Here is a 144,179-nt window from a genome sequence, read left to right as displayed (position 1 = left end):
AAAAACAAACAAAAATCTTTAGGAGGGGGCTGTTTGGACCGTATTCTACTCTGTTATAGGTAATTTCTCCTGGCTCCATTTTCAGAGATCATTTCTGGCAGAGTTCAAGAGACTGTCTGGTGTGTTGAGGATCAAATCAGGGTTTGTTGTATGCAGGGCAAGCGCCCAGCCCACTGTATTCTGTCTCTGGTCCCTAAATGTACTTTTAATGTTCTATCCTCTTCGTTTTTGTGGTTGTTGAAATAATTGGGGATACACACAAAGCTGTTGTGGTGCTCATACCCTTGGTTGATGTTTTCACATTCTCAGTTGGGTGCTCACACTTGGTTGCGGTGCTGAAGATAACACACTTTGATGTGGTGCCAGGGATCCCAAAGGTCAGGACCACATTTGACACATGTGGACAAGGACACATGTATCATGGGTTCATCACACTTGCAGGGCAGGTGCTTGCCACTGAGTGCCCCACCCAGCCCCAGAACTTCCTGATTGCAGAGCAGGACTGTGAGAACCAAGCACCTGGCCTGCCCCTCCTACCCTGGACCCTGCCAGCAGCCTGAGAGTGTAGACTTGAACAGTACTGTCACTTCTGAGCAGGGGAGCTCAATTACTTCACTCACAAGTGTGTCTTGGATTCATGTCCTTCATAAAAGGGAAGGGAATGAAATAGAAGAAAGGGGAAGAAAAGGGAAGGAAGGAAGAGGAGGGAGGAAGAAAAGAAATATGGGAGAAAGGGAGGAAGAAAGGAAGGGAGAAAGGGAGGAAGGAAATAAGAGAGGAAGGAAAGAAGGAAGGAAGAAAAAAGAGAGGGAGGAAGGAAGGCAGGGAGGGAGGGAGAAAGGAAAAAGAATGGAAAGGAGGGAGGGAGAAAGGAAAAAGGAAGGAAGGGAGAGAGGGAGGAAAAGGAAGGAATGGAGGGAGGAAAAAGGAAGGAAGGGTGGAAGGAAAGAAGAAAGGAAGGAAATAAGGAAAGGAGGGAGGGAGGAAGGAGGGAGGAAGGAAGGAAGGAAAGATGGGCAAAAGGGAAGAAAGGAAGGGAACAAAGGGAGGGAGGAAGGAAGGGAGGAAAGAAAGGAGGGAGGAAGGAAGGAAGGAAGGAAGGAAGGAAGGAAGGAAGGAAGGAAGGAAGGAAGGAAGGAAGGAAGGAAGGAAGGAAGGGAGGGAGGGAAGGAAAAAGGAATAAAGGGAGAAAGGGTGGGAGGGAAGAAGGAAAGAAAAGAGGAAGGAAGGAAGATAGAAGGAAGGGAGGGAGGGAGAAAGAAAGAAAGGGAGAGAGGAAGGAAGGAAAAGAGGTAGGGAGGAAGGGAGAAAGGAAGGGAAAAGGAAGGAAGGAAGGAAGGAAGGAAGGAAGGAAGGAAGGAAGGAAGGAAGGAAGGAAGGAAGGAAGGAAGGAAGGAAGGAAATTGGCTTTCATACCTGGCATATAAAGTAAGCTGCGATTCAGACTTGCCTTGCTGGGCAGGGTTCCATTTTAAGGCCTGTCCCATACCAGGGTATGAACTGGAGGGCAAGGGTAAGAGTTCTGATTCTGGGCCCGGAGAGATAGCACAGCGGCATTTGCCTTGCAAGCAGACGATCCAGGACCAAAGGTGGTTGGTTCGAATTCTGGTGTCCCATATGATCCCCTGTGCCTGCCAGGAGCTATTTCTGAGCAGACAGCCAGGAGTAACCCCTGAGCACTGCTGGGTGTGGCCCAAAAACCAAAAAAAAAAAAAAAAAAAAAGAGTTTTGGTTCTTTTGTTTGATTTGATTTTTTTGTTGGGGGGGCCACACCCACCAATGCTCAAAGCTAGACTCACTTCTAACTCTGCACTCAGGAGTTACTCCTGAGGGTGCTTGGAGACCAGTTGGGGTGCCGAGAATTGAACATGGACCAGCCACATACAAAGCAAACACCCTGTTTTTTGTTTATTTATTTATTTTTTTTTGGGGCCACACCCATTTGATGCTCAGGGGTTACTCCTGGCTAAGCACTCAGAAATTGCCCCTGGCTTGATGGGACGCCGGGGGATCGAACTGCGGTCCTTCCTTGGCTAGCGCTTGCAAGGCAGACACCTTACCTCTAGCGCCACCTCGCCGGCCCCTATTTTTTGTTTTTGTTTTGGAGCCATACCTGGAGTTACCTGGGTTTACTCCTAGCTCTGTGCTTAGGGACCATTCCTGATGGACTTGGAAAGCCATATGGGGTGCCAGGATTGAACCCAGGTTGGCAGTGTGCAAGGCCAGTACCCTACCCAAAGTATTATCTCTCTGGACAAGGGTTCTGGTCCCAATTGCAAACAAAAGCAGCCCGAAGTGGACACCGAGAGCCTCCCTATGGATGGACAGTCACAAAGTCTCCTGTATCTAGAATTTCCTCCTTTGTCCTTTGAGATAATCCTATGAACGAGATATTAGTGTTCTTCCATTTTACAAATGAGATATTGAGGCCCAGAGTCCATGCCTGAGGGTCCTTTAAGTGAGCTAGTAGCAAACTCAATTTCCACCTTGGATTCAGCTGAATCCAACCAGGGGAACAGGCCAAAGAGCTGGAACCTGTGCTTGGCATGCACAGGTCTCTGGGTTCAATCCCTGGCACCAACAGCCTCCAAGTACCACTAGGTGAAGCCCTGATGGCCTCCAGCATGGCCAGGGAGGCCCTGGCCCCAAACAAAAGATTCTGTCATCTGAATCCATTTGACACCCCCCCCCCTCGAGCCTCAGTTTATTTATCTATCTAATGGGATGATATTTCTCAGCCCTCATGGGTGGACCAAAGCATGCAAATGTAAGAGACTAAAGAAGGATGAAGTGTGAGTCCCCCAGGGAAGGCTTTTTTGTTTGGGGTCACATTGAGGAGTGGCTAAGACTCGAAGACCCCAATTCACCCCTCTGATGAGACTGGATGAGAGTCAGTGCAGCCAAGTGCCCTCTTCATGGGCCACTGCCAGCACCTCCGCCCCTTCTCCTCACCCCCATTTGCCAGTGGAAGACAATGGGGGACAGGTCCAGTCTTTGTGAGTAGGTCAGGCTTGATAATCTTGGGCAGGTCCAGGGAGGGACTGGTGTGTGTGGTGGTGGGGGTGGGCGTATGAGGACAGAAGGGGGAGACAACAGGGCCTGGAGGCTGGTGAAGGATGAGGCAGGGGCCTGAGGAGGAAACGCTCCAAAGAGGCTTTGGGGAGCGTTTCCTCCGAATGTAGATTTGAGCTTCTATTAAACTTGCCAAAAATTTGTGTTAGCTAATGGATTCTTAATTCTGTCTAAAATGAGAGAGGGAAAATTATGCCATTCATCTTGTATTGGTTTGAAATTACATCTGACACCTAATCGATCATACTGTGGAACATTAACTCTTTGGAAGGGACCCAACTTTTCGCGCTCCTCCTCGCTGGAGCCAGCCCCCCCCCCCCGCCCCCGGTTCCTTCTTTTGTATTTCATTAACTAAGCAAAGCTCTGGCAGTCTCTGGGGGTGAGGGGTGGGAGGTCGGACCAGGTTCCTCTGAATGCAGAGAGACAGCCAGGCCCCCCAGTTAGAGGCTAAAGCCCCCCATCCTACTCTTATTCCCCACCTTCAAGTGACCTCCTTTCGCTGCCTTCCGGGTGCATTTTGAGGCCCGACATTGCAAGATGGAAGGTTCTGGGGGCGGGGTGACCTCAGAGCCACCTTGGGGGTACCCGGGAAAGGTGGGGAGCCAAGCAGAACTAAGCCAGCACCTGGGGCTGAGGCGGGGCCAGGGCAGGGGGCTCACCTGTGATGTGCCTGGCAGATGGGCAAGGAGGAGGAGGAGGGCAGATAACAGAAGATTTGCCTCTGGGGATCCTGATGAGCTCTGACTGAGAACCCCAACCCAGACCTACTTTTCCAGGAGGAGGACTGGCAGCCGGGAGAACCCACGGGCGCCCGCAGACCCGGGCTGGGATCCTGGCCCTGCTCCTGACAAGCTGTGTAACCTTGGATGAGTTACATAACGGCCCTCCCTGAGTCTCAGTTTCCTGCTCTGCCAGCGCCGAGTAATGCTGGCCCCGGGCTGGGTGAGATGGAGGAATCATCTGGGCACAACTGGGAGGGAGCCCCATTAAAGTGACCCACTGAAGCCACCAGCACAGCCACTCCTACCTCTGACCCTGGTCTCAGTCAGGCTGTGGCAGCCCAAGGCTTCTCCAGAGAAGACAAAAAGGACAGGGAGGTCAGGGGGGCACCTGAGGGCTCCTGAATTTCCTTTCCCAGAGCTGCTTGGTCCACTCTCTGGTAGAATCCAGCCAGGAGAGTTTGCTTTGCAGCTTCCACCCTGCAACATGGGGTCTCTCTGAATATGGGGTCTCTTGAAGAGGGAGCTAGAGAAGCTAGGAGGAAGGGCCAAATGCTTCCTTTCAGGCCTCTCTGGCCTGGATTTCCAAACACTCCTGTCTCTATTTGGGTACCCACATCCTACCAGAAAAGTGGAGATGCTAGACTGGGGACTTTGTCCCTCAAATGCAAAAGGTGAGAAAGAGGAGGTCATTGCCTCCATCCTGTATCCCAGAAGCCAGCATATCCTGGCATGTCTGGCCTCAGGTAGAGGAATGACAGGAGTATGTGGCATGCAGCTGGCTTCTGGGCTGGGGGCTGGAGGGGGAGCTGAGGTGCCTCTGATAAAAATCTTCAATACTAAGGCCAAAGCGGTAGCACAAGTGGTAAGGCGTCTGCCTTATCCACACTAGGTCGGACTGCAGTTCAATCCCCCGGCATCCCATATGGTCGCCAGAGGCGATTTTTGGGCGCATAGCCAGGAGTAAGCCCTGATGTGGCCCGGATGTGGCCACCGAATGTGGCCCCAAAACAAACAAACAAAATTCTCCAGGGGCTGGAGAGATAGCACAGCGGTAGGGTGTTTGCCTTAGATGCAGAAGGATGGTGGTTCGAATCCAGGCATTCCATATGCTTCCCCGAGACTGCCAGGAGCAATTTCTGAGTGTAGAGTCAGGAGTAACCCCTGGGTGCTGCCAGGTGTGACCCAAAAACAAAACAAACAACAACAACAACAAATCTCCAATACTGAAGCTTCTCAGAGTAGACTTTTCTTCACAATAAGCAGCCACAGACAGCTGAATATTTCTTGGTTTGTTTTTGGTTTGGGGGCCACGCCCAGCAGTGCTCAGGGATCACCCCTGATGGTGCCCTGGGGGACCATTTGTGAAGCCCTGGGCAAAGCAAGCACCTTTCCCCACAGTATTGTTGCCCCAGTCCCCAAACACCAGAATGAATGATTGTACAGGTGAGGGCTCAGGCTAGCAGAGGTGACCAGTTACACAAGGAATCGTTAACTCCCCCCAGGTTATCTGTCCCCAGTGTGGAAGTGGATGACCCAGAATGCCCCGATTCTATCCTGGGCCTTGTGCAGGAGCTTGAAGGACACAGGGGTATAAAGGGCGATAAAGAGCAATGGGGGAAAAGTCTCCTGCGTATCCTCCTTCTGACATGAAGGGATGAGCCCAGGAAGTCTGAGTCAGGCAGAGGGGTGTGATGAGGGCCAGGGCCACGGGGTGGGGTGTCCCACCTACCTCATCAATCTGCAGGGACATTTTCTGGGCCTCTTGTCCAATCCCAGCAGAGCCCACACGCTGGCTGGAGTTTGGGGATGGAGAGAAAAGAAAAACGGCTGCCAGGCTGTCCCTGAAGAGAGAAAAGCAGAGGGGGCAGGGGCGAGGAGACATTTCTTAACTCTCTTTCCCGCCCCAACATACATCCAAACAGCACACAGAGGCAGGAATTTTATTTCCAAATGTCCCTTCTCTGGGGAGCTTGCTGTTTCCCAGGAGATGTCTGGTGGAGGTGCCCCTTCCTGCCAGCTTCTTTGGCAGCCACTAGGCGGCTGTGGCTCCCACTTTTGCCTGGAGATGAGCGAGGGACCCGACGTGGTGTGTTCAGAGGAAGGGGAGCAAAGCCTGCAGGGGCTGAGGCTGGAGCACGCTGGCCAAGGGTGCATAGGCAGCCTGGTAGGACTAAATACATGTGTTGACCTGCCTCTGGTCACTAGATGAAAAGAAGATCTTGCCTTGATGTATCCCCCTCCCAGCACCCTAACTGGAAATTTGGGAACTGGGGGCGTTTGAGCCACACTAGGACTGTACAGGAGCTCTTCCTGTGCCCAGAAGTGACTTCTAGTGATGCTCAGGGGGCCATATGTGGTATTGGGGGTTGAACTAGGGTTGGTCACATGCAAGTCTTACCCTGTGTACTATGGAAACACTTTTATTGGTTTGCTCTTGATGTGAAAATAATGTATGATGGGGGCTGGAGCGGTAGCACAGCGGCAGGGTGTTTGCTTTGCATGTGGTTGACCTGGGATGGACCTAGGTTCGATTCCTGGCATCCCATATGGCACCCCGTGCCTGCCAGGAGCAATTTCTGAGCAAAGAGCCAGGAGTAACCTCTGAGCATGCCAGGTGTGGTCCAAAAACAAACACAAATTATGATGTCTCAATTATTTTTGTTTTGGGGCTACTTTCTGGTTTGGTCTTCTGTGGGTAACTCACAGTAGTGCAAGGGTGATGCCAAGGGTCAAACCAGGGCCTTGCTAGGTGAAAAGCAAGCTCTCAGTCTATTGAGCTTTCTCTCTGGCCATTGACTGTTATAATTTCAACAGAACGAACAAACGCTCAAATGTTAAGGTCTTTGTTTCACAGGATTGCAATGAGCCTTTTGCTGAAATGTTCAGGGCCAGCCTAGTGCATTCAGAAAGGAAGAGGTAAGCATCCCGATTCTCTAGAATGTTCTAGAACCTGGAGCCTTCCACCCACTCCAGTCGTTCCCCTGATATGGAAGCGACTAGTACATAGATCAGCAGCTTCTGAGCAGAGTTCTTCCCACTCACGCTGCAGTTGTTCCTACTCTTCCCTCTACAGGGCCCCCTAGCGCCCCATTGTGGTCATCCAAGGAACACACGGCTCATTAAGGAATGAACCCAGAGGAGGAAACAGATCCAAGAGATGGGATGGATGGTGGCTGGAGTGACCCAGAACATATCACAACCACTACTACCTGTCTGGAAAAAAAAAAAAAAACTGACTCAAATTCTCCATCTGCAACTCTGCACAGGGGTGAGAGGGGTAAGAGGCTGAATTAGGCTGAAAGGGTCAGGCTTTATGTCAGAAATTTCTCGGATCCCAAGAGATAAGGTTTTATGCTAGAGTGACTGATTCCCTTCTACGTGTGAAGGTCTGGGCTCAACCCTCAGAAAAAAATCCGCAAAAACAAAAACCCTGGGAAGAAAACGCATTTCTGCGCCTGACCTTACCACAAGGGCTGTGGAGGTAGGGAGCCCCTCCTTCACCACACACTCATCTCTCATTCTTGCCAGAGACCAGAGAACTTGGAATTTGGCCATCAGCATATCCCACTATGCCAATGACAATGGTCTTAGGCCCATTTTACGGTTGAATAAAGTAGGGTCAAGAAAGGAAGGTAAAAAAAAAAAAAAGTGACTTAAAAAAGCAAATGGCAAGGGCAGAGAAATAGCATAAAGGTAGGGCATATGCTTTGCATGTGGAAGGACGATGGTTCGAATCCAAGCATCCCATATGGTCCCCTGAGCCTGCCAGGAGCGATTTCTGAGCGTGGAGAAGGAGTAATCCCTGAGTGCTGCCAGGTGTGACCCAAAACCCAACCCCCCCCCCAAAAAAAAGCAAATGGCAAAACTAAGCAGACCCTCTGAATCTCAGATTTCATCACCATGTTTTCTGCACTGAGGAATTTTCTTTCTTTAGTCTGGGAGACACATTTTTGCTGCACTTGGTTCAGGGGTGTTGACAACACTGTGGCCACACCACCACCAACTTCCCACTTTCCACACCTGGCCTCCCTCAGAGCTGCAGGTGCTTCTTTATCTATGAGTAGTATTTGGGGAGACCCCCAGCCCCTTATCGGGCCTTCCCCTCGCTCCCAACAAAAAGGCAGGCACGTGTCACACGGGCCTGGGCCCACCTGGCTTAGTGACGATGGATCCTGCACCTCAAACCTTTACGGATGCCTCTGGGGAAGGCGCAAAACCTTGACCCGAGGTAGGTCCCTGCACTGGCAAGTCCCTGGTCCTAGACGGGCACCTTGGGGCGCAGGAGGAAGCCAGACAGACGCCCCTCTCCTCTCCTCCCCTCCTGGGGCCGAGGCCGGCCAGTCCCCGCTCCCAGCCGGGCCAGGCTGGCCACAGCGGGGCACCGGGGCCTGGGGGGGGCCCGGGGAAGGGCCCGCAGATGCCGCCTCCGCCCCCTTCCTTGGCCGGGGCCCCCACGGTGTCGGGGAGCAGGAGGAATCAATCAGGATAATGAAGCCGCAGCCCTGCCACGCACCGCGGGGGCACCGAGGAGCCGGGGGCCGGTGCCAAGTCCGCCAGACGTTCGGAGGAGCCCAGCCCAGCCCGGCCCGGCCCGGCGGCGGCTGCAGCGGCGAGCGAAGGCCCTGGGGAGCCCGGAGAGGCGCGCGGAGGCCGGACGCGGCTCCGCTCGGGCCCTGGCAACGGCGCGTGGGCAACCGGAACGCCCGGGAGGACGCGCAAAGCGGCGGCGCCTCCCACCACGCGCTGACACCGCCACTCCCGCCACCCCCTCCCTCCCTCTTCCTCCTCCTCGCTCCTCTTTCCTCCTCTCCTCCCTGCTTCCTCCACCCTCTTCCTCCTCCCCTCCCTTCCTTCTAGTCCTCTTCCTCCTCTCCTCCCTCTTCCTCCACCCTCTTCCTCCTACTCTCTTCCTCCTTCTTCCTCCACCCTCTTCCTCCTCCTCTTCCTCCTCTCCTCCCTCTTCCTCCACCCTCTTTCTCCTCTTCTTCCTCCTCCTCTCTTCCTTCTCGTCCTCTTCCTCCTCTCCTCCCTCTTCCTCCTACTCCTCTCTTCCTTCTCTTCCTCTTCCTCCCTCTTCCTCCACCCTCTTCCTCCTACACCTCTCTTCCTCCTTCTTCCTCCACCCTCTTCCTCCTCTTCCTCTACTCCTCTCCCTTCTCTTCCTCTTCCTCCACCCTCTTCCTCCTCTTCCTCCTACTCCTCTCTTCCTTCTCTTCCTCTTCCTCCTCTCCTCCCTCTCCCTCCACCCTTTTCCTCCTCCTCCTCTCTTCCTCCTCCTCCCTCTTTCTCCTCCTACTCTTCCTCCTCTTTTTCCTCCCCCCCACTTCCTCCTCTCCCTCCTACTCCTCTCTTCCTCCTCCTTTTCCTCCTCTTCCTCTCCTCCTCCCTCTTCCTCCTCCTCCTCTCCTTCCTCCTCCACCCTCTTTTCCTTCTCTTCCTCCACCTCCACCCTCTTCCTTCTCCTCTTCCTCCACCTCCCTCCTCTCCTCTTCCTCCTCCTTCTCTTCTTCTCTCTTCCTCACTCCCTCTGTCCCCCCCTTCCTCCACATCTTCCTCCTCCTCCTTATCCTTTTCCTCCTCCTCCTCTCCCTCCCCACCACCCCAAGGGTCGAGCCGAGAAGGGTGCGGTGGTGGGGCCTGGCCCCGTGACCTCCCTTCGGGCCAGACGGGTCGGGGGCTCGCACGGTCCCTCCCCTCCTTGAAGGAACCTGCTTGGAGCCAACGCGCCCAGGTCCGGACCAGGGCCAGACCCCGGGGAGGGGAGGGGAGGGAGGGGAGCGGGCTGTGATTTATAAATGCGCCACGGTCCTGCCAAGAGGAGTTCACAGTCTAGCGCGCAAGGCTCACAGACTGGGCTGACGGAGGTGAGCAAAGCCCCGAGTTCCCCAGGAGGAAGGGGTGGCGGCAGAATAGACCCGCAGCATCTGCTGAGCTCCCTGCCCTGGGCTGGATGCGACTTTTCTGCACCGTGTTCTCCCCACACCAGCACCCTAAACCCCATCAGCGCCTGGAATCCTACTTCAGAGATTGAATCAGAAGGGCTCGGGGAGAGGTGAAGGAGCTGGCCAGAACGTTGTTTTGTTTGCAGGACCAACTGGGCCCACCTACTGTTAATTCTGGCCAGGCTCTCCTTTGCAAGCGCGTTGGCATGGTTGGTCAGACCCCGATGAAGTGAAAACCGTGTCCAATGTGCAGAGACAGGGCGGGCCCTGTCTGGGCCCTTCTTCGGCTCCAGTCTCCGTTGGCCTCTTGAGCAGACTTGACTTGAGAGTGTGTTGCAGAGAGGCTGGAAGAGGTGAGCTCCAGAGGTCCCTGAGATTTGCTGTCTCCTGCCTGATGCCCAGGCGTTGTGCCATCCTTCCGGGGCAGCAGTTGTTGGCAGGGGGGCTGCAAACTGAGGGAGATTCCAGGCTTTTGAAACAAGGGGTCAGGAGAGGTGGAGGAAGATTAAATGGGGGGTGGTAAAAGGGCTTTGGCAAAAGAAAACTGTCAGGGCAGTCATATTATGGCATATGACTGTGGGTAGGGGGCTCATTTTGCGTGCAGCCGACCCGTGTTTGATCCTCAGCATCCCACATGGTCCCCCGACCCCTACCAAGAGTAATTTCTGAGTGTGGAGCCAGAAATGACCCCTAAGCATCATCAGGTGTGACCCCCAAACAAACAAAACCAAAAAGCAAACCAAAAAACCAGAGCCAATATTATTACGAAGGCTGGGTCTCATCTCTGTTCCACCTTCCTCACTTTCTGTACATCTTATTCAGGAAGGGAAATTTGTGCCTTTATCTAGGGCCTTGGGATAGGCTGAGAGATTGTTGGAAAGGAAAATAAAATTAAAAAAAAAATTGGGCCAGTGAGATGGCACAGCGGGGTTTGCCTTGCAAGCAGCCGATCCAGGACCTAAGGTGGTTGGTTCTAATCCCAGTGTCCCATATGGTCCCCCGTGCCTGCCAGGAGCATATTTCTGAGCAGACAGCCAGGAGTAAACCCCTGAGCACTGCCGGGTGTGGCCCAAAAACCAAAAACCAAACTCATGCAAATTGATATCATGCAAGTTCATTCTGCTTTTAGGTCCTGGCTCTTTCATTTGTCAGCATCTAGTAGAAAAGCACCAATTGCTACCTTTAAGGTGTTACTGTCAGACTTAAATACTGTGAGTAAAATGTATTGTTGTGGTATCTGGCCCATTATCAACAAGATGATAATGGGTATTTTTGCCCTTTTTTTTGGAGGGTTTAAGTCTGATGGCTCCCCAAATTTTTTGCCCTTTTTTTTGGAGGGTTTAAGTCTGATGGCTCCCAAAGAGACCTCCATATCCTTGGTTACCATTAGCTACGAATATCTTTACTTTGGGGAAAGAAGCCCTTGTAAAGGTGACTGAGGACCTGACCTGACTTGAGGACTGACTGTGACTCAGGTAGAGCATATGCCTTGGCATGTGTGAGTCCCTGTGTTCAATCTTTGGTCCTGAAAAAAAAAAAAAGAACATACGGAGATAATTCCAGATCATACTTGCGGGGTCTCAATGCTACCACAGGTTTCCTCAGAAGAGCAGAAGAGGGAAGTCGTTACACACATTTAAGATAGTGATATATGGGCCGGAGCGGTAACACAGCAGTAGGGCTATTTGTCTTGCATGCAGACGAGCTGGGACAGATCCGAGTTTATTCCCCAGCATCCCATAGTATCCCCCGAGCCTGACAGGAGTGATTTCTGAGTGCATATTCCAGGAGTAACCCCTGAGGCACTACCAGGGTGTGGTGGGCCCCCTAAAAGAGATAGTGATAATAGGAGCTGGAGGCAATAGCACGATGGGTAGGGCATTTGCCTTTGCATGTGACTGACCCAGTTTTCGATCCTAGTATCACCATATGGTCCCTTTGAGTTCTCCAGAAGTGATTTTTGCCTTTTCTTTCTTTCCTTTTTTTTTTTGTTTGTTTTTGTTTTTGGGTCACACCTGCAGCGCTCAGGGATTATTCCTGGGCTCTATGTTCACGAAATCGCTCCTGGCAGGCTTGGGGGACCATATGGGATGCCGGGATTTTGAACCACTGTCCTTCTGCATGCAAGGCAATTGTCCTAACCTTCCATGCTATCTCTCCTGGCCCCAGAAAGTGATTTCTGAGGTTCAGAGCCAGGAATATCCTTGAGAACCCACTGAGTTTGATCCAAAAACAAACACTAAAAATAAAATAAAATAAAATAAATTGACCTTCCCTTTAAAAGATGATGGTGAATGTAAAGACAAACATTGGGAGATGTGGGGCTGCAGAGAGCTTTTTGGGAAACAAGCATGCTATAACCCAGAAGTGCTCAGGGGCTTACTACTGTCTGTGTGCTCAAGGATCACTCCTGGTGGGTTTTGGGAAACCACATGGAATGTGGGGAACAGAAGTCAGGGTTAATCACATACAAGGCAAGTGTACTGTTCCTCTAGCCCCAAGAGAGCATGGAGCTTAAGGTAGTTACCTTACATAGATACAGTCCTCAGAGCAGCACCAGGAGTGATCGCTGAGTCCAGAACCAGGTGTAATGTCCCTAAGCTCAGTAAGGTTGTGGCCTCAAAAATAAAAAAACTAATAAAAGGGACCGGAGAGATAGTACAGCGGTAGGATTATGCAAACATGGGATATGTTGAAGGAAAGAGGCTCAGCGAAGCTGTCCTTGATGGACCTGGGTTCGAATTCCCAGCATCCCATATGGTCCCCCAAGCCTGCCAGAGTGATTTCTGAGCACAAAGCCCAGAGTAACCCCTGAGTAATGCCAGGTGTGGCCCCCAAAGCAAAAAACCAAAACAAACAAAAAACTAATAAAACTTGGAAATGAAGCCAAGAAGCAAAGGAATGCTTGTAATCATTAGGAACCCCAAGAAAAGAATATCAAGATCCACTTTTTTTTATTCTGGTTTTGGGTCACCACCTGGTGGCACTCAGGGTTACTTCTGCTCTGTGGCTCAGAAGATTGCTCTTGGCAGGCATGGGGTCCATTTGGGATGCCAGGATTCAAACCACTGTCCCATCCTGGTTTCAGCTGTGTGCAAAGCAAATGCTGTCTCTCTAGCCCTGACACCTTGGTTTTTGAACAAGGAAAATACTGATCTTGAATTACTGGACTCCAGAAAGACATGAGGAAATACATTTTTATGATTTTTTTTTTTTGGTGGAGGCTGTTGGTTGGTTTCAGCCTACACCTGATTGTGTTCTGGGCTACTCCCCACATTGCCTGGAGATAGAACCTAGCTGGCACTCTGGCCCTGTGTGCCTGTTCCCCCAGCCCCATTTCTGTGCTTTTGCACTACCCAGGTTATATTCATTACAGCAGCTATTTGAAAAACCAAATAGACTTACACTGGAGGGGCCTGAGAGATAATTCAGTGAGAGGGCCTTTGCCTTACATGCAGCTAACCGAGGGGTTGATCCCCGATATCTCAGATGGTTCCCTGAGCCCCACCAGGAATGATCTCTGGGCACAGAACCAGGTATAAACCTTGAGTATCACCTGGATGTGGCCACAAAAACAGCACAATTATTAATATGCTTACATTGGAGTGTTTTTTTTTGTTGTTTTGTTTTTGTTGTTCTTTGGGTCACACCCGGCAGTGCTCCTGGCTCTACGTTCAGAAATCGCTCCTGGCAGGCCCGAGGGACCATATGGGATGCCTGGATTTGAACCATCGTCCTTCTGTATGCAAGGCAAATGCCTTACCCTCCATGCTATCTCTCCAGCCCCAGAGATTCTGTCTTTAATAAAATCCATTGCCTGCCTACAAGGAGTGTGTCATCCAGAGAGAAAAGAATGAGTGCATAGGTATGGGGAAACAAGGCTGCTGGGAGTTGACAAAGAAGTCAGCTGATAAGGTAGCAGGGCCGCAGCAGAAGGGCCTTCCAGGCAGAGGAAAGCACCAGGGGAGACTAGTGCTTTCCAGAACTACCCATGCAGGCTCAGGATATGGGGGGTGGCACAAAAGAACTACTGAGAGGACAGCAGACATCAGAGCATCAAGACTGTTCACTTCCCCCTAGAAGGGCATCTCCCCTTCACTGCGCTGGTCCACAGCTGATGATCAGTGCTGAAAGAAGCCATGGACCGCCCAGTCCTATCCTGTCATGCCCCGCAGAAGGAAACTGAGGGCCATAGAGAGTAAGTCTATCCAAGGAATCTCCTAAAACCAGCTGGCTGCCTCTGGCCTCCATGGGGACACCAAAATAGGTGTCCCAGGTCTGAGGGGCTCAGAGGAGTTGTGTAGTGGTCTCTCTGCAGCTCACTTCCAAAAAGCACAGGCCCTCTGGTCTCCAGACAAAGAGGGGTGATTTACATATGATTTGCATGTTGTTAATTAGACAAGGACAGCTTCGCTGGGCCCCTTTCCTTCACATCCCCCATCTCACTCTTCAAGTTAGTCTCCCTCAGACAGTTCTTTTCTTTTCTTTTTTGAGGGGGCAAGTTGCACACCCAGCAATACTCAGGGATTACTCCTGGCTCTACACTTAGGAATTACTCTTGGCAATACTCAGGGGACCATATAGGATACTAGGGATGGAACCCAATCAGTCAAGTACAAGGCAAGTGCCCAGTCCTCAGACATTTCTTGACCTCAGCCTCTTCCCCAACTCTCTCCCCCAGGCCTGGCCCCTGAAGGCCCCTTTTAGCTCCAGCTCTGCCTCCTGTATTATGTTAGGTGCTACCCACCAGTCTGTCTCTCAGGGCAGAGAGCTGGATCAAGTTTCACTGGTAAGGGAAGTGATGGGATTTCCAGTGAGAAGTTTTATCTGGGAGTATGGAGCAGTGAGCTGTCTCCTTGTAGCCCAGGGGCTGTCGGAATGGGACTAGGGGTGTGAGGGCGGAGGGTGTCCTTGGGGATCTGGCAGGCAAGTGCCAGCTGCATGCCCCAGGCCTGCCCTGAGCCTCTTGGCTGGCAGCCACAGCAGCTCATAGAGGACCTGGCTCCTTCTCTGAGGTGGGATAAGGGAAGGTCATGGGGCATTCTTGATCTGAAAGATGAACATGGGGTTGACTGAGGTCATCACTGGTTGCTGTGGCCCCTTTGATGGAGATAATGTATCCTGATATCTAGGATGTCTCAATCCAGCCTGGGCCACTCAGACACAGAAACCCTCTGGTGTCTCTGAAACCCAACCTTGCCCTGCATGGCCTCCCCAGTGAAATGTCTGCACCTGCTATCAAAAGTCACCGGAGAAGGCACCATATTGGTGGCTGGGCCAAGACAAGGGCGCATGTCCCCACCCCACTCTGACAGGGTGGCTGCCATTCTATGAGGTTTTGTCAAAATCAGGGCAGACTCCAGGGGGCTACCTTAGGATGTTTAAGAAAACCTGAGTCATGAAGCTCACCACAAACAGGGATACGTTTTGTTAGAGAAATAACTACATTTCGAACTATCCTAATAATGAGAATGTATGAAGGAAATAGAAAGCCTGCCTAGAGTACAGGTGGGGGTTGGGTGGGGATCAGGGAGACTTGGGACATTGGTGATGGGAATGTTGCACTGGTGATGGGTGGTGTTCTTTACATGACTGAAACCCAAACAACACAATCATGTATGTAATCAAGGTGTTTAAATAAAAAATATATTTAAAAAAAAAAAAAGAAAACCTGAGGTACCACTCAGAGTAGCAGCTGGCAGAAAGCAACAGGTTGCTTTGGTTGGTGACCTGCACTGCACCCAGAGCAAGATGAGGCCCCAAGGGAAGCACAGGGGAGCCCCATGGATCTGCGTGTTATAAGATTGCTGCTTCATGGAATTCTGCCTTTCCCCTGATCTGCACTTGGAGAGTCTCTCCTAAAGGGAAATGAAAAATGGATTGAAACATGTTTCACCCCAGCTAGTCTCTGTGTACCCCAACTGTACCCTGCAGACAGCAAGTGATTCCCTTTTTGGCCTCTCCCCTTGGATTTTTGGGCCACATCTGGCCATTCTCAGGGTTTACTCCTGGCTTTGTGCTCAGAGATAACTCCTGTTGGGGCTTGGGGAACTATATTTGGTGCCAGGGATTAAGCCAGGGTTGGCTGAATGCAAGGCAAGAGCCCTACCCACTGTCCTGTCTCTCTGGTGCACCTTTCTTGGCCCTGAGTGGGGCAGGAAAACCCAGCTCCTTTTTGGCCTCAATGACTCCATCTCACACCCTTTCCTCTTCCTCACATGTGTTCCAGGCTCCTTCCTGTCTGGCGGCCATAACAAGGGGAGAGGTGGGAGAAATGGGGGGATTTGAAGGGAGTGCAAGTAGGAAGGAAGGGTGGATCAGATACTGTTAGATTTTGCCTGGGTCCCCCCGGAGCACTGCTGCTCATTTAAAATTCCGATTTAAAGCCGAGCGGCTCTTTAAATTTCCACATTAGCATGCCGCCCTGATGCCAGGCCAAGATGTTGGGATGGATTTGGCAGGGACGCCTCCAGCAGCGGCAAGCAGCAGGGTTTGCCAGCAATAAAACAACGCATGAATAAAAGAAGGCCGGCTTGGCAGCAGCAGCCCAGGTAGCTGGGCCAGCCCAGGAGGGCCCCTCCTCTCCGGGACTCATAAAGGCCTGTGGCAGGACCCCCTTTGCGACTGCAGGTCTGAGACTGGCCTGGCCCTCACCCTCAATCTGCAGTGGAATCTGGGGTGAGGGCCCAGGCAGCACTGAGCTTTCTCCCCTGTGCTTTTTCCCCTTCTCCCCCCAGGGTTATTTTCTTGGAAGGGACAGATGTTGCCTTTGATGAGGACACAAGGACTTGGCCCACAGCCTGAGTTGTCCTACTTTATTAGGGGCCTGGAGAACAGGTTGGGCCAGAGAGAGCAAGGCAGCCTACAGTGCCATCCAAATCCATGACCTGGACGGGCATGTTGGGGTGGGGCTACTATGCCTGGTTTAATTTCTTTGCTTTTTTTATTTTGGTTTGTTATTGGGTTTTGGACCACACCCGCAGCGTTCAGGATTTAATCCTGGCTCTGTACACTAGGATCACGAGGAGCAGGCTCAGGGGATCATATGAGATGCTGGGAATCAAACCCAGGTCAGACACATGCAAGGTAAATTACCCTACCCACTATATTATTGCACTGATTTCTAATTTTCACTTTTTGCAGACTAAAAAATATTGTTGGAGGTCATATGGCCATATTAGAGAGATTGGAGAAGCTAGAGATAGAAGGGAAGGGAGAATGTTTTGCACGCAGCTGACCTGGATTAATCTCTTCCACTACATATATCCCTCTAAACACCAGCAGAAGAGATCCCTAAGTAGAAAGCCAGGAGTAAGTCCTGACCTCTATGAGATGCAGGCCTCAAAGTAAAATAAAACCAAAAAACTCCGTCAGAGAAAGCCTGAGGCTGAAGACCATGGCCCTGAAGGTGTTTTGTCCACCTGTTTCTTAGGCTCTAGAGAGCACAGTGCCCAGGCCCTGTCCACATGTCCACCAGTTCAGGGAGAAGTGGCCAAAAAGGCTGACCCATTCCTCCCTCCCACATGATCAAACAGGAAAGAGCAGGGGGGCAGAAACCTATCTATGTGGGTTCAGGAAAGGCAGAAGAGGATTTTATCCTCCTCTATTCTCCTCTCAAGTATTTCAGATCCTAATATCAGGAGAAGTGGTGGGCACTCTGAATTCTTTTGGGGAGAGGTGGGGGAAGGAAATGGGGGACACAACTGGCAGTGCTCAGGGCTTACTCCTGGCCCTGTGATCAGGAATCACTCTTGATGGTAGTGCTTGGGGGACCCTATGTGGTGCTGGAAATTCAAACTAGGTCATGGCAGTCACAGCTGCATGTAAAACAAGGGTCTTCTCTTCCATAAAACTCTCAGCCCAAATTCTTCAGCTGTAAAGAGAAGTTGGAGAGATAGGCCAGGGGGCCCCACACCCTGGGATTTTAGCTGGTATTGTCCTGATGACTTTTTCTTGAGAGAATGAGGTGGCCTGGCCTCCCTAGCACCCAGTTCCCAGATCCAGATACTGAGGGTGGGTGAGGAGTGGCTCTGAAGCTCTCTTGGACCTAAGAAATGCCTTTTGTGGTGGATTCTTCTAGTCATCCAAGATTTATCAAGTGCTCCTGCTGCTTTGCACAGCAGCCAGGTGTGGTCCTGCCCTGTCCTGTCCTGGTGGGGCTCCCCTCTAGTGGGGGACACAGGATCATCACACGAGGCAGTGGGACTCTAGGTGGGGGGTGCCCAACCCGTTGTCATGGTGAGATCTGGCTGGATGTCGGGGTGAGGCTGTGCTTGCAGAGGACCCGGGAAAGAGCAGCAGCAGCCTGGGCGGCACGAGGAGAATTGGCAGTGGCATTAATGAGACCAGGGAGGACACGGTCAACTGCCCTGAGCGAGTGCGAGCACAAGCAAGGGTGGGGTGCCAGACTTCTAGGGGTGACTCCTCACCTGCACGATCTGTGAATACAGGTCCCGGAAGGCGCTGGCAGCCTGCCTGGCTCACAGTTGGTGCATGGTAATGTTAGCTTCCCTCTCCTCCCTCCCCTCCAGGGACCCCCGATTTCTGGAACAAAGGAACTGCCTAAGCTTAGCCTCTCCAGTCAACTCCACTTCCCCACCCATGTGCTCACACCCCAGCCACCCAATCCTCTGAAGCACCACTCTGGCTTCTCAACATTCATCCCCATCTCTGTTGCCCTACAGTGCTAACTGACATCTTCCCTGGCACTGATCTTCGGGGAAGAAGGCAGGAACTAAGTCACATAGGAAGAGAGGCACTGCCATGGGCTGGGTCTGTGAAGGGATTGGGGGGGGGGGTGCGGCTGGAATCCTCATCAGCTCCCAAAGCTGTCCAGGGTGAATCTGAGTGTCTTAGGTAGGGAGAGGGAGACGTGGGGAGATAAGGGAGAGGACTGCCCACCCAAGGCGGCATAGAGCCCAGAGCCTTTTCCATCGCAGACACCCCATCTGTCTCCCACAGAAGGCTCGGGTTGGAGGAGGTGCTGAGAAGGGGGATGGAGGGGAAATGGTACAGTCTGTGCCGAGCATGACACGGCCACGGCGGTGAGGGTGCAGCCCCCAGGAACAGGGTGAGGAGAGTTAGAGTGGGGAGCCACTGGGATGTGGGGTGGGTCTGAAGTCTGAAGTGGGTCACACAGCTGAAGTGGGGTACTGATTTGCTGCAGCCCTCTGTCCCACGGACGCTTGGGCCGAGTCCCACCCCTCTGGCCAGCAAGCTGACAGACTGGCTGTATTTTGGGCTGCCTCCCGTCCCAGCAAGCAGACCTGAAGATAACGTTTTCTGTCAAATTTGACGGTTTTCAGACTGTTTTCTTTCACAGAGTACTTGAACGAATTGTTCTAAAGAACAGGACAGTATAAACATGGTTATTCTTGATCCACAGATGAGGCCACAAGGGGTTTAAGAGGGAAAATGAATGACTGGATCCCAAGGGAGTTGAAGAAGGGGACCCCTCCTGTGCCCCTGATCACAGCCTCAGAATTGCCTCTCCTTATCAATGGTCTTTTAGTACCCCCATGGCCAGGGCATGAAAAAGAATCCTCCCCTGGGACTGACAGAGGAACTGAGGGGAACCCAGGCCTTGCTGGTTGGACATAACTTGGCACAGCTCCCGCCTCCTGCTTCCTGGAAACCAACGTCCAAGCACTAGAAAACCAGACTCCGGGCCTCCCACACAGGTCTTTAGTGAGACACGGTCAGGGAGGAGAAAGTCCTGCCCAGGCACCACTCCCAGGAGAAGCCATCAGAGAATTGGGGATCCCTGTAGACACCTACTTGCACAGGTCTGTTCTCAATCCTTCAGCTTCCCCTTCTCTTATCTTTCTTTCCTCTTTGAAAGTTTTTAATGTTGGTTTGTTTGTTTTTTTGGTTTGTGAGTTATACCCAGTGGTGCCCAGGGCTAACTCCTGGCTCTGTAGTCAGGAATCACTCCTTATGGCATTCAGGGGAGTTTATGGAACCATATGGGTGCTAGTGATCAAGCCTAGGTCAGGTGCATACACAGCGGCAACACCCCACCTTCTTGTATTGTCTCTCCAGCCCCCTCTGGTAGTTCCTCCTCACGTTCAACTTTATTCCTTCCAGCTTCAACTTCATCCCTGTAAAAGCCACTGAACGCAGGTGCTCCGGGAAGCCAAAGCAGGGTTTCTGTCATGACACCCTAACAGAGAAGGGCCCTGAATAGAGAGACAGAGAGCGCTAGGTCCCTGCAAGTTATTGGGAAGACAGCACTAGTGGTTGCTAAGCAACAGGTCTCCACAGAGGACCAGGCACGTGAGAGAAAAAGCCTCTTTTGACTGAGTAATGGGGTGAGAGGGTAGGGAAGGCTGGGGTCAGAGGACTACAGACTGCCAGCTATGGTTGGGTGGGTCTCTCAGAGTAGCCCTCTCCAAGCATTGGCAAACTCTGCCTTTGCAGTCCTCAGGATTGGTGGAAGGAGGAAGGCCACAGGCTCCTCTTGGCAAGCCAGGGGGAGGGAACCTGGTTTCCATGGCAACTGAGAAACAATCCTGGCCTGGTTTTGCTTTTGGCTTCTCTGGAACCAACCCTTCAGAGTAACCTCATTGTAAACCCTTTTCTCTGACCCCCTAACTCTGACTTGAAGGGCACAGTGCAGAGGAAGGTTGGGGTGAGTGGGACACAAAACTAGCTCCCTGGCTCTAACATGGTCTGTTAAGACTCTAAAAGGGAGGGGTGACTTTTTAGGGGAAAAGACTTCAGGTGTCCTCTGGCCTTCTACAGGGGCCATGGGATGCAAAGTCTGGGCCATAGAGGCTTTCTAGAGGGCAGGTAACCAGGCTGAGAGGTCAGGAGAGATTAAGAGGGCTGAGTCTCTGGTGCCCCTTGGCCACCCAGACCCAGAGTCCACTGGCGTCAGACCCGAGAATGGAGATATAGAACATTAACGTATGTCAAGTATAAGTGAGTGGCACCGAGGGGCATAATCTGTTTTTCTAATATGACCACAAGCAGAGTGTTAGAAGAATTAGGCCGACAGCTGCTGGTCCCCCCCTTCCTACCCACTCCCCCCTCGCTCTCCCTCTCCCTTCCTCCTCGGCGTTTGCACACACCAATGGCAGCCGAGTCCTGCTTGCGATTTCTCTTAATCTTCCTCAGCCATCCTGCGCTCTTTCCGCAGGCGGTGCTGCGAAGCCGGCACAGCCCCGCGTCACACCTTACTGCTCTCTGAGATTGCTCCACAGAGAGCTCAAGGAGATGGCAATTCTGCGCTGACGCCGGCTGGCAGCAGTTGGGAGAGGGGAAGGAGGAGAGAGAGGAGGAGGAGGGGAGTGGGGGAAAAAAGTTGGCACCAATACCAAGTTTTTCCCTAGAGAGACATGGGGTGGGGGCGAGAGGAGAGAGAAAACGACAGAGAAAAGAAAACAAGGAAAAAAGGCAGAGAGAGAGAGAGAGAGAGAGAGAGAGAGAGAGAGAGAGAGCGCGAATATTCAAGTCTCCTCAGACATCATCCGTAGCCCATCTCATTCATGACCTAAGGAGCATGCCACCCAGTTGGGGTCCCCACTCACTCCCCCCACCTCCTAGCTTCTCCTCTTACACACACATACATACACATGCACACATATGCACACATACATGCACACACATCTAACCTGGAAGTCAAGAGCAGCCCAGGCATGTTGTGTGTATTGTACAAATGTGTGTATATGCCTGTATGTTGTATCTGTTTTGGATCGCAGTAGAATGCAGTATGTAAATGAGATGGTTATTACCGCAATGTTCATCAAGCTGAGCCGAGAAGACATTAATAGCCTGATGAATATGCATGTGAATTTGTTAATTAAGTTAATTATTCTGCTGAAAATGCATTCGTCTTCCAAGGACATTTTCCCAATGATTTTTACATGCTCCAGCCATTAGTCATGCTATATTTTATCAGGGAAATGAGTTTGCTTAAGTTGTAAAAAAGAGAGACAGACAGGGAGAGAGAACAGAAATTGAGAAAGGAAAAAGGGAAAAAATGAAAGAGAAAAGAGGAAAATGTACTGACAATGAGAGTGTGAAGGCAGCTAAGGCCAGGCTCAAGTTTGAGGCCCAGCTGGGCTTTTGAAGCCTTCCTTTCCATTTTTATGGGTACCTCATTCTACAATTTTTGCCCTTTTTTCTGATGACAAACTTTTTTTTTCCAGTGCCAAATTTCCAACACATTAATTAATTGTTGTAGCCAATTAACTGTAGTTGTGCAAATGAGTTTAGCACTAATTACCATGCAGTGCCTGTAATCACATAAAAAACTTGCTGAGAGAGAGAAAGGGGGAATGAGAGCGAATGGGAGGGAGGAAGAGAAAAGAGGGAGGAATGGGAAGAGATGGTGGTGGTGAGAAGGGGGACCAGGAGGAAAGGTGCCACCAGGGAAAGAAACTAAGAGGGGTCCTGAAGCTCCCAGATAGGTGCCATCTTGGCTCAGAGGGACACAGCTGTCTCCCAGTTACACTTCGGACCTCTGACAGTCTGTCTGGTCATCTAAGTGGGTATAAGCATTGTTTCAAATGCAGTATTGACATTATTCATCTTAAAGACCTTAATATTTATGACCCACTGGAGTAACTGGGAAGTGAAGTGGGTACCAATGCAAGAACAGGTGTCATTTCTGATGGGCCTTTGGAAGGAGGTGATCTCAACCTGGTTCTGGAACTATAAGTGGATGGGGGAAGACATTATGAGCTCTCAGCCACAGGAATAGGCCAAGAGAGCAGAGCTTAATACCAATCATCAGAGCTGGTTCCAGCAGGAGGTGGGAGGAGGCAGTCTTTGGCCAAGACACTGTTCCCAGGAGAGGAGCCAAACCTTCTCCTGCAAGTTGGCATCTCTACCACCCATCTTGTCTGGGCCAACTCTAGGTTTCCACCTGTCAATTTCAGCTAGTGCCCAAAGGCAGAGGACAACAAGTGATTTCTCCAGATCTTTCTGATTTAGCCATCTAGGACTTCAGCTGGAGGAAAAGAGCAATGGCAAGTTAGAGCTCCACAATGAAATGACATTTTTTGCTTTTCTTCCTCTTGGCCCTATACCATGTCCCAGATACTGACCCTAATCCAGATGTGTGTGTGTAAACAAGCTATTTCTCATACACACAGACATGCAGACTGTATGTGTGTGTGTACATCTTCAAGAATAGAGATCCTTCCCCAGACATACAGTTAATTAATTTTTGACAAAGGGGGAAAAACACAAAATGGAGCAGAAAGCCTCTTCAACAAGTGGTGTTGGGACAACTGATCAAGCACATGCAAAAATAAATAAATAAATAAATAAATAAATAAATAAAGCGAACTTGGATCTCCATCTAAAACATACACAAAGGTTAAATCCAAATGGATTAGACCTTGATATCAGGGGCCGGAGAGATAGCATGTAGGCAGGGTGTTTGCCTTGCATGCAGGAGGACAGTGGTTTGAATCCCAGCATCCCGTATGGTTCCCCAAGCTTGCCAGGAGCGATTTCTGAGCGTAGAGCCAGGAGTAACACTGAGCGCTGCAAGGTATGACACCCCCCCCAAAAAAAAAATGAACTTGGGGCCGGAGAGATAGCTTGGAGAGATAGCTTGGAGGGTAGCGCGTTTGCCTTGCATGCAGAAGGACGGTGGTTCAAATACCGGCATCCCATATGGTCCCCTGAGCCTGCCAGGAGTGATTTCTGAGTGTATAGCCAGGAGTAACCCTAGAGCTGCCAGGTGTGGCCCAAAAACAAACAAACAAAAAAAAAAGACCTTGATATCAGAACCAAAACCACAGGTATATAGAAGAACATGTAGGTAAAACACTCCATGACATTAAGACTAAAGGCATTTTCAAGAAGGAAATACCACTGTCCAAACACATGGAAGCAAAGATAAAGAAATGGGACTTTATTAAATTAAGAAGCTTCTACACATCCAAGGAAATAGTGACTAGAATACAAAGGTCACCCACAGAATGGGAGAAACTATTCACCCAATACTCATCAGATAAGGGGCTAATATCTAAGATATACAAGATGCTGACAGAACTTAACAAGAAAAAAAAGTCTAACCCCATCAAAAAGTGGGGAGAAGAAATGAAAAGACACTTCCTCAAAGAAGAAATACAAATGTCCAAAAGACACAAGAAAAAATGACTCACATCCTAATCATCAGGGAAATGCAAATCAAAACAATGAGGTACTATCTCATGCCACAGAAACTGGCACATATCACAAACACACACACATACACACACACAAAACAAACCCCCCCCCAAAAAAAAAAAACAAGAACAATCAGTGCTGGCAGGGATGTGAGGAGAAAGAAACTCTCATTCACTGTTGGTGGGAATGCCATCTGTCCAGTCTTTATGGAAAACAATATGGAGATTTCTCAAAAAACTGGAAATTGAGCTCCCATATGATCCAACATATACCACTCTTAGGTATATACCCTAGAACATACACAACACATACAAACAATACAAAATTGCCTTCTGCACACCTATATTCATTGCAGCACTATTTACAATAGCCAGAAACTGGAAACAACACAGATGTCCGGCAACAGATGAGTGGCTAAAGAAGCTGTGATACATATACACAATGAAATACTATGATGAAAAATGAAGTCATAAAATTTTCCTATACACGATGGACATGGAAACTATTATGCTGAGTAAAATAAAGTCAGAGGGAGAGAGACACAACTGTCTTACTCATCTGTGAGATTTAAGAAAATAAAAGACAGTAGGTAATAATACACAGAAACAATAGAAATGAAGGGCTGGAAGGACTGGCCCATGATATGAAGCTTACCACAATGAGAGGTGAGTGCAGTTAAGAGAAATTAATACACTAACAACTATCATGGTATATTATGTTATCATATATATATATATATATATGGTATCATGGTATATGGTAGTGAGAAAAAATAGAATGTCTGTGTCAAATACAAGTAGAGGGTGGGGAGGAGGGATATGGGGGCATTGGTGGTGGGAATGTTGCACTGGTGAAAGGAGGTGTTCTTTTTTATAACTGAGACTCAACTACAAACATGTTTGTAATCATGATGCTTCAATAAAGATATTATTATAGGGCCCGGAGAGATAGCACAGCGGCGTTTGCCTTGCAAGCAGCCGATCCAGGACCTAAAGTGGTTGTTTAGAATCCTGGTGTCCCATATGGTCCCCAGTGCCTGCCAGGAGCTATTTCTGAGCAGACAGCCAGGAGTAACCCCTGAGCAACACCGGGTGTGGCCCAAAAACCAAAAGAAAGAGAGAGAGAGAGAGAGAGAGAGAGAGAGAGAGAGAGAGAGAGAGAGAGAGAAAGGAAAGAAGGAAGGAAGGAAGGAAGAAGGAAGAAAGAAGAAAGGAAGGAAGGAAGAAAAGAGAGAAAGAAAGAAAGAAAGAAAGAAAGAAAGAAAGAAGAAAGAAAGAAAGAAGAAAGAAAGAAAGAAGAAAGAAAGAAAGAAAGAAAGAAAGAGAAAAGGAAGGAAGGAAAGAGAGAGAGAAAGAAAGAAAGAAAGAAGAAAGAAAGAAAAAAGAAAGAAGAAAGAAAGAAAGAAAGAAAGAAAGAAAGAAAGAAAGAAAGAAAGAAAGAAAGAAAGAAGAAGGAAGGAAGAAAGAAAGAAGGAGGGAAAGAGAGACAGAAAGAAAGAAAGAAAGAAAGAAAGAAAGAAAGAAGAAAGAAAAGAAAGAAAGAAAGAAAGAAAGAAAAGAAAAAGAAAGAAAGAAAGAAGAAGGAAGGAGGAAGGAAGGAAAGAGAGAGAAAGAAAGAAAGAAAGAAAGAAAAAGAAAGAAAGAAAGAAGAAAGAAAGAAAGGAGGAAGGAAGAAGAAAGAAAGAAAGAGAGAGAGAAGAAAAAGAAAGAAAGAAAAAAGAAGAAAGAAAGAAAGAAGAAGAAAGAAGAAAGAAAGAAGAAAGAAAGAGAAAGAAGAAGAAAGAAGAAAGAAGAAGAAAGAAGAAAGAAGAAAGAAAGAGAAAGAAGAGGAAAGAGAGAAGAAGAGAAAGAAAGAAAGAAAGAAAGAAGAAAGAAAGAAAGAAGAAGAGAAAGAAAGAAAGAAGGAGGGAAAGAGAACAGAAAGAAGAAAGAAAGAAGAAAGAAAGAAAGAAAGAAAAAGAAAAGAAAAGAAAGAAAGAAAAGAAAGAAAGAAAGAAAAGAAAGAAAGAAGGAAGGAAGGAAAAAGAGAGAGAAAGAAGAAAGAAAGGAAAGAAAGAGAAGAAGAAAAGAAAGAGAAAGAAGAAAGAAAGAAAGAAAAAAGAAAGAAAAAAGAAAGAAAGAAAGAAAGAAAGAAAGAAAGAAAGAAAGAAAGAAAGAAAGAAAAGGAGAAGGAAGAAGGAAGGGAGGAAGGAGGAAGGAAGGAAGGAAGGAAAGGAAGGAAGAAAGAAAGAAAGAAAGAAAGAAAGAAAGAATAAGAAAGAAAGAAAGAAGAAAAGAGAAAGAGAGAGAAAAAGAAAGAAAGAAAGAAAGAAAGAAGAAAGAAGAAAAGAAAGAAAGAAAGAAAGAAAGAAGAAAAGAAAAGAAAGAAAGAAAGAAAGAAAAGAAAGAAAGAAAGAAAAGATAGGAAAGAAGAAAAGAAAGAAAGAAAGAAAGAAGGAAGGAAGGAAGGAAGGAAGGAGGAGGGGCGGGTAGGTGGCGCTGGAGGTAAGGTGTCTGCCTTGCAAGCGCTAGCCAAGGAAGGGACCGCGGTTCGATCCCCCGGCGTCCCATATGGTCCCCCCAAGCCAGGGGCGATTTCTGAGCACATAGCAAGGAGTAACCCCTGAGCATCAAACGGGTGTGGCCCAAAAACCAAAAAAAAAAAAAAAAAGAAAGGAAGGAAGAAGAAAGGAAGAAAGAAAGACGAAAGAGTGAAAGAAAGAAAAAGAAAGAATGAAAGAAAAAGAAGAAAGAAAGAAAGAAAGAAGAAAGAAAGAAAAGAAAGAAAGAAAAGACAAAGAAAGAAAGAAAGAAAGAGAGAGAAGCAAAGAAAGAAAGAAAGAGGGCCGGAGAGATAGCATGGGGTAGAGGTAAGGCGTTTGCCTCTCATGCAGAAGGTCATCGGTTTGAATCCCGGCGTCCCATATGGTCCCCGTGCTTGCCAGGAGCAACTTCTGAGCATGGAGCCAGGAGTAACCCCTGAGCACTGCCGGGTGGACCCAAAAAAAAAAAAAAAAGAAAAAAGAAAGAAAGAAAAAGAAAAGAAAGAAAGAAAGAAGAAAGAAAGAAAGAAAGAAAGAAGAAGAAAGAAGAAAGAAAGAAAAGAAAGAAAAGAAAAAGAAAGAAAGAAAGGAAAGAAAGAAGAAAGAAAGAAAGAAAGAAAGAAAGAAAGAAAGAAAGAAAGAATGAATGAATGAAAGAAAGAAAGAAAGAAAGAACGAAAGAAAGAAAGAAAGAGAAGGAAAGAAAGACAAAATGACTGAAAAGAAAGAGAAAGAAAGATAGAAAAGGAAGAAAGAAAAGAACGAAGGAAAGAAAGAAAGAAAGATTATTGTAGGGCCCGGAGAGATAGCACAGCAGCGTTTGCCTTGCAAGCAGCCAATCCAATCCAGGACCAAAGGTGGTTGGTTCGAATCCCGGTGTCCCATATGGTCCTCCGTGCCTGCCAGGAGCTATTTCTAAGCAGACAGCCAGGAGTAACCCTGAGCACCGCCAGGTGTGGCCCAAAAACCAAACACAACAACAACAACAAAAAAGATATTATTATAAAGAAAAAAATCCAAAGGTGGGGAAAGAATAGAGTTCTTTATTCTATTATTTCTTCTTCCTAAAAATATTAATTTGGGGTGGGGAGTTGGGGGTCACACTCAGCAATGATTTGGGGCATGACTTGACAGTGCTCAGGGGACCCTGTGGTGTCTTGTTCATGATGTTGGCTGCATGCAAACACCTGCGTGTTACCACCTATATATACTCTATCTCTCTGACCTCTTCCTTCACTTTCTTCTTCCAGGGGAAAAAAAGTCAGAATAGAGAGCACACTTGCAATCACAGGCCTTGATATCCTCAGGCCTTATTAGAAACATCCCATTTCACATTTTCTGGACCTTGGTCACTCCTCTGACAAACATTTAAAAGTTGCATCCTTGTTCCCAGATTGGGCACATTGCTCAAGGATCTGACGGCTCTGTTTTCTTCCCATGGCAAAGGGGAAATGATCTCCCTGATTTCCAAAGCACATGCCATACAGCCTGGGTTTTGTGAGACACTGCTGCTCTTCCTACCTATGAGCTTAAGTTAGTAAGACAGAAACTATCAGGCTGCTCTAGTGCTTTTCTTGCCCCAAGTATTTACCTACTAGCTGCCTTCACCCGCATTCCAGCCATCTTAATCAAGGTTTAGAAAGTTTTAATATTTAAAAAGCTTTTAGGGCCGGAGAGATAGCACAATGGTTAGGGTGCTTGCCTTGCAGGCAGCTAATCCAGGACAGTGGTTCAAATCCTGACATCCCATATGGTCCTCCATGCCTGCCAGGAGTGATTTCTGAGTGCAACCAGGAGTAACCTCTGACTGACACCAGGTGTGACCCCACACCCAAACAAAAAAAGCCTTTTCATCAGGTCAGAGATAGTATAGAGCTGGAGTGATAGTATAGTGGGCAGGATACTCGCCTTGACATGACCAACCTGGGTTCCCAAACCCATTAGGAGTCCTTTTTTTTTTTTTGAGGGGGGTACACCTAGTGATGCTCAGGTTATGCGCTCAGAAATCGTTCCTGGCTTGGGGGACCATATGGGACGCCAGGGATCGAACCCAGGTTTGTCGTGAGTCAGCCACGTGCAAGGCAAATGCCCTACTGCTGTGCTATTGCTCCAGCCCATAAGAGTATTTTTGCTTTGTTTTGTTTTTGGTCACAAAAACCCCTGGTGGCTCCCAGGTGTTACTCCTGGCTCTGTGCTCAGAAGTCGCTCTTGGCTGGCTCAAGAGACCATATGGGATGCTGCGATCCGTCCTGTGTTGGCTGTGTGCAAGGTAATTGCCTTAGCACTGTGCTATGGCTTCTGTCCCCAATAGGAGTAAATTTTGAGTGCAGAGTCAGTAGTAACTTCTAGGTACTGCTGGATGTCACCCAATAAGAATCAAAGAAAAAACACTGGAACACAAAACAGAGATAGTATAGTGGATAGGCACTTGCCTGTCATGTGGCTGACATAGCACCCTATGTGGTCCCCTGAATCCCTCTAGGAGTGACTCCTGAGCATGGAGCCAGGAGCAAGCCCTATGTACCACCAAGTATGGCTCAAAAACAAATAAAAACAACAGGAGCCAAAGTGATAGCACAATGGGTAGACAACATATAGCCCCATGAGCTGATTCCTGAATGCAGAGCCAGAAATAAACCCTGACCACTGCTAGATGTGGCCCAATAAATAATAATAATAATAATAATAATAATAATAATAAGAAGAAGAAGAAGAAGAAGAAGAAGAAGAAGAAGAAGAAGGGAAGGAAAGAAGAGAAGGAAGGAAGGAAGGAAGGAAGAAAGAAAGAAAGAAAGAAAGAAAGAAAGAAAGAAAGAAAGAAAGAAAGAAAGAAAGAAAGAGAGAGAGAGAGAGAGAGAGAGAGAGAGAGAGAAGGAAGGAAGGAAGGAAGGAAGGAAGGAAGGAAGGAAGGAAGGAAGGAAGGAAGGAAGGAAGAAGAAAGAAAGAAAGAAGAAAGAAAGAAAGAAAGAAAGAAAGAAGAAAGAAAGAAAGAAAGAAAGAAAGAAAGAAAGAAGAAGAAGAAAAAGGGGCCAGAGCAATAGCATAGTGGTAGGGCATTTTGCCTTGCAAGTGGCCAACCTTAGAAGGAGCCAGGTTTGATCCCTGGCATCTCATATGCTCCCCCAAGCCTGCCAGGAGTGGTTTCTGATCGCAGAGCCAGGAGTAATCCCTTATTGTCACCAGGTGTGGCCCAAAAACCAAAATAAATAAGTAAATAAATAAAATAGAGCTTTATTGCCAGAGATGGGAAGGTAGTATTTAAGGTATTTACCTTGTTCCCAGTTCAATTCTCAATCCTTAGCACTGCATTTGTAGCACTAAATTGCCAGGAGTGTTGATAGCCAGAAGACTGAGCACTTCTGGGTGTAGTGCAAAAAAACAAACAAAAACAAAACAAAAACCGTCTTTGCCATTAGATAGAATATGATCATGGGAAAGTAATTTGCTGTGCAGCTCAATTCTCCACATTTATAAAATGGTAAAAATAACAGTATCATTCTTGATTGGTTAAGAAACTCAGCATTTGAGAGGCCAGAGTGATAGTACAGTTGATAGGGCATTTGCCTTGCTCACAGCTGACTTGGGTTCGATCCCCGGCATCCCATGTGGTCCACCAAGCCTTCCAGGAGTAATTTCTCAGTGCAGAGCCAGGAGTAACCCCTGAGTGCTGGGTGTGTGCCCCCCCCAAATTAAGCAATTGTTGAGAGGCCAGAATAATAGTATACTGGGTAAGGGCACTTGCCTTGCATGGGACTGACCCAGGTTTGATCCCCAGCATCCCATATAGTCACCCAAGCAGTGCCGGGAGTCATTCCTGAGTACAGTCAGTAGTAACCCTTGACTGTTGCATGGGGGGGGGAATGTTGCATGGGGGGAGGAAGGGAGGGAAGAAGGAAGGGAGGAAGAGAGAGAGAGAGAGAGAGAGAGAGAGAGAGAGAGAGAGAGAGAGAGAGAGAGAGTTGTGAATATAAAACACCTAACACATCAAGTGAAATGAGCTATTTTGTGGAATCACCCACTGATAACAACTTGGATGGTTCTCTAAGGAACGATGCTATTTCAGTTGCAATTTTGTCTGCAGAAGTCACCTACTGTCTGGTTCCATTTTTGAAATGACAAACTTCGGAGTGGAGGATAAGGTTACAGAACACTGAGGTGGGTGGGATGGAGCTAAATGGAATAGAAAAGAATGACACAACGGATCTGAGTGTTGAGATTGCTCCGCACCTTAAGTGGAGTGACAGATACACAGATGCTTGCAGCTATCCCACTGCAGAGATCTAAGTGTAAATAAGAACAAATAATACTGGCTGGAGTGATAGTACAATGGGCAGGCACTTGCCCTGCTAGCAGCTGACCTGAGTTCAACCCCCAGTGTGGTCCCCTGAGCCCAGTCAGGAGTGATCCCTGAGGGCAGAGCCTTAAGTAATTCTTCAGTGAAATCCCCAAACAAAAACAAAAGAACAAGTAAAAATTAAGGAAATCTGAGTAAGACTAGAAAATTGTAGCAACGCCAATATTCTGGTCATGCTATTATGCTCTAGTTTTGTAAATTATCATCATTTGGTAAAAAGTATATGAGATCTTGCTGGGGGCCGGAGAGATAACATAGCGGTAAGGCGTTTCCCTTAGACGCAGAAGGATGGTGGTTCGAATCCCAGCATCCCATATGGTCCCCCGAGCCTGCCAGGAGCGATTTCTGAGCCTAGAGCCAGGAGTAACCCCTGAGCACTGCTTGGATGTGACCCACACACACACACACACACAAAGAATAAAAAAGAAAAAAAAATCTTGCTATATTATTTTTTCTAGTTGTATGTGACTCCAGATACCCCAACAGAAAAAGATAATAATACACTGTGTAGGTGCCTGCCTTGCTGCAGCTGGGTTCAATCTCCAGCATCCCATATGGTTCCCAAAGCACCTCCAGGGATAATTTTTTTTGGGGGGTTTTGGGCCACACCCCGCGATGCTCAGGGGTTACTCCTGGCTGTCTGCTCAAATATAGCTCCTGGCAGGCTCGGGGGACCATATGGGACACCTGAGATTCGAACCAACCACCTTTGGTCCTGTTTACAAGGCAAATTCGGCTGTGCTATCTCTCCGGGCCCCAGGGATAATTCTTTTTGGGGTTACTCCTGGCTATGTGCTCAGAAATCGCTCCTAGCTTGGGGTACCTAATGGGACACCAGGGGATCAAACCTCGGAGTCCTAGGTTAGTGTGTGCAAGGCAAATGCCTTACCGCTTGCACCACCATTTCAGCCCCTACAAAAGTAATTCTTTTTTCCTTTTGGTTTTTCGGGCCACACCTGTTTGATGCTCAGGGTTTACTCCTGGCTAAGTGCTCAGAAATTGCCCCTGGCTTGGGGGGACCATATGGGACACCTGGGGATCGAACCTGGTCGCGATCTTCCCTTGGCTAGCGCTTGCAAGGCAGACACCTTACCTCTAGCGCCACCTTGCCGGCCCCCAAAAGTAATTCCTTTTTTTGTTGTTTTGTTTTGTTTTTGTTTTTGTTTTTGGGCCACACCCGGCAGTGCTCAGGGGTTACTCCTGGCTGTCTGCTCAGAAATAGCTCCTGGCAGGCACGGGAGACCATATGGGACGTCGGGATTCAAACCAACCACCTTTGGTCCTGGATCAGCTGCTTGCAAGGCAAACACCGCTATGCTATCTCTTTGGGCCCCCAAAAGTAATTCTTTTTTTTTTTTTTTGGTGGTTTTTGGGTCACACCCGGCAGTGCTCAAGGGTTATTCCTGACTCCAGGCTCAGAAATTGCTCCTGGCAGGCACGGGGGACCATATGGGATGCCGGGATTTGAACCGATGACCTCCTGCATGAAAGGCAAATGCCTTACCTCCATGCTATCTCTCCGGCCCCCAAAAAGTAATTCTTAAGTGTAGAGCCAGGAGTAACCACTGAGCATTGCTGGTTATGATCCCAAACCAATACAAAACAAGAAAAAAATAAGAAAAAGAAAGTGGGGCTGGAGAGATAGCATGGAGGTAAGGTATTTGCCTTGCATGCAGAAGGTTGGTGGTTCAAATCCTGACATCCCATATGGTCCCCAGAGCCTGCCAGGAGCTATTTCAGAGCATAGAGCCAGGAGTAACCCCTGAGCAATGCCGGGTGTGACCCAAAAGCCAAAATAAATAAATAAATAAATAAATAAATAAATAAATAAATAAATAAGAAAAAGAAAGTGATAAGTGGTGAAAAGATATTTATAATGCCTATGCTGGGCAAAGAAGAGGGGACTGCTCTAGTGTTTCCAATGCAGACTTCCAAAAGGAATATTAAAAATATCGCTCTCAGGAGATCAGAGAGGTAACTCAATAGTTTGGAGCACATGCCTTGGATGCATGAGGCTCAAGTTCAATTTATGGCATCACATATGGTCTCCCAAACACTATCAGAAAGCCTTTGAGCATTGTAAGGTACCCAAAAACCAAGAGGTGCCAGATAGTACACACCTGTGGCTGGCTTGCATGTGGCCAACCTGGCTCAGTCCCTGGTATCATATATGGTCCCCTCAGCACTACTCAGGGGTTATTCCTGACAGAATTGGGTGTGGTCCCCAGATGCTGAGGGACACATCTGGCAGAACTTGAGGACCATGTGTGGTGCTGGGATTCCAACCATTGTGGCAGCCCAAATACATACAAAGTAAGTACCTTAACCTCTGCACTTGTTCCAGCTCAGGATAATCATTTTGATATTATTCATAACAAAAAAATTGAACGATTATATAGAAGACAAGCTTTATAAATTAGGACATATCTAGATGATGAATACTTAAAAAAGATTTTAAACATCCTTTAAAAAATACAAAGATTGGGGCCCGGGAGATAGCACAGCAGCGTTTGCCTTGCAAGCAGCCGATCCAGGACCAAAGGTGGTTGGTTCAAATCCCGGTGTCCCATATGGTCCCCCGTGCCTGACAGGAGCTATTTCTTTTTTTTTTTTTTTTTTTTTTTTTTTTTTTTTTTTTTTTGGTTTTTGGGCCACACCCGTTTGACGCTCAGAGGTTACTCCTGGCTATGTGCTCAGAAATCGCCCCTGGCTTGGGGGGACCATATGGGACGCCGGGGGATCGAACTGCGGTCCTTCCTTGGCTAGCGCTTGCAAGGCAGACACCTTACCTCCAGCGCCACCTACCCGGCCCCGACAGGAGCTATTTCTGAGCAGACAGCCAGGAGTAACCCCTGAGCACCGCTGGGTGTGGCCCAAAAACCAAAAAAAAAAACAAAAAAACAAAGATTGGGAGATAGTACAGTGGCTCCTGAATGCCTAGCATATACCCAACCCAGGTTCAAGTCCTAGACACCACGTCATTGACTGAGCATCACAGGTGCAGCTCTGGAGACTCCTGAACACTGCTAGGGGCCCAAACAGCATTGAATTCTCAGGCTCCACACTGAACCACTGGCCCAGTTGGTCAGGAATTTCCTTTATTTCCTGAACATTGTTTGGGGGATCCCATGGAAAAAAATTAATAAACTTCCTTCAATGCAATAGTTACATATTTAGTAAGTGGTGATTCTCTTTACTAGAATATTCTGGTATCAATGTAGGGCTAATGTAGGTAATGAACTTGACCAACTGTACTGGGATTCACAAGTGCTAGGTCTGGAACTTAACCACTATGTCTTCCAGCTCTGACTGAAATGAAGCACTTCCAGGCAGAATAAATTGGTCCTGGTTGCGGAGGCAAACTGACCTCTGTGGAATCTGATGCAAAGTACTGAGCTACTTCCTTCGAGTGCCACCATTGTGCCACATCATAGAAAAACCTGTGAGTAGTTCCTGTTGCAACACACACACACACACACACTCACTCTAGACTTTTTTTTTTTTTAACCACACCTGGTGATAGTCAGGGGTTATTCCTGCCTCTGCACTCAGGAATTGCTTCAGCAGAGCTTAGGGGACCATATGGGAAGCTGGGAGATTGAACCTGGGTCAATCTCATGCAAAGCAAGTGCTCTCCCAACTGTGATCTCTCTCTGTAATTCTAAGGAACTCATGGAGTCTTTGAAGCAATCCTATAAAAAAACTGATCCCATAAAAACCAAAAAAATTCTTGCGTCATTTTAGATGACCACTGGCTGAGGATCAGGCACTATCCTAGGTACTTTCCACACACCTGTCCGTTTAGAGGCAAGCAAACTAGGACTCAGAGGTTAAGTGACTAACCAAAGTGGCATAGTCACTACCTGAGGTGCGGGCACTGGAACCTGAAGTTCTCTGCCTCCAAATGTAGGAATTAACCACCACATATGCCACACAGCTGGAGGGGGCCCCAGAAAAGCAACCTATTCTTCTGATATGCCTGGGGCAGGTGCACTCACATGCCACACAGAAGGAAACTCTTCTCAGAGGCCTAACCTCCATCTTTCCTCCTAAAATCCCAGCTGGCATATGACTGTATGCCCTGAACACCATCCGGCATGACTCCCAAAGGACAGGTTGGGGAGCCCTTGAGCATTGCCATCAAACCAATGCCATCTCTTTTCTTCTACTATCTCCAGTGGAAAGAGTGAGTGTAAGACACAGTGCCCTTCAAGAGGTCATGAACGAAATGAGGATCTTCTGTGAAACAGATCTGCTGAGCTCAGGGCAAGATAAGCCTCAGTCCTCACGGGCTCGAGGACCAACCCAAAAGATGAGCAGGAGGAAGTAGAGCCAGAAGCAAAGTAGAAAGAGCCCAGCAGGGCCAGTGTCCTCACACTGGTGCCTTTTGTCTGCCTCAGGATGCTCTAAGGCCAAGCTGAGCTCTGCTCCAGCCCCAATCCCACCTCACACCACTTAATCTGGACCAGGCAGCCAACTCAGAGATGCCCACCCAGGCAAGAGAATACCTGCAGGGAAGATGCTGGGACCCCAGGGCTAGGTCCAGAACTCTTTTCTAGCAACAGGAGAGGCAGGAGGACAACTAGGCTGAGTTTGAGGCCAACAGATTGGGGTGGGGAGATGGGTCACCTCCTTCCTTCCCTCCATTTTTCTCATCTGCTAGAGCCCAGGCATCCCTCCTGCTCACAGTGGCTTCCCCCTCCCCTCTGGACAAGAGAGGGTTAAAGGCATGGTATGGGCAAGCTATAAATTTCCCATCAGTGTGGGGAGTGAGGACTGTTGGCAGGGAGGGGGCTGGGTTGGGGGGGAGGGGAGCTGGGAAAAAGCCAGGAGGTTGTCTCTAGGTAACAATAAACACTGCAAGCAAGGAGCAGCTGTTACACTTACTCTCCCTGCATCACAATGCTGAAATAACACTAATAAACCAGTGTGCCCAATGCTGGGGCGGACATGCATCCAGGGCTGCCCGGCCACAGGTCAGGCTGCTCGGTGTCAGATCCATCCGGGGTCAACTTGACTGGGAGGTAGAGAGGAGGCTGAGCACTGAGGGTGTGAGTCTCAGTGTCAGTCCAAGGCTGGAGTTCTGGGTTTGGGTCCTGATGGCATTGACTGGTGGAAAGAATTCAAATGGGGTCACTCTTGGTTGGCAGTTGGAAGAAGAGAAAGAGAGAGAAAGAGCAAGTGGGGGGGGGAGAGAGAGGGAGGGAGAGAGAAAGAGAGAGAGAGAGAGAGAGAGAGAGAGAGAGAGAGAGAGAGAGAGGGAGAGAGAGAGAGAGCGAGCTTTAGGGACTAGCCAACTACTCACCAATGTCTGCTCAGACTGGATGAGGCAGATGAGGCAGCCAGGAGTGGAGCTGGTTGAAGGCAGGCGGAAGAAAAGGGGGACCAAGGATGTTAAGAAAAGAGGAGCACGAGGTATAGAGGAAGGATTCTTCTTTTTCCTGGGGCTCAACTCCTCACACCTGCCTACTTCCCACCTGGTGTGCCCCCGCTCCCCCTCACAGCACTGCTTTTATACCACAGCCAGGTGCCATGCTGGTTCAGTTCAGAAGCTGATCTGAGCTGCATTATGGGGATGGGAGCAGGGCCCCGGCATCTCCTGATGCTGCCAGGGAAGGCAAAGGGTGAGGAAGCTGGTCTCACATCGCTTGACAGGGGTTGGTCTGTCTCTTTCTCCAAGCAAAATTGCTCTGCTCCCCGGGAGCACTCAGCAGGGGACCACTTCCTCAGCTGAACCTCTTCTCTTGACCCAGGAGAGGAAGGGAGCAGGACACAAAGATGCAAATGAACACTCAGCTCTGGAGAGGGCCTCACCCAGCCCATCCTTCTCAGAAGTCAGAGGGCACCTGTTTATTTTGTATCTGGACACACTGGTCTCCTGTGAGAAAACAGAGGCCTGGGGCCTGAGGGTAGTGGCAAGTATGGCATAGTGGACCTACCTTCTAGTTGTTTTCTGCCAGTGTGGTCTCAAACAATGTCTTAGCAGCCCTCTGTCTCAGGAGGGAGAAGAGGATGGAGGATTGTCCACCCACCCCCCAGCCCCATGGCAGGTCCTGATGCTGAGAGGAGGGTGCTTTGACCTAGAAGCCTCATCTTGTCACAGTGTTTCAGGGGGTAGTGCTGAGAGACAACCGTGGCCAGGGAATAAGGCCATGGCGGGTGTGCGAGACCCAGCACAGGCACTGTCCACTTAGAAGGCTTCTGTTTCTGGACCACAGGACTCGCCCATCTTTTTCTCCAGGAAGGCCTCCAACTAGGTACGCATGACCAGGAGGGGGACGGGGGACAAGGGCCTTCTTTGCCCATCTCATAATCCAGATGAGGCACCTTCATCAGAGAGCTCAGCATGGAGGATAATGAGGCAGAGTGTGCTTAGGGGCCTGGGGCCCTCTCTCCCATCATTTCCACCGTGCCTCTCTCACTGAGTTGCTGGCAGCCACCTTCCCATTCCTCCATCTAGGCAAGAATGTCCCCAAAGGGTCCTGGAACCCATGTTCTCCCCAGTCCCAGGGTCACAATCCCCTCCTCCATTACTCTGCACCATTTGGCCGATGCAATGAGATGAGGGAGCGAGTGCAGAGCCGAATACCAGCCAGGAAAGCTGCACCCTGGGCACTGGGCCCAGCTGGCATGGCAGAGGGCCGTGGGAGACCAGGCTGTTTCCGGAGCAGGCATCTAGCTCCTCCTGCTTTCCTTCATGGCCACTGTTTCTTCTCATTGGCCTGAGTCCTGGTCGTCCCCAAGGCCTGTCTTCTCTCCTCCATGGCTGTGCGTCAAGGTGGGAGCGTCAGAAATCAGCTCTCTCGCCAGCCAGAGGGAGACACTGAGGAAGGAGGAGGAAAGGGCCTATTAGAACAGGAGCAGAGTAAGAAAATGGCTAAGCCTAAACTCAACAGTTCCCTTCTCTAGAGGACAGAGAATTCTGAGGATTTCTATCTGGGCCCTTCTCCTTCTTTTACCTCCCCACTTCTCTAAGGCCTCTTCTTAACTACAGAAGGCTCCAGAGCCAGAGAGCTGGCATTTTTGGTAGAAACTTGGGAGGGGGAGACCACATAGACAAGAAGCTGAGGGAGGGAAGCCCTATTCTTCAGGAAGCATCCAGGGGCTGGTAGAGTAGGTGCTTACCTTATGGTCAATGGAGGTTTGATTGCCCCTCAGCCCCCAGCACTCCATATGGTCCCGTGAGCCCACCAGGAGTGGTGCCTGAGCACTGATCCAGGAGTAAGCTCTGAGCTTAGCAGGGTGTGGTTCAAAAGTAAAAGTAAAAGAAAAAGCACCTAGATCTGGTTTTAATTCTGGGAGCCCTCTGAGCCCCTCCAGTAAGTTGTCTGATGTGAGCATGTGAGAGGTGGGAAAGATGGTCAGAGGAAGCCCGATGCCCTCTCTCAGCCTTCTCTGCCTGCTCTCTGCTGCTCTGGGCTTCCCTGTAAATAGCAACCATTTCGGGGAGGCAGCTGTCCTTCGAGGCAGCCAGCCTCACAGGTGGCACTGCAGACCCCAGCTCCCAGTCTCCCTGTCTTCTCCCCACGCTCCTGACAGAAGAACCTTTTTCCCAACAACTAAGTACAGCTCTCCTCTCCTGCCCCGCCACACCTGGGAAGCTGGTAGGGAATTAGACAGGATCTCCATTGTTTTTCCTAAGGAGGCCTCGGGTCCCCCAGGCGATCCTCAGTCAACAGGGTGGAGGATCAAAATCTGTGAATCAGGGGCTGGCGAGGTGGCGCTAGAGGTAAGGTGTCTGCCTTGCAAGCGCTAGCCAAGGAAAGGACCACGGTTCGATCCCCCGGTGTCCCATATGGTCCCCCCAAGCCAGGGGCAATTTCTGAGCGTGTAGCCAGGAGTAACCCCTGAGCATCTAACGGGTGTGGTCCGAAAAAACCAAAAAAAAAAAAAAAAAATCTGTGAATCAGTGAAGTCTTGGGCCATGCTGATGGGGCTTGGGAGTCTCCAGGGCTGCAGCATGTAGTGTTGAGGATCTATTCAGGCAGTCAGGAAGATGCCTGAGGGTCGAAGGCCTGAATGGGGCAAGGCGGTGGGCACTTAGCGAGGTTTATCTTGACTCTCCCAGCATTAGGGAATGTAGAATGGGGTATGAAGGAAGCATTGATAGGGGCTTGGAAAATGTGACAAAGTATCTACATTGCTTTCCAAGGCCTATGTCCTTCCTGTTCAATCCCAACTTAAAACAACAAATGTTAAATTTTGGGGAACAGAAAGAGTAGGGCTGGAGTATAGCACAGTGCACAGCGTTCGCCTTGCTCAAGGCTGACCTGGATGGACCCGGGTTTGATTCCCCGCATCCCATATGGTCCCCAAAGCCTGCCAGGGGCAATTTCAAAGCGGCAGAGCCAGAGCCAGGAGTAAACCGAGCACCGCAGGGTATGGTCCTAAAATACAAAACAAAACAAAACAAAAAACAAAGTACAGAGATTAAGCACATGCTTTGCAAGTGACCAATCTGGCTTGATCCCTGACCTCAAAATCTGAGCAACTCTTGGGCCTTCTCATTCAACTCCTTTAAGTTTCCTGAGCACTGCTTGGCAAGACCAAAATTAAAAAAGAAGGCTGACTAGTGGCGGGGGTGAGGAAGGGCCTTACCCAGTAGAGCTCAGGGCTTATTTCTGGCTCTGTGCTCAGGGATCATTCCTGGTGGTGCTCAAGGGACATATGGGATCAAAACAGGTCAGGAGTGTGTAAAGCAAGTGCTTTACAGCTCCACACCAGGAATGCTGGCTGTTTTGAGAAAGAATGATGCCAGGAAATGCCATCCTTGGCAGTCTGATGAATGTCTTCCTGCCATGGTGTTTGCACTGTGGAGGAGGACCCTTTCTTTACAACGAGCACCGAATCACACAACCAGTGATGGAGGCCTAATAGCGCTGCATGGACTTGTGGCAATCAGGATTTCATTTTGGTTTGGTTTTTAGTTTGGGAGTCACAACTGGCATTGCTCAGGGCTTATTCCTGGCTCTATGCTCAGAGCTTACCGCTGGCAGGATACCCTAGGAGTGCCAGAGATTGAACATGGGTCAGGTGCATGGAAAGCAAGCGCCCTACCCATTGTGCTATCTTCATTCCCAACTTCTTCTTTTTTTTTTTTTTTTTTTGTTTTTGGGCCACACCCGGCGTTGCTCAGGGGTTACTCCTGGCTGTCTGCTCAGAAATAGCTCCTGGCAGGCCCGGGGGACCATATGGGACACCGGGATTTGAACCAACCACCTTTGGTCCTGGATCGGCTGCCTGCAAGGCAAACGCCGCTGTGCTATCTCTCCAGGCCCCATTCCCAACTTTTTAAAAATGGGTCACACCCAGCGGTGCACAGGGATTACTCCTGGCTCTGCACTCAGAGATTGCCCCTGGCAGGCTGAGGGGACCATGTGGGATGCCAGGAAGAGAACCCAAGTTGGCTGCATGCAGGCAAATGCCCTATAGTTGTGCTATGTCTCCGGCCCCCAGTTCTAACTTTTTATTTTAATTTCTGTTTGGAGTTCGTACCTGGCATGCTCAAGGCTTATTCCTGGGTCTGTGCTCAGGGATCACTTCTGGCAAAGCTCAGGGCACCATACTTATATGGTTCCATGAACTGAACCTTAGTAGGCTACATGCAAGGCAAGTGCCTTATCTGTTGTATTATTTCTTTCCAGCCTACCTAAGTCCTGAGTACTACATTACGAGGTGTGGCCGTCAAACCAAAAAACAAAACCAAGATCCTAAAGTCTAGATATATCTATTTCTCTCTGGCTTGTCTTTGTTTCTGTTTCTTGGGGGGGCGGGCACACTTAGCAGTGCTTAGGGCTTGTTCCTGGCTTTGTACTAAAGTATCACTTCTGATGAGTGCTGGGACTATATGGGATGCCAGGGACAGATGCCATGTCAACTGCATGCAAGCACCTTACCTAAACACCTTACCTGAGCTTTCCTGAACTTGTTACTGAGGGTTTAAATTCTCTGTTTTAGGGTTAGACATGGGACAAGAAGTCCAAAACTACTACTCACTATATTTTGGGTTTAATTTTTCCTAAAAACTTGGCAGAGAAATTCATGGTAAGATCTCAAAAAAGGACTTCAGTTTTGTTTGGCTTTTTGTTTGGGGGACCACACCTGGCTGTGCTCAGGGTTAGAGAGATAGTAAAGGTTAAGGTGCTTGCCTAGCATGTGGCTGTGACAAATTCAAGCATCACATAACAGTTCTCCTAAGCACTGCCAGGCATAATCCTTGAGCACAGATCCAGGTGTGGCCCCCTCAGCTAGATGTGGCTCAAAACCCAAAAATACCAAAAAAAAAAAAAAAAAAAAAAAGGGAGGGGGGAATATGGGCCAGAGCGATAGCACGGTAGGCATTTGCTTGCTCACGACTGACCCAGGATGGTCCTCGGTTTGATCTCTGGTATCCATACGGTCCCCCAAGCCAGGAGAGAACTCAGAGTAACCCACTGGGTGTGGCCCCAAAACAAAAACAAACAAAAAATAATTAAAAAAAATAAAAGGTAATAGGGTGCCAGAGCAATAGGACAGTGGTTTTGCCTTGCACACTGCCAACCCAGGACGGATCCAGGTTTGATCCCCAGCATCCCACATGGTCCATGAGCCTGCCAGGAGTGATTTCTGAGTGCAGAGCCAGGAGTAACCCCTGAGCACCACGGGGCTTAGCCCAAAAACAAACAAACAAAAAGGGAATAGATACTATAGAAACTGAGGTGCACTTCTTATAGGTGGCTGACTCAGGTTCTGTTCCTGCTAATATTGTTCCCCCAAGTACTTGCTAGGAGTGACCTAGCACAAAACTAAACCTGAGCACAAAACTAAAGTAGCCCCCAAATCACAACTGTGCAGGACCGGATGCTTACCTTACACGCAGCCAACCCAAATTTAATCCTCAGTACCCTACAAAGTCCCCAGAGCCTGCTAGGAATGATCTCTGAGCACAGAGACAAAGTAATTCCTGAGCACTGCTGGGTGTGGCAAAAAAAAAAAAAAAGTCCCCAAAATAAAGCACTGCTGGATGTGACCCAAAAACTAAAAAACAAAAGTAAAACATCCCAAAATTCTAAGAAAAAAAATGGCTAATATACTTATATCTGGAGATTTATTTATTAAGTAACTGGAGCATTTAGAATTATTTTTCTTTCTTCACAGAATGAGGTAAAGTTCCTCAGTAGCGGGACTCTGCTTGCAAGCAAGGGAGAGATGAGTCAAGCCTGAAACAGGCCGCACAAGGGAAATGTCCCCCTGGCGATGCACCTGCCACCTCTCGGTAGCTCCAGAGAAACAGAAAAGGGAAACTGAGCCAAGTATCTGCTACCCCTTCCCTTGGCTCCCACCCCCCAAACCACCTGCCACCTACCTTTCTAGAGGTCCCAGCAGCTCCTGAATCCAGGAAGGGAACGCAAGTTCAAAAACAGGACTTTCTGGGCCTCCCTTCCCACATCTGCAAAACAAGTGTTTGGGAGTAACCTAGCAAAAGTATGTGGGTTCATATACTGTGCGCTGTTCTAAAGGGAGATGTTCTAAAGGGACATGGAATTCATGTCTATGGGTCCAGAAATATCTTTGGACTCTGCAGTTCTCCCTTCCCAACCAGTCCTCTGGTCCCTGGGCAGCTAGCTCTTGCTCCCTCTCTCCAAAGAGCCCCCCCCCCCCCCAGGTTCTGCAGTTCCCTTCCTCCCACAGCTGTCCAACACTGACTCGGACAAGTTGCCCTAGGCAAGTCCCCTGAGACTTCCTCAGGTCTTGGCTGCAATTGTGGCCCCAGGCCGGAGTTCACTAGAATAGTTTCCTCTTTTGGTGGAGGTCCTGGCAGTTGGGGGAGAAATCTGGCACCTCTCTCCAGTCTCCCCTCCTCCTCCACCTCTCCGTGCTCCGTGCCAGAACGCAAAGTGGCCAGTGATTGATAGGCCTGGGTTCCTGGTAACCGCACCCAGTGGCCCAATCCTCCTCCCTTCCCCAATCCCTCCCCTGTCCCTATTCAGAGATCAGATTGTCTCATGTTGGTCCCTGAGGTCCCATTAATTAAAAATACATCCAATTAAATGGCAGGTGAAAACGTGCTATTGGAGCTCTCCAAGCCCCCTGCCCCACTTGGTCCCCCACCCCCCTTTTAAGGCTCAGCTGTGCTTTGAGCTGAGAAAAAAAAAGAGGGAGAGAGGAAGAAAGAGAGAGAAAAGAGGAAGACATAGAGGTGAGGGTATGGGGGGGGCTACTTGAACCTCTGCCAGGGTAGCATGTGCCAGTCTGGAAGGGTGGCATTGTGCCCTAGTGTCTAATTTCTGGAGGTGTGAGTGGATTCAGTCAGCTGGGTACTACCCAGCTCCATTTCCCTTAAAGGGGCAGCAGTAAGTCAAAGGCCAGACAGTTAAGGGAGCCGTCTTCCTCCTGGGCTGCTGGGTGAAGGGCAGGTGTGTAAGTGGAAGAGGAAGCCTTAGGGGTGATGCTCGGGGCTTGGGAGATTGAAGCATCCATTTTCCCCCACTGCAGAGGAGAGAGAGGAGCAGGCTAGAACCCAGGTGGCAGGGCAGAGCCAAGCCTGGCTGTGCCTGCTATGCCTACAAGAAAGCAGAGAGGAGAATGGAGGGCAAGCGGGAGGGGAGACAAGGCAGAGGTGGCAGGGACAGTGAGAGGGTCACTACAGGGGATGGACATTATCCACGGAGTAGGTGGAAAAGGCACGCAAGCCTAACTGCTAGTGGTTTCCAGTAGGCCGTGTCTGTTGATAAAAACACTGAGCACCTTTGCCCAAAGCCCTGCACAGGCAGGGTCCCCAGCATGCTGTCAGGTAAGACCTTTACCCCCACCTGCTGTCCTCCACGAAGCCCTCCGGCCTGGTATGACCACAGTGAAGCGAACAGGCAGGCACTGAGAGGTGTGGGGAGAGGAGAGGAGAGTTGCTGATGACCCTTCTGAGGGTGGCGCTCAGAATCCAGGCGGCAGTGGGGGTGGGGTGCCGACCCAGGGCCCCCGCCTGGCTGCCTTGGCAGCCTTGGTACCTCCTCACTTCACTTTAACGCTAATTGGAGATTTTAATCTGTGCTGCGGCTCTGTTCAGGGTGCTGGGGGGAGCGCCAGCTGTGCAGTAATTCCAGCAGCACCGACTGTTTAATCAAGCTGTCCTCCTGGGGAGGGGGCCCTCGGGCACGGGGGAGGGGAGACCCTCTGTCATCTCCCTCAGCCTCCTGGAGACTGAGGGTCAACCCTAGGGTGTCCTCACCTCCTTTGGGGTGGGTGCCAGGGCCCTGGCATCCTGGGCAAGGCTGATACTCAGAAGGGTCAGTCTGAGGTCAGGGGCACCAGCTGCTACTCCTACTGCACTCCAGCTCCGTCTCCAGGGCAGAGACTGGGGGGTATCCCAGGGCATCCCCAACCTCTCGAGTGGCAAATGTCCTCTAGATCAGTGTTTACCAGAGTGGGCAGCACCTACCTAAGGGTGAGGGGGGAACTAGTAGGATTCACTTGAGTGGTGGTAACCTTGGAAACAGTGGGGAGAGGGGATAGATTCTGGCTGTTGAAAGAAAGAAAATTTTCAGGGAGAAAATGACTGAGTGGATTTTCGTCTGAAAACGGATTGGTACACCCATGAGTTAAGTGCAGCTTCCTCCACTGCAGACCAGCGCACCACAGTTTCAAACACGTCGAAGACTGACCTTGGCCCCACTCAATCTTCAGTCACCACAGAGTTTTCCCTCTGGAAAGCACCAATCTCTGCAGTTGATGGGCTGGGAAGTGCCAGGCAGGTACTGTGGAGGGGAAGTGCTGGGTGCCTGGTGCTCCAGAGCTCCCACTAGGAACCTTACTGAGACTCAGGTCCAGAAGGAAGTGTTCAGGGTTTTGTTTGGGTCACACCAAGCTGATGCTCAGAGGTTACTCCAAGCCTCAGTGCTGGGGGATACTCCTAGCAGTGTTTGGGGGACCATGGGATACCAGGGATCAAACTTTGGCCTCCTTTGAGCTCTTTCCGGCCCTTGGGATTTTTTTTCAAGGGAGTGCTGGGAATTGAATCCAGGCCCTCAAACATTGAGGCCATTTAAAAAAAATTTTTTTTTCCTGTTTCTTTGAAATGAGTCACTGGCGGGGGGGGCACATTTTACTCAACTCTTCTACTACTTTCTTCTACTACTTGGATTTTCTTTGCTTTTGGACCTTGTTTCCTAAATTAAGAACTTTGAGAATTTGCATTTAATATAAAATATATCAAATTTTCTATGTATATAAGAACAATTTCCCCAAACAACAAATGTAGGAACTTTTCTTTGGGGGGGGGCACAGGAGGTTACTCCGGGTTCTGTACTCAGATATCGCTCCTGCCAGGCTCAGGGGACCATATGGAATGCTGAGGATCAAACCCAGGTCCGTCCCAGGTTGACAGTGTGCAAGAGAAACACCCTACCACTGTGTTATTGCTCTGTACCAAATGTAGGAACATTTTATAAGCTGATATTCAGGACTGACTCCTGAATCTGTGCTCAGGGATCACTCCTGGCGGTGCTAGGGGAACAATATATGGTTCCATATGGTGCTGGGGATCAAACTCAGGTCAGCCATATGCAAAGCAAGTGCTATGTTCTACTCTGTACTATTACTCTTGATCCTTAGTCCAATTTTTTGGAGGGGGGGTTGGGCCATACCCAGTGGTGCTCAGGGGTTACTCCTGGCTCTACTCTCAGAAATTACATCGGGAGGGGGGTAAAAAAAAAAATTACTTCTGGCAGACTCTTCTGGAATTATTATATTTAACCCACATGAGATGCTGGGGCTTGAACTGGGTTGGCTGTGTGCAAGGCAAACACCCTATCCACTGTGTTATCACTCAGCCACATTTTTAATTTTATTTTCTTTTTGTTTTCTGGACCACACCCGGCTGCACTCAGGGGTTACTCCTGGCTCTGTGCTCAGAAATCTTTCCTGGCAGGCTTGGAGAACCATATGGGACGCCAGGATCAAATTCGAGTCTTTCCTGGGTCAGCCACATGCAAGGCAAATGCCCTATCATAGTGCTATCACTCCGGCCCCCAAGCCAATTTTTTTTTTTTGGTGAAGAAGAAGTTGGGTCACATCCAGCGATCCTTGACGATTACTCCTGGCTCTGTGCTCAAGAATCACTCCAGGGCCTGGAGAGATACCACAGTGGCATTTGCCTTGCAAGCAGCCGATCCAGGACCAAAGGTGGTTGGTTCGAATCCCGGTGTCCCATATGGTCCCCCGTGCCTGCCAGGAGCTATTTCTGAGCAGACAGCCAGGAGTAACCCCTGAGCACCGCCGGGTGTGGCCCCCCCCCAAAAAAAAAGTCACTCCAGGTGGGTTTAGGTGATGATATGGGGTGCCTGGGATTGAACCCTGTTTGGGTCAGCCATGTGCAAGCAAGGCTGTCAGTCGCCCTACCTGCTGTACTATCTCTCCGGCCATTTTTAAAGGAAGAACAAGTGATGTTAAATATCCTTCTGATTCCTTGGGTCCTGTTCTCAATCTCTCTGGGAGTGTTCCTTTTAGGCTTCCCCCCACCCCCCAATCTCTTCTGCTGTATGGAGTTGTTATGCTCTGGGAGTGTTTCTAAATCCCGTCTTGAGGAAAGGGTGCTACCCAACTCTGGAATAAGGGGACTTGAGTTTTAATTGGCCAGCAGCGCCCTCGTGTGGCTGAGACCATGACTGCAGCTGTCCCAGGAAAAGGGCTTACAGGGAACATGGGAGTGGATGAAAAGTGGAAATGTTTATAAATAATAGTGCTCTCTGACCTTTTATATAAATATGTATTACTTGACCACTCCCAAGAATGTTTCCTATTTTTTAATACTAATCCTACATTCTTTTTTGCTTTGTTTTTGGACCCTTGATGCTCAGGGCTTATTCTTGGCTCTGCGCTCAGAAATCATTCCTGGAGGGCATCTGGGGATCATATGGGTGCTGGGATCAAATCAGGTTGGCTTCATGCAAAGCAAAAATGCCCTACTCACTGTACTATCACTGCAGCTGCACATTCTACCTGTTCCACCTGCAATTTGCTAGTACATGCCTGCCACAAGAGGGAGCACTGAATCCAGTTCCCTGCTCTGTACTGCAGGGTTGAGAGACAATGCTAAGAGGAGGCATACTATGAAAAAGGCCAGCTGATGTCATTTCTAATGCCCAGGAGGAGGAAGAGCACAAACCTGGCAAGTACACAGAATCGACAGAATCGACAGAAACCCCTAGCGAGTACTACAACTTGAGTGGGTACAGTTGCCACAACTAAAAGTATGACCCTCGGCAAAGTGTATGTGGCATGTGGCTATGAAAAAAACAACAGGAAGAAAGGTAGAAGGGAGGGAAAGAGAAAGAAAACAAAGAGAAAAAAGAAGGAAGGGAGGGAGGGAGGGAGAGAGGGAAGAAGGGAGGAAGGGAGGGAGGAAAGGAAGGGAGGAAAGGAAGGAAGGGAAGGAAGGGAAAGAAGGAAGGAAAGAAAGGAAGGAAGGAAGGAAATTAGAGTTAGAACCACCAAGGCAAAGAGCTAAGTCACCGAACTTCCCCTTGTTAGAGATCACACCTACCTGGCAGCAAGAAGGATGGGATGGGCACTGGAAGTTGGTGACTATGGTTCTGGGCAGTGAGGAGAGGATCAGGTTTGCCTGCCTCTACTTTTGGTGTCTCTCAGAGTTTGGACAGGTGGGATCTCCCATCAAACCTGGAAAGGAAGTGGAAAAGCTGCTGAGAGGTAGCCAAGAAGAGAATTCTGGTCAGGGCTGGAGTGACAGAACAGAAGGGGGCGCTCTTGCCTTGTATGTGACTGACTCAGCTTTGGTCCTGGCATCCTATATGGTTCCCCAAGCAGCTAGCTCTAGGAGTGATCTCTGAACACAGAAGCAGGAGAACCCCTGACTGTTCCTGGGTATGGGCCCCAAACCAGAAATAAGATCTATTTTAAAAAGAAAAGAGGTGTGCTCTAGCCTGACTCAGAAGGCAGGAAAAGTAATTTCTTGGGGAAAATAAGACAAGGCAGGCTCTTTGTGTCAGAAGTGGGGCAAACAAAGGAAATGCAGAGAGGCTGGGAGTCAGTATCTGTAGCTGCTCACCAGAGGAATATCTCAGCTAGCAGAGCAGAACCAGTTGAGAGGAAGTATATGACCACCAGTGGCAATAAGGGGGCTTGCCACTCAGACAGGACACCACTATAGGGTCAAACAAAAACTGGAAAAGGAGCCGGAGAGTTTTTAGGAATTCAGGTGCTTCTCTTGCATGCGGCTGACCCTGGTTTGAATGTCTGGCACTAAATAGGGTCCACCACCAGAGGTCACTCCAGAGCAAAGCCAGGGATATTGTGAGTATGTTTTGGGGGGTGGAGGGGAGGGGTTGAACCCATCCTTTACAATAGTTCATCTCTACCTGGCGTGTGTGTGTGTGTGTGTGTGTGTGTGTGTGTGTGTGTGTGTGTGTGTGTGTGTGTGTGTGTAGCTGAACCCATCCTTTACAATAGTTCATCTCTACTGGCGTGTGTGTGTGTATGTATGTATGTGTGTGTGTATGTATGTATGTATGTGTATGTGTGTGTGTGTGTGTGTGTGTGCCCATCCTTTACAACAAGTTCATTCCTACCTGGCACATGTGTGTGTATGTGAGTGCACTCATCTATTCCTTACAACAGTTCATTCGTAGCTGGCATATGTGTGTGCCTATCCCTTACAACAGTTCATCCCTACCTGGCTTTTGAGTCTATGAAGGAGACCTCATTTGCCAGATTCCCAGTCGTCAGGTGACTGTTGGATGCCACCAATCCCTTAGGGGCCACCCCTCCTACTGCTGCTGCAGCCTGCAAAGGAAGACAGGTGACATTAGACTAGAGACCAGGGGCTCCACACCCAACAGCGTTTGTCCTTTAACCCAGGGAGCATGGACTAGACAGGTAACAGGGTGACAGTGGCAACTCTTCCAATTCCTTCAAGTCAGAATACACAAAAAAATCCTATGGGCCATAAATATGACCTCACAGAGGCAACTGTTGTAAACACCTTTTTCCAAAGGAAAACATCATGGACCCTTTACTCAAGAGATGCCATGCATTCAGTGAATTAAAGCAGCTGTGAAACCCGGAGCAATAAAGGTTCTAGGTTAATGAAAAGTGAAGGCAAAATGGTGGCTCAGAAAGTCATCTCGTCAGCTTTTTTTTTTTTTTTTTTTTTTTTGGTTTTTGAGTCATGCTCAGGGGTTACTCCCGGCTCTACGCTCAGAAATCGCTCCTGGCAGGCTCAGGGGACCATATGGGATGCTGGGATCTGAACCACCGTTCTTCTGCATGCAAGGCAAATGCCCTACCTCCATGCTATCTCTCCAGCCCCTCATCAGCTTATTTTTAAGGTTCTCTTACAAAATAGCTTTGTCAACAAGTATTCAGAGGGCCAGTGATGGAGCTCAATGGAAAGTGCATGCCTTGCATGCTTGAAACGTGATTAGACTCCCCTGCTCTGCATAACAGAATCAACAGGCTATGGGGAAGGTAGGGGAGAGAAATTCTAAAGATGATAAAATGTTGTGATAGCAGACTTGATGTAATTTGTATTATTGCATTAGGTAAGAGTGACATTGCATGAGATCACAGGCTGTTATCAATAAGGATATGACAAAGGGGCAGAAATAAATACTGGGATTGAATTCTTGGTTATCAATAGATAATGTTCATTATGCTTTACCTCCTGACCCTGAACTCATACTTCTCTAAACAACCCAGGTGACTTTCTCCAAAGTTCTGCTTCCAGTTTAGAGACCCATCAGCATACCCTGCTCTGTTCATCAGTGGCTCCAGACCCACAAGCTCAGAAAATAAGCCCTAGTAATAGACTAGACTGTAGGAGATGGTTGAAGAGGGGAAGAGCTAGGAGAAATGCTTTATAGAACTTGGAAGGCTCACCAGTCCACGAGAACATTATTTAGGGCTTAAGTCTCATATGGAGCACCTCATGACCTACCCACCTCTGCCCCTTCAAAGGGCAAAACCAACAACTCAAAATAGCCAGGGCTAGGGAGAGAAAGGGAGAATCCAAGCTCCTTAATGTCACTATCATCTCACAAATCATCTCATTTTAGTCAGAATTGTATAACCCCTTATCTCATTCAGACTCCCCTGGAGTGAAAAGTGTCCTTTCTCCCTTCCTTCTGCTTTTTCTTTCCATTGCATTATATGGGAACATTGGGTTAAGGGTCAGTGCAAATTCCTCATTCTGCCTGCTGTCCAAACCCTGAAGTTGAAAGCTGTTCTTAGAACTTTCTGAAGCTAGAAGGCATCACCAGAACCTTTCTTTAGTCACTTGTTTCCTGATGAACCTGAGAGTTCAGCTGTCTAAATAAAAACCATACAATCTGCATGTCATTAAAAGTCTAGTTTTTGAGGTAAAATATAGAAAGCTGTTTGGTGAGATAGCGCAATTGGCTGAGCATATGTTTAACATGCAAGGAGGCCCAGATTTGGTCCTGCCACACCCTCATCCCATCTTGGCCCTCTGCTGAGTATTGTTGGGAGAAAGCTCCAAAGCAATGAACACCACTGGGCATATTTCTCTCGCTTTCTCTCTCTCCCTCCTCTCTAACACACACATGTCCAGCTTTTTTTTTTTTTTGGTTTTGGGGTCACACCCAGCGGCACTCAGGGGTTACTCCTGGCTCTGTGCTCAGAAATCACCCCTGGCAGACACAAGGGACCATATGGGATGCTGGGATTCGAACCACCGACCTTCTGCATGAAAGGCAAACACCTTACCTCCATGCTATCTCTCTGGCCCAATGTCCAGCTTTTCTTTTTCTTTTTTTTTTTTTTTTGTGGTTTTTGGGTCACACCCGGCAGTGCTCAGGGGTTATTCCTGGCTCCAGGCTCAGAAATTGCTCCTGGCAGGCACGGGGGACCATATGGGACGCCGGGATTCGAACCGATGACCTCCTGCATGAAAGGCAAACGCCTTACCTCCATGCTATCTCTCCGGCCCCAATGTCCAGCTTTTCTAATAAAAATTTTTAGTCTTGGGGCCGGAGAGAGAGCATGGAGGCAAGGCATTTGCCTTGCATGCAGGACAGTGGTTCGAATCCCAGCATCCCATATGGTCCCCGGAACCGGCCAGAAGAGATTTCTGAGCACAGAGCCAAGAGTAACCCCTGAGCACCGCTGGGTGTGACCCAGAAACAAAAACAAAAACAATTTTTTTTTTAGTCTTTTGGGGCCGGAGCAGTAGCACAGTGGTAGGGCATTTGCCTTGCACATGGCTGACCCAGGACGTTCCCCGTCATCCCAAGTGGTTCCCCAAGCCAGGAGCTATTTCTGAGCACATAGCCAGGAGTAACCTCTGAGCATCACCGGGTGTGGCCCAGTAACAAAACCAAAACATTTTTAGTCTTTTGTTTCACTATCAATCTGTTTCTCCTTTCCCTCCTAACTTCACAGTCTTAATTTCCTTTCCTGAAGTTCAGGAATTATCTTATGACTTCTGCAATCATGTAAGAATCTGGTCTCTTGGAATCTAGTCTTGATTATCACTTACAAGGAAATCCCTTTCCTTCCCTGGGCTGCTTCCTCTATTTCCTGCTCTGGAAACCCAGAAGTTGAATTAGGGGACCTCCTGGGTTTCGTCTGGACTTTGGCCACTTATCATTCTATCAGGAAGTGATCACCAGAGCCCTCTCTCAGGAAGCAAACATGCCTGACCTGAAACCTGCCTCTCTGGGTTACTGAAGAAAGAAGTGCCCTACAGATGCCTGCTCCTCCCATGAAGCAAGTCCCAGAAGTGCCAAACCTCTATTTAGGAGAAAAGGTATTAAGAAAGTGACCTGGGGCCGGAGAGATAGCATGGAGGTAAGGTGTTTGCCTTTCATGCAGAAGGTCATCGGTTGGAATCCCAGTGTCCCATATGGTCCCCCGTGCCTGCCAGGAGCAATTTCTGAGCATGGAGCCAGGAGTAACCCCTGAGCACTGCCGGGTGTGACCCAAAAGCCACAAAAAAAAAAAAAGAAAAAAGGAAAGTGACCTAAGTCTAATCAATAGACTCTTTGGTGACCAGGGCCAGAAAGAGTATGACAGGCATGCAACCCCCCCACAATACACTTCAAACTGTTTTGAGAGTCTAAGCATACACTTAGCTTTTCCCCTAGGAAGCCCCCTGTGAAAGGGGGATCCTTATTCAACACAACTGGACATGGATAGAAGAAAGCAACGATAAATGTTAACACCTCCAGTGTTGACATGAAATATCCAGGGCATACTAACTCACTGCTCTTCTCTTTAACTTGGGACTCCATGTTCATTGTAAGAAGCCATGGTGGGAGACACCACATTTCATCCAACCCCTCCCCAAAGTCAGAACGGAAGACAGTGAGACAGGAGCTACTTGGCTTCCTATAAATTGTTTTGTCCTTCCTCACAGCTGCAATCAGGAGCTAAGGGCTCCCGCAGGCCTTGTTCTGATCTGCTGCAGGCGATGGAGGGTTTTTGAATCGGAGAGGACTTGGCTGCAGCCCCGTTTCAGCTGCCATTGGGGCTGGCTAATGGGCTCATTTGGGAAGACCCCCGCCTGCTACACTAAAGAGTCCCCTGCCGGCCCCCTCCCCAGTCCCAACCCAATTAATAAATGGGAGCTCCCACTTTATAGCTCTGGGAGTAGGAACCAGAGATACAAATGACCCCCAGGGAAGGACAGAAAAAGGCCGTCCAAGATTCAAACCAGAGAACTGTGCATCCTCAGGCACAGGCTGCCACAGGCAAGTCAGAGCCCATTTTCCAAAGTCTTAAAGGGGAAGAGACTAACCCACCAAAAAAGGCAATCCTTATTCCCAGATTTGGAATGTGATCACATTACTGAAGCCCACAAGTCTATCCCAGCAAAAGATGCTCACCTGGTTCTATAACTTGGGCAAGGCTGAGTGTAGGTAACTAGACATAAAGTACCTGTTCCCCTATTTCTGAGGGGTGAGTCTCTTCTAAACTCCACAAGGCACACTCATGTCAAATGGCAAATAACCACCATCTACCTGACAGTTCGCCAAGATCTCACAGCACAATCTGCCCTGAGGTGAGGCCTTCCAGCTCTGGCTCTCTTTCTTCAGATCCACTCTCACACCTGCTAATGTTGTGGACTTGGGACCTTTTCATTTCCCTGGTCTTGAATGTAGGCCCCTGGGACCTCATATTTTGATCGATTCTAACAAGCTTTCCTGTTTGTTTTTAAACTAGTACAACTATAGAAATTCTCTCCATCACATTTAACTCCATTCCCTGCTACTTGCTATATCAAATTCAAATTTCTCATTCAGGCCAACAAGATTGTTCCTTCACTTCCTAAGCTTCTTGTGCCTACCACCTTCTGCACACACACACATGAACCTTCTTCCAATGTTTATCCCTTCACTACCCTCTTCTGCTGTACATACTTCATTAACTTCAAAGAATGCTCTCTGGTTGACCCTAATTTGTCTGTGTCTTTCCTTTGGTTCCCTCTAATTTAGTACCATTTTATGATGTCGATAAAAATACTGTCAGGCAGCAGGTCCCCACTTCCAAGCTAGGTTTAAAACTTTACTCACTAGACTCTGAAATTTCCTAAGAGCAGAACCCTTCACTATTTCTTCCCAGAAATAGTGTCTTGGGTCAGAGCAAAGCACAGTGGCAGGGTGTTTGCCTTGAACATGGCAGACCCAGGACTGACCCAGGTTCGACCCTCAGCATCCCATATGGTCCCCTAAGCCTGCCAGGAGCAATTTCTGAGCACAGAGCTAGTAGTAACCCCTCAGCACTGCTGGGTGTGGCCCCAACCCCCGCTCCAATTTGCTTTGTCTTCTGTTCATGATTCTATTCATGGTATTTCTGCTCTCCATTGGACCTTTCCTCTAACATCAATTTTCAAACATTCACCAGCCTCTATTAACACTGAACCTGGCACAAGGTCTTTCCAAAATAACAAACTGCAACTTCAAAATGTGTTATAAAACACAGGGGACAGAGGAGTAGTACAGCAGGTAGGGAGCTTGCCTTGAATCTGATCAATCCTGAGTTCAATCTTCATCACCTCATATGTTCAAACACACACACACACACACACAAACACACACACACACCAGTCAGACAGGAGTAACACACACCAGTCAGACAGGAGTAACACACACACACAACCCCTGAGCATTGCTGGGTAACACAAACAAACACACACACACACACACACACACACACACACGCGCGCGCACAGTCAGATAGGAGTAACCCTGAGCATTGCTGGATAAGACCCAAAAACAAAAAAGACAAAACTCAAATAAGCCTGATCACCAAAGAAATTTATCATAACTTGTAGTGTAGTATATAAACAAAACTTAAAAAACTCAAGATGAGAAGTGTTTTCTTGTTCCCAATTGTTTTTCTTATTTGATTTTCAGGCCATACCCAACAGTGTTCAGGGCTTACTTCTGGTTCTGTGCTCAGGGATCAATTTTGGTGGTGCTTGGGTGTGAGGAGACCACAGGGTATAATATGGGAATCAAACCTCAAATCAGCTAATACAAGTTCCTTAGCTATCTTGCTGCTGTGCTGTTCCTAATTTCTAAGATTAATATTCTATAGTCTCAGGTCATGACCCAATTTTATAGAATGAAAATTCCAGAGTCATCAGTAATTTTGTTTCCTACACAACTAGCCTGGCTTCTAGGCTACTTATTATTTTTTGTTTTGTTTTTGTTTGGGGGGCCACACCCATTTGATGCTCAGGGGTTACTCTTGGCTAAGTGCTCAGAAATTGTCCCTGGCTTGGGGGGACCATATGGGACGCCGGGGGATCGAACCCTGGTCCTTCCTTGGCTAGCGCTTGAAAGGCAGACACCTTACCTCTAGCGCCACTTCTCCGGCCCCTACTTCTCTTATTTTTGGAGGGTGTCTAGGAATAGAGTTGTTCAAGAATCTCTTCAAAAAAAAAGACAAAAAAACAAAACAAAACAAAAAAAAACAAAGCAAAACAAAAACACAAAACCCTGTCTTTCAGCTACAGTATTTTCTTAGACTAACTTCAGAGTTAAAAAGTAATTTCTCGGGCCTGGAGAGATAGCACAGTGGTGTTTGCCTTGCAAACAGCCGATCCCGGACCAAAGGTGGTTGGTTCGAATCCCGGTGTCCCATATGGTCCCCCGTGCCTGCCAGGAGCTATTTCTAAGCAGACAGCCAGGAGGAACCCCTGAGCATTGCCGGGTGTGGCCCAAAAACCAAAAACCAAAAAAAAAAAGTAATTTCTCTGCACTCTTTATTCCCAACATAATGCTCAGGATAATGAGAAATTTGTCCACTATCCTTTTCATCTCTTTAATGTCAAGATCTTAAGAATAAAGGGAACAGGGGCCAGTGAGTATAGGGTAGAGAGGAACGTGGAGGAAAGGCACTTGCCCTGAATACCACAATGACAATTCAATTTCTAGTACCACATATGGTTCTCAGAGCTCTGCCAGGGCTCACTCCTGAGCAGACAGGAATAGCCTGAGTGCCACCAGGTGTGGCCCTCAAGTCACTCTCTTCAATCAAGATAATAAAAGTGGGGGCCGGGCGGTGGCGCTAAAGGTAAGGTGCGCCTGCCTTGCCTGCGGTAGCCTTGGACGGACCGCGGTTCGATCCCCCGGTGTCCCATATGGTCCCCCAAGCCAGGAGCAACTTCTGAGCGCATAGCCAGGAGTAACCCCTGAGCGTTACCGGGTGTGGCCCAAAAACCAAAAAAAAAAAAAAAAAAAAAAAGATAATAAAAGTGATTACCATTGTACCTGATACATGATACATGAATGCTACTTTCCTCTTTCTTCTCTCAACATCTAAGTCTTTCAGCCTTTTTTTAAGATATCCCCTCACCCTTCCCAATTAAATGAGAAAAACTAATGTCCCTTTGTAGCCCATGTAGTCTATGAGTCTACCTATTCTGGTTTGTTTGCTCTTCATTTTGCTTGGATCTAGAACAAAGGAGAAAGGAAGAGTACTAGTTCTCAGGATGACCTAGATACATAAAACTAGTGAGTTTTAAAGCTCAAAAAGGCAAAATATTTTTCAACATGGTGCATTCATCATTCCTGATATCTGATTTACTCTCTTGAACTGAACAAAACATCTTAGCTTCCCTAGTGAAAATATCTAAAATTCTAGGTCTTTTGTCCCACCACAAAGGGAAATTTGCTCACAATGGCCTTTTATGGAGGGGTATCCCTAAAATAAGCCCTTGACCTTTAAAGAAACTATTAAGCAATGCTCACCAGTGCAACTATAATTTCTGTCCTGTTCTCTATCACTTTTACATATAATTGTGCCCTAAGTGTCTCTCTGTGACTATTTTTTGTTTTCCTTATTTTCATCTCATATTGTACAGCTTTCTACAAGATCTGTGGTCCCCTAACAAGAGTCATAAGCACTGGTGCAAAGCCAAACTCAGAGGTTCCTGCAGTTATGAAAGGGATCAGGATTCTGAACATCCTCTGTCCTTGAATTCAGTCTCATATCATGACCAAAAGCATTCAATGATATCTTTGGTGAAGGCAATCATTCTGTAAGTTGACCCTCACCAAGGATATCCTCATAGTTCTGTAGACAAGGGGAAGAGGAAGGGACAGTGGAGGGAGGATTCCCTAACTGAGACATCCCTTCAGACATGCTTAAATAAAGACTGCTCCAAAGCTTTTATCTCCTCTAAGCTGACTGCTACACTGTAGACTTTTAAACATCTCTTTGGCTTAGGTAAATCTTCATTCCTTCAAGAACCATCAAGGCTATCTTTAGTTAATCATGTCAGAGCAAGACATCCAAAAATCCAAGTATTTTCAAAAGCACTAGGTCCTAAATCTAAGTGAGCCTATTTCTCTACCCATACCTCTTATTCCAGAGAAACATGCTGTTGCTGAGGATTGCATACCAGAAAGCTTTCCGAATAATTACCCATCTTGAATATTGAAGACTCTTTCCATTTTAAGACTATTAATTCAAAACAGATATGAGAACAGTACATTGGCCGAAATGTTTCTGACAGTCATTGATTACTCATCAGGGCAGCAAAGCAGCCCTCCTCTGCCTTCTAATGGATAGCAGAGCCCTCTTTCTACACTTTCCTTCCCACAGACACCATCTGCAAGTGAGCTTAAAAATGTCACCAGCAAAAACAAATCTCATGAGAAGAGGATGAAGGTGAAGGTTGAGCTTCCCTGCTTCTAGATCAATAAATGAATTGTACTCCCCAACCCCTACACAAAAACCTTCTCAGTGTTAATAGCAATAAAAGCATGATTATTTTGATTTCCCCTCACCCCCCAAAATAAGGTGAGGATCTAGACTATTGAGGATCTTTTGAATGACCTCTCATTGCCTTTCAAAAATGTTAAAGCAAAGATGGGAGCTAGAGATACTAGTGGGTAAGGAACTTGCCTTGCACACAGCCAGAACAGGTTCAATCCCTGGCATCCAATATGGTCCCCCATGCCTGCCAGGAGTAATTCCTGAGTGCACAAACAGGAATAACATTGCAGAATGTGGCCCAAAACTGCCCTGTACCCTCTCCCCCTCAAAAAGCAAAGCAGCAATAACTTTACTCTGCATAGTTAAGACATCAAATCCTGGTAGCCTCAATCAAAAGTTCAGTAGTGAGGAGAGGAAATGGAGTGGGTGGACAGGTGGTGGTGGAGAGTACCAGCAATAATTCCTACAGTGGGCAGGATGTCTGTGTACTTTGCATGCAACCAACCCAAGTCTGATCTGTCACCACATAGGGCTCTTCAATCCTGTTAGGAGTGATCCCTGAGGGTAGAGCCAGGACTAAGTCCTAAATACTGTTAAGTGTTGACACACACACCCCGACCCCCCAAAAAACATAAGGAATTCCTTCAGATGACATACTTCCTAAAACCTTCAGTCTTGGCTTCCAGTCAACTTTCACTTAAGGATGTTCCAAAGGCTATAGGAATTCTATTTCTTTAAATTAAAAATGTCAAATATAGACACTAAAATCTGCCAAATTCTCCAAGCATTCTTACTTTGCCTCTCAAGATTACTAGAAGACTTAGCAATTCAACCTATTTCCTTAATGGTTGAAAAATTACCCACATAAAAAAACTAACTACTGGAGGCTGTAGTGATGATATTGCAGCCGGTAGGGTGCTTGCTTCGCACTAATGACCTGGGTTTGACCTCCGACATCCCATACAGTCCCTCAGGACACTATCAGGAGTAATTCCTGAGTGTAGAGCCAGGAGTAAAGCCTGAGCCTTACTGAGTATAGCCCAAAAGAAAAAAAGAAAAACTTATAACCACCTCACTCTCCAGGATAACTTAAATTCTAAACATAGAAGTAACTCAAGATCTAAAATACAGCCAAGCTGTATTATTATTACTACTATTAATTATTAGTAACTAACTACCAGGTGAATTCCAAGAACAATAACCTAACTTCCTTGAAGTGTTAACCATATCAATCAAGGGGGGGGGGGGACGACAGGCAGGGCTTCAGAAAGTGCCTAAGAAAGTTATGTCTAAAACTCCGATTTCTAGTTAGAAAATATCCTGGAGGGGCATGTGACTGAGAAAGTCACGGTCAGGGTCCAGCCGTTATAACGCCCAGGACTGGGTGGGATACTGGTATAAAGTGTAAATATTCTCTAGTAGGTAACATCCACACTTTCAATCATGAACCTATGAAGATAGAAAACAAAATTCCGGGCCCGGAGAAATAGCACAGCGGCATTTGCCTTGCAAGCAGCCGATCTAGGACCAAAGGTGGTTGGTTCGAATCCCGGTGTCCCATATGGTCCCCCGTGCCTGCCAGGAGCTATTTCTGAGCAGACAGCCAGGAGTAACCCCTGAGCACTGCCGGGTGTGGCCCAAAAACCAAAAAAAAAAAAAAGAAAAAAGAAAAAAAAATTCCTCTTTGGAGGATAACCAGGAACACTGGATTCCAGGGGCCAGGACAATTCTGAGTTCTCAATTCTTCTTAATAGCCCTCTGGCAGTTAGTTCTAAATCTGAGGATTAAAAAATGGGCTTCATTTCTTAAATCTCCCTTGTTCTGGGGTACCTTCTTTCCCCTTTAATCTACGATTACTCACCACACTCACAACTTTCTGATACCTGTATCTGCTCTTATTTCTGGCTCCTGATGGATTTACTTTAACAAATCGAAATTTTAACTGACCTATATTACAAAAGAAGTAAAATTCTCTCCTTGGGATGAGACAGTAAAGATTAGAAGAGGAATTGTTATCCTTATAAGCAACTTGTACTCAACTGCTAGATTCACAATGCATCAGAAAATTGTTCAGCAAAACTGGGAACTTCAATACACACTGTACAGGCCCTACTCAGGGGCTAAGGCTAGGGAACTCCCCCTTTTTCATTTTTTTATTTTTATTTTTGGAGAAACTACCCTTTTATCTAAACAGACTCAGCATCAATTTTCTCTTAACAGTTGAGCTCAACCCCACATATCCCTTTCAGGAGTTGGGGTTCTATGAAGCTCAACTCTTGGTAGTTTTACATCATTATTTGTGTAATTGTTTCCTATTTAAAAAAAAAAAAAAAACAATGTTTTCCCAACTATTCCTTTGTTTCATTTTCTAGATCCTTTTTTTAAGCACCTGTTCAAACCCTGGGTATCCCCCACCCTTTGGTAGTCTGTAAGTCTACAAACAATATTACTGAGATCAAGAACCCTTAAGTTAAAGTAGAGGGGAAAAAATGCCCTTGATACATTTGATCTGTTCATATGATACAGATTTAGAAGTAAACGCAATGGAGCAAAAGTGGTATAGTAACAGGAAATATTTAATTTTCCAATCTCCACTTTCCATTTTTATAAACTGAAAAAAAATTTTAATATATTACAAAATATCTGTACATAGACAAGATACACCCAATGAGGGTCAAAAAGAGAGCAAAAGGAATACACAGTGTCAGGAAACTAAATCAAGGAGAATGAGGTGGCACTGACACTTCTCTGATGCAGCTCTCTCTCAAAACCTGCTGGTAACCATCTAGTACTACAACTATATGCATATCACACACATACATTCACACACACTCAGTGGATGGATACCTGACATAAGCTAAAAGAAAATCTTACAAATTTGTGCTGACTGACCTGCTGTTTTCAACATATAATCTGACACCATTTTCAAATCCTTGTTGTTCCTATGGACAGTTGAAGGACACTAAGCAAACTGGGGTAAGTAAATTGGTTGAAGAAAAAAAGGTAATAAAACTAATAATAGACATACTAGTTTTGCCTCACTTGTGAATAGAATCAGATTTTTTAAAATCTGTTCAAACTAATGGATTTAAACATCTCCAACAGTACAATAATTAAAACTGAACAAAACCCAGGCCATTTTTCAATTGGATTTGTAGTTTTTTGAAATTCTGCCAAACCTTTACTTCCATTATAGGTAATAGCTGGAAATTTAAACAAGTATCTTTTCTTCCTCCACACAAACTCCTGGATATTTTAACTACCAGTAATTCCTTTTAAACTCTCCTTTTAGAAAGTCAAGTTTCCAAACTTTTTTCCATTTTAAGGTTAGACTCCCAGAATGAGTGGGGAGATGAGATCTCTCTCTCTCTCTCTCTCTCTCTCTCTCTCTCTCTCTCTCTCTCTCTCTCTCTCACACACACACACACACACACACACACACACACACACACACACACACACACACACACACACACACACACACCGGCATCCACCCTCTTCCCTGTTAGGGATGGGGAGGTGAAAAATTAAGCATATTATTTAGAGTATTTGGCATAATTAAAAATAAAGGGAGGAAAGTAAAAAGTACTGATGCTTGCTCAGAACCAAAATGCAATTCAAATATGAAGAATTTTATTCAACGGGAAACCATTTTTTTTTTAACTGAATACTCCTGAAAGTATCTCAGGCTTAAGTTCTATAAACAAAATATGGGACAGTGGGACCCAATGACTCTAACTCAAATATTCTAAAATATAAAGGTCATGTCTGAGGACTAAGTCAACAGACAAAAGGTTCAGACGAATTTTAATAAAATTTACCAGTAATTGCAAATCTAACTGGAGACACTGGTATAAAAAGCCATCAATGCCAAAATGGCTAGAAGGTTCTTTCTAATCAGTGATTGGCCTTAAGGGTATGGCCAGACCAGAAAGGAAATAATGAAGTACACACACCATCTCTACCTATTTTCAGTAACAGGGGAAATGGTCTTCATGTAAGTATCTGAAGAGATTCTTCATAAAAGATTTTTTTTTATTAGTGCACCTTTCTCTTACAAGTACTTTTATTTTTTTAATAGAACTTGGCATTGAAACATGAAATGTTATTTGAATTCAGAAAACTATTCTCCAAGATGTTGAAACATGTTTGCCTTCTCCTTATAAAAGGGGGACTAAATCTACATTTCACAAAGGTCTAGTAATCTGTGCAGATAGTTTATATGAATGTGTATGTTTGAAAAACACTCTATGTACTGGTACTCACAAAGAAATGGAAGCCAGAATGAGAAATCCCCCAAATTAACCCATCCAGAAAACCTTTCCCTTTTCCATTTCCTGTTTATAAGGCAAAGTTCATGCCATGAACTTTAACCCCTCTTACCAAAACCAAAAATCAAATCTCTGGAGGAAAATCCTTAAAATTGGCAGGATATAAATGCTGAGATGGACATATGTCAATACTGTTCTTTCTCACAGTCTGCTCTTTTAAAAGTATTTAAAAAAAAAAAAAAAGGTCTCACATATTGATACAGTTTCAGAAAAATACCCACCCTAAATTACATTTTCATGTATTTTTAGGATTTTTTTTCTCTTGACAATATTACAATGCTCTGTTTCAAAGACTTTTTTTTTGACATAAAAATATATGTGTAAACATTATGCTAACTGCTCTTACTAGCCCTCTAGATAAGGAGGAATCATCTCTAACCCCAGTTCAGCAGCAATGTCCTAGGTTGTCTGCATTTATAGATCAACTTCACCATCAGAATATGGTTTAAAAAAAACAAAAACAAAAAGCATTTTAGAATTGAAGAGTTACGGAACAATGAAGTTTAAATTTCCTTTCCTTTATTTAAAAAAAATTTTTTTTATCCCAGATTCTTGGGCATCTCAATTTTTTCCAAATAAATGCCTCAAAGAAAGAAATAAGGAATTGGGAGAAGAGAACTATTAAAGATGGATTTTTTTAGAATAGGAAAGAGATGGGAGAGTCTTATCTACTTGCCCAAGTGTTTCTTTCTAGAACCTGCTTCATGCATCGTATCTTTTGTCAAAGCAAACTTTAAAGATGAGTAATTTATTTGGAAAAAAGATATGTTTAAGATGCTCAACGGGGAAATATTTTTTTAAAAAGTTCTTCACTTGAAAAGTTCTTCACTCGCAAGCAAATGTGTTGGAGAGGAAGTAAACATTTATTTAGATCAGCCAAGTCACTCTTTTTTATCCTCATCTCAAATTTTGTGAATGCTATTTTCTTTAATGGAAAAAAAATAAAATTTCAAAGAAACAATGGGAACCCCCCCCAAACAAAAAAAAAAAACAAAAAACTATAAAACCTCTCCTGAGTCATCTCAAATCAAAACTGTTCTTGTTCTCTTTTGCTCAAGAAGTGCAGGCAATAAGCTAATAAAACATTCACTTAAATTTAATGACTCTCTCCATTTCCTCTACTCATGTTTACCATGTAGAGTTGAAGAAAATATCCTGGCTATTTTCTGTCCAGAGGGAATTGATGCCAACATTATTTTGTAAATTGCCTGCTAGAAGCAAGTGAGCAAGGAATACAATGACAGCTTTGGAGTAGCCAAATGAGTAGTACCTCACTCCAGTAAATGATTTCATTAAAGGTTCAGAGGATTGTATAGAAGAAAGGCTAGGAAATGAATCTTTGAGGACACTTAAGTCTCTGGGTTAGTAAGGAACTCCTCTTCCTCTTCCCCCTCTTGGTGGGACTCTTGAAGGCCCCCGATAAAGTTTACCAAAAGCAGAAGACTGAGCTGGGGCCCCCCCAGTTAAGGCCTGCTCCTGAGCTGCTGGCCCCAGTGGTGCCAGACCCCAGCTCCCCATAGTTTTGCAATTTGTTCTCTACATGTACCACAGAGTTACTGCTTCCCTCAGCCTTCAGGAATGGTTGCCTGACCACTGTATGTAAAGTTAAGGGGACTCTGGTAAAACGAAGGTCCTGGTCCCCAGGGAACTGCACTGACCCTGTGCCCTGGTAGCTGCTGGACTCCCCATGTTGGCTCACAGAGCCTGAGAAGGTCCTGTTCTTCACCAGGGACTGGGCCAAAGATTCTGTCAAGGCTGGACCAGTGTTGCGTTCATCAGTGTCAGTGGCACTGAACCCTGTTTCGGGCCCATCAGTGTTTCCGTAAGTCCTGTTGGGGTGGGATCGGGTAGAGTATTCCATTGGTCTCAAGGCCTGGTGCTCATGTGGCAGGTGGCCAGGAGGCTCTGCTTCAGGCTGTGATAAAAGTTGCAGCAAGGCGGCTGTCACGGCTGGGTTCAACTCCTGGGGGGCGCTGGATAGATCGCCTTCAACCAGAGGGGGTGGAGGTGGCGGCGGTGGAGGTCCAGGGGGCTCAGGGGGTCTCTTCTCTGGTGGAAGAATGTGAGGAGGACATGCTGTGGAAGGGTTACTTCTTTTAAACACCATCTTAAAAATCACATGTGATTATAAACACACACACAAACATACTATGCTATCCAATATAAACATTAATATAAGCAATCAAATATATATAAAGAATAAAATTTGGGGATCATGAAATTGCAATTTATAAAATTGGGTGGTTAAAAGTAAAACAGTAAGATAATTGCATTCTGGATCTAACAGATGGAATAAAAAGATCATGTTTAAAATGATTGTTCTGACTTGTCTGAGATTTCTTCCATTACTTCCTTAAGAAACTGTTCTAGTATGTAGACTGTTGGTAGCCTCCAGCTGTTGGAGCAAAATATTAATAAAAGTAAAGTAGAAAGAAGAAAGATGAGAGGAAGCAATATACATTCTGAGGTTACATTTCTAGGACATAATCTTGTTGTTACAACAGAAGACCTTCCTGGACTCAGTTAACACTTTTTACAGAATGTTTGATATAAAATTAACACCTAAAACAGAGTTTAAAGAATATACAGGAAAAAAGAAATAAAATTCTTTCATTACCATCATGCATAGATACATACTTGCTTCTCCAAACTTCAATCCCCTGTCCCCATAATATCCTGAAGAAAGGAGTATTAGCTATTATATTGTTATTCGGCTCTCAAAGTTACACTAATTTAAAAATTAGAGCAATAGTCTATAAATTCTAATTTTGTTTTCCAACTTCCTGCACTTTTTCATACTATGAAAAAATATCACTATAGCGATGTCATGCAGGATGGGATGTTGACAATCATATTTTCCTTGGAGAAAGTGATGAAAAGTAATTAAAAATGTACTGAATAGGGCCCGGAGAGATAGCACAGCGGTGTTTGCCCTGCAAACAGCCGATCCAGGACCAAAGGTGGTTGGTTCGAATCCCGGTGTCCCATATGGTCCCCTGTGCCTGCCAGGAGCTATTTCTGAGCAGACAGCCAGGAGTAACCCCTGAGCATTGCCGGGTGTGGCCCAAAAACCTAAAAAAAAAAAAAAAAAATATGTACTGAATAGGGGCGGGAGCGGTAGGGCACTTGCTTTGCACACGGCTGACCTAGGATGGACTGTGGTTGGATCCCTCAGTGTCCCATATGGTCCTCCAAGCCAGGAGTGATTTCTGAGTGCATAGCCAGGTATAACCCCTGAGCATCACCGAGTGTGGCCCAAACCCACCCCCCCCCAAAAAAAAATGTACTGAATTGGGGCCAGACTGATGGCACAACAGGTAGGGCGTTTGCCTTATATATGACCCAGCTTCAATCCCCAGATTCTATATGGTTTCCTAAGTCTGCTAAGAGTGATTTCTGAGCACAGAGCCAGGAGTAACCACTGAGCGCTGCAAAAAGAAGAGCAAAAAGAAGTATTAAATTAATAATACTACTACACTACTCTGTCTTTCCTTTATCATTTGTCTATCTTGAACTACTATCCAAACTTTCTCACCCTCTAATAGCACTACAAGCTAAATTTGCCTAATCATAGCAATCATTATCTAATAAGAAATCTTAGCAGAAGGAAGAGTAGAGATGTAAAATAAAAAGAATCTGAGAACATACAAATTTCTACAACTAAGTAGAGCCAAAATATTGCCTTTGAAGAGTTGGGAGTCACCCTTGTGAAGATAACAAGGTTTAATGTTTTGGGTTATTTTCCAAATGACTGATATTTTTCTTATACCTTATAGAAGAATATATTTTAAATGTATATAAAGCCAAGACTTTATTATCTGAGTGATATAGTCATTCCTCTGGTCAGCAAAAAAAAATTTTTTTGTTATATTTAGGTATTTTTTGGTAGCTTATTTTCCACAATTACAATTAGCAAAGACATGTGTATACATTCCCTTAGTGTGCAGATGAAAACACTACAAAATTGTAAAGTTATACAGGAAAAGGACGAGGTCAGGAGCTGTAAGTAAAACACAAGTAGAATGACAAAACAGTCCCAGTTTACAGGGACTGAGGAGGTTATTAACAGTTTTAAAATCAAAGGGACTGAAGATGTGGCTCAACGGTAGAGCACATGCTTCAGATGTATGAGGTCCCAGAAAAACACACACCAACACACACCTCCATTATAATACAGTGGCAAATTGATTACCTAATATGGATACACTAAGCACATTCACACAAACAAGACACATACACACACTCACACTTAGTATAGGAAAAATTACTTAAACTAGGCCGGAGAGATAGCATGGAGGTAAGGCGTTTGCCTTGCGTGCAGAAGGACGGTGGTTCGAATCTCGGCATCACATATGGTCCCCCAGCCTGCTAGGAGCAATTTCTGAGCATAGAGCCAGGAGTAACCCCTGAGCGATGCCGGGTGTGACCCCCCCCCCCCACAAAACAAAAAATTTAACTTAGCTATAGAAAACTCACAATTATGAGTAAAACTCCTAGAAAACAAGAGCTAACAGTATTACAAAGATCTATAGACTTTAGTATTCAGAAGGATAACACAGCAGGTAGAGCAATTTTTGAATGTATGTGAAATTTTTTTGTTTTGTTTTTGTTTTTGGGCCACACCCGGCGGTGCTCAGGGGTTACTCCTGGCTGTCTGCTCAGAAATAGCTCCTGGCAGGCACGGGGGACCATTTGGGACACTGGGATTCGAACCAACCACCTTTGGTCCTGGATCGGCTGCTTGCAAGGCAAACGCCGCTGTGCTATCTCTCTGGGCCCTGTATGTGAAATTTAATTCCAATTTTGTTTTATTTAAATACTAAGAACAAAATACTTTTTAAGTGCCTAATGCAAAAACAGGCAAAACTAAACTTCTAGAAGTATGCTATTTTTCATATTTAAATTTTGCCTTTTATGTAAATGATTTGTTTATATTTCAAGAGAACTAATTTTGAGCTCAAATTCCTTTTTTTTCTTTTTTTGGTTTTGGGCCACACCCAGTGACGCTCAGGGGCTACTCCTGGCTATGTGCTCAGAAATAGCTCCTTGCTAGGGGGGCCATATGGGATACCGGGGATCAAGCCAGGTATGTCCTAGATCTGCCACATGCAAGGCAAACGCCTTACCAATGCGCTATATTGCCAGCCCCTGAGCTCAAATTCTTTTACATGTGTGGGTAAAAACAATTTCAAAGTTGAAAAATCAGATATCTGAAATTATTAAACTTGGGCTGGTGTGAGAGTACAATGGGTAGGGGCTTGCTTTGCATGTGCTCAATCTTGTATCAATCCTTGGCATCCCATATAAACTGCCAAGTCAGCCAGGAGTTATTCCTAAGTATACAGCCAGAAGTACCACTGAACCCTGCTGGTTGTGACTCCCCGCAAATGCATGCATTCACATACTTCATGTGACACACACACACACACACACACACACACACACACACACACACTAAAAGTACGGCTAATAAAATTGTGGAGAGGGTAGGTTTAGCAATCCTATAGGGTGCTCAGATGCTATTTCTGGCTCTGTGCTCACTCTTGGAAGTGCTTAGAACTGGGTCAACTGCAAGCAAGGCAAGTGCTTAAACTCCAATACTATCTTTCCAGATCAATAAATAAAACTTATTTTTAGAGAAATTAAAATAAAGATCACATTTTAAAAATGCACATAACAGTTATTTAAATGTTTTTGTTTTGGGGCCACACCTGGAGACACTCAGGGCAAGGATCGGAGGACCATTAGGGATGCCAGAGACTGAACCTGGGTCAGCCCTGTGCAAGGTTAAGTACTCTCCCCACTATAATATTTCTTTGGACCCTAGATTTAAAATGACAATACTATTCCAATAGCTCTAACAGAGGCCTTTATGAAATGTACACGTAACTAAAAAATTTCATTTGACTAACTAAATTTCAAACAAAGCTTTTTCCAACAAGTATCACGTTGTTAAATGGTAGTAAAAGTGATCATAATCCCCTGGCTAGTTTAGTCTGCCCTCTTCTGGAAGTGATAATGAGTGATATGAGAAAACCATAAAATGGCAAATAAAATGTGAGGTTGAAAAAGAAGTAAGAGTAAGAGAGACATAGGCAATACCAAACATGATCCAGAAATAACTGTAAAAATTGGGAGTGACACTTTCACATTTCTCTGAAATGTAAAACCAACAATTTCTGATAATTGACCAGACCTTAGTTTTAGTTCATTTTACCATTTGTTTAATGTTTGCTGGTTTAACTAGAGGGTAAATACCAATTATTATACCAATAAATAGTAATTATTATTATTTCATTTGATCCACTTCCTTCCAGCAATTTCATTAAAGCTGAATTTTTCCCTGAGGGGGTTGCAGGGTAGAGAAGCAGGGTGTAAGAGATAAGACACAAGGTGGTCAGTCTTACTTCTAAATTTGCTCTTCTGCTGTTATCCCTTGTTTTCTTTTTCTCTTAAAAAGAACTGTTATCGGGGCTGGAGAGATAGCATGGAGGTAAGGCGTTTGCCTTTCATGCAAGAGGTCATCGGTTCGAATCCCAGCGTCCCATATGGTCCCCCGTGCCTGCCAGGAGCAATTTCTGAGCATGGAGCCAGGAGTAACCCCTGAGCACTGCCGGGTGTGACCCAAAAACCACAAAAAAAAAAAAAAAAAAAAAGAACTGTTATCAACATGAAAGAAAAAGTGACTTAAAATATATTATTAAAAAAACAAACACATTAAGGAATTGTGAGTTATGAGATCTGGTTTTGATTTTGCCAATAATACGATTCCAATAATGGGAACACAGGAAGACTTATATAAACTCCCTGAAGGACAGCAGTTTTCCTATCTATAAAGGGGGTTTATCTTATTTGGTTACCTTCTAGTTTTATATAATATGAAAGATAGTTTATATATTTAATCTGTACATGTGAAATCTGAATTCCAATCAGTAAAGTTTCTGCACCAATTCATGTGACATTCAATACAGAACCCCTAAAGTTGAAGATTAATGTACCTTGTGCCTCTTCTCCTTCCCAACTCAAGGGATCTTCATGGATAGAAAAAAGTTCCAAGTTGTTTTAAGATTTTTAACTTCTTTTTCCTTTTACATAATTCATGCTGTGGTCAAATGAGATCAAGATATAGTTCCTTTTTCTAGGGTATTTTTATTTATATAATGCTCACTGCCTAATAATCTCAAATTCAGTGGTCTCAAGAACCAAGACATATATAATATTATTTTTTTTTTCAAAATAAAATATACGATGTTGGTTATCTAATTATAAATATTCATAATTTATGCTCCAGGAGATTAACAGTATTTTATTAGGGTTTTCTTGACTGTGTCTTCCCGGCAAGACTGGTATCCAGCATCCACACTACTCTAGAATAAATGCAATAATGGCTTGTCTGAAAAGTAGATTTTTCATATGCCTTATTCTAGTTGGCCACCACACATACAGTGGTTCAAATTCAAGATGCAGCATTAGCTAGTTGTGGCTTCCTTGTATTAGAACAAAGGGGATTTACTTACCTACTTCCTAGTAAATAAAAAAGTAAGCAGTGTATGAAAGGTGCTTTGAAAAGCTTGAGACTTAATAGGTTTTTTACAGAGAAACTGAACTGAGGCATTGATGTAAAAAAGAAAATGTTAAAGATTTTTAAGACGATCAACGGCACCTGAGCTCAATGAGATTCATGACCGGTCTGTTTACCTGCTGCCTCCTCCTGTGGCATTGTGGGAGTTCTTCGAGGCCCCTGTGGCCCACTGTTCTTGTCACTGTTGTTTTCTTCCAGGTTGCCTGCTGGCTCCTGGGTTTTCATCAGCTGACTCAAGAGAACTGCCAACATATTCTGCATGTCAGCTGGTGTGCCTGAAGTGTCAGGGGTTGTCTGTTCTGAAGACTGGACCACTGGGACAGGGGGTACCTCCTTCAAAGACTCTTCTGGGGCCATGGGCTCTGAGTCCTGTTGCTGGGAACTAGCTTCTGTTAGGGCACTGATGGACTGGTTCAGGGCCTCCAGCTGCTGTTGCATCTCTGGGTTGGAGTGAATATTAAGCAGCTGTGCCATTTGAGGGATGCTCAGGTCAGTTTGGCTCTGCAGAAGATTCAATAATACTGCCAATTCACTTTGATTCAACTGTTGTGTGATGTCACCAAGACCTGTGGAAATACAGTGGACCCAATATAAGAGAATGAGGCAGGGCAAGGATCTTGACATCTGTTTTGTTTTTGGTTTTTGGGCCACACCTAGAAGGGTTATTCATAGTGGGGCTTGGGGAACCATATGGAATGTCCACAAGTGTATCTGCTCTGGTGCTAGGACCCTACCTGGCAAGGTCAATTTAACTGGCAATGACAATTCATACTATTCAATTAGTAAAGTTATCATTATTTGGGGTAAGGTGGTTGGACAAAGGTGGTTGGAAGAATAGAGCCACATCTGATAGTGTTCAGGAGTGACTCCTAGGGATGCTTGGGAAACCAAATGGATCCCATATGAACTAGGATCAGTCACATTTAAGGTCTGAATTATCTCTCTGGAACTAAAATTATAATTTTGGAGTAGGAGAGATAGCTCAAAATGCTAAAATATGCTTTGAATGTCGGAGGCTACAGTTCAATCCCTCAGCACCATTGGGTTCCCTGAGTACCATGAGGAGTGAAACCTGAGCACAGAATCAGGAGTAGTCCCTGAGTACTGATGGGTGTACACAAAAAACACAAAGTAGAGTCAGAGAAAGAATACAAAGGTTACAGCACTTGGCCTGGAGCAGTGGCGCAAGTCGTAAGGCATCTGTCTTGCCCATGCAAGCGCAGGAAAGACTGCGGTTCAATCCTCGGCCATATGATCCCTCAAGCCAGGAGCGATTTCTGAGCGCATAGCCAGTAGTAACCCCTGAGCATTACCGGGCGTGGCCCCAAAACGAAAAAACAAAACAAAACAAAAAAACCACAAAGGCTACAGCACTTATTTAGCATGTGGCTGCAGTTGCATCCCAGTTTTAAATGTCTACATTTCAAATGTCTACATGTGTACATATGTCTACATTACGTACAATCTTTTGCACACAGACCCAAGTATGGCCCTCCCCACCAAAAAGAGAAGCAAGTTGGGGAGATTGTTTGAATGGCTGGAGTTTCTTGCTTTGTATACTGGAATTTGGGCAAACACAATATCCCAAGTATCACAGGATATAGCTCAAACACCTACAAAATAATTATGTGTACACACACATATAAAAACTATCTCTATGTTGTGAAAGAAATTGACTTGTTTATACCTATATTTGTCAAGGTAATTTTCAACCATTACTATACATCAGAATTCCTAAGAAAGATTTTAAAATTCAAATGCTTCAGGTCCTCATCCTTCAAGGTTTGAAAACTGTGGGGCTGGAGAGAACACAGCAGGTAGGGTATTTGCCTTGCACATGGTTGACCCAGGTTTGATCCCTTGCAGCCCACATGGTCCCAAAGCCTGGCAGGATTAATTTCTGAGCACAGAGCCAAGAATAACACCTGAGTGCTTCTGGGTTTGGAGTCACACTCATGTACTCAAGAGGGCACTCCCAACAGTGCTTGTAAGAACATGTAAAGCTAGGGACTGAACTGATGCCACCTTTCACAAACAAAGGACATGCTCAAGACCTTTACCTCCACAACCCACAGGGAAGCAATTTTTTTAAAACTTCCATTCTAGAGAGTAGCATGTAGCTGATTCTGGTTAATTCCCAAAATCTCATGGCCACCAGGACATAGAGTCTGGAGCATTGTGGGGGTTAGCACTGGATCCCCAAGTACCTCTGGGGGGACCCAGATAATTTCAAGCATTCTTTGTTTTTGTTTTTGGGTCACACCCGGCAGCACTCAGGGGTTACTCCTGGCTCTACACTCAGAAACCACCCCTGGCAGGCTCGGGGGACCATATGGGATGCCGGGATTTGAACCACCGTCCTTCTGCATGCAAGGCAAATACCCTACCTCCATGCTATCTCTCTGGCCCCATTTCAAGCACTCTTAAGACCTGACCAACATCACTTAACCTAGTGCCCTTGTATTAAAACAGGCCTGTTTGGCTAAATATCACTAGGAGGGACCCAGGCCTCTCTGAGCACCACTTGGGAAAGGCCTTAACTTTCTCCCACAATTAAAGCTTCTCAGACAATATTAAATAATTTTTTCTTTTTTTTTTTGGGCCAAACCCAGCAGTGCTCAGGGAACTACACTGGGTTTTGGGAATTGAATCAGGATTGAAAGCCTGCAAGATAAGCACTCCATTCACTCACTATACTACTGCTTTAGACCCTTCCCCTAAATGATTCTAATGTTCAGCCAGCATTGAGCATTAACTACACTGTTAGTGTATTATTTCTCTGGCTCCAACTTTTGGATTTATTTAAATAATAGTTTATAAACTAATTTTGCCCTTAGCAATTGTGTATTAATGATTCTAAAAGGGCTTCAAATTATGTTTGTAGGCGAGACATGGGTGGGACACCGGATTCGAACCAACCACCTTTGGTCCTGGATCGGCTGCTTGCAAGGCAAACGCCTGTGCTATCTCTCCGGGCCCTAATTCACACATTTTTTAAAGCTTCAGTAACACTTATACCCTATACAGATACCAGTTCTTGATTCTGAAGTACATAGCCTCTCAACAGTCATTTTACTCCCTCTCCTCTCCTCTCCTTCCCCGACCCTGATGTTCAAAATCTCTTTCTCCTTGATTCTGACATTCAATGTTCAAAACCCGCAAAGATTTTTCTTGCTTCATAACTAAGACACTAATCTAGCACTGACCTATTGCATCTCCAGCTCCAGGTTCTGCCTTGACAGGAGCAGGCTGAGGTGGTGCAGGGCTGCTGTTCTTCACAGGCTCAGCACTTGTCCCTGAGGTAGTTTCTTTTCTAGATGCTTTGGATGGAGGTGGCTCTTCTACAACAACACCACTTTGTCGCTGCCGTCTTCGTTTCTTACTCCATAATTCATGGCAATCCTGCCAGTGAGGAAGGCTGAAAAAAGACAAAGCAAAGTGGAAACATGTATGGGAATGCAGTAGCAAGAGAATGGAGGAACAAGAGATTAAAAAGGGAAGGTGGGGGGGCCCGGAGAGATAGCACAGCAGCGTTTGCCTTGCAAGCAGCCGATCCAGGACCTAAGGTGGTTGATTTGAATCCCGATGTCCCATATGGTCCTCCGTGCCTGCCAGGAGCTATTTCTGAGCAGACAGCCAGGAGTAACCCCTAAGCAATGTCAGGTGTGGTTCCCCCCCCCAAAAAAAAAAAGGGAAGGTGGGAAATAAGATGGATACAGAAAATAAAAATAACCAGAAGTGTCAGTAAATATATAGTAGTAGCATAGCACTGTAGAGCTAATTATTACATATGACTGAAGAAATAAAATTACAGAAGTCTCGGGACCAGAGAGATAGCATGGAGGTAAGGCATTTGCCTTTCATGCAGAAGGTCATTGGTTCAAATCCCTGCATCCCATATGGTCCTCCGAGCCTGCCAGGAGCAATTTCTGAGCTTGGAGCTAGGAGTAACCCCTGAGTGCTGCCGGGTGTGAGCCAAAATCCATTAAAAAAAAAAATTGCAGAAGTCTCAAAGCCCATAAAACTTTTAATAACTTATAGATCTTAGAGCTGAAGCAATAGTACAATGGGTAGGGTGTTTAACTTGCATGCGGCTGCCACAGGTTCGTCAAGCACCACTAGGAGTGATTGCTGAGTAAAGATTCAGGAGTAACTCCTGAGCATTGCCAAGTATGGCCCCATCCAGAAAAATAACAACCAACAACACATACACAAATAGTGATAGTTTAGCAGGTGTTTTCCATCCTATATGGCCTGAGCCCACAAGAAATAATTCCAAGAGAAGAACAAGGAGTAAGCCCTGTTGGGTGTGGCACAAAAACAAAACCAGGCTGCAGAGAGAATATAGCAGTTAAAGCACTTGTTGACCAGTATGTGGCCAACCTGGGTTCAAGATCCAGCATCCCAGATGCAGAGCATGCTGGCGATCACTTGAACACCAAAAGTAGTAATTTTGAGTACAGAGCCAGGAACAATCTCTGATCATCACAGGGTGTGGCACAAAAAAATCAAAACAAAGACCTCCATTATAATAAAATGAGCACCGAGCTAATACCATAGACATATCTGCTAAAGTAAACATCCATAGCTGATCAATTAGTTAAGTTTTAACAGTTCTTGCTTACCATACAAGATTAAAGCAAATATTTACTAGTCACATTTCAACTAGAAATAAATAAATGGAAAAACTAGAAACAGCCTGTTATTTATTTGTTTGTTTGTTTGTTTGTTTATAATTTTTGGGCCATGCCTAGCACATACTCAGGGACTTACTCCTGGCTTTGCTCTAAAGAACCATTCTTGGTGAGGTCTGACCCCAGCTGTTTAAGTTATATATTTTTTTGGTTTTTGGCCAGACCCAGTGACACTCAGGGGTTAGTTACTCTTAGCTATGTGCTCAGTAATTGCCCCTGGCTTGAGGGACCATATGGGACACCGAGGAATTGAACTGTGGTTTGTCCTAAGTTAGCCGCATGCAAGGCAAGCACCCTACCATTGTACCACGGCTTCAGCACCTCCCAGCTGTTTAAATTCTAAAGAAAGCCCAGGAAAGGTAAAAAACTACATAATTACATTATCTGAATTCAAAATCCTATGTGTCACTTTATCTATGAGGACTCCAAAACAATTTGTTTTCTTCTTTTTGCCATGGAATTTTCAACTGGATATTATCATTTATGGGTTTATTAGAATATTGACATAACTAATTTTCAAATCTCCTGTATCAAGTAGTCTGTGGGTAAAATTTTACTATAATAAACTACCATAAAAAAGATCTAAAAGCCCCATTATTACAGAAAAAACTTAAACATGTTAAGACATATGCAACTGCAATGAATCAAAACTATAGCCTTGTAAATGAATATGGACATTTCTCTAGAATTTGATTCATGTATTAATTCATGTATTAACATTCTATTTAATGCATTTCTATTCATTAAGATAGTTTTACTCTTAGAAAGCCCAAAAATCCTCGACATGAAATCTACATAATGCTTCAATAATAAAAGATGACCCCCCCCAAAAAAAAGATGACTTTTATCTACTAAAATCTAAAATGTGAGACTTAGAACCATAAAAAAAATTTTTTTAAATTTATTTTGGGGGGGGGGCCCTCACCCAGTGGTGCTCAGGGGTTACTCCTGGCTATCTGCTCAGAAATAGATCCTGGCAGGCTCGGGGGACCATATGGGACGCCAGGATTTGAACCAACCACCGTAGGTCCTGGGTAGGCTGCTTCCAAGGCAAATACCGCTGTGCTATCTCTCTGGCCCCAGAAGCTTACAAAATTTAAGAAATTTGTGAACAGCCTGGAACGGTAACGCAGGCAGTAGCTTGTGTGCGCTAACCTAGGACAGACCACAGTTCAATCCCCTGTTGTCCCATATCGTCCCCCAAGCCAGGGGTGATTTCTGAGTGCATAGCCAGGAGCAACCCCTGAGCATCACCAGATGTGGCCTCAAAACAAAAACAAAACAAAAAATGAAATTTGTGGGCCAGAGCAATCTCAAGTTCCAGCAGAAGTGATCCCTGAGCAGAGACCCCTGAGCACCACCAGGTGTAACCCAAAAGCAAAAAGAACAACAAAAAAAATCAAGAATATTTGGGGCCGGAGTGATAGCACAGTAGTAGGGCTTTTATCTGTACGCAGCTGACCCAGGACAGACCTGGGTTAGACCCCGGGCATCCCCTATCGTCCCCGAGCTTGTCAGGGCAATTTCTGAACACATAGCCAGGAGTAACCCCTGAGCATCACTGGGTGTGGCCCCCCCCCAAAAAAAAAGAAAGAAAAAAAGACTGTTCTTGCTAGTGTGGGACATACATAGTCACCACAAACCTAGGAAATTTAGGCAAATAAAATGATTATGAATAAAAGTGAAAAGGAATGTTTTCAAAGTCAATATGCTCTGGATTGAGGAAAGAAAATAGTTGTGGGCTAGAGAGATAATGCATTCAATTAAGGTACCTCTGCATGCAACTGCCTGAGGTTCAATCCCCCATAATATATATCCTATGCTTTCTCCCAAGCACTGCAAGGAATGATCCCTGAGAAGAGCCAGCAGAAAGCCCTAAGAAAAGCTACATATGGGGCAGGTGAGGTGGCGCTAGGGGTAAGGTGTCTGCCTTGCATGCGCTAGCCAAGGTAGGACCACGGTTCGATCCCCCGGCGACCCATATGGTTCCCCCAAGGCAAGGGCAATTTCTGAGTGCTTAGCCTGAAGTAACCCATGAGCAAATGGGGTGGCCCCAAAAACCAAAAAAAAAAAAAAAAAAAAAGAAAAGAAAAGAAAAGAAAAAGAAAAGCTACATATGCCGCCCCCCCCCCCAAAAAAAACCCTAACAACAAAAATAAAACAGCTTGAGTCAAATTAGAATATCCTATCTTTTTTTATATGAGGCCCCACCCCTCGGGTCAGGACCCCCCCCCCCCCATCGCACTGAGGCCCACTCAAAACCAAAAAAAAAAAAAGAAAAGAAAAAGAAAACAGACCTCCTATAAATAATATCATTACTTTTTTTTTTTTTTTTTTTTTTTGGTTTTTGGGTCACACCCGGCAGCACTCAGGGGTTACTCCTGGCTCTATGCTCAGAAATCGCCCGTGGCAGGCACGGGGGACCATATGGGATACCCGGATTCAAACCACCGTCTTTCTGCATGGAAGGCAAACGCCTTACCTCCATGCTATCTCGCCGGTCCCTGAGAATCTCATTACTTAACAATACTTCTTCATTTAAGATTACTTGTTCCTTGAAAAATATCTACTGTTCTGGGGCTAGAGAGATAGTAGAGCAAGTAGGGCATTTGCCTTGCATGCAGCATTCCTGGGTTTGACCCCTGGAATCCCATATTGTCCTCCAAAACTAGGCGTAATTCCTGAGTACAGAGCCAGGAGCACCACAGGTGTGTCCCAAAAACAAACAACCCTGCCTGCAATCTATTGTTTTAATCATCTCATCTCCTATACCTTAGAGGGATGTTTAGTGTTACTACTTGAATACCAGTACTTACTCTGGAGGGGCCATTTTGCTGAGTTCGACATCTTTAAGGAAGTCACTCTGTAAGGTCTGTTCAGCTGTGCAACGTTTGCTAGGATCTAGTGTCAGCATGTGGTCTAGTAAATCAAGTGCTGCTGAAGGGATACTGTGGGGAAAAAAAAGAACAAGTTCACAAATGACCCTATAATTCTTAGAGCTGTAATCTTGTGGCACAGATCTGAACTTCTACTGCTATAGGCAGTTGGAAATGAGCAGCTTTGCTTTCAGACAGGATTCAAGGAAATTTTTTATGCAGATAGAAATAAAACTAAGTTTCATTCTCTTTGTCTTGGAAAGAACAAAATGACAAGAAATTTATTATTGTTCAGAATAAAATGGCTTTTTCATAGAATCAAATGCTAATCAATCCCTGGTTTTGGATTACAAAATTGGGACTACCAAGCCTAGTGGGAAACGTGGGTGGTGAGATGAAAAAATTACAAAAGAGCCAAGGATAAGAACCAGAGATTCTTAGAACCAAGAGTTCAGCAACAGAACACAGATTCCCTAGCACCATCAAGAGAGCCATGCTCTGAAGGTCCTGGGTTCGTTCCTCAGAGGGGGCACCAAAAAAAAAAAAAAAAACAACACAAAAACAAAAAATAGAGCCATGTTAAAATAACTACTGTATAAAAATAAAATGTTTTCTTTTTTACTTTTTTTAAATTATATAAATTATATATATATATATGTTTTTGGGTCACACCCAGCAGCACTCAGGGGTTACTCCTGGCTCTACGCTCAGAAATAGCCCTTGGCAGGCACGAGGGACCATATGGGATGTCGAGATTCGAACCACTGTCCCTCCGCATGGAAGGCAAACGCCTTACCTCCATGCTATCTCACCGGCCCCATAAAATAATATATTTATTTAAGCACCATGGTTACAAACATGTTTGTAGTTGTACATAAAATATTGTTGGGTTTTTTTTTTTGTTTTCTTTTTCTTCTTTTTTTCGGTTTTTAGCCACACCCGGCAGCTCAGGGTTACTTCTGGCTCTGTGCTCAGAAATAGCTCCTGGCAGGCACGGAAAACAAATGGGATGCCAGGGATCGAACCCAGGTCCGTTCTGGGTCAGCTGTTTGCAAGGCAAATGCCCTGCTGCTGTGCTATCACTCCAGCCCTAAAAAATATTTGCTTGTAGTTTGTAACTATAGTAAACTGGAAAAACACTAATTCCCAACGCTAGGAAAACACAGGAACTAGATGTTTATTTCTGCAAAACTCACAAAGAGAATTCTTCTCTTAGACGCCTTCTATACTGCTTCTTCGGTTTCATGGTATTGAAATAGGGCAGCTTGATAACATCAGGCCACACAGCTGGACAAGGGCTACCACAGAGTCGACTAAAAAGGAAGCAAAAGGCAAGAACAAGGAAGTGAGTGAGTCAGCATCATAAATTATGGAATGATAGAAGCAAAAATATTACCTCCTGGGGTCTGGGAAATCTTGACATTTTAGAGGGCATGCAGAAGGGTAAAAACAAAAAAATAACCTTAATGCTTTACAGATGGAAAAGGACAGGGAGAACTGATAAGAAATACTGGCATAATAGTCCAAAATTATTTGCTTTGTAAAGCGTTTTTTGCTGCTGCTATTGTTCTGTTTTTGGATCACACCCAGCAGTGCTCAGGGCTTTTGTGCTCAGAAATCTCTCCTGGCAGGTACAGGGGACCATATGGGATGCCAGGATTCGAACCACGGTCCATCCTGGATAGGCTATGTGCAAAGCAAACGCCCTAACTCTGTACTATCTCGCAAGCCCCATGTAAAAAGTTTTTAATACTCCATATGAGGTTAATACCACCAATTTTCTTCTATTTCATTTTTCTTAAAGGGTTCAACTTGTTCTAGATTACCATAAGAAAAACTGGCATTAGAGAGCTAAAACAGAAAATCCTGTTTTGTGTTTTGGGGTACACCCAGTGACATATTATTTCTGGTGAGGCTCAGAGAACAATTTGAAGTACTGAGGGTCAAACTTAGATTAGGTGTATGCAAGGCAAAAGCCCTACCCACTATACTATGGTTCCAGCTTCAAGACTGAAAATTTAAGGGACAATCTAGTTTACCACCTAACAAAGAATAAGTTTAATCTTCCATTAAAAATAACTTTGTGGGGGGCCCGGAGAGATAGCACAGCGGCGTTTGCCTTGCAAGCAGCCGATCCAGGACCAAAGGTGGTTGGTTCAAATCCGGGTGTCCCATATGGTCCCCCGAGCCTGCCAGGAGCTATTTCTGAGCAGACAGCCAGGAGTAACCCCTGAGCACTGCCGGGTGTGGCCCAAAAGCAAAAAAAAAAAAATAATAACTTTGTGGGGCCGGGAAGGTGGCGCTAGAGGTAAGGTGTCTGTCTTGCAAGTGCTAGCGTAGGACGGACCGCGGACAGACCGCGGTTTGATCCCCGGTGTCCCATATGGTCCCCCGAAGCCAGGAGCGATTTCTGAGCGCATAGCCAGGAGTAACCCCTGAGCGTCAAACGGGTGTGGCCCAAAAACCTAAATAAATAAATAAATAAATAAATAAATAAATAAATAAATAACTTTGTAGGCCAGACAGAGCATAGTAGGTAAGGTGCCTGCCTCACACAGAGAAAACCTGGATTCAATCTCTGGTACCACATATAATCCCATGAGTAGAGTCAGGAATAATTACAGATGGTGTGGGCCAAAAACCAAGTGGGATCATAGTACAGTAGTTAGGGCATTTCTTTGCATACAGTTGACCTGAATTCTACAACACCACCTCATAAGATCCCCCAGGACCACCAAAGTAATCCCTGAGCACAGAGCCATCTGAGTACCATCTGGTGCAGCTCAAAACACAAACCAACACAAAAACCAAAACTTGTTAAAAATTTTCTACTTTGGATGCTGGAGGAATAATACAGCAGATAAGCCTTATATGACGCCAACCAACATTCCAGTCCACAGCATACCATAGAGTCCCTGAGTCTGCTAGAGATAGCTCCTGAGCAGAGAGCTAGGAGTAAGCCCTGAGCACCAGCAGGGATAGTCTGAAAACAAAACAAAACAATCTACTTGGGGGCCAGAGTGATAACACAGTGGTTAAGGAATTTGCCATGCACATGGCTGACCTGGATTTAATCACAGGCATCCCATATGGTCCTCCAAGTCTGCCAGGAATAATTTCTCAGCACAGAGCCAGGCATAACTCTTGAGCACTGTTGTGTGGCCCCTCCCCCCAAAAACAATAACAACAAGAAAAATATATGTGGAGCCAAAGAGAGCTGAGTAAGCAGTTAAGGCATTAGTCTTGTACACAACAAACTCTGGTTACTGCATATGGTTCCCAGAGCACTGAAAGGAGTTATTCCTGAACATAGATCGAGGAATAAGGCCTGTTCACTACTGAGTATGAGAATTTTCATGTCTGAAACTGAGTTCAGTCCCCTACAACAAACATATGACACCTCGGTACTGCTGGCTACAGCTCTAGTTATAGCATGGCTGGGCCTGAGCACTGAATCATTCAGCACAGCTCGCTGATATCGTTGGGAACGGAAGTGCCCTCTCCAAAGCATGTCTGTATTAGCTCTGTTATATTCCTTCTAAGAATCCTATTTAACATTAAACCAATAAAACAGAGTCAGATAGTTCACGTTCGAGAGTGCATATTTTCCAAGGAGGAGGCCAGTGTTTGATCTCCAGCATTACATGGTCCCGTAAGCATCAGTTAGAGCATACTTGTAGCTAGGAGTTGCTCAAAGCACCAACAAAGAAAAGACCCCAAAACCTAAATGGACTAGGGAAACAGATCAGTAAGTTTTCCACACAGGAGGCCAAGGATGAATCCCAAAACTGCATTGTTGGTATGAGTACAACCATTCTATTTCTAATATACTGTATGATAAAGGAAGTAGCTACCTTATTTACCTTAGAACTAAAGCTTAACAGAAAAATATCTATTACAATACAGGCTTAGTAAATGTTTGCATAAATTATATTTTGGGATTAGAGACACAGTATAAGGGTTAAGGTGCTTTCCCGGGCCCGGAGAGATAGCACAGCGGTGTTTGCCTTGCAAGCAGCTGATCCAGGACCAAGGGGTGGTTGGTTTGAATCCCGGTGTCCTATATGGTCCCCCGTGCTTGCCAGGAGCTATTTCTGAGCAGACAGCCAGGAGTAACCCCTGAGCATCATCGGGTGTGGCCCAAAAACCAAAAAAAAAAAAAAAAAAAAAAGGTGCTTTCCCTGCAGATGAAGTATCATTTTGATTGTTGGCACCTCATGATTCTCAAAATACTGCCAGGACTAATGCTTAAGTAGAGAGCTAGGAGTAAACCTGAGAATAGCCAGTTGTGGTCCAAAACCAAGGGGAAAAAAAAAAAAAAACAGGAAAAGAAAAAACTTACTTGGATATAAGAAGCATAATATCACTTAAGTAGAATGACTGACAAGTGTTAGAATTAGATGATGAGATTACCTAATACATCTGTAAACTTAGAGCACATGCATGAGTGTACCTGATCAGTTCTAGCTGAGCCAATTCCAAATTAGCTTGAAAGATCGGCTTCTTTGTGAACAGTTCCCCAAGGATGCATCTAGAAAGAATAAAATAAGAGGCCAGGAGAAAAAGTTATGAAATCATTTAAGGATATATCTTTTTTTTTTTTTTGTTTTGTTTTTGTTTTTGTTTTTGGGCCACACCCTGTGACGCTCAGGGGTTACTCCTGGCTATGCGCTCAGAAGTTGCTCCTGGCTTCTTGGGGGACCATATGGGGTGCCGGGGGATCGAACCGCGGTCCGTCCTAGGCTAGCGCAGGCAAGGCAGGCACCTTACTTCCAGCGCCACCGCCCGGCCCCTTAAGGATATATCTTAATAAATTATTTTTATTGTTCTGGTTGTAGTCACCATCTTATAAATTAGGTCAAAAACAGTGCCTGAGTTTCAAAAATAATTTATTTCATGAGTCAAAGAGAGAACTCAATGGAGTGGAACACATGACTCTTCTTTGAGGGATTCAACTTTGGAGGAAGAACTCCCAAGTAGTGCTCAGGAGACTTGGGGGATGTGCCAGTAATTCATTCTTTATTTTTGTACACCCAGTTATACTCAGAATTTACTTCTGTCTCTGCACTCAGAGATTACTCCTGTTGGTGCTGGGGGACCATATGGGGTGCCATGAATTGAACTCTGGTTGGCCACATGCAATTGCAAGAGACCTGTACACTGTACTATCTCTCCAGCCAATTTTATTATTATATTTGTTTTTGAGCGACTCCTAATGAATCTTGAGGGTCTGGGTGCTGGGAATTGTACCACACACACTCGCTGTACCATCTCTATGTCTTCCCAACCACAATTTTGCAAACCAGGCCAGGTTCATTACAAGAGCCCAAGCATGCAGTGCTGCTCAAGCCCTGTAGTGCCAGAGATACCTGGGACACCCTGTCAGTGCTTAGGGAACCATGTAGTGTAGGGAATTAAATCCAGGCAATATCCCCTAACTGCTGCTCTGGTCCCTGGAGTATATTTTTGCGTATAGAAGTCCAGATTCAATCCTTTACCTGCAACCATAATACACAAACACACACAAAACAAACAATAAAGAAAAACAAAGAACATCCCCTCCCTTTCTTGGATAGTAAAATTTGATTACTACCAAAATATTTTCTCTCTTTTTCTTTTTTTTTTCTTCTGGTTTTTGGGTCACACTCGGCAGCGCTCAGGGGTTTGTTTTTCTCTCCGACTCCAATATTTTCTCTTTTTGTTTAGTTTTGGAGCCACATCAAGCGGCACTCAAGGTTTATTCCTTACTCTGCACTCAGAAATTACACCTGGAAGGCTCGGGAACCATACAGAACCCAGGTCCATCCCAGATCAGCTACATGCAAGTCAAACGTACTACCGTTGTGCTATCTCCACTCCCCCCCAATTTTTTTTTTTTTTTTTTTTTTTTTTTTGGTTTTTGGTTTTTGGGTCACACCCGGCAGGGCTCGGGGGTTATTCCTGACTCTATGCTCAGAAATCGCTCCTAGCAGGCTCGGGGGACCAGATGGGATGCCGGGATTGGAACCACTGTCCTTCTGCATCCAAGGCCAATGCCTTACCTCCATGCTATCTCTCTGGCCCCCAAAATAATTTCTTAATATCAGAAATACACTTTGGCTTTGTTTTAACAACTCCCAATTCATTTAATTTTTAACTCACATTAAGTTGATATCCAAATAAAGTTCTTAGATTGCAATTAGTTATCTCAGTTTTTTTGGGTCAAAACTACTCCCAACTTTGTGTTAGGGCTAGCACCCAGTAGTGGTTAAGAGACTATGTGGTGGGCCTGGAGAGATAGCACAATGGTGTTTGCCTTGCAAGCAGCCGATCCAGGACCAAAGGTGGTTGGTTCGAATCCCAGTGTCCCATATGGTCCCCCGTGCCTGCCAGGAGCTATTCCTGAGCAGACAGCCAGGAGTAACCCCTGAGCACTGCCGGGTGTGGCCCAAAAACCAAAAAAAAAAAAAAAAAGAGAGAGACTATGTGGTGAATTCAGCCCATTGAGCTATCTTTCCTGCTTCATGTTTTGTTTTTTATATAAATCCTGCCTTCATCTCTCTAAATCGCTTTCTCCACCATTAAATATTACTGTAGAAGAAACTGGCTTATTCCATTATTTTTTGTTTGAATTTTGCTTAATTCCATCCTATATAGTGTTTTATTGACGATTCTCTATCCCTTTTTATTTCTTTGTTGTTTATTTGTTTGTTTGGTTTGGTTTTGGGCCACCTGGCGACACTCAGGGGTTACACCTGGCTATGCGCTCAGAAACTGCTCCTGGCTTAGGGGACCCTATGAGACGCTGGGATTCAAACCACTGTCCTAGATTGGCTGCATGCAAGGCAAATGCTCTACCTCTGTGCTATTGCTCCAGTCCCCTCTTTTTATTTCTTGTAAATTGTAGGTGAATACAAGTTTGATTCTCATTTCATCCACTGACTCTAAAATCACATTACAAGTGTTAAAATTTGAGTACTTATGATACAAGTTATACAGTTAGTGGCACATTATAGTTGGGAGGAAATTCAAAAGCAAGACCCCAACATGTTATCTATAGATTTTGGGGTGGGGGAATGCCAGTGTTCAGATCCAGGGCTCTTCACATATGCAGGGCACTAAATTTGCTAATCTAGAACATTGGCCTAGTAGAGAATTTCAAATTAACAAAATGTCTCAGAGAGATAAGCAGGCTAGAGTATATCCTTTGGAAGCAGGAAGCCTAGATTTAATACATGGCACCTCACAGTTCCAGAGCACCTCAAAGATGTGGCTTCAAAGGAAAGAAATAAAATGCTTAGTTTAATTTTTTTAACCTTATAGTAATAAATATTTGTCCCTGTGGCAGACCACCTTACCAACAGATTCATTCTTTCCACAAACATGCATGCATGCACTAACACCCTTTAACACTAAATTTAAAATTTACCAACTATGAATGATGCATGTCCATAAATTAATTGATGTTGGTTTTTTTGGGTCACACCCAGCAGCACTCAGGGGTTCCTCCTGGCTCTACGCTCAGAAATCACTCCTGGCAAGCACAAGGGACCATATAGAATGCCAAGATTCAAACCATCATCCTTTTGCATGCAAGGCAAACACTCTATCTCCATGCTATCTCTCCGGTCCCAATAGGTATTTATTTTATGATGGTTATAATTTAACTTTCTTTCTTGAAATAAAGGTACTATTTGATCAAACCTAGGCACGAATTATACAGAAAAGATAGGGACAGCGCTCATTTCTGCTTCCTTTATCTTTCTGGGCCTCCAAAATGGTGTGTAGGGGGGCCGGCGAGGTAGCACTAGATGTAAGGTGTCTGCCTTACAAGCGATAGCCACGAGTAACCCCTGAGCATCAAACAGGTGTGGCCTGAAAAACCAAAAAAAAAAAAAAAAAAATGGTGTGAATGGTGTGTAGAGTTTCCTAGGAAACTTCTTATTTGGTTTCCAGTGTTTTTCCAGCCAGGTGGGCATAGCAATTAAATGTGAATAGCATGCAATGATGGAGCACCTCGGCTTGCAGGGTTGCACTCCACAATGCTTGGAGATCTCTGGGGATACAGAGACTTTGAGAATTGCTGGGTGTGGGCCCCCCCTCCCAAAAAAATTATTTCAGGGTACAGGGAGCTAGCTCAAAGGAACAAAATGCATGTTTTATTTTTGCATGTAGGAGGAACAAGTGCAATCCTTGCCCCTCACAGTTCCCTCAACACTGTCAGGTATTGTGCCAAAATCCAAACACTTCCTCCCTGTAAGTAATAAATATCCATCAGATTTGGCTAAAATATAGCTAAGTTTTGGGGCCGGAGAAATAGCATGGAGGTAAGGCATTTGCCTTTCATGCAGGAGGTCATCGGTTTGAATCCCGGCGTCCCATATGGTCCCCCGTGCCTGCCAGGAACAATTTCTGAGCCTGGAGCCAGGAATAATCCCTGAGCACTGCCGGGTGTGACCCAAAAAACCACAAAAAAAAAAAAAAAAAAAAAAAAAAAAAAAAAAAATATATATATATATATATATATATATATATAGCTAAGTTTTATCTTTATTCATTCAAACTTAAGAGGTGTAAAAATTCATGTTGAATGGGCCGGAGAGATAGCATGGAGGTAGGGCGGTTGCCTTGTATGCAGAAGGACAGTAGTCCAAATCCTGGCAACCCATATGGTCCTCTGAGCCTGCCAGGAGCGATTTCTGAGTGTATAACCAGGAGTAACCCCTGAGCGCTGCCAGGTGTGACCCCCCCCCAAAAAAAAAATTCATGTTGGGAGAAAACAGGGTATAAGTTCAACAATAGTGACTTACAAAGAAAAGAAAATATAAAGAGAATCTTACCCACAACTCCAAACATCTATGGCAGGTGTATAACGTTCTTCTCCTAGCAGAAGTTCTGGAGGCCGATACCACAGAGTAATAACTTTGTTTGTATATGGGCGACTAAAACAAAAAAGAGAACACTAAAAACCACATTTACATGACTTCTGCTGAAGAATAATTACACAACTGAATCCAAGTAGTAAGAGTTTCTAAATAATCAAAATAGCTTCATGGAAACCTAATAGTTCAAATACATGGGGATCCAAAGATGAATCTCAGTAAGTTAAGTGTTTAATGACTAGCACCACACAGGGGTGGGGATCGGGAATCTCTAGCGTTCTACATACAACAATCATGCTGAACCACAATTGAAGAAGCTTTATTATCTGTGATCCCTGTGCAGGGAATTCTTAGTTTACTGCACTCTGGTGTGCAAAACCATGAGAAAATGTAAAGGGGTAGAAGAAAGAGTACAGAACATAAAACTCTCAACTGGAGCTGCACACAACTTATAAAGGTTCAATCATTAGAACTTCTTATGATACCCCAAGCACCACCAAGGAGTGATTCCTGAGCGGAGTCAGGAATAAATCCTAAAAAAAAAAAAAGTTAAGTTCTGGGGCCTGAGAGATAAGTTGGAGGTAGTGCGTTTGCCTTGCATGCAAAAGATCGGTGATTCGAATCCTGGCATCCCATAAGGTCCTCTGAGCCTGCCAGGAGCGATTTCTGAGCATAGAGCCAGGAGTAATCCCTAAGCGCTGCTGGGTGTGACCCAAAAACCAAAAAAAAAAAAAAGGTAAGTTGGGAGGCCAGAGTGGTAGCAAGCATAGGGCGAATGCCTTGCATGCGGCTGACTCAGGACCGATGATCCCTGGCATTCCATATGGTCCCCTGAACCAGGAGTGATTTTTGAGCACAGAGCCAGGAGTAAACCTTGAGCACCTCCAGGACCCCCCCCCAATAAAATAAAAATTCATTAATTAAAAAACTTAAGTTGAGGGGCAGGAGGACAGAAAAAAATCTAAAAAAAAAAGAAGTTGGGGCCGGAGAGATAGCAATTAAATAAATATACCAAAAATAATAAACAAAAATATTTATTCAGGAGAAAAAAAAGAAAATCTCACCTCTCTTCAGAATTGTAGAGTCGAGCAAGTCCAAAATCAGCTAGCTTGATCTGCCCACTGTAAGACAGAAAGGTTTTTTCTTAAGCAGCAGCCTCCAAATTAAACCTAAAATGTGCTAATTTGTGAGGTAAGATAATTAAATCAATTTTGGTGTTTATTTTTTAATAATATAATTAATTTATACAGAAAAATCATCTGGATTGTTTACAGTATTTTTCCATTATTCTTTTCCACTGGTCAAATATATTTCACATAATAGTCAACTAATGAGTCGTTTCCCCCCATCTGCTAAATTTACCTAATATGGTAAATTTCAACACATTTCATTGTTTCTTTCCAAGACCATTATTTACAGATTAAAAACCAAGGCAAATAAAGCTCACTTTCTCTCAACTCTTCAACTGCTTTCTCATTATAGCCTTTTTTTGGGGGAGAGGGTCACACCCGGCAGCGCTCAGGGGTTACTCCTGGCTCTATGCTCAGAAATCGCTCCTGGCAGGCTCGGGGGACCATATGGGATACTAGGATTTGAACCACCATCCTTCTGCATGCAAGGCAAATGCCTTGCCTCCATGCTATCTCTCCAGCCCCTCATTAAAGCTTTATAGTTTTGCCTTCTTGTAGCATATATTTTGACTAAGGAAGGAAAGAAAAAACACATTTTTACTATTTCAATTTACAATCTTAAGGTTTTCCTGCAATATTTCTGTACTTTTGGTTTTGACATATTGAAAGTTTATTTTTGAGTGGGGGTTTGGAGTGTACCCAGTGATACTCAGAGATTACTCCTGGCTCTGCACTCATGGATCCCTCATGACAGAGCTCAGGGGATCATACGGGGTGCTGGAACTAGAACAAGACTCAAGACCTGTGTGCAAGGAGAGAGACCCAACCACCGTACTATCTCTCTGGCCCCTGGATTTTTTTTCTTTTCTTTTTTTTTTTTTTTTTTGTTTTTTTGTGCTCAGGGTTACTCCTGGCTGTCTGCTCAGAAATAGCTCCTGGCAGGCATGGGGGACTATATGGGACACCGGGATTCGAACCAACCACCTTAGGTCCTGGATCGGCTGCTTGCAAGGCAAACACCACTGTGCTATCTCTCCGGGCCCTGGCTCCTGGATTTCTTACCTTAACTAAATATTCTGATTTTTTGGTAAACAACAGAAGCTAAAATTTCTTTTTTTTTTTGTTTTGTTTTGTTTTTTTTTTGGGGGGGTCATACCTGGCAGCGTTCAGGGGTTACTCCTGGCTGTCTGCTCAGAAATAGCTCCTGGCAGGCTCGGGGGACCATATGGGATGCCGGGATTCGAACCAATGACCTTCTGTATGAAAGGCAAATGCCTTACTTCCACTTCCATGCTATCTCTCTGGCCCCAGAAGCTAAAATTTCTAAATAAGGACCCGAGGAGATAGCACAGTGGCTTTTGCCTTGCATGCAGCCGATCCAGGACCAAAGGTGGTTGGTTCGAATCCCGGTGTCCCATATGGTCCCCCGTGCCTGCCAGGAGCTATTTCTTTTTCTTTTTTTCTTTTTTTTTTGGTTTTTGGGCCACGCCCGGCGTTGCTCAGGGGTTACTCCTGGCTGTCTGCTCAGAAATAGCTCCTGGCAGGCACGGGGGACCATATGGGACACCGGGATTCAAACCAACCACCTTAGGTCCTGGATCGGCTGCTTGCAAGGCAAACACCCTATCTCTCCGGCCCGCCAGGAGCTATTTCTGAGCAGACAGCCAGGAGTAACCCCTGAGCAACGCCAGGTGTGGCCCCCCCCCAAAAAAAATTTCTAAATAAGCTATTTATTGGAGAAAGAAACAATGGGCTACATGCTCACATTTTTTTTGTTTGTTTTGTTTTTTTGTTTTTGGGCCACACCCAGCATTGTTCAGGGGTTACTCCTGGCTGTCTGCTCAGAAATAGCTCCTGGCAGGCACGGGGGACTGACTATATGGGACACCGGGATTCGAACCAACCACCTTTAGTCCTGGATCGGTTGCTTGCAAGGCAAACACCACTGTGCTATCTCTCCGAGCCCCGGCCCTGGATTTCTTAACCTTAACTAAATATTCTCTGATTTCTTGGTAAACAACAGAAGCTAAAATTTCTAAATAAGCTATTTATTGGAGAAAGAAACAATGGGCTACATGCTAACATTTTTTTTGTTTTGTTTTGATTTTTTGTTTTTGGGCCACACCCGGCGTTGCTCAGAGGTTACTCCTGGCTGTCTGCTCAGAAATAGCTCCTGGCAGGCACAGGGGACCATATGGGACACCAGGATTTGAACCAACCACCTTTGGTCCTGGATCAGCTACTTGCAAGGCAAATGCCGCTGTGCTCTCTCTCTCTGGGCCCTACATGCTCACATTTTACAGTCCCTCATAGGGTATGAAAAACACAGTGGGTAAGGTATTTCTTGTGTGGCCTATCGAGTCAAGTCCCTTGCATCTCATATGGTCCCCCGAGCACCTCCAGGAGTAACTTCTAAGTCTGAGTCAGGAGTAACCCCTGAGCACTGCTTTATATGGCCCCAAAACAAACAAGCAAAAATAAACAAAGAAGGCCAGAGAGATAGAATCCTTGCATCCCATATGGTCCCCGGAGCCTGCTGGGAGCAATTTTTGAGCATAGAGCCAGGAGTAGCCCTGAGCGCTGCCCGGTGTAATCCAAAAAACAAAGCAAAACAAAACAAAAGGGCCATACGGAGTTGAAATTCACAAAGAGCAATCTTCAAGACTATGGTCTGTGTTTGATTGCTGACATCACATAGTACCATGGGGAGTGCTGGGTGTAGTCTAGGTGGCTTTCTGCACCATTGAGTTAGAACAGCACAATTTTTGTTTTTATTATTGTTTTTTTTTGTTTTTGGGCCACACCCGGCTTTGCTCACGGATTACTCCTGGCTGTTTGCTCAGAAATAGCTCCTGGCAGGCACGGGAGACCATATGGGACACCGGGATTCGAACCAACCACCTTTGGTCCTGGATCGGCTGCTTGCAAGGCAAACACCGCTGTGCTATCTCTCGGGGCCCAGAACAGCACAATTTTTGACCTAAATCCTTTTGGGCCACAAATCCTTTGGGTCTGCTCGGCTGGTAACCATGCTGCCCAGAGGGATTCTGGAGAGTAGCCCGAGATTCTCCAAGAACTACCAGGGAGGCCCAAAAATAATTATAGCTACACAGTTACAGAAAATTAGGCTAGATCTAAAACTATAAGCACACCTAGGATATTTCCTGTTCTCCCAAAGTGCCTTTGAGCATTTGAGTGATAGTATAGCAGGTAGAACATTTTTCATGTAGTTGACCCAGATTCAGTCCCCAGTATCCCATATGGTCCTCCAAGCACTGCCAGAACTAACCTCTGAGCATCACTGAATGTGGCCCCAAAACAAACAAAATGAACCATTCTTTATTAAAAAAAGAAGTCATAGGAGCCGGAGAGATAGCAAAGCAGTAGGGCATTTGCCTTGCACGCAGCTGATCCAGGACAGACTATGGTTCGAATCCCATCTTCCCATATGGTCCCCCGTGCCTGCCAGGAGCAATTTCTTAGTGCAGAGCCAAGAGTAACCCCTGAGTGCCAACGGGTATGACCCCTCCCCCCAAAAAAAGTCATAGAATTGGGGCCCTGAGTGGTGGCACAAGCGGTAGGGCCTTGCATGTGCTAATCTAAGATAGATCGCAGTTCAATCCCCCAAGCTAGGAGTGATTTCTGAGCGCATAGCCAGGAGTACCCCTTGAGCATCACCAGGTGTGGCCGAAAAAGAAAAAAATAACAAGAAGTCATAGAATTGTAGTGATAGTACAAAGCGTTGGGGTTTTGCCTTGCACACAACCAACCCAGATTTGATCCCCAGCATACCATAGTCCCCCAAGCACCCACCAGAAGTAATTTCTAAGTACAGAGCCAAGAGTAACCCTAGAGCTTCCCGTGTTTGGCCTAGAAACAAAACAAAAACAGCAAAAAATGGAAAAAAGAGAGATTATCAGATAGGAGTTCCTTAACATCCTTTTTCCTATAACTCATAACACATATAATCTTCCTTCCCGTTTTCCTTTTGTTCAAAGATAATCAAATCTGGGGCTGGAGTGGTAATATGACAGTGCACTTGCCTTGTATGCAGATGAGCCAGATTTGATCCTTGGCACCCCAGATGCCCCCCTGAGCCATGCAGGAGTGATTTCTAAGTGCAAACACAAGAGTAATCCCTAAGCATTGGGATTAAAAAAAAAAAAAAGTAAGTGTGTTTTAGGATTAGAGAGAAAGAGAGAAAAGTTTAAGGCAAGTGGGTTATAAGCTCTACTATTACTCCAATTCCTTTTTTTTTTTTTTTTTTTTTTTTTTTGGTTTTTGGGTCACACCTGGCAGTGCTCAAGTGTTACTCCTGGCTCTATGCTAAGAAATCGCTCCTGGCATGCTCAGGGGACCTTATGGGATGCCGGGATTCAAACCACCGACCTTTTGCATGCAAGGCAAATGCCTTACCTCTATGCTATCTCTTTGGCCCTCCAATAACTATCTTTATTTTTATAGTATCTGGAATTGAATCCATGCTCTCACCTATAAGTAAGTGCTAATACATGTAAACAATCTACCACTCAGCTATAATCCCAACCCCTCTCTCCTGAATCGTTATTTAACGTCTGCTCAATTTTCTTTTCCTTTAATTAGATTTGCTGGAACCTCTGCATCCTAAAAACAAATAAATAAAAATTTAAAAATCAAAGATTTACTTACTAGTACCATGCAATTAATTGTTACAGACCTACTTTAATCCTACATTGATATTGTATTTGAACTATGCCCGCTCTACACTCAGGAATTGCTCTTGGCAGGTGCAGGGAACCATAAGAGATGCTGGAAATCCAACCCAGATCAGGTACATGTAAGGCAAACACCCTACCCACCGTATTACCACTCTAGCCCATCTATCTTTGGTTTTGTACTATGGCGCTCAGGATTGAGCCCCTGATACTTATAACATGTTGGGGATCAAACCAAGCCTTCCACATGTGCTCAGACTAGTGTTTATGCCAACTCCTAAAAGCTGTTTCTTTTTCATTTGTGATGTTTCCTTATTTTTTCCCTTTATCTAACTAGTCTCTTATGTTCCACCACTAATATCCCCCTTGTGCTTGGTAACTCCACAATCTATACTGTTAATTTTGTGACCACATTGTCTCTATTAGCTATCATAACAAGGGGACTGGAGTGATAGCATAGCGGTAAGCTGTTTGCCTTGCATGTGGCCAACACAGGACAGACCCAGGTTCGAAACCTGGCGTTCCATTTGGTCCCCCAAGCCTGCCAGGAGTGATTTCTGAGTGCAGAGCCAGGAGTAAAATAAAATTAAAATTAAATAAAAAGATATCATAACAGGGCATAGGGAGATAACTCTAAAGGCCAGAACACATACCTTGCATGAGGAGGCTTTGAGTTCAATCCTCAGCACTGCATGCCTCATCCAAAGACTGCTTGAAAGATCCAACAACACTCACATACACAGCCCAACCCCACCCCACCCCACCCAAAAGAGGCCTTTTTCTTTATTTTTTGGGTCACATCAGGTAATGCTCAGGGTTTGCTCCTGGCTCTGCGCTCAAGAAATATTACTGGAAATGCTTGGGATGGAATATGGGGATGAAACCTGGGTCAGCCAAATGCAAGATAAATGACCTACCCACTAGTGATATATCATTCTGGCCCCAGAAGTTTTTCGGTTCTTTTTTTATCTTTCTGGATCACACTAATAATGATCAGGGGTTACTTCTGGTTCTGCATTCAACAATTACTTGTGGTGAAAGGACCGTGTGGATACTGGGAATTAAGCCTGAATTGGCCAATACTATATCTACAGTATTATCACTCCAGTCCTGCCAGAAGCCATCTTCAATGGGTGACACTTGTGTTGCAGGTGAAAGACCTGCATTCAATTCCTAGAACTACCAAAAAAAACAAAATTAAACCCAGAATGTGATTCAGACACAGAACAGAAGAGGTGTAAGTGCTTGCTTGTCATCCCACTGACTTTGGGTTCAAATCCACAATCCTGCTTCAAATCATACATTGAGAGAGAAAACATTTAACCTCATTTGGTCACTACTTTACCTGTTGTTCAGCAAAATGTTAGAACATTTAATATCCCGATGCAGGAAATTCTTTTTGTGACAGTAATCTAGTCCTTCCATTAGCTGTTTCATGAATGACTTAATATGGTCCTCAGAAAAGTGCACCAAACCAGATTCTAGCAGTCCCATTAAGTCATGATCCATATATTCAAATACAAGATAAAAGGCACCTAGAAGATGAAAAAACAATAAAGAGAAAAAGAATGCTTAAACGACTTTTTTTTTTTTGGTTTTTGAGTCACACCCAGCAGCGCTCTGGGATTGCTCCTGGCAAGCAAGCTTGGGACCATATGGGATGCCAGGATTCAAACCTCCTTCCTTCTGCATGCAACGCAAATAGCCTACCTCCATGCTATTTCTCTGGTCCCTTAAATGACAGTATTTTAAATGTTTTATCATTGTCTATAAAGTTCTTTGAAATAGACATCACAACCTAAAACTCTGGAGAATATAGTTTGCTTCTGGGTCACACCCGGCAATGCTCAGAATCGCTCCTGGCATGTACGGGGGACCGCATGGGATGCCGTAATTCGAACCACTGTCCTACATGCAAGGCAAACACCCTATCTCCATGCTATCTCTCCAGGCCCAGTGGTGGCTTTCTTTTGTTTTGTTTTGTTTTGTTTTCTTATTGTTGTTGTTGTTGTTTTTGGGCCACACCCGGTGACCAGTTACTCCTCCTGGCTATATGCTCAGAAATCGCTCCTGGCTTGCTGGACAATAGGGGACTCCGGGGAATTGAACCACGGTCAGTTCTAAGCTATCGCACACAAGGCAGATGCCTTACTGCTTGTGCCCTTGCTCCAGTCCCCAGAATATAATTTATTTTTATTTTTATTTATTTATTTATTTGGTTTTTGGGTCACACCCAGCTGTGCTCAGGGCTTACTCCTCGCTCTACGCTCAGAAATTGCTCCTGGCAGGTTCGGGGGGACCATATAGGATGCCGGGATTCGAACCACCGTCCTTCTGCATGCAAGGCAAATGCCTTACCTCCATGTTATCTCTCCAGGCCCAAAATATAATATTTTTATAGCAACTGCTTGCTTTGATTATGAACTGATCCCCAGCACCTCATATAATCTAATTTCTATCAGGAATTACCTCCTAAACACAGAGGTAGGAATAAGCCCTAAATCCCACTGGGTGTATAGTCCAAAGGAACAAAAACAAAAAAAGTCAAAATCAAAACAAGAGGCCAAAATCTAAAACCCAGGAATAATTTAATAATTTGCTCTTTTTAGAAAATAAGCAACAGAACTAATAATTGAATTCATCTTTCATCTTCTAACTTCTAGTTTACAGTTCTCATATCTTCCTGAGGAAAATCAAACTATGCTACAAAGTCACTTAAAATCTGAATCATTTAGCAAAATAAAGATCTTGTGCCAAATCCACTACACAATCGGCTGCCATAAATGAAATTTTGTGAGTTATCAAAACAAATGTTTTGTTTTGGTTTTTGGTTTTTGGGTCACACCGACATCACTCAGGGGGGTTACTCCTAGCAGGCTCGGGGGACCAGATGGGATGCCGGGATTCGAACCACTGTCCTTCTGCATGCAAGGTAAATGCTTTACCTCCATGCTATCTCTCCAGTCCCCAACAATACAGCTTGTAAAGTGATGGCTTTGTGTGTGAATGACCAAGGTTCAATTCCCCAGAATATCATGAGCACCATCAAAAGCAATTCTCAGGGCCAGAGAGATGGCATAGAGGCAGGGCATTTCCCTTTAATGCAGAAGACTGGCAGTTCGAATTCCAGCATCCCATATGGTCCCCCGAGCCTGCCAGGAGCGATTTCTGAGCGTAGAACCAGGAGTGACCCCTGAGCGCTAAGCAATTCTCTTTTTCAGTTTTGTTTTTTGTTTGTTTTTGGGCCACACCCAGTGATATTCAGGGTTACTTCTAGCTCTGTGCTCAGACATCACTCCTGGCAGGCTCAGGGGACCATATAGGATGCCAGGGATTGAATCCTAGTTGGCTGCCTGCAAGGTAAAAACACCCTACCTGCTGTGCTACCACTCTGGCCCCAAGAGCAATTCTTGAGTGAAGAGCCAGGAGTAACCCCTGAGCATGATGGGTGTAGTGCAATACAAATAAATAATTTTATTTGTAACGAGTACATTTGTTAATACTGCTATGAAGAGGTGGAAACACAGTACAGCTAAAGTGATTGCTTTATACACTAGTCATTTGGGTTCAATTCTCGTCACTTCATATGGTCCCCCAAGTCCTACCAGAAGTCCTCACACACACACACACACACACACACACACACACACACACACACACACACACACACACAAACCCACATGGGTAGGAGCAGCGGCAGTGTCATTACGGTGTTTGCCTTACACGCACTAACCTAGGACAGACCACAGTTCAATTCCTGGCATTCCATATGGTCCCACAAACCAGGGGTGATTTCTGAGCTCATAGCCGTGAGTAACCTCTAAGCATCACCAGTTGTGACCAAAAACCAAAAACAACAACAACAAAAACAAACAAAACAGAAGTCCTAACACAGAGGAACAAGCCTTGAGCAGAGCTGAGTGTGGCCCCAAAACAAACAATAGATATATATGCCTATTATTTTGGGGCCGAAGTGATAGCATAGCAGAGCATTTGCCTTGCATGCGGCCAACCCGGAATGTACCCAAGTTCAATTCTCATCACCCCATATGCCCTTCAAGTCTACCAGGAGTGATTTCTGAATGCAGAGCACTCAGTAAGTCCTGAGCATCGCCAAGTGTGGCCCTAAAACAAAAAACAAACAAAAATGCCTATTGTATAGAAGACTGAACTTCTGTTACCAGGACTCATAAATGTTAGAACAGGATAGTATTTTTATTATAAACTAGTCCAATTCAAAGTATTTTTGTTTTTGTTTTTGTTTTTTTGTTTTTGGGCCACACCGGGCACTGCTCAGAAGTTACTCCTGGCTATCTGCTCAGAAATAGCTTCTGGCAGGCACGGGGGACCATATGGGACACCGGGATTCAAACCAACCACCTTAGGTCCTGGGTCGGCTGCTTGCAAGGCAAACACTGCTATGCTATCTCTTCGGGCCCCAATTCAAAGTATTTAAAAACTGAGGGGCCAGAGTGGTGGTGCAAGCCATACGTGTCTGCCTTGTGTGCGCTAGCTTAGGATGGATCTCGGTTGGATCCCTCGGTGTCCCATATGGTCCCCCAAGCCAGGAGCGATTTCTGAGTGCATTGCCAGGAGTAACCCGAGTGTCACCAGGTGTGGCCCAAAAATCAAAAAATAAAAGTATTTAAAATTGAGAGACTAAGGGATGAAGGAATAGTACAGAGTTGCTTGCTTTGCACACCTGATCCTGATTCCATCCCCAGGATCCTAATGGTTTCATGAGCACCACCCAGAATAATTCCTAAGTGCAGAGCCAGGAGTTAAGCCCTAAGCACTGTCTGATATGGCCCCTACCATCAAAACTAAATAAATAAATTGGGCCAGAGCAATACACAGCGGTAAGGCATGCAGTTGCCTTGCAAGCAGTTGACCCAGGGCAAACCTGGGTTCAATCCCTGGCATCCCATATAGTTCCCTGAGCCAGGGGCGATTTCTGAGCACACAGCCAGGAGTAACCTGAGCATCACCAGGTGTGGCCCAAAAACAAAAAAAAAAATTGATAGAGGTGAAGGAGTGATAGTACAGTGGGTAGAGTGTCTGCCTTGCAGGATTTTATTCATTTAATCACAACTTGCCATATGATCCTCCAACCACCGCCAGGAGTGTAGAACCAGGAAGTAATCTGAGTATCACCAAGTGTAGAAGAAAAAATACACTTGTCACATGCAAATGTAGAAGAACAAACAAAAAGGAGAGAAAAAAAAAGAGAAAAGAATTGAAAAGTTACACTATCCATCTATGTTCAACTGGAGAAGCAAATATTGTTAAGTACTACTTGGCTAGAGTGATTGTACATTGGGTAGGCATTTGCCTTACAAGTGGCCAACCTGAGTTCAATCACCAACACCCCATCATATGATCCTTCAAGCTCACCCAGAGTGATTCCTTCAAACAGAGCCAGGAGTGGACCAAAAAAACAACAAAAGAAAGAAAAAAAAAACCTCAATTTTGAGACAAGAAAATTTGCCTATTGTCTGGCCAACCCTTTTGGTCCTATGCGCCCCCAAATATTACTAAAGTACTACAGTGCCCCCAAACAATCCTCCATTTCAAAAAATACCAGATCTAGTTACATGATAATTTTTCAGTCTGAAATTATAGTGCAGAAGCCAATGAGAAGGACAGCTCAAGGCTGACTCAGGTTCAATCTTCAGCACCCCATATGGTTCCCCCAAACATCACCAGGAATGAGCCCTGAACACAGAGCCAGGAGTAACCCCTGAGCATTGTTAGATGTGATCCAAAAACAAAAATTTTTTGTTTCTAGGAACTCAGGGTGAGGCTTAGTGAGGAAATACATGCCTCACAATTGCAAGTAGAATAAAATCAAGGTTGTTGTTTTGTGTTTTACTTTTGTAGTGTCAAGTGAATTAAACCCAAAGCTTCATATATGCAAAGCAAGAAGTCAAATTTTTTTTTTTTGGCTTTTGGGCCACACCTGTTTTGACGCTCAGGGGTTACTCCTGGCTATGCACTCAGAAATCGCTCCTGGCTTGGGGGGACCATATGGGACACCGGGGGATCGAACCAAGGTCCGTCCTATGCTAGCGCTCACAAGGCAGACACTTTACCTCTAGAGCCACCTCTTCGGCCCCGCAAGAAGTCAAATTTATACCAGATATATAACCATAAGCCCAGAGCAAGGATTTCTTAATCAAGGATGATTTTTTGAAAAATCTCAGGGACTTTTTGAACTCTCTGAAGCAATACACACTTTCAATTTTTCTTTTTGTTGACTTTGCATCACATTAGTAGTGTTCAAAGGCTACATTAAAACAAATAAACCTGGAGACAGGGAGAATTCCAAAATGTGACCAGGATATTTATTCCCAGCTATATTATATCCCAAGGTGATACTGGCTACCTGGGCTAAATAAAACTTAGGTTTTGTGGGCCCGGAGAGATAGCACAGCGGCGTCTGCCTTGCAAACAGCCAATCCAGGACCAAAGGTGGTTGGTTCGAATCCCGGTGTCCCATATGGTCCCCCGTGCCTGCCAGGAGCTATTTCTGAGCAGACAGCCAGGAGTAACCCCTGAGCACCGCTGGGTGTGGCCCAAAAACCAAAAAATAAAAACTTGGGTTTTGTTTGTTTTTGGGCTACCCCGGCTGTGCTCAGAACTTATTCCTGGCTCTCTGCTCAGAGATTACTCCTGCCAAAGCTCATGGTATTGTATGTAATGCCAAGCATTTACCCAAGTCAGCTACATAAAAGGCAATCACTCTATCCACTTAGTCCACTGTACTATCTCCAGCTCCATAAAACTTTTTGGGGGCCGGGGGGTTGGGTCACACCCAGTGGTAATCAAGGGTTATTCCTAGCTCTGTGCTCAGAAATCACTCCTGGCAGGGTTGGGGAGCCATATGGGATGCTGGGGATCAACACAAATCAAACATAGCCACATGCAACACAAACAACCTACCTGCTGTGCAATTGCTCTGGCCTCTAAAACATATCTTTTAGGAACAGATTAATAAAATGGTTTGAGGGCCGGAGCAGTGGCGCAGAGCAGTAAGATGTCTGCCTTGCCAGTGCTAGCCTAGGACTGACCGCAGTTCAATCCTCTGGCATCCCATATGGTTCCCCAAGCCAGGAGCGATTTCTGAGCGCATAGCCAGAAGTAACCCCTGAACGTCACAGGATGTGGCCCAAAAAACAAACAAAAATATGGTTTGAGAGGTTCATGAATGATAGGGGTCAGAGAGATAGTACAAGAATTAAGGATATTGCCCTGCATCTGCTAATCCAATACCCATCCAATCTGTCCTGATCACAGAAACAGCAGTATCCCCAAGCATAACAGTGCAGCACAAAAAGATGACGAATGGGTGGGCTAAAAAGACTGTACAAAGGGCCCGGAGAGATAGCACAGCGGGTTTGCCTTGCAAGCAGCCAATCCAGGACCAAAGGTGGTTGGTTCGAATCCTGGTGTCCCATATGGTCCCCCGTGCCTGCCAGGAGCTATTTCTGAGCAGCCAGGAATAACCCCTGAGCACTGCCGGGTGTGGCCCAAAAGCAAAAAAAAAAAAAAAAAAAAAAAAGACTGTACAAAAACTAAGGCACGACTTTCATGCATGTGACCCAGGTTCAACTCTCTGCATTTTGTATGGTCAACCAAGTGCTGCCAGGCATAATTCTTGAGGGCAGAGCCAGGAATAACCCCTGAGCATTACTAGGTATGACCCCAAAATTAAACAGGGATTGGAAAGAATCCACAAAGCCAAGATTACAGGGACAGAAAACAGATCAGCACTAATCAGAAGGTTGTGGGAGTGGGCAAAATAAGTGAAGGGAATTATGACGTACTAAATTCCAGTTAACAAATAGTTAAAAGAGGAACTGAAGCATTAGTAAAGTGGGTAAGGCATTTGCCTTGCACACTAATGAGTCAGGTCCCCCAAACCCATAACAAGTGATTCACTCTTCAGAGTCAGGAATTAGCCCTGGGCATCACCATGTGGGGCCCCCCCACAACTCCCCTCAAAAAATAAAATGGGGATGAAATACTACACCAGGTAGTGTTTCCTTACTCACAGAACAATCACAGGTGCCCTGTATGTTCCTGGCCTCACCAAGAGTGATCCCTGACCTCAGAAGCCAGGAGCACACTGAGTATCACCAGGTGTGGCATGCACACACACACATACACATTTTTTTTAAATAAATTAAGTGGCCAGGGGCCGGAGGTGGCGCTAGAGGTAAGGTACCTGCCTTGCCTGCGCTAGCCTAGGACGGACCGCGATTCGATCCCCCCGGCGTCCCATATGGCCCCCAAGCCAGGAGCGACTTCTGAGCGCATAGCCAGGAGTAACCCCGAGCGTCACCGGGTGTGGCCCAAAACCAAAAAAAAAAAAAATTAAGTGGCCAATAGCACAAAGAGTAACGGGTTTTCACCTTGCACACAGCCAAACTAGGTTCACTTTCTAGTACTCCAAACGACAGGAGTAACCCTTAAGCATGAAGCCAGTAGCTAGCCCTAAGCACAGCCAAGTATGCCTACCAGAGTTTTTCCCTCACAAATCAAGTTGAGGATGTGGCAATCATCGGCAAATTAAATGTTTAAAAAGCCAGTGCAACAGTACAGCCGATAGGATTACTACCTTGCATACTTAATCTAAATTTGATTCCTGGCACTTGATACGGTGTCCAAAGCCCTGCTGAAGTGATCCCCAAGCACAAAGTTGGGAGGATAGGGCCAGAGAGATAGCATAGAGGTTATGACGTTTGCCTTGCATTAGACCAACTAACCTGGGTTCTATCTGGGCAGCCCATCTGGGAATCCCACATGGTTCCCAGAGCCTGCCAGAAATCCTTAGGATTTTGAACCCCCTGAGTGCTGCTGGGGGTTTCCCAAAAACAAAACAAAAAAGTCAGGTGGATATCCTAAGCATTGTTGGGTGTAACTAAAAACGCAGGTGGGGGGGTGGGCGCTGCACATGACAGCTGAATTCAATTTCACATACAAAGTAATAACCTTAAGACAGCAGAACAAACAGGGAGTTTGTTTGCCTTGAACATATCTGACCAGGGTTAGATCCAAAACACTAAATATTGTTCCCCCAAATCCCACCAGAAGTGATCCCTGAGCAAAGAGCCAGGATTAAGTGCTAATGGATATTAAGTGCCCCCCCAAAAAATGCTGAGTAACCAAATGATGAGTAAAATTACTCTGATGACATATGCAATGTCTAAATATCAAAATCATTATATATAAATTAAAATAATGTATATTAATTACATTTCAGTAAAAATAGGGGCATAGAACAAAAAGAGAGCTTAAAGGGCTAACTGAGGGTCTGTGTTTGACGATCATTCCCAGTGGTGTTCAAGGGACTATATACTGCTAGAAACTGAACCCAGGGCCTCACATATGCAAGGAAAATGGTCTACCACTGGACTACATTCTTTTTTTTTTTTTTGGGGGGGGGGTTTCACACCCAGCAGTGCTCAGGGTTTACTCCTGGCTCTACACTCAGAAATCGCTTCTGGCAGGCTCAGGGGACCATATGGGATGCCCGAATTTGAACCACTATCCTTCAACATGCAAGGCAAACACCTTACCTCCATGCTATCTCTCCGGCCCCTGGACTACATTCTTGACCTTGCCTTTTTTTTTTTATTTTATTTTTGGACCACCTATCACCAATTCAAGGAGGAGGGGGTGATGGTATACAATGCTCCTGGTGGTGCTCAAGAAACTCTGCACCACGTAGTTCAGAGAACTGAAAAAGAACCTCCTATCTCGCCCCCATACCCCTTTGAGTTAGCTCCCTTGCCTAAAACTTTTAAATTGCTTTTTCATTTGTGTTTGTTTGGGGCCCAAACCTGACTGTGCTCTAAATTTACATCTGCCTCTGTGCCCAGAGATAATTCATGGGGTTAGAGTACAGTAGGTAGGGCATTTGACTTGCATGCAGCCAACCCAATTTGGTCCCTGGCATTCCATATGGCCCTATCCCTCCCAATCCCCAAGCCACCAGGGGTATAAGCATGATTCTGAGCATCACCTATATGACTCAAAAACCAAACTCCCCCGCAAAAGGAATGTCTGAGATGGTGCCATGGACCAGATTATGGTACTAGAGATGAAACTCAGATTAGCCATGTGCAAAGTAAGTACCCTACCCACTGTATTATCTCTTTGGCTCTATAGATTGCTTTTAAGAAACAATGTGTCTCTCTCCAGTGAGTGGCCCATCCCAATGTATCTGCTTTAAAAAAATGTTATTACAGGGCAGAAGTGTAGAGTGGGTAGGGCATTTGCCTTGCGCACGGACGACCTAGGTTTGATTCCTGGCACCCCGTAGGGTCCACTGCACATCACCAGGAATTAATTCCTGAGTGTAGAGCCAGGAATAGCCCCTGAAGATTGCCAGGTGTAGCCAAAAAAAAAAATCATTATTATAGCTCAGAGCTTAGAGGCTACTGCCACACTTAGAAATTGTGCTTAGGAATTGTTCCCTGGAAACATTACTTGCTGTAGCCCCAAAACAAAAACAACTGAAAAGAAAAATTTCTCCAGCAGGGACCAGAGCAATAGTACACTGGTAGGGTAGTGTAATGTCTTGCATGCAATCTACTGAGATTTTGTTCCCAACAGCCCAGAAGGTCCCGGAAGTACCACCAGGTATAATTCCGGGGTGCAGAGTCAGGAGTAACCTAACCCCTGAAAATCCTCATATGGCCCAATAGCAAAATAAAAAGAAAAAATGCTCCCAGAAGTATTTAGAGGACTATGTGGTGTTGGGGGATTTGCCTTACATATGTGAGGCCCTGGTTTCAATTTCTGACTGCACAGTCTCCTGAACACCACTGGGAGTGACCCTCAAACACAGACCCCAGGATAGCCAGATCTAGTCAAAAAATAAAAGGAAATAGAGAAATAGTAAAGCAGGTAGGGCACTTGCCTTGCACGTGGCCAATCTGGGTTCAAGCCCCAGCACCTCCTATATTCCCCAAAGCACTTAACTGATATGGGCCAAAATCATCTCCCCATTAAAAAATAAAATAAAATAATAAAGGGCCGGAGCAATAGCATAGCATTAGGGTGTTTGCCTTGCATGGGGCCAGTTCGATTCCTGGTTCCCATATGGTTCCTGAGCCTCAGCCTGTCAGGAGCGATTTCTGAGTGCAGAGCCAGAGTAAACCCCTGAGCGCCACAAGGTGTGACCCCCCACCCCCCCAAAAAAAAATAAAAAAGCAAAAAGAAACATAAAAGAAAATCCCTTTGCCAAATAAAGCTATCTTCTAAAAAATAATACTAAGAAAGGTATCAAATGCAAAGATTTTGAAAAAAAAAAAAAAAAAAAAAAGCTAAGTTCAGGGCCAAAAACAGTAGATAATAGGGCTTAGTCTTGCATGCACTCAACCTAGCTTTGACCCGAGAACTACATACGGTTCCTGAGCCCCACCATGACTGATCCCAGAAGCCATGAGTACCACTGGGTACATCCCACCCAACACACACACCTCAAAGATGTGAAATGCCTATTATAATTTTTTGTTGGTTTCTGTGGGATTTTTCTGCAATCCAGGCAACACTCAGGAGCTATTTACTGCTGGCTCTCAGCTCAGGATAAGGTGACAGAGCTCTCCAAGCCAAGCCTTCTGCATACACCATGTGTATGGGCCTATTGTACTTTCTCTCCAACCCCTACACTGGAAAGGAAGTTCTCAACAGGGACAGGGAAAGTTAAATTCTTCTACCTTTATGTAGTCATTCAAAAATGTTAATGATATAGACAATTCTTTAGGACAAATTATAAAGTACTCAAAGTAATTTTATCTGTTATATGAAATATAATATGTATGCTAAAGCACATCAAAGAAATGTCAAAATGTGGGGGTCGAAGCGTGCTAAGCCGGGATGGACCGCGGTTCATCCCCTGGAGTCCCAAATGGTCTCCCAAGCCAGGAGTAGTTTCTGAGCACATAGCAAGGAATAACCCGAGCGTCATCGGGTGACCCAAAAACAAACAAACAAACAAACAAAAAAGAAATGTCAAAATGTGATCATAATAGTAGTTTTCTATGGGTGGAAGTATACTGGGATGAAATGAGAGAGAAGTGACTGCCATTTTCTCTTTATTACTCTTCTGCATTTTCCTATTTCCTAAAATGGAAACTCATCCCAAATATTAATTAATTCTTTTATTTGGGTCACATGTGGTGATGATACTCAGGGCTTATTCCTGAGAGGGTCTGAGGAACCATATGGAATGCTGGGGATCAAAGTGAAGCAACAGGCAAGATGTTTTAACCCACTGTGCTTAACTGTTGCATTTCACTCCACTTTTAAGATTGTTAAGGGACCAGAGAGATAGCATGGAGGTAAAGCGTTTGCCCTTGCACGAAGAAGGACGGAAGGACCATCCATATGGTCCCCGAGCCTGCCAGGAGCAATTTCTGAGTGTAGAACCAAGAGTAACCCTTGAGCCCTACTGGGTATGACCCAAAAACCCAAACCAATAAAAAAAGATTGTTAAGATTTTTCTATTTTAAAAAAACTTTAACAGTACAGTAAATCATCTGAACAGTACAAGTGGCAAGGTAAAAAAAAAATCTCTCTCAGGGCCAGAGAGATAACACAGCAATAGGGCACGTACACTGCACCAATCCAAGACGGATGGTGGTTCGAATACCAGCATCCCATATGGTCCTGCTATGCCTGCCAGGAGCAATTTCTGTGCACAGAGGCAGAGCCAGGAGTAACCCCAGCACCACTGGGTGTGACCCAAAAACAAAACAAAAAAAACCCTCTCTGGAAGTAGCCAACATTTTTAATGCATCTTTAATCATTCATTTACACACTTCTATTATTTTGAGCCATATCCAGCAATAATCACTCCCACCATAACTTAAGGGACCACATATGAACAGAGGTGCTAGGGAGCTAATCAAGAACTCCAGCCTGGGGGCTGGAGAGATAGCATAAAGGCAGGGTGTTTGCCTTGCATGCAGAGGGATGGTGGTTTGAATCCCGGCATCCTATATGGTCCCCGAGCCTGCCAGGAGCAATTTCTGAGCATAAAGCCAGGAGTAACCCCTGAGCGCTGCTAGGTGTGACCCAAAAACAAACAAACAAAAAAAAAGAACTTGAGCACGTAAAATATTACTCCCACTCTTTGAGCCGTCTCATTATCAATAGTGTATTACTCATGTCCAGAGAGAGGCAAATACACCAAGCTATCTAGTACTCTTAATTCTACACAAATCTTTCATAACATTATCTAAATACTGTTCCATAAGTGGAATTCTGTGCTTTAAAATTTTCCTCACTAAATTTGAGGTGCTACTCCCTTATGTTAACCTTTGAGGTTCTGTGAAGCAGTCCACCTTATGTTTTCTATTTTCTTCCAAACTGAAGGACAGGAATGGGGAGGAAGATTTAGACGAAGCTTAGTTGTGATCAGGGACACATTATCCTGAAAGCAGTGCCAGGAATCAACTCAACCCTAGACCTCCTAAATACAAACCATGTGATCAGCCCATTGGACTATGTCCCTGGCCCTATTACCATCCTAATCTTCTGTACTTCAATCATATTTTCTCTTAACAATCCAGACTACTTTCAGATACCATCTTGACATGCTTGCCACATTATACATCCTCAGGTTTGTTCTAATAAAAAAAAGGTTACAGGGCTGGAGTGATAGCACAGCAGTAGGGCATTTTGCCTTGCACGTAGCCAACCCAGGAAGGACCTGGGTTTGATTCCCAGCATCCCATTTAGTCCGTAAGCCTGCCAGGAGCGATTCTGAGTGCAGAACCAGAAGTAACCCCTGAGTGCCACCAGATGTGGCCCAAAACGCCCCCCCCCCCAAATAAAATAAAATAAAAAGCATGTTACATGTCAAATACTACTTTAAACATATCTCAAAAACAAAAGTAAGTCACTTCAAACTTAAGCATAGAAACAATGAAGAGTTTTATCTTCAAGAAACAGAAGTTTAAATAAAGAGTGTGACTTAATATTTTGGGATTTTGTTTTTCCTCCTTTAAACACTGGACATGAATACAGCTTTTGAGTTGATATTTATAATAATCTCCAGACCTAAAAGATTGTAGCATTTAGTGTGTCTTAACAATTATGTACTGTACCAGCCATGGATTTTTGTAATATACTTGTCTCCCTTTTTTGTAGTATTTTAGTAAAAAAAAAAAAAAGAAAGAAAGAAATGGGCCCGGAGAGATAGCACAGCGGCATTTGCCTTGCAAACAGCAGATCCAGGACCAAAGGTGGTTGGTTCGAATCCCAGTGTCCCATATGCTCCCCCGTGCCTGCCAGGAGCTATTTCTGAGCAGACAGCCAGGAGTAACCCCTGAGCACCGCCGGGTGTGGCCCAAAAACCAAAAAAAAAAGAAACAGAAGTTACAAATCATTACATAACCTAAAAATATTGTTTTTACAAATATCAGCATTAAATTTTAAACTTTATCAAAGCAAAACTATGTTAAAATATAGCCATATGGTCCCCTGATTTCTGTCAGGAGTGATCCCTGAATACAAAGCCTAAAGTAGTTCCCAAGACTGTAGGTATGACCCTAATACAATAAAAAATAAATAAATAAAAAGTTTAGCTGAATTAGGTTCATTTGTAGCAGCATAAAATGTTATTTTCTTCTTTTTTTTTTTTTTTTAGAGGAGAGAGGGGAGAGGATGGGAGAGGGGAAAGGAGGGAGGAGAGGAGAGGGGAGAGAGGAGAGGAGAGAAGGGAGAGAAGAGAGGGGAGAGGGGAGAGGGGAGAGGATGGGAGGGGAAAAGGAGGGAGGAGAGGAGAGGGGGAGAGAGGAGAGGAGAGAGGGGAGAGGGGAGAGGATGGGAGACGGGAGAAGGAAGAGGATGGGAGAGGGGAGAAGGAAGAGGATGGGAGAGGGGAAAGGAGGGAGGAGAGGAGAGGGGAGAGAGAAGAGGAGAGGAGAGGAGAGGAGAGGAGAGGAGAGGAGAGGAGAGGAGAGGAGAGGAGAGGAGAGGAGAGGAGAGGAGAGGAGAGGAGAGGAGAGGAGAGGAGAGGAGAGGAGAGGAGAGGAGAGGAGAGGAGAGGAGAGGAGAGGAGAGGAGAGGAGAGGAGAGGAGAGGAGAGGAGAGGAGAGGAGAGGAGAGAGGGGAGAGAGGAGAGAGGAGAAGATGGGAGAGGGGTAATGGAGAGGGAAGAGGGGAAAGGAGAGGAGAGGAGAGGAGAGGAGAGGAGAGGAGAGGAGAGGAGAGGAGAGGAGAGGAGAGGAGAGGAGAGGAGAGGAGAGGAGAGGAGAGGAGAGGAGAGGAGAGGAGAGGAGAGGAGAGGAGAGGAGAGGAGAGGAGAGGAGAGGAGAGGAGAGGAGAGGAGAGGAGAGGAGAGGAGAGGAGAGGAGAGGAGAGGAGAGGAGAGGAGAGGAGAGGAGAGGAGAGGAGAGGAGAGGAGAGAGGGGAGAGAGGAGAGAGGAGAAGATGGGAGAGGGGTAATGGAGAGGGAAGAGGGGAAAGGAGAGAAACACTTCTCTTTTTTTCTTAAAATAAAAGTAGTCCCCAAAATGCTATCTAAAAATATAAATAAACAAGATTATAATTTGTTTTGGAGTCAGATCTGGTGGTGCTCATGGATTATTACTGTGTCTGCACTCAGGAATCACTCCTGGTGGGCTCCATATGGGATGCTGAGGTTCTGAACCCTAGTTAGCTTCATGCAAGACAAGCATTGTACTTGAATTATCCTCCAGCTCAAACTCATAAAAATTTTTTTTTGTTTTTTGGGTCATACCTGGCAGCGCTCAGGGGTTACTCCTGGCTTCACACACTCAGAAATTGCTCCTGGCAGTCAGGGGGACCATATGGGATACCGGGATATGAACCAATGACCTTCTGCATGAAAGGCAATCACCTTACTTCCATGCTATCTCTCTGGTCCCATAATTTAAATATTATTTGCATTCTTGAAGCACAAGAATAAGGCATACAGTTAACATAGGCTTGATCCCAGGCACAACATACAATCCTAAGCAATGCCAGGAGTGACTCCTGAGTGAAAGCAGAGCCAGGAGTTAGCAAGCCTAAACACGGGGAAATTTGGCTAAAATACCCAAACCAAAACAGAAGATAAATGGGGCTAAGAGACAGCTCAAAAAGCTGGAGTGTATGCCTTGCTGGAAGAATGGATTTGATCACTGACACTGCATTGTTTTTACAAATATCAGCTTTAAATTTTAAACTTGATCAAAGCAAAACTATGTTACAATATGACTGGAGGAACTAGATAGCACAGTCGTATGATTCCCAGTACTTTTTTTTTTTTTTTTTTTTGGTTTTTGGGCCACACCCGGCGGTGCTCAGGGGTTACTCCTGGCTGTCTGCTCAGAAACAGCTCCTGGCAGGCACGGGGGACCATATGGGACACCGGGATTCGAACCAACCACCTTTGGTCCTGGATTGGCTGCTTGCAAGGCAAACGCCGCTGTGCTATCTCTCCGGGCCCCCCAGCACTCATTTCTAAAATTAGAACATACGTGCTCACTTCGGCAGCACATATACTAAAATTGGAACAATACAGAGAAGATTACAATGGCCCTGTGCAAGATTACATGCAAATTCGTGAAGCGTTCTATATTTAAATAAATAAATAAATAAATAAATAAGTATTAAAAAATAAAAGTATCACATACACTTACAAAGGATGTTTATCTATCATAAAATATCAATCTACTGGGGCCTAAGAGATAACACAGCGGTAGGGCATTTGCTTTGCAAGCAGCCAACTCAGGACAAATGTTAGTTCGAATCCTGGCATTCCACGTGGGCCCCCTTGGCTGCCAGGAGGGATTTTTTTTTTTTTTTTTTTGGTTTTTGGGCCACACCCGTTTGACGCTCAGGGGTTACTCCTGGCTATGTGCTCAGAAATCGCCCCTGGCTTGGGGGGACCATATGGGACGCCGGGGGATCGAACCACAGTCCGTTCTTGGCTAGCGCTTGTAAGGCAGACACCTTACCTCTAGCGCCACCTTCCCGGCCCCAGGAGGGATTTTTAAGCACAGAGCCAGGAGTAACCCGAGTGCCGCCAGATGTGGCCCAAAACCAAACAAACAAACAAAAAAATATGTTCTTTTGCTTTTGCATAATATTTTGCTTTTGGGTCACCCTCCAGGAATGCTCAAGGGTTACTCTGGGCTTGCACACAGGAATAATTTCTGGAATGTTGAGGGGACCATATGGCTTAGATGTATGCAAGGCAAGCATTTTATCTGTACTATTTCTGCAGCCCTAACATGTTAATTGATATGGATAAAGAGACTGAATTGTAAGGTCGAAGAGATAGCACGGAGGTAGAGTGTTTGCCTTGCATGCAGAAGATTGGTGGTTCGAATTCCAGCATACCATATGGTCCCCCAAGCCTGCCAGGAGTGATTTCTGAGAGTAGAGCCAGGAGGAATCCCTGAGCGCTGCCGGGTGTGACCCAAAAACCAAAAAAATAAATAAATAAAAGGTGAATTTTAGTATAACGTATTGAAAAATTCAAAGTTTTTATGCTTTAAGTTTTATGTAGGAGCTCGAGTGATAGCGTAGTGGTAGGGCATTTCTCTTCCATGTGGCTGCCGAGGACAGACCTGGGTTCAATCCCAGGCATCCTATATGGTCCCCCAAACCAGGAGCAATTTCTGAGCACAAAGCCAGGAGTAACTCCTGAGTGTCACTGGGTGTAGCCCAAAAACCAAAAATAAAATAAAAAGAAATGGACATTTATATTTATAAAACACAAATTCTATAAGTTATGCTACTATCTTCTGATGAGGATTTCAGTATGAACTAGTGAAGAATAAAAAAACACACAAGCTAAAACAGAAAAGCCAGATGTACAAATCCCAATCTGCCCAATCATATATACATATTTCCTTGGTAGTACCTTTGTCCTTCTTGAAATCCAGAGCATCTTGTTTATCAGTGACAATTTCCTTCATGTTAACAACACTTCGATGAATTAGCTGACGAAGAATTTTGATCTCACGAATCGCTGTGATTGGGAAGCCCTCTTTCTCATTGTCTAATCTCACCTTCTTCAAGGCTACTAGCTCTCCTATCAAAACAAAGTCAAACCATTACATTACAATTAGAATTTTCTTAATTATCATTATGACATATAAATATCCATTTATTTATTTATTTATTTATTTATTTTTGGTTTTTGGGTCATACCCATCAACGCTCAGGGGTTTCTCCTGGCTCTGCATGTAGAAATCGCCTCTAGCAGGCTCAGGGAACCATATGGGATGCTGAGAATCGAAACAAAACACCGTTGGTCATGGGTAGGGCCATATGCAAGACAAATGTCCTACAGTTGTGCTATCTCTCCGGCCCCCTCCATTTCTATTCTAAAAAACAGATTTTCAGGAGCGGAGCAGTGGCACAAGTAGTAGGGCGTCTGCCTTGCATGCGACATACCTAGGACAAACCATGGTTCGAACCCCTGCCGTCCCATATGGTCCCCCAAGCCAGGAGTGACTTCTGAGCGCATAGCCAGGAGTAACCCCTGAGTGTCACTGGGTCTGGCCCAAAAACAAAAACAAAAACAAAACAGACTTCAAAAGGGCAGGTAGGGCATATCCCTTGCATTTGGCTGACCCGGGTTTGTTCTCTGGCATCCCATACGGTCCCCCAAGCCTGAAAGGAGTTATTTCTGAGTGCAGAGCCAGGGGTAACCCAGGTACTGCTTGTTGTGCCCTTCCCCTCCACTCCACCCCCCCAAAAAAAAACCCTGCTTTTCGGGCTGGACTGATACTAGAGCATGCAGGGCACTTGCCTTGCACAAAGCCGACCAGGGTTTGATTCCATAAAGACCCCATGTTGTCCTCCAGGAGTGATATTGATCTCAGTGCCAGGAGTGAACCCTGAGCAATGTCAGGTATGGAGCAAAGAAGGGAGGGAGAAAAAGAGGGGGAAAAGAAGGGAGGGAAGAAAGAAGGAAAAGAGGGAGGGAGGAAGGAAAATCGCCTTTTATTTTTTTCAGGAGGTGGGCAGGCACCATCAACAACGCTCAAGGAGTTACTCCTAGCATTGCTCAGGGGACCAGGGGACCATATGAAATACTAGGGATCGAGAGGAAGAGCAGACAAGAAACTGCTTGGAAAAGACGGCATAGAAGCCATGTGAGAAAAATGCACATGGCAGTTAGGGCCATGAAATAAAGCTGGCTGACTCCTGAAACTTAAAAAAGAAATACCAGGGATCAAACACCCTAGCCATTGTACTATCACTCTAGTACCAAAAGCTAACTTCTGGGGCCAGAGCAATAGCACAATGGTAGGGCATTGGCCTTGCACGAACCTGGGTTTGATTCTCAGCATCCCATATGGTCCCCCAAGCCTGTAAGAAATGATTTCTGAGCACGGAGACAGGAGTAAGCCTGAGCACCGTAGGGTGTGACTCAAAAACAAAAACCAAAAACCAAAAAAAAGCTAACTTCTCTTACCCACACCAGTATCAAATCTGGTTGGCTGCATGCAAGGCAAGCACTCTACCCACTGTGCTATCACTCCAGCCCAAGACTTTCTTGAAATATTTTTGGGAGAAAGGGAAAGAGGGAGGGGGAGAGCAAGAGAAAATGAGTGTGTGTGTGTGTGTGTGTGTGTGTGTGTGTGTGAGAGAGAGAGAGAGAGAGAGAGAGAGAGAGAGAGAGAGAGAGAGAGAGAGAGAGAGAGAGAGAGAGAGAATACAAACAAACGTGCATACAGTGAGGGGTGTAGGACTAGGAGGCCCATACATAATAGCACTCTGAAAATGCTCCCAGCAGTGCTCAAAGAAACCACATAGTGACAAGGATCAAAACCAGGCCTCCTGCCAGCAAAACATGTGCCAGCTCACTGAACCATCTCTCTGGCCCCAAGGCTTAAAAATTCTGATTCAACTTGCAACTCAAGGTTGAAGATACAGTACAGTAAGTAGGAAGCTTACTTGGCAAAGTAAACCCGGGTTCAAAACCCAGCACCACCACCAGGTACAATCACCAGCATCCCAGGGCCAGAGAGATAGTACAGTGCACAATGTACTTGCTCGGCATCCCATATGTTCCTCCAAGCAGTGCCAGGAATAACTCCTGAGCATAGAGCCAGAAATAATAACCCTTCAGTGCCACTAGATGTGGCCCCAAGACATAACAAAAAAGAAAAAAAATAAATCTTCAAATGCTTGAGCGATAGATAGCACAACATGTAGGACATTTGCCTACCACACATCCACCTGGATTTGATCCCCAGCATTCCATACGGTCTCCCAAATCTGCCAGGAGTAATTTCTGAGCACAGAGCCAGGAATAACCAGAGTGCCAACAGGTGTGGCCCAAAACCCAAAATAAATAATCAGTCTTCAGCATCCCATAAAGTTCCCTGAATGGTCTCTCCTCAAGCCTGCCAAGATTGGTACCTGAGTGCAAAGAGTAACCCCTGAGAACAATCAGATATTGGGGTTCCCTCCAGCAAAACTCCCCTGAGCTCTGCCAACAATGATCCCTGAGCACAAAATCAAGAGAAAACCTTCAGCACTGCTGAGTGTGGCCCCTGCAAACTTTTTTAACTGAAAATTTGGGATTATTAAATCAATGATTCAAAAGTTACTTTCATCTTTAAGAACTAATTCTTTTTTCGTTTTGTTTTGTTTTTATTTTGGTTTTGGTTTTGGTTTTTGGGTCACACCCAGCAGTGCTCAGGGTTTACTCCTTGCTCTACACTCAGAAGTTGCTCCTGGCATCTCGGAGGACCATAATGGATGCCAGGATTTGAACCAATGTCCTTCTGCATGCAAGGTAAACGCCTTACCTCCATGCTATCTCTACGGCCCCAAGAACTAATTTTTTTTATTTAAGCAAGGCATGATTATAAGAACTAATTCTCAATCAAATAAAAACCAAGTATTGCTTTTGTTCCCTATTCCTTCTCTTACACACACATACACACACCACCACCACCACCACCACCACTACTCCCCACCGCACCCCCACCTCCGTGGTTACTCCTAGCTCTGTGCTCAGGAACCATTCCTGGCAGGTTCGGGGGACCATATGGGAAGTCAGGTATCGAACCTGGGTCAACTGTGTGTAAGACAAATGTCCTACCCACTATGTTATTGCTCCAGCCATCTCAAATATTTTAAAATATTTTCAACAAGAATTTTTTTTTTTTTTTTTGCTTTTTGGTTTTTGGTTTTTGGGCCACACCTGGCATTGCTCAGGGGTTACTCCTGGCTGTCTGCTCAGAAACAGCTCCTGGCAGGCATGGGGGAGCATATGGGACATCGATATTCGAAACAACCACCTTTGGTCCTGGATTGACTGATTGCAAGGCAAACACCGCTGTGCTATCTCTCCGGGCCCAAGAACATTTTTTTTGGGTCTTTACTTTTTTGGTTTGGGGACAAACCTGGCATGCTCAGGATTTATTACTGTCCCAGCACTCAGAAAATTACTCCTGGAGGTACTCAGGAGACCATATGGAATGCAGGGATTAAACTGGGGCAGCCACATGCAAGGCAAACACTCTACCCATTGTACTATAACTCCGGAACAAGAACAACACTTTTATAACAAACAGTTAAATCACACTACTCTTGGATGCAGAGAATGGCTATCAAAACATCTACCTCACAAATGTAAGGCCATGAGTTTGATCTCCTAGTGCCTGGTTGGAGAACCTATGGCACACGAAGGCCTTGCAGCTGGCACAAGGGAAGGGGTCCGCAATTAAGATATTGGCGCGGCAGGAGTTGAGTGTGCCAGTATCTGCTTTGCAGCTCACCTGGCAATAGGGCCAGACTGGCCATTGGGAGGACTAGGCATTGTGTGGCAGTTTGGCCACTTGGGCTCAAAAAGGTTAGCCATCACTGTCCTAGTGTTACCTTCAAGTATCAGACTCAATTCCAGCAACTGTTAAGAGCCCTCCATATTGCAACAGTTGGACAATCATAGTCATGTATGTACAAGAATGGGAACTAAAGCATGCAAACCTCAGCAAGCAATACAACTCAAACTTAGTAAGCACCTTAGTCAGAAGCGTGACCCCTTATCAATGCAACAAGTTGGTGAACTCTATAACCAAATTATGTCTGTGACTTATCACTACAGATCTAAGGGGGAAAAAGGGGGTTATCATATTATTATATTTTAATTTAGCAACTTGGAGACCAAATAAGTAACCAAGCATTTTTTTCTCAGTCCATTTAAGACATCTATACTGATGAATTTTCTTAGTAAAGCAAGACAAGTTTTACTGAAAGAAAATAATTTAAAAAGATAATAAGAGAAGCCGGAGTGATAGCAAAGCAGTAGGGCATTTGCCTTGCACGCAGCCAACCTGGATCGCAGGTCCAATATCTCACATCCAGTATGGTCCCTTGAACCTGCCAGGAGTAACCCCTAAGCTCTGCTGGGTGTGACCCAAAAACCAAAATGGATGGAGGGGTGGATAAATATGAAGGGAGAAAAAAATGAGAGAACGTATGTGTTCCAGTGAGAACATGGGTTTGAAAAGCAAGTTTACTGGTGAATTTTTAACCTTACGACATATAAAATTTCCTAGCATGATTTACCTGTGTCTTTGTCCTTGGCTTTATATACTTGGCCATAGGTTCCCTCTCCAATAATCCCAATAATGTCAAACTTGTCTACACAGCGTTTTCCCCAGTCGCTTTCTGTTTGTCTTCTTTCTCCATAACGAGGACAACAAATTCTAAAAAGCAAAACAAAAATAAACACTTATTTTCAAATACTGACAATTCATAATTGCTCCAGCCCCTGAATCTTTTTTTTTTTTTTTTTTTTTTTTTTTGGTTTTTGGGCCACACCCGGCGGTGCTCAGGGGTTACTCCTGGCTGTCTGCTCAGAAATAGCTCCTGGCAGGCACGGGGGATCATATGGGACACCGGGACTCGAACCAACCACCTTTGGTCCTGGATCGGCTCCTTGCAAGGCAAACGCCGCTGTGCTATCTCTCTGGGCCCAGCCCCTGAATCTTTAATAATTTTCCCTATTAAGAAGACAGAAATCCGAGGCCAGAGAGATAGTGCAACAGAAGGGCATTTCCCTTGCAAGCAGCTGACCCAGTTCCAATGGTGGTTCGAATCCTGGCATCTCATATGGTCACCAGTGCCTGCCAGGAGTGATTTCTGAACACAGTGCCAAGAAGTAACCCCTGAGCACCGCCAGTTGTGACCCAAAAACCAAAAACGAAAAAAAAGGGCAGAAATCTGGGCCAGGTTCACAGACCTTTGCAAGTGAATCTATGAGTTTTATCCCTAAATAGAGAGTGGTGACACAGTAGTCAGGTGCTTGCCTTGCACATGCTAACCTAGGATGGACCTCGGTTCGATCCCCCGGAGTCCCATATGGTCCCCCAAGCCAGGAGCGATTTCTGAGCACATAGCCAGGAATAACCCCCAAGCATCACCAGGTGTGGCCCAAAAAACAAAACAAAACAAAAAACAAAAAAAGTAAAATTTTATTTTTCCTTTTTGTTTTTTTGGTCACACCAGGTGATACAGAGGATTACTGGATTTATTTATTTATTTTTATTATTATTTATTACTCCTGGATTTACACTCAGGAATTACTCTTGGAGGTATCCCAGGAACCATTGGGAAGCCAGGAGTAGAATCTGGGTCAAGCACCTTACCCACTGTATTATTTCTCTAATCCTGACAATGTTTTCTCTGTAAGTTAGGGCATAGGGGACCATGTGTTCTGGGAATTGAACATTAATTGGCAAAGCAAGCATTCTACAGTATACTCTTTTTTTTTTTTTTTTTTTTTTTTTTGTGGTTTTTGGGTCACACCCGGCAGTGCTCAGGGGTTATTCCTGGCTCCAGGCTCAGAAATTGCTCCTGGCAGGCACGGGAGGACCATATATGGGACGCCGGGATTCGAACCGATGACCTCCTGCATGAGAGGCAAACGCCTTACCTCCATGCTATCTCTCCGGCCCCATACAGTATACTCTTATCTTCTTCTTTTTTTTTTTTTTGGTTTTTGGGCCACACCCAGCGGTGCTCAGGGGTTATTCCTGGCTGTCTGCTCAGAAATAGCTCCTGGCAGGCAGGGGGACCATATGGGACACCGGGATTCAAACCAACCACCTTTGGTCCTGGATCGGCTGCTTGCAAGGCAAACAACCGCTGTGCTCTCTCCGGGCCCTTCTTTTTTTTTTTTTTTTTTTTTTTTTTTTGGATTTTGGTTTTTGGGTCACACCTGGCAGCGCTCAGGAGTTATTCCTGGTTCTTCGCTACTGACAGGTTCGGGGGACCAGATGGGGTGCCAGGATTCAAATCACCGACCTTCATGCTATCTCTCCAGCCTCATACTTTATTCTTCGTGATATGTTTTCATGCAGGAGATCTAGATTTGTCCCCTATTATAATAGGGTCATCTGAGCACTACATGGAGTGTAGTTCAAAAACCAAAAGGAAAGAGGGGCTGTGGTCCAAAGGACGGTGGTCCGAATCCTGGCATCCCATATGGTCCCCCAGGCCTACCAGGAGCTATTTCTGAGCGAAGAGCCAGGAGGAACCCCTGAGCGCTGCCAGATGTGACCCCCCCCCCCAAAAAAAAATGCTGGGGGCCAGAGCACAGCAGTAGGGTGTTTGCTTTAAATGCAGCTGATCCCAGACAGACCTGGGTTCGATTCCTGGCCTGCCAGGACCAATTTCTGAGCACAGAACCAGGAGTAAACCCTGAGTACGCCAGTGTGGTCCAAAAACAAAAACAAAACAAAACAAAACAAAACAAAACAAAACAAAAAAAAATGCTGTAGTTAAGAAATGTTTCCTGGGGCCGGAGAGATAGCATGGAGGTAAGGCGTTTGCCTCTCATGCAGAAGGTCATCGGTTCGAATCCCGGCGTCCCATATGGTTCCCCATGCTTGCCAGGAGCGACTTCTGAGCCTGGAGCCAGGAGTAACCCCTGAGCACTGCCGGGTGAGACCCAAAAACCAAAAAAAAAAAAAAAAAAAAAAAAGAAATGTTTCCTAAAAAACTCACTTTGGTCTCTTTTTATACGGTTGCTGAGGTGGTGTGATTGCCTTTGGTTCTGGAGAGTCTGGAGGAGAGGGATCCCCCCCAGGAAGCTCTGGTGGAAGAGGAAGGTCTGTGAGTAAGTGGCGTGTTCTTTGTTCCTTTTCTTTCTTTACAGGCTTTGAAGGTAGAGTTTCTTTTGGACTAACGACAGAAGAAAAAGACCACAATTATTCAAATATACAAATAAAGCTTTTCAGAGAGGAGGCAGGCAGATAATTAGCAGGCAGAACATTTGACTTGCATGCAACTTACTGGGCTTGATCTAGGCCACCCCAGATGGTCCTGACAGGAGTGATCCCTAAACATAGACTCAGGAGTAACCACTGAGCAGAGTCATATATGGCCCAAAGCAAACAAGAACTTTTCAAATATTATACAATAGTTTTCCCTTATCACTGGGGAATTTATTTGAAAACCCATGGTGGATGCCTGAATTTTCAGTCAAAACAACTGAACCTTATATATATATATATATATATATATATATATAAAATCAGTATAATTTATATATTTAGGTATTGTCAGAGGAGAAAATAATAACATGAACATTTTGATAGATGTCTTTATAAAAATATATTATTTATTATTACATAAAGTTTTTCAAACTCTGGGTAAGAAAGAACAATTATAATGACTAAATGTTAAAATGGTGAAAATAGGGGCCAGAGACATAGCACAGCAATAGAGCATTTGCCTTGCAAGCAGCAGACCCAGGACCAACAGTGGTTATAAACCCAGCATCCCATATGATCCTCTGTGCCTGCAGGAGCGATTTCTGAGCAGAGCCAGGAGTAACCCCTGGGTGTCACCGGATGTAGCCCCAAAACCAAAAATAATAATAAAAAATAAAATAGTGAAGATGAGATGCCAGAGAAATAGTACAATAGTACAGAAAGTAGGTAAGGCAAGGCACTACCTTGCACACACCAAACCAGGTTCAATCTCCAGCATCCCATATGGTCCCTAGAGCACCACCAAGAATAACTCCTGAGTGCAGACCCAAGTAAGCCCCGACCACCACTAGAAAACAACAAAAACCAAAGAGTAAATAAATAAAATGGCAAAGATGTGTCAAGAGATATAGTGCAGTAAACAGGGTGTTTATCTTGAACTTGACTGGCCCAGGTTTGATCCCTAGTATCCAAGCCTCTGGAAACTTGACAGGAGTGATTCCTGATCACGTAACTAAGAGTTAAATATAAATCCTAAATACCACCTGGTATTGTCCAAAAGCAAACAAGAAAAATAATATAATGACAAAAATAGGTCAGCAAGACAGTACAGATTAAGGTTGCAAAAGGCCAACCAGGGCTCAATTCCCAGCACCTCAGATAGTCCATCAAGCACAAGGAGTGATCCCTGAGAGTAGAGCCAGGATTAAGTCCTTAGAACTGCCAGGTACAATCCTCAAGTCATAAAAAAATACAATTAGAAAGATGAGCACTGGAGATATAAGAGAACTTCAATCCTATCCATTTCTATCTAATCTAATTTCTATCCAATCCATCACAGCAAAAAAAAATTAATTATAGGAGCTAAGAATGTAGCTCAATAGTAGAAAACTGCATTTCATGTGATGCCTTTCCCCCAAAAGAAGTTCCCCTTAAAAAGAAAAACTCTATGGGCTGGAGAGATAGCATGGAAGTAGGGTATTTGCCTTGCATGCAGAAGAATGGTGGTTCGAATCCTGGCGTCTCTTATAGTCCCCTGAGCCTGCCAGGGGCTATTTCTAAGTGTAGAGCCAGGAGTAACCTCTGAGTGCTACCGGGTGTGACACAAAATCCCGTGCCCCAAAAAAAGAGGAGTGTAAGTTAAATGCATTTGGTCTTATAAAAAGACATCTAAAACATAAAAAAGAAATGGGCTGAGTGCATATTTTAAATGCAGGATGCCTGGGTTTAATTCCTGAACCAGGAGCTAGGAATAGTCCCAAATACTCTATAAATGTGGCCCAAAACTCCTACCCCACAATCTATCTTGCTATGTTATATAAAGACCCTTATTTATTTATTTATTTATTTATTTATTTATTTATTTATTTATAGTTTTGGGGTCACACCAGCAGCGCTCAGGGATTACTCCTGGCTCTACGCTCAGAAATTGCTCCTGGCAGGCTCAGGGGACCATACGGGATGTCGGGTTTCCAACCACCGTCCTTATGTATGCAAGGCAAACACCGTACCTCCATGCTATCTCTCCGGCCCCCTTTTATTTTTTTTTAACAACCTTCTCTGAAATTCTATTTGATTTTTTTCACTTTTGGGTCATACCCTACATTGTTCAGGGCTTACTCCTGGGACTCAGTACTAAGGAAATTATTTGAGGGCTCAAGGGACCATACAGAGAATATGGGGATAAAATAAGGGGCAACTGAAAGGATAATACAACAGGTAAAACACTTGCCTTACATATGCCAGACCCAGGTTTAATCCCTGACATCCCATTTGGTTCCCCCATCCCAAACTTAGTCCTGCCAGGAATAATTCCTGAATGCAGAGCCAGGAGTAATCCCTCAAGTAATTGCTGGGTGTGAGCCCCCACAAAAAATCTAAACAAAAACAAACAAACAAAACATCCCCCAAAGTCTATTTGGATATTAAATGAGAGAAAACACAGCAACCAAAAAATTAAAAAAAAAATTAAAAGGGGGCCGGAGAGAGAGCATGGAGGTGGGGCTTTGCCTTGCATGCAAAAGGACGGTGGTTCGAATCCTGGCATCCCATATGGTCCCCCGAGCCTGCCAGGAGCAATTACTGAGCAAAGAGCCAGGAGTAACTCCTGAGAGCTGCCGGGTGTGACCCAAAAACCAAAAACCAAAAAAAAGAAAAAAGAAAAAAGAAAAGAAAGAAGCGAACACAGCAAGTTTTTAAATTAAATTTGTAAAGTATAATTACAATTTACAAAGCCTACTGTGTATTTTTTTAATTTGGGGGTCATACCCTTGCTCTGTACTTAGAAATCACTATACTATCTTTTTTTTTTTTTTTGGTTTCGAACCAACCACCTTTTTTTTGGATTTGAACCAACCACCTTTGGTCCTAGATCGGCTGCTTGCAAGGCAAACGCCGCTGTGCTATCTCTCCGGGCCCCAGATCCAGTTTTTTAATCAACCTGTAAAAGAAGGACATTTTCCTGTATGTCCTCAGAGATGATAGTGCAACATACAGATTCATGTCTATAAATAAAACCATGGTAGGGGCCAGAGCCATAGCACAGTGAATAGGGAGTTTGCCTTGCACACAGCTGACCAGGTTAGATCTCTGGCATCCTATATGATCCCCCAAGCACTGCCAGGAATAATTTCCTAGCAAAGATAAGAGTAATCCCTGAACACCACTGAATGGGGCCCAAAAACACCCCCCCAAAAAAAAACAATAAATAAAGTAAGACCATGCTAAATAGTAGCTTTTGGTTTTGTTTTTGTTTGTTTGTTTTGTTTTGTTTTCAGGTCACACCTGGCAACACTCAGGGATTACTCCTAGCTCTGCAAGGCAAAGGCCCTACTGCTGCTGTGCTATCACTTCAGTCCCTATCTGAGGGTTACAGTATAACTCCTGACAAACAATTAAGAAATCCATATTCTTTTTTATGTGTGTCACATCCAGTGACATTCGGGTTATTCCTGGCTATGCACTCAAAAATTTCTCCTGGCTTGGGGGACCATATGGGACATAGGGGCTCGTGGGATCGAATCAAAGTCTGTTCTGGATCAACCGTGTGCAAAGCAAACGCCCTACTGCACTTATCACTCCAGCCACAAAATCCATACTTTTTTTTTTGGTTTTTAGGTCACACCCAGAAGCACTCAGCGGTTACTCCTGGCTCTATGCTCAGAAATCACTCCTAGCAGGCTCGGGGGTCCATATGGGATGCTGGGATTCAAACCACTGTCCTTCTGCATGCAAGGCAAATGCATGCTATCTCTCCAGCCTCTCAAAATCCATATTCTTTTCTTGTTTGTTTGTTTGTTTGTTTTTTGTTTTTTGTTTTTGGGTCACACCCAGCAGTGCTCAGGGGAAACTCCTGGCTCCATGCTCAGAAATTGCTCCTGGCAGGCACAGGGGACCATATGGGAAGCTGGATTTGAACTGATGACCTTCTGCATGCTGCTATCTCTCCGGCCCCCAAAATCCATATTTTTAACATAACTATTCCCTACCATACAATACCATAGAATAAAAAATAGATTTTTTGAAAGATAGAACAGATCTAGCTCTTGAAATCTATCATTAAAATGATTTAAATTAAAATCATTTAAAAATGATTAAGTGCGGGCCAGAGAAATAGCACAACATAAAGGGCATTTGCTTTGCACACAGCTAACCCAGGACATACTGTGGTTCAAATTCTGGCATTCCATATGGTCCCCCAAGCCTACCAGGAACAATTTCTGAGCACAGAGCCAGGAGTAACCCCTGAGTGCTGCCAGGTGTGACCCCCCCCAAAAAAAAAAAAGATTAACTGCTGACTTTTGAGTGTAAACCAAGATCTCAAAAGTTACTATTTCCCACCAACTTTCATTTTTAATCTCTTTTTTTTTTGGCTTTTGGGCCACACCCGATGGTGCTCAGGGGCTACTCCTGGCTGGCTGCTCAGAAATAGCTCCTGGCAGGCACAGGGGACCATATGGGACACCGGGATTCGAACCAACCACCTTTGGTCCTGGATCGGCTGCTTGCAAGGCAAATTCCTCTGTGCTATCTCTCCGGGCCCCATTTTTAATCTCTTGTGAATTAGATAAAACAATAAAATCTAGATTCATTTATAACATAGATTATGAAAGATAAAAATGACTATATGGGGGACCGGGAAGGTGGTGCTAGAGGTAAGGTGTCTGCCTTGCAAGCGCTAGCGTAGGACGGACCGAGGTTCGATCCCCTGGCGTCCCATATGGTCCCCCCAAGCCAGGAGCGATTTCTGAGCGCATAGCCAGGAGTAACCCCTGAGCGTCAAATGGGTGTGGCCCAAAAACAAAACAAAAAAAAAAAAATGATCATATGGAACTTTCTGAATTACAGAGAAAGATGAATTATAATCAGTACTAAAATGGATGGCAATATACCAGTTAGTTATTTTTTTCATTTCCATGATTCTGGAACTGGAAAGAGCTCAACATACTAGAATGTATGTTTTACATACAGAACACTCAGGTTCAATGCCTGGAACATGGTGTCTCCCACCCCAAAGCCAGGAGTAACTCGAGTGTCTCCAGATATGGCCCAAAAGCAAAAAAAGGGAAAAAAAAAAAAACAACCTGAAACTGGGCAAGAGATATGGATTAAGGTGCTTGTTTGCACCTTGTACACAGCCCACCCTGGTTCAGTTTCTATCACTAAATATGGTCCCCTGAGCACTGACAGGAGTAAGCTGTAGAATCACCAGATGTGTCCACCTCAACTCCCCCCACCCACCCCCCCAAAAAAACCTGAAACAGAAACTGAAAGCATATGCTCAACAGGCTGGAAGAAGATATGGTTTGATCTATGACAATAATGATTCCAGGTATAAGTATCATCGGGAGAAATCACCAAGTTCTAAAACAGGGTTGTTAGGGAGTGCCGTTGCCCCAAAGTAATCACAATGAGCAATAGTGCGATTCTGTGGCAAAATGCATGCCTTTAAACACTGGCATCACAGACACAGAAAAGATTAAATGCCTTAAGATTATGGCCTAAAAATTGCACTCAGTGGATGATGAGAGAATCGAAAGGGCTGCAGCATATGTTTTATGTGCCAGAACATTCTATTTGAATCAAATAACACATAGCTTTCCAAGCCTACAAGCAGTTGAGTGAACTTTAGGACACTGTACCACTAGTCCTAGAGAACTGCTAGGTGTGGTTTCCTCCCTGCAAAAATATATATTGATTAACAGCATCATAGCCTTTATGAACTAGTAATACACTCAGTTAAGAATAACTCTGGGGGGCCCGGAGAGATAGCTCAGTGGCGTTTGCCTTGCAAGCAGCCAATCCAGGACCAAAGGTGGTTGGTTCGAATCCCGGTGTCCCATATGGTCCCCCGTGCCTGCCAGGAGCTATTTCTGAGCAGCCAGCCAGGAGTAACCCGAGTACTGCCGGGTGTGGCCCAAAAACCAAAAAAAAAAAAAAAAAAAAAAAAGAATAACTCTGGGGGCGCCAGAGAGATAGCACAGCAGTAAGGCATTTGCCTTGCATGCAGAAGGACGGTGGTTCGAATCCTGGTATCCAATATGGTCCCCCGAGCCTGCTGGGGACGATTTCTGAGCGTAGAGCCAGGAGTAACCCCTGCGCACTGCCGGGTATGAACCAAAAACAAACAAACAAAAAAAAAAAGAATAACTCGGGGGGGGGGGGGAGGACAGAGCAATAGCAGAGCAGGCAAAGTGTTATGAGGCCACCCCGAGATCAATCCTCGGCATCGTATATAGTCCTACAAGACTGCCAGAAATTATTTCTGTGTAGAGCCAGGAGTAACTCCTGAGCACTGCTAAGTATAGCCCAAACAAAAAAATAAATAACTCTAGAGACTGGCACAACAACACAGAGAGTAGAGCGCTTGCCTTGCATGCAGCCAACCCAGGTTCAATCCCAGCATCCATTGTAGTTCCTTGAGCCTATCAGAAGTGATTTCAAGCACAAAGCCAGGAGTAATGGCTAAGTACCAATGGTGGTGCCCCTCAAAGCAGTAATTCTGTACAGAGCTAACACAGTACACTAAAGGAGAGAGTTTAGGAAAGGAAATCATGGGGGCCAGCGAGATAGCATGGAGGTAAGGCGTTTGCCTTCCATGCAGGACGGTGATTCAAATCCCACCATCCCATAGGGTCCCCCGTGCCTGCCAGCTGCCAGAGGCAATTTCTGAGGTAGAGCCAGGAGTAACCCCTGAGCGCTGCTAGGTGTGACCCCCCCCCCCCAAAAAAAAAAGAAAGAAAGAAAAGGAAATCAGATGTTAAACATTCAAGTCAACACTTTAAAACGAAAGGAGAGTACAACAGAAGGCACTTCCTTTGCATGGGGCTAATCCTAACTCAATACCTAGCACACAGCCAGCAGTGATCCCTGAATACACTTAGAAAGCCCTAAGCCCCTAGGTGAGGTCCCTGAAAATTAAGTAAAATTAAGGGGCCGGCGAGGTGGTGCTAGAGGTAAGGTGTCTGCCTTGCAAGCGCTAGGCATGGAAGGACCACGGTTCGATCCCCCGGAGTCCCATATGGTCCCCCCAAGCCAGGGGCAATTTCTGAGCACTTAGCCAAGAGAATCAAATGGGTGTGACCTGAAAAACTAAAAAAAAAAAAAAAAAAGAAAAGTGAAATTAAAACTCATTTCCAGGAAGTTAAGGTCTACCTCACCAACAATACTTCCTGATTCTCAATCTATCATTATAGATTGGCTAATATATATTTACTAGGTTGCAACATGTTCAAATAGAATAATTAAAGTCAGAGTAAACGTAGTTCAGCAGTAAAGTATGTCTTGCATATATATGGCACTAAAAGTAATCCACAGTTCCCAATTAATATCTATCTAAAACACAAAAGTGTGACGCCAGAGCAATAACAGTGTGTGTTCCCCCAAAAAAGCAAAAGTCTAAGGAGACAGACATAGCTCAATGGTCTGAGCACTTGCTTTTCATGCACAAGGCCTAGATTTGATTCCTTAGCATGGTCTCCTGAGGACCACAGGAAGTGACTCCCATTGAGCATAATCAAGAGTAGCTGAAACACTGTATGGAATAACTCAAAAAACAGAAAGGGTGGGGCAGAGCGATAGCACAGTGGGTAAGGCATTTGCCTTGCACACGGCAGAACCAGGTTCAATTCCCAGCATCCATATGGACCCCGAAAGCTTGCCTGGAATGATTTCTGAGCTCAGAGCCAGGAGTAACCCCTAAGCACCACCAGGTGTAGCCCAAAAACAAACAAACAAAAAAAAAGCCTGAGCATCACTGGGTATGGTCCAAAAAACAAAACAAAAATATAATACACTTTTTCTTGGTGGGATGTGGGGGGGGGGGGGAGTTGAGTTGAGCTACTAATTAGGAGCTATTCCTTACTCAGTATTCAGAAGTGATGTTCAATGGTCCTTGAACTAGAATCACTGCTGGATAACATATTGATGTCAGCTGTATGTAAAGAAAAGTTATATTCTGGGACCGGAGAGATAGCATGGAGGTAGGGCATTTGCCTTGCATGCAGAAGGACGGTGGTTCAAATCCCATATGGTCCCCTGGAGCCTGCGAGGAGCTATTTCTGAGCGTAGAACCACGAGTAACCCTTGAGCGAAGTTGGGTGTGACCCCCTCCAAAAAAAGTCCAATAAATAAATAAATAAGAAAAGTCCTTACTCCTATAATTCTTTCTGGCCTAAAATTTGAGAATGACCGAAAGGCAAGCATCCTACCCACTGTACCGTATCACCCCTAGTCCTAATTTTCTAATTCTAATAGCATAAACGTTTTTTGGGGGGTTGCCTTTGGGGCAACACCTAGCAATGATCAATATTTACCCTGGCAGGCTTGGGGGACCATATAGAAAGAATGCCAATGATCAAACCCCATTGGCCTCCAGCATGCAAGTACCTACTTGTTCTATCTTTCTCGCCCCACATAAATTATTTTTTGGGAGGGGTATTTTGGGGGCCATACTCAGCAATGCTCAGAGATTACTGCTGGCAGTGTTTGGGGGACTACTTTAAAGTATAAATAAAAATTTTAAATTAAGTTTTACAAATTTAAAATGAGTTGAGGAGCTATTACACAGCAGGGAGGACTTTGCACATGGCTAACCCATATTTGATCCCTGGCATTCCATATGGGCCTCCAAGTCTGTCAAGAGTGAGATCTGAGTGCAGAGCCAGGAGTAACCTAAGCACCACCAGGTGTGGCAAAAAAAAAAAAAAAAAAAATTTTTTTTGAGTTTAATGGGACTTGGAGAGACAGGACAAAGGGTAGAGTGTTTGCCTTGCACAAAGCCAACCCGAGTTCAATCCCAGTATCCCATATCCCTGAGCCCGCCAGGAGTAACCCTGAGTGCCACAGAGTGTGGCCCAAAAATCCAAAGGAAAATAATCGAGTTGAGGAGCTATAGAATCAGGGGTTACTCCTGGATATGCGCTCAGAAATCACTCCTGGCTTGGGGGACCATTTGGGACGCTGAGAGATCAAATCGTGGTCTGTCCTAGGTCAGCTGCGTGCAAGGCAAAATGCCCTACCGCTGCACCACTGCTCCGGGCCCAGTTGATTTGTTTTTTTGGGGAGCCATCCCAAGAAGTGCTCGTGGGTTATTCCTGGCTCTGTACTCACTACTTGTGTTGCTTGGGGGACCATATGGGATACCACCAATTGAACCTACATCAATTGCAAGCAAGGCAACTACCCTAACTTCTGTAGGACTATCTCTTACCGCTTGGTTATTTCTGGGCTATGACCAGCTATGCTCAGGAATCACTCCTAGTGAGTCTGGGATCGTATGGGTTTCTGGAGATTGTACACAGGTCAGAAGCATGCAAGGCAAGCACTTTACCCACTACATTTCTTTCTTTTTCTCTCCTCTTTCTCTCCTTTCTCTCCCCCGTCTCTCTCTTTCTCTCTTTCTTTCTCTCCTCTCTCTCTCTCTCTCTCTCCCTCCCACCCTCTTTCTCATATACCTAGACTCCTTATATATTTTCTTATAAAAAAAATAAACACAGGGGCGAGGTGGCGCTAGAGGTAAGGTGTCTGCCTTGCAAATGCTAGCCAAGGAAGGACAGCAGTTCGATCCCCCGGCATCCCATATGGTCCCCCCACGCCAGGGGCAATTTCTGAGCGTTTAGCCAGGAGTAACCCCTGAGCATCAAACGGGCGTGGCCCGAAAAACCAAAAAAATAAAATAAAATAATAATAAACACAGGGGCCAGAGAGACAGCTTGGAGGTAGGGTGTTTGCCTTGCATGCGGAAGGATGGTGGTTCGAATCCCAGCATCCCATATGGTCCCCTGAGCCTGGCATAGAGCCAGGAGTGACCCCTGAGCACTGCCAGGCATGACCCAAAACCCAAAAAAAAAAAAAAAATCACTCCCCCTCTGGAAACATGCATTCTACATTTAACTAAAATAAATACTTCAAAATGAAGGTTCTTTGTTTTGTTTCGTTATTGGAATAACCCAGCAATGCTCAGGTTTTATTCCTAGCTCTGCACTAAAGAATTACTCCTGGCGGTGCTCAGGTGATCACATGGGATGCTGGAAAATGACAGGGGGCCGGGCGGTGGCGCTGGAGGTAAGGTGCCTGCCTTGCCTGCGCTAACCTAGGACGGACCGCGGTTCGATCCCCCGGTGCCCCATATGGTCCCCCAAGAAGCCAGGAGCAACTTCTGAGCGCATAGCCAGGAGTAACCCCTGAGCCTCACAGGGTGTGGCCCAAAAACCAAAAAAAAAAAAAAAAAAAAAAGAAAATGTCTTACACACTGTACTATTTCTCTGGCCCCCAAAATGAAAGTTCTTAGCAACACTAATATTTAAATGATGTATCTCTGAAGCTTGGGGATGTGACTCAGAAGTGGAGAACTTATCTTGTACTGGCAAAATCCCTACTGTTGTGCTATCGCTCCTTTCTCCATAAATTTCAAGTTGTTTTCAGAATATTGCAGGAATATTAAGTGGCTATTAGGAGCCAAAGCAACTGATAGGGCATCTACTTTCCATGTTGCCAACCAGGTTTGATCCCTAGTGTTGTGGATATAAGTATTTTAGGGGATTACTATGTTACTCACCCTAACCTGATTGGTAATTGTGCCCCCACCCTAGGGTAGTACCTGATTGGCAATATGGTCCACTGAACCTGCCAGGAGTAATTTCTGAGAACTGTCAGGTACGGCCCAAAACTTAAAAAAAATAAAGTGGCTTTTATTTATTTTATTTATTTTGGGTTTTGAACCATACCCAGCTGCGCTCAGGAGTTACTCCTTGCTCTATGTTCAGAAGTTGCTCCAGCAAGGATCAGGGGACAATAGGAGATGCTGGGAATCAAACCCAGATTCATTTCAGGATAGCTGTGTGCAAGGCAAGTGCCCTAGTGCTGCACTATCACTCCAGCCCCTAAAAGTGGCTATTTATATGAGAAAGAACCTAAGAGGACTAGAGAAAAAGTATAATAATTAAAGTGTTTGTCTTCTATCTTGCCAACCCAGGTTCAAATCCCTAGTACCACATATGGTTCCGAAGTACCGCCACCAAGGGTCACTCCTAAGTTCAGAGCCAAGAATAGTCCCTGAGCACTTCTAGATGTGCTCCTCCATACCCTAATAATAAGACTTATACAGGGGACGGAGAGAGAGCACAGCGGTAGGGCATTTGCCTTGCATGTGGCTGATCTGGGAGGGACCGGGTTCAATGCCTGGCATCCCATATGGTCCCCCAACCCTGTCAGGAGAGATTTTTTTTTTTTTTTGGTTTTTGGGCCACACCCGGCAGTGCTCAGGGGTTACTCCTGGCTGTCTGCTCAGAAATAGCTCCTGGCAGGCACGAGGAGAGATTTCTAAGCATAGAGCCAGGAGTAATCCTTGAGCACTGCCGGTTATGACCCAAAAACCAAAAAAAAAAGGGGGGTGTGGCCTGAGAGCACAGCAGCAGGGCATTTGTCTTGCATGCAGCTGATCCAGGTCAGACCGTGGTTCAAATCCTAGCATTCCATATGGTCCCCCATGCCTGCCAGGAGCGAGCACAGAAACACGAGTAACCCCTGAGCGCCACCAGGCATGGCTCAAAAACCAAACAAATAAATAAAATAAGAAAGAAGAGTTATAACAGTAATCTTATAGCTAATAAAGTATTTAAAAAGTCATAGAACAGGGGCCAGAGAGATAGCAAGCAGTAGGGTATTTGTCTTGCATGCGACCGACCTGGGAGGGACCCATTTTGATTCCCAGCACCCCACATAGTCCCCCCAGCATGCCAGGGGCGATTTCTGAGTATAGAGCCAGGAGTAACCCCTGAGCACCACTGAATGTGGCCCAGAAACCAATCAATCAATCAATAAATAAATATTTGGGGCCAGAGAGATAGCATGGAAGTAAGGCGTTTGTTTGCCTTGCATGCAGAAGGTCGGTGGTTCAAATCCCAGCATCCCATATAGTCCCCTAGCCTGCCAGGAGCGATTTCTGAGCATAGAGTCAGGAGTAACCCCTGAGCACTGCCGGGTATGACCCAAAACAAAACAAAACGAAACAAAAATTAGGAGCTGCTAAGGTGGCGCTAGAGGTGTCTACCTTGCAAGCACTAGCCAAGGAAGGACCTCGGTTCGATCCCCCGGCGTCCCATATGGTCCCCCCAAGCCAGGGGCAATTTCTGAGCACTTAGCCAGGAGTAACCCCTGAGCATCAAACAGGTGCGGCCCCAAAAACCAAAAAATTAAAAATTAAAAATAAACATAAACATAAAATTAAATTTTGGGAAGCCGGAGAGATAGCACAGAGGTAGGGCACTTGCCTTGCAGGCAGCCAAATCCAGGACAGATGGTGATTCGAATCCTGGCATCCCATACGGTCCCCCATAACTGCTAGGAGCAATTTCTGTGAGCAGAGCCAGAAATAACCCATGAGCACCCCCGGGTATGACTCAAAAACAAACAAAAAAAATTAGATTTGGGGGCCAAGGAGATAGCCAATGGTTTGGAGCTGATGCTTTGCTTGAAAGAGCATAGGATTGAACACTACACTCTCTTCAAGAAGCACCAATCAAAACAACTACCAAGCACCTAATTGAAGTAAACCCTAAAGACCACCAGATCTGACCCAAAACAAAACCTAAAATCAGAATTAGTAATGTTTTGTTTTTTGTTTTTTTATTTTTGGGCCACACCTGGTGGTGCTCAGGGGTTACTACTCCTGGCTGTCTGCTCAGAAATAGCTCCTGGCAGGCACGGGGGACCCTATGGGACACCGGGATTCGAAACCACCACCTTTGGTCCTGGATTAGCTGCTTGCAAGGCAAACGCCGCTGTGCTATCTCTCCGGGCCCAGTCATGGAATTTTTTTTTTTTTTGGTTTTTGGGCCACACCCGGCGGTGCTCAGGGGTTACTCCTGGCTGTCTGCTCAGAAATAGCTCCTGGCAGGCACGGGGGACCATATGGGACACCGGGATTCGAACCAACCACCTTTGGTCCTGGATCGGCTGCTTGCAAGGCAAACCCCGCTGTGCTATCTCTCAGGCCCCTTAAATTAGTTCTAAAAATCAAAGTTTGTTTCTAGGCTCGAGAGATTGTATACAGGACAAAGTGCCTGCTTTGAAAAATGCCCAACTCCGGGGCCGGAGAGATAGCATGGAGGTAAGGCAAACGCCTTTCATGCAGAAGGCCGGTAGTTCAAATCCCGGCATCCCATATGGTACCCCGAGCCTGCCAGGACATATTTTGAGCATAGAGCCAGGAGTAATCCCTAAGCATTGCCGGGTGTGACCCAAAAAAAAAAAGAAAAAAGAAAAAAGAAAAATGCCCAGCTCCTCTACCAAGCTCAAAAGGAAAATAATGCTGTCTATAGTTCCCAGATAGTCTGGTCAGGGCTGATAACTGTTGGCATTCTAGGAGTGAATGAGTGGCGGTAGATTCTCCTTCCTGCTTGAAGCCACAGTAGTCCAGCACCACATCCTATACCCTCACACAAAAGAGTCCCAGCTCTACAATTTAACCTTGTCAAATTTTCAATCCACCAAAATTTGTTTCATGTCTATAAATTGTGGACCACTTCTGGCTACTCAACATCTTAAAATTTCATAATACTGTCAGCGCAGTAGTATAACAGGAAATACAATGGGAAAATTACAAAGAGGAGCTGGAGTGATAGCACAGCAGTAGAGCATTTTGCCTTGCAAGCTACTGACCCGGAAAGGACCCAAGTTCAATCCCGGGCATCCCATATGGTCCCCCGAGCCTATCAGGAGTGATTTCTGAGTGCAGTGCCAGGAGTAACCCCTGAGCAATGCCAGGTGTGATCAAAAAACAAAACAAAAAATAAAAAAAAGAAAGTTACATACTTCTATGTAAGTCGGCCCAGAGAGATAGTACAGAGAGTAGGGTGTTGGGCCCAGTGATAAAATAGCGGGAGGGCAATTGCCTTGCAGACTACTGCCTCAAGACTGATCTCCAGCATCCCATATAGTCCCCAGAGCCTGCCAGGAGTGATTCCTTAGCCCAGAGCCAAGAGTAACCACTGACTACCACCAGGTGTGACCCAAAAGCAAAACAAACAGAGCCAGAGAAATAGCACAGTGATAGGGCGTTTGCCTTGCATGAGGCTGACCCAGGACAGACCTAGTTTTGATTCCCAGCATCCTGTATGGTCCACTGAGTGGAAGTGCTTTCTGAGTACAGAGTCAGGAGTAACACCTGAGCACTATCAGCTGTAGCCACCGCCCCCCCCCCCCAAAAAAAAAAAAGAGTACGGTGCTTGTCGTGTGTGTGGCCGACCCAGGTTTGTTTCAAGCCTATGAGTCCACTAGGAATGATTCCTGAGTACAGAGCCAAGAGTAACTCTGAGTGAGCACCACCAGGTATAACCCAAAAACAAAATCGAAACAAAAACACACAGAAATATACCATGCTCAATTAGTCTAAAAAATAACAGAAGGCTCAGTAAATCCTTAAATACTGACTTTAGTAATAACATGAATATAACGATTCTTTCTTTTTTTTTTTGGGGGGGGGGGGGCTTGGGTCACACCCAGCAGCGCTCAGGGATTACTCCTGGCTCTATGCTCAGAAATCATTCCTAGCAGGCTCGGGGGACCATACGGGATAACAGGATTTGAATCACTGACCTTCTGCATGCAAGGCAAATGCCCTACCTCTAGATCCATAACAATTATTTCAAATTGATCCTTGTTGATCTAAGTTTCAATAAACCAATTTGCCTTTGTACTGTAACAAATGATTGAAGTAAATGTGCCTGCAAGGAGGCAGGCTAGAGTGGTAGGTGGGAAATTCGAGACACTGGTGAAGGGAAGGTCCCACTAGTATTGGGATTAATATCTGAAAATCTAATGCCTGAAACAACTGTATTATGAACAACTTGATAAATCAAAGTGTTACAACAAAATTTTTTTTAAAAGGTACTTGTTTTCTTTCTTTTTTGGTTTTTGGATCACACCCAGCAGTGCTCAGGGGTTACTCGTGGCTTCACACTCAGAAATCACTCCTGGCAGGCTCGGGGGACCATATGGAATGCCGGAATTCGAACAAATGACCTTCTGCATGAAAGGCAAACACCTTACCTCCACACTATCTCTCCGGCCCCAAAAGGTACTTGTCTTGCATGTGCCCATACCTAGTTAAATTCTGACATCACATATGCTTCCAAGTACCAAGTGATTCCTGGGCCCGTAGAGATAGCACAGCGGCGTTTGCCTTGCAAGCAGCCGATCCAGGACCAAAGGTGGTTGGTTCGAACCCCGGTGTCCCATATGGTCCCCCGTGCCTGCCAGGAGCTATTTCTGAGCAGACAGCCAGGAGTAACCCCTGAGCACCGCCGGGTATGGCCCAAACCCCCTCCCCCCAAAAAAAGGTGATTCCTGGGGGCCGGAGAGATAGCATGGAGGTAGGGCATTTGCCTTGCATGCAGAAGGACAGTGGTTCGAATCCCAGCATCCCATATGGTCCCCTGAGCCTGCCAGGAGCGATTTCTGAGCATAGAGCCAGGAGTAACCCCTGAGCGCTGCCAGATGTGACCCGAAAAAAAAAAAGTGATTCCTGGAGGGCCGGAGTGGCGCAGTAGTAAGGCATTGGCCTTGCACATAGCTGACCCAGAACAGACCTCGGTTATTAGGCCTCATACTATAAATCTCATTCTAAGTAAACATAAGTAAATAAACCTGATTTTGGACCTCCTGTAAACAAAGTAGGAACTCTACCTGTTTAACTTTACAGCCCAAAGAATAGCAAAATTTGAGAAAAATATTTTTTAAATATGCATCAAAATTATCAATAAACATGAAAAACTGAGTTATTAGGCCTCATACTATAAATCTGATTCTAAGTAAATATAAGAACTTTCCCACTGAAATTCAGACATCAAGGACATTTGCATTTTCTATTCATAAAAGCATCCTAAATCGTCCTACATCAGAAGTTCTGACAAGAGTTTGTTTGAGGACAGATAACACATTACATTATATTTAGATCCAAAGGTTAAGTTTTCCCAGTTAGTTACAGGACTTACCTATCCATGTCATCATCTCCAGGTAGTAAGGGTGGGAGGGGCAAAGGAGGCAATGTTGAAGTTTTTAGGTGTGGAATAGCAGCTGTTACAGATACTTGAGTCTTCACAGAAACCTGTACAGGGGGCTGAGAATTTGCCTGAGAAGACAAAGTAGATGTCCTTGGGTGGGTGGTAGGGGGCAAAGTTGAAGTACTAGACGTGAGAACCTGACTAAATGCTGGCTGGGGAGGAGGCAGAGGTGGCTGTTGTGGAATAGCTGGTAATGGAGGCAAAGGTGGTAAGGGGGGTATCTGAGGTGGAGGAGTAGTAGTTGGTAAAGGAGGTGGAGAAGTGACTGTTGGGAGAGGAGGAGGGGTCTCTTTTTCAATAGTCTCTGCCTCTTTTGGAGTAACAATCTCTTCTTTTAGCACTACAGGCTTAGAGTCTCTTGTTCCCTGCACTTTTAAATCTTTAACAGGTTGCTTCCCAGACTGCTCATCCAACTTTACTTTCCCTGTATCTAAAGAATTTTTGACCTCCGTATTTGTATGCGTAATATTCAACACTTCAGTATCTGGGGTGGATTTTTCCAATTTTATGACTCTGGGCAACTTTTTAGACTCCAAGCCTGAATCCTTAGCCTCTACTGAACTGTTCTCCTTTCTAGGCAAAAATATAGGTGAACCCTTAGATTCTTTTCCATCCATTTTTGCTGCTGCAGCAGCAGCTGCTCTTTCCTTCTTTTTCCTACTGAGTTCAGCTCCCAAGCTGGAGTTCAACGGTAGCCTGACAGGTGAGATACTGGAATGTCGACTGCGTGACCCGGATCGCTTCTTTTTACTATGAGAAGATGAGTGTCTTGAATATGCAGGACTTCTACTTCTAGACTTCATAGATTTCCTACTGGAAAAGAAAAAGAAAAATAAATGCAAGCAACAATTTTTTTGTTGTTGTTGTTTTTTTGTTTTGTTTTTTTTTTTGTTTTTGGGCCACACCCGGCATTGCTCAGGGGTTACTCCTGGCTGTCTGCTCAGAAATAGCTCCTGGCAGGCACGGGGGACCATATGGGACACCGGGATTCGAACCAACCACCTTTGGTACTGGATCAGCTGCTTGCGAGGCAAATGCCGCTGTGCTATCTCTCCGGGCCCAAGCAATAATTTTTTAAAACTGAAAATACTGCAACAGAGAAAAAGAGATCAGTAAAACAAAATATGTAGAACTACAACTTTAAAAGCTCTATAGTTGGGCTGAAGCAATAGCACAGCTGGCAAGGCATTTACCTTATAAGCTGCTGAACTGTTTCAGGTCCTAGAATCACATAGGATCTCCAGGTCTCCCCAGGAATGATTCCTGAGCATAGAACCAGGAGTAACCCGAGCTCTGCTGGATTTGACACACAACCCGCAAAAAAAACCTCCCTCGCAGTTTTATAAATTTTGTAAGTAAGGTAAGGCACTGTTTCTATACATATCAATCTAAGTTCCTTGATAAGGTTTAATAAAAGTATCATATTATAGATGTTAATAAAAGAAGAAACCTGTGCTCTAAGACATTTAAGAACTCTTTAAAAAGAAGCCAGATGGGGTCATAGTAGCAGCACAGTAGCAAGGTGTTTGCCTTGCACATGGCTAACCCAGGACGGATTCGGGTTAGATCCCTCGCATCCTATATGGTCTATCAAGTCAGCAGCTTTCTGAACACAGAGCCAGGAGTAACCCCTGAGCATTGTTGGGTGTGGTCGAAAACCAAAAAAAATAAATTAAAAAATAATAAAAGGCCAGAGTGATAATATAGTGGGTACGGCACTTGCCTTGCACACGACTGACCAGAATTTGACCTGGGTTCAAACCCTGGCACACCATATAGTTGGGATTTTTTTTTTTTGGTGGAGGGGCCATACCTGGCAGCACTCAGGGGTAATTCCTGGCTCTGTGCTTGGGAATTATTCTTATGGAGACCAGGGAGATCATATAGGACGCCAGGAAAAGAAAAAGTTCAGCAGGGAGCCAGAGTGACAGCATAGTGGTAGGGCACTGCCTTATACACTGCCAATCCAAAACAAACCTGGGTTTGACCCCCAGCATCCTATATGGTCCCTGAGCCTGCCAGGAGTGACTCTTGAGCATTGTTGGATATGGCCCCAAAACTAAAACAAAAGAAGAAATGGTTCAGCATAGTTAAGGCAAAAGTCCTATAGAAATAGCTCCTGACAGGCTCAGAAGACCATATGGTATGCCAGGGACCAAACCCAGGTTGACCACAGGCAGGGCAAACGCCCTCCCACTGTGCTATTGCTCCAACTCACCATATGGTTTCCTAAACCTTGCCAGGAGTGATCCTTGAATCCCAAAGAAAAACAAAACAAAAAACACCAAAAACCCTCTATATTTGATCTTCACATATTTTTGTAAATCTAAAATTGTTTTTATATGGGGGCCTATATCCAGCAATGCTCAGAAGTTAGTTATTCCTGGCTGTTTTCAGGGTTGAAGATTTTTGTTTTGGTTTTGTTTTTTTGTTTTTGTTTTTGGGTCACACCCGGCAGCGCTCAGTTACTCCTGGCTCTACACTCAGAAATCGTTCCTGGAAGGCTCGGGACCGTATGGGATGCCGGGAATTGAACAAGAGTCCGTCTGGGGTTGCCAAGTACAAGGCAAACGCCCTACCGCTGTGCTATCGCTCTGGCCCCTCACGAATTTCTGTTTTTTTTTTTTGTTTTTTGTTTTTTGTTTTTTTTTTTTTTTGTGGTTTTTGGGTCACACCCGGCAGTGCTCAGGGATTATTCCTGGCTCCAGGCTCAGAAATTGCTCCTGGCAGGCACGGGGGACCATATGGGACGCCGGGATTCGAACCGATGACCTCCTGCATGAAAGGCAAACGCCTTACCTCCATGCTATCTCTCCGGGCCCCCCCTCACAAATTTCTATGATAGATAGACTTCTAAAATCTGCAATACTATGAAATATTATAAGGCACTTTTTACAAACTTTTATGTTTGGATTTTAGGAACACATACTCCTAATTTGGTGCTCCAAGAGCTTCCTGACAGTGCTCCAGCTACAATGTAGCACCAGAATCTGGCCTGGGTCTTCTGCATGCAGGTCAAGTACTCAGTCTTTTTTTTTTTATTATTTAAGGGCCACACCCTGGCACTCAGGGGTTAATCCTGGCACTGTGCTCACAGATTACTCCTGGAATGCTACAGGGACCATATGAGCTGTCAGGGATAGGACCCAGGTCAGCCACTTGCAAAGGAGCATACTCGCTGTGCTATTACTCTGACACCAAGTATTACTTTTAGTTTTGGGTTTTGGCTTTACCCATTTAAATAAAATTGCCACCGTTAGTCACTAATAATTAGGTGGTAGCAAAGATTCCACAATTCTGCCAAATACCTTTATTTTAATAACAAACTAACAAAATAAAATAAAATAAGAATGCCATAAAAGAGATCAGTACATTCCTCCACTGTCTTGGGACTGAAGCAGGTAGAGCACTTGCACTGAGTTCAATCCCAACCATCCTATATGGTCCTCCAAGACTGCCAGGAGTGATTTCTAACTGTAGAGCCATTTTGTTTTTGGGTTGTTTGTTTTGGCCACATCGGCGGCACTCAGGAGTTACTCCTGGCTCTGCACTCAGAAATCGCTCCTGGCAGGCTCAGGACCATATGTGATATCAGGAACTGAACCTGGGTTCATCCCGGGTAGGCTGTGTGCAAGGCAAACACCCTACCGTTGTGCTATTACTTTGGCTTCCTTGGAGAATTTCCTAAGCATGGCAGGATGTAACCCAAAAATGAAAATTTAAAAAATAGAGGAACAGGCACACAGGCAACCCGGGACAGACCCGGGTTCAATTCCTGGTAGCTCATATGGTCCCCTGAGCCTGCCAGGAGCAATTTCTGAATGCAGAGCCAGGAGTAACCTGAGTGCCACTGGGTATGGCCCAAAAACCAAAACCAAAAAAATAAAAATAAAATAAAATAAAGTCTTTATTTTCTTATGGAACAGAGAGACTTATACTGATGGAGTTCAATACTTGGCACTGCCCTGGAGGACCAATTCTAGCACAGCCAGGAATGACCTCAAAAAGAAACACATTCTCAGAACAAACTTAAAGAAAATAAAGAAACTTAAAGAAAAAAACAACCCTCAAGAAAATAAAGGGTCAGGGTTACAGCAGGTGCAGCAATTAAGGTGCTTGCCTCGCACACCGAGATCAATTCCTGAGTGCAGAGCCAGGAGTAACCAAAGCACTGGCCCAAAAAAATAAATAAATAAGTGCAGAATTGTTCTTCAAGCCCATATACTTTAAACATGGATCTCACGTTTGTCTCGGTTTCTTTGATTGCCTATCCCCACTCTGGAGAAGCCTGTGATCTTCCTTGAACGTGTACTTCGTTCTCTCCTCTCACATCTTTCTAAATAAGCTTCAATAAAAACTGTCTTAAAATAAAATAAAAGATGAGGCTGTAACTATAGCACCGAAGTAGGATATCTGCCTTGCATATGGACCAACCTGAGATGGACCCTTATTCAATCCTAGGCATCCCACATGGTCCCCAAAGTGGTCTGCCAGTAGTGATTTCAGAGCGCAGAGCCAGGAGTAACCCGAGCACCAACAGATGTGGACCAAAAAAATAGAAGGGAGGGAGGGAGTCAGGGAGGAGAGATAAAAACAAGTACTACGGGGCCAAAGAGAGTTCAGTGTGTAGGGTAACTAGTTGTCTTGCATGCAGTTCATATGAATTTGATCTCCACCACCCCATATGGTCTGTGTGAGTTCAAAACAAAGAAAAAAAAATTTTTAATTAGTTCTTAGGGGGTCGAGAGGTTATAGCACTTTCCCTACAAGTGGCCAAATGTGGTCCAATGCTGGCATCATATATGGTCCCCCAAGCACCATCAATAGAGGTCCCTGAGGACAGTGCCAGAAATAAGCCATTTGAAATCCTGATGATGGCCAAAAAGTTAAGTTTTACCATTTTATTTCACATACATATACTTCAACATTTTTGAGGGCCATCCCCATAGGTGCTCAGATCTTACTCCTAACTCTACTGGTGCTGGGGATAGAATCCAAATGGGCCACATTTAAGACAAGCACCCTATGCTCTGAACTCTCTCTCCAGCCCCATACTATTTGTGTTTTGTTTGTTTTGGTTTGGTTTGTATTTGTTCCAGAGACCATACAAGGTACTTAGCACAGAACCCAGGTCAGCTGCATACAAGGTAAGAGCACCAATGACCATACTATCTCTCTAGTCCCAAAGCTTACTTCTTTTATTTAATGTCAGAAATCAAACCTAGGGTCTCCCATATACAAGGCAACTGTTCTATAACTATAGAATCTAGGTAGGGCTGTATGGGGCCGGAGAGATAGCATGGAGGTAGGACATTTGCCTTGCATGCAGAAGGACAGTGGTTCGGATCCCGGCATCCCATATAGTCCCCCGAGCCTGCCAGGAGCAATTTCTGAGTGTAAAGCCAGGAGTACTCCTGAGCACTGTCGGGTATGACCTAAAAACAAAAACAATCAAACAAAAAATCTAGGTAGGGCTGTAAAAAGAGTACAGCAAAATAGGGTACTTGTTTTGCATGCAGCTGACCCAAATTCGATTTCCACATATGATCCCGGAGCACAACCAGTGATCTGAGCATAGAAAACTCTAGGTAGTACATATCTTCAACTAGTTTTTCCAATTTCTCTGAGTTAGAAAAATTAAAATGAAATGGATCATGGTGGGGGGAAACATGAGCTATTATGAGGCAGAAAAATCTAAGGATCTTTGACCCTAATAGCTAAGAACTTTACAACTTAATAAATTAAAACTAGCTTTATGGGCCCGGAGAGATAGCACAGCGGCGTTTGCCTTGCAAGCAGCCGATCCAGGACCAAAGGTGGTTGGTTCGAATCCCAAATCCCGGTGTCCCATATGGTCCCCTGTGCCTGCCAGGAGCTATTTCTGAGCAGACAGCCAGGAGTAACCCCTGAGCAACGCTGGGTGTGGCCCAAAAACCAAAAAAAAAAAAAAACCTAGCTTTATATAGGGCCAAAGCAATAGTACAGCAGTTAAGAGTGCTTGCCTTGCATACAACTATCCAGAATCCCAAATGTGGCCCCAAGTCTGCCAAGAGTAATCCCTGAGTAGATGTGGCCTAAAAACTAAAAAAATAAAGTAAAAGTAAAAAAATAAAACAACAGGGGCCGGAGAGATAGCATGGAGGTAAGGCGTTTGCCTTTCATGTAGAAGGTCATTGGTTTGAATCCCGGCATCCCATATAGTCCCTCGAGCCTGCCAGGAGGGATTTCTGAACATGGAGCCAGCAGTAACCCCTGAGCACTGCTGGGTGTAACCCAAAAACCGAAAAAAATAAAATGGGCAAAAGAGATGTACAGTGGGTAGGGTGTTTGCCTTGCATGAGATCAACCCCAGTTCAATCCAGCATCCCACATGGTCCCCAGAGCGTGGCCCAGAGTAATTCCTGAGTGCAGAGCCAAGAGTAACCCCGAGCAATGCCAGGTGTAGCCCCAAAGCAAAATCAAACAAACAAAAAGGGCAAAAATCATATTTAGTTATTAAAAAAACACTGAATTTCATATATCTCTACCAGTTTCATGTTTTCTTTACATGTAGACATTTTATTGACAGAATCCAGATATTAGATACTGTACTATGCACTATGTACCTAATAACATAATCCTCATAACTAAAAGGTATATACTTGCAGGGGTCTCAAACTCGCGGCCCGCAGGTCGTTTTCAACTCCCGGCCCGTGGGTCGTTTGGGGCCCTCCGTATAACACTTTGTGGCCCTGCCCTAGAGGAATCTTTTTTTGTTTTGTTTTGTTTTAGTTGTTTGGGTCACAGCCCCCAATATTCAAGGCTTACTACTGACTTTGCACTCAAGGATCACCCCGACTTTGCTTCCTGTGGCCCCCAGGTAAATTGAGTTTGAGACCCCTGGTATAGCTATTATTTCCATTTTACATGAAGAAATCCAAGTATTAGAAAATTGATTTTTTTGTTTGTTTGTTTTTGGGTCACACCTGGCAGCGCTCAGGGGCTACTCCTGGCTCTATTCTCAGAAATCGCTCCTGGCAGGCTCTGGGGAACCATATAGGATGCCAGGATTCAAACCACTGTCCTTCAGCATGCAAGGCAAATGCCCTACCACTATGCTATCTCTCTGGCCTCAGGAAATTGAACTATTTACCAAAGGTTAGAATATTAAGATTAATTAGGATACCATTCAGGTATAATTCCTAAGTCATATTCTGCTCCTGTAGAAGTTTACTAACAGAAATAGAATTCACTTGAACAATTACATTTCAAGATAGCATGGCTTCCCCTTCCCCTCAAAAAAAGATATGGTAAAAGCACTATGACTTTAGCTGAAGATCCTGAAAACTGGGCCAGAGAGAGTACAAAAGTTAAGGTGCTTGCCTTTCACATAGCCAACTCTGTTTAAAGAAACCAAATTAGGGAAGATGGAGCAATAATAAATTTAGTGTGGTCCTTGCATGAGGCCAACCTGGATTCAATCCTATCAGATCTCCTAAGTACCAACAGGAATAGCCCGAGTACAGCTGGGTAAATGACCCCCCCCAAAAAAAAAAAAAAAAAAAAAAACTAACAAGAAATTTGGAGGGGCCAGAGAGATAGCATGGAGATAGGGTGTTTGCCTTGCATGCAGAAGGATGGTGGTTCGAATCCCGGCATCCCATATGGTTCCCCTGAGCCTGCCAGGAGCGATTTCTGAGCATAGAGCCAGGAGTAACCCCTGAGCACTGCAGGGTGTGACCAAAATAAAAAAAAAAAAAAAAATAGAAATTTGGAGGGGCTGGAGAGATAGCACAGTGGTAGGGCGTTTGCCTTGCATGCAGCTGATCCAGGACAGAGTATAGTTCAAATCCAGGCATCCCCTGTGCCTTCCAGGAACAACTCCTGAGCGCTGTCGGATGTGACACCCCCCAAAAAATTAAATAAAAACCAAAAAAAATTTTTTTTTAAAAATGGAAATGGAAATAGAAATGTAGCTCTGTGAAAGAGTGCTTGCTTACCTTGCATGTATGAGGCCCTGGGTTCAAACCCCAGTACCACCAAAAAAATATTCCTGAGTTAATTTCTGCTACACTACTTCATCAAAAGGAGTAAGACCTCATCAGGTCGACTTCCACAATAAACTTCAAATAATTATCTTGGGGTGCAAGAGACATTGGTTTAATTTCTGGTACTACAGGTCTCCTGAGCACCACTAGGCACCACCAGAAGTAACCCGAGCACAGGACCAGGAATAATCTGCCACCCACTCCCAAGTTTGGATAAGAAATCAAAAAGTAGCCAACACTGGGGCGAAGGGATAGCAACAAAGTGGTAGAGCATTGCCTTTCATGCAGCCGACCCAAGACGAACCCGGGTTTGAATCCAGACATTCCATGGGTCCCCTGAGCCTTCCAGGAGCGGTATCTGAGCAGGAGTAAACCCTGAGCACCGCCGAGTGTGGCCAAAAAACAAAAAATAAACAAACAAAAAAAGTCGAATTATGTCTGGAAAAATAATACAGTAGGTAAGGTACTTGTCTTCAAACATAAGATCTAGATTTGATCCCTGACACCCATGTCTCATCAAGAACTACCATGAATTCCTAAGCACAGAGCTTGAAGTTCTGAGCACTGTCAGGTATGGCTCAAAAGCCAAAAAGAGTCAAATTAGGATATATAACTTTCATAGCCTATAGCCTAGGAGGTGGACAAAACAAATGATAGAAGAAAATTACCTTTATATAACTCAAATTTTTTTTCTTACATCTCCTATTTGGTCCAAAAACTAAAATACTTTATATATAGATAGATAGATAGATAGATATCTATATATATTTAAAAAAAAACAAGGACAAGAGTTAAACAGCTAGGCCACGTCAGAAAAATAATAATCACTCTATGCAATTAATCAGCAGAATTCCAAGATTTCCCTCACCCAGGAACTTACCAATGAAGAGCCCCACAAGGTTAAGTACCTACCTCTGGCAGTATTCGGCACTAAAACTCCACACTTGGCCAACTAAGGGTGAAGTGGACACCAGATTCGTCTCCTTCAATCTACTTTAACGGCTAGCCTAGAGCTAAGTGTTCTGATCAGTGATGAAACATTGGGGGACGGAACAGCATGTCACCTGGCCTAAAGATCACGTACCTAGCCCACCCCCAAGGGAGGGAGGAAGGAAGCAAGGCCTGTGCGAGTCGGTGAAACTCACCTGGCGAGTGGACTCCGACTCAGAGACCGTTTGCTCAAGAAGGGGCTGCTGGACCTCCTGCGGCTATAGGGGCTGGGGGAGCGGCCGCTGTAGGAGCCGCTCCTCTCGTAGCTGGACGATCGCCTCCGGCTGTAGGGGCTCACGGATCTCTGCCTCCGACTGTAGGGACTGGGGGAGCGGGTGCTGGACTGGTAGGCGGAGGGCTCCTTGTACGGGGGGCTCATCGACTGCCTTCGCGAGGTGCTCCCGGGGCTCTTCTTGTACGAGTCGTAGTTGCTGGACGCGTGCGATCTGGTGGGGCTCAGGTCATAGTCTTGGCCGTAAGAGGCTCCCGAGGGGCTCTCGTCCTGCTTGGGGCTATCGGACCACTTCCGATGGGGGCTCCGAGATCTGCGTTTGGGGCTGTCCACGGTCTTGTAGCTTTTGGGGGTTTCCCTCTTGCGATGACTTTTACTCCGATCCTTGTGGCCCGACTTGAGCTCCCGTTCTTTCCTCGTCTTCTCCTTATGGAGTTTCGAAGAAGAAGATCGGGACTCTTTGTTGCTGCTGCTACCGCCGCCGCCACCGCCGCCGCTCTTGGCTAAGCGAGCCTTCCCGTAGTCCTCGCTGTCCTCGTTGGCACGCTTCGAACTCCCCGAACCCCGGTCCTTGGAGGCCCCGGACTTGCCCGACGCATCCTGGGCCTTCTTCTCCTTCTCGGCCCCTTGCTTGCTGGCTTTCAGCACCTCCCGGCCCCGACGGTGCTGGTGGTGCCGGTGCTTATGGAGGCGATCGCCGCCACCACCGCCGCCGCCGCTGCGTTCGGCCCCGCGCCGATCGTCGTGGTCCCTGCGGTCCGATCGGAAGGCCGCGTCGTCCGAGAAGGTGTCGGAATCCGAGCTGATGTCGTCGTACTCCACCAGGGGCTTGATGCCCGTCCCCAGCGGGGTCCCGGCTTCGGGGCCCAGCGAGCCCGGCTCTTTGGCGTGCTTGGATCGGTGCCGCTTGTGCTTGGACGACGCGGGCCGGTGCCGCTCTCGGCTGCCGCTGCTGTTGGAGCTGCCTCCGCCGCCTCCGGGCTGCAAAGTTCGAGAAGCGCCTCCACTCGCGTCCTTTTTGCCCCCATGTCTCTCGGGGTTGGGCATGCCTTATATTTGTTCTTGCTTGCACAAAATAAAGGGGGGAGTTTCCAAAAAAAATAAAAAATCAAAGTCACCCCTACCCTCCCACCCACCCAGCCCCAAAACCCAGCCCCAACTGAAGCACCCCTCGGAAAGGGAAGGGAAGGGGTGGACGGGGCGGGCGGGCAGGGACCACGGTGGGCCCAGGCTGCTGCTCCTCCTCCTCCCTCGAGGCTCCCTCGGAACCTCCTCTTACATGGGGCGAAGGGGATGCAGCAGGGGCCGAGGGTTAAGGCGACGAGGGAGCTGCTCGGCTTCCACCCGCCGGGCTCGCGCAACTCCCGGCCCGGCGACGGGGCGGTCGAGGAAGCCGGAAGCCGCGGGGCCGGGCCGAGGCCGAGGCCCAGGCCCAGGCGGAGGCCGACGACGACGCCGGCTCTGGGCCCAGCCAGGGAAGACTCTGCTGGGCCCTTCCTTCCCCTTCCCCCTCGGACTCCGAGCGGCTTCCTGGCTCCGGGGCTCGGGGGGTCTCGCGCCTCACGCCTTTCGAGGCCCCCCCTTTGTCCCCGACTCCCCGCGGGAGCGCCCTGATTGAGCCTCAAGGCCTCACCTCGGCTCGCTCCCCTCTCACACTCCTCCCCAGTCTGTCAGGCCCACACTAGGTTAAACCGAAACGGGCACTGGGGCGGAGGGGAGGGGCGAGCTCGAGGATCTCGCGAGATTTTTTTTATTTCGAGATCTCGCGTGCGTCGCGGGATTTTGAGGCTTTTTTTTTTTTTCCTTCCCGTTCGAGTCTCCTCCTTAGTGGATCCCCCCCCCCAAAAAAAAAAAAAAAAAAAAAAACCGCGAGACCGACTCTCGCGGAAGTAACGCTTTTCCTTTTCTCGCGAGAGTTGCTCCCCGCTCTCGTTGGGGCCGAACTGACAAGGAAGGTGTTGGTTTTTTTTTTTATTCAGTATTCAAAACTTTATTGATCATTTACTGAACAGGCTTCTCCACGCGAACAAGTTTTGGCAGACTACTTTTTTTTTTTTTTAACGTCGGGATGAAAATAAAGCTTAATCGTGTTTTTTTTTAAATAATGAAATTCAGAGGATGGAGAGAGATATGATAGCGCAGCGGGAGGGCGTTTGCTTTGCAACGAAGCCGACCCAGGATAGATCCGGGTTCCATCGCAGGTGGTCCCCCCAGGGCGTGCCAGGAGAGTTTTCTGAGCCCAGAACCTGGAGTAACCCCTGAGCGCCGCTGGATGTGACCAAAACAAACAAACAAACAAACAAATAATGAAACTCAGAATAGAGAAGTAAATGAACTTACTCAGGTCAGGAAACCTACTTCAGAAAGTAGCAAAAAGAAGATTCAGCTTCACGTCTGACAACAAAATTTGAGCTTTTTCTCTTGTGTAGCACTACTTAGTTTTTGCTCAATGCTTAAGAACCTCTTGAGATCATCTTGACTCTTTGGGCTTTTTTATCTTCACATCATAGAATATTAACATTAGGAAAGAAAAAGAAAAGTGTTGTGTCTATGAGGAGCAGAATAAAAACTATATCT

At 45.5% G+C, this 144,179-nt stretch overlaps 1 protein-coding gene and 1 non-coding gene across 3 annotated transcripts; one reads left to right on the top strand and one right to left on the bottom strand.

The window, feature by feature from the left end:
- Window positions 1–61,431: 61,431 nt before the first annotated feature.
- Window positions 61,432–142,649, bottom strand: CDK12 (cyclin dependent kinase 12). Of its 2 annotated transcripts, none has more exons than XM_049778901.1 (14): window positions 141,526–142,649; window positions 132,285–133,166; window positions 116,084–116,260; window positions 113,642–113,781; window positions 108,972–109,142; window positions 92,427–92,616; window positions 86,322–86,378; window positions 85,216–85,317; window positions 80,850–80,927; window positions 77,593–77,709; window positions 76,337–76,468; window positions 72,033–72,244; window positions 68,943–69,392; window positions 61,432–63,320 (listed from the first exon to the last, which is right to left on the bottom strand). In XM_049778901.1, exons 1-14 carry the CDS (start codon window positions 142,647–142,649, stop codon window positions 62,671–62,673), a joined length of 4,482 nt encoding a protein of 1,493 aa, XP_049634858.1. In that variant the 3' UTR covers window positions 61,432–62,670. The 2 variants fall into 2 exon arrangements, with proteins under 2 accessions (XP_049634858.1, XP_049634867.1); XM_049778910.1 differs by having other exon boundaries at window positions 61,432–63,293.
- Window positions 107,581–107,685, top strand: LOC126028949 (U6 spliceosomal RNA). The gene has a single exon (XR_007502621.1). It is a non-coding gene; the product is annotated as a U6 spliceosomal RNA (small nuclear RNA).
- Window positions 142,650–144,179: the final 1,530 nt, after the last annotated feature.

The sequence above is a fragment of the Suncus etruscus genome, chromosome 1 (genome assembly GCF_024139225.1).
Source record: "Suncus etruscus isolate mSunEtr1 chromosome 1, mSunEtr1.pri.cur, whole genome shotgun sequence".
Taxonomy (NCBI): domain Eukaryota; kingdom Metazoa; phylum Chordata; class Mammalia; order Eulipotyphla; family Soricidae; genus Suncus; species Suncus etruscus.
The sequence above is the reverse complement of the archived record's forward strand: the minus strand, read 5'-3'. Positions and strand labels throughout refer to the sequence as shown.

What these genes read in the sequence shown, in the direction of transcription:
- CDK12 (XM_049778901.1), bottom strand. Translation starts at nt 142,649, where the DNA reads ATGCCCAACCCCGAGAGACATGGGGGCAAAAAGGACGCGAGTGGAGGC. An exon ending in GGAGATGATGACATGGATAG is followed by an intron (nt 116,261 to 132,284) that starts GTAAGTCCTGTA and finishes TTCTGTCGTTAG; the next exon opens with TCCAAAAGAAACTCTACCTT. An exon ending in GGATTTCAAGAAGGACAAAG is followed by an intron (nt 92,617 to 108,971) that starts GTACTACCAAGG and finishes TTCATCTTCTAG; the next exon opens with GTGCCTTTTATCTTGTATTT.